This window comes from Megalops cyprinoides, chromosome 17, assembly GCF_013368585.1.
Source record: "Megalops cyprinoides isolate fMegCyp1 chromosome 17, fMegCyp1.pri, whole genome shotgun sequence".
In the NCBI taxonomy this organism is placed as follows: Eukaryota; Metazoa; Chordata; class Actinopteri; order Elopiformes; family Megalopidae; genus Megalops; species Megalops cyprinoides.
Window position 1 is genome coordinate 10759404 of NC_050599.1, and position 119287 is coordinate 10878690.

Sequence of the window (119287 nt, forward strand, 5' to 3'; positions counted from 1 at the left end):
AAATGTTTGCATGAGCTTTTTTTTCCCCCCTCGCTTTTGTCCAGTGTGCTGTTATACAGTCTGCAGAAACGGTGGAGACAGTCGCTCGGAATCAAGGCTTTGATCATCAAATTTCCAAAAGACATAACTGTGGCGATGCACATAATGTGTGGTTTTATTATGAGCCCTTCGGTCTTGTCTTTTAAAAAAGCCACAGAGGAAACCTGGAGTTAACTTCCATAATGTATTGCCGTTGCTTTCACAAGTCCTCTTCATAGCCCTGTTAAAAACAAGGAATGTGCTTATTCAATCAATTTGCCAAATTATCCATGAGAAATCTCCATATATCCACGCATTGCTTACTGTGGGCTCGCGTAAGACAAACACTCTTTGGCTCATTTGAAAGACTCCAGTAGTTGCCCGGGGAGCAGTATAAATATCGGGTTGTACATCCACAGATGTTTCAAGGGATTATGGGTTAAATCCAAGTTTTTCTTTTTTAATTGAAATCCGTTAAACAACACCACAGTTATGCAACTTGTCAGGTTTTTTTCCAGTTAAGCTTGATATATTGAAAACGAATTACATGTTTTGAAACAAGTCAATTACAGTGGACGCCATTAATGTGATTCCATAACTTGGACACGGACATATATAGGTACATGCTTCCTCTAGTAGCATGTGTATTTTGAAAGGTACACTGGTGAAAATTATAATATAAATTATAATATTGTATGAAAATCACAATATTATTAACAACTGTATCTGTTATTCTTGACCAGACAGCTATTTTGATTACATCACAAATGTAAATAATATTTGTTTATTATGAAGTGATAGTGGTAGTGTCAAAATTGAATATGTCAGGAAGGCTGAATATTAAAGTTTTAAAGTAAAGCTGAACATTTGCTTGTTACTTCTCTGGTCTAAACATTTGAAAAATGCTAAAAGCTAGTACTTCAAAAATATATGAAGCAATAAGACAACAACAAAAACATGACATTGTCCAATGATTACACATACTTTAATAAATGAGCGTGCTAAAGGTTTTTTTCCTCACAGTCCCAAAGAGTGGAGCAATAAAAAGCTTCTGTGAACAGTTTCCTCCTAAGATCTTCGTCACATTGTTTACATTGTTGACTTTGTCACATTGTCCAATGACAAATGGTCCAATTTGTCTGCTGAATGGCAAATTTCAATATTTAAATCTAAACCTCACAATGTAGTTGAGTGAGAAAAATCTGCATACAGTCTGGTTGAATTTAATCACAGTTAGCTTGCAGCATTGGGAAGCAAATTCTTTTTTTCTGCAGTAAAGACTGACCACAGTTGTATTGCAGATCTGGGAAGAAATCATTCGTGGTACCAGGGCAATTTCACGTGAGACCTCACAATTACCTCAAGCAGAGCTGTTCTGTGCAAAAAGAAGAGGATTTCTGCACATGTGATTAGTCTGTCAGAGTTAATAACAGTGATATCAAACAGCTACATCATAACTATAATTAACCCCATTTATGATTTATTGAATATGATAATATGCTTTGTGGATGACCATTGTGAGTATCCATAGCAGTTTACCAAGCTGGCAAGCAGATGAAAGAAGTGTGTGTGTGTGTGTGCGTGTGTGTGTGTGCGTGTGTGTGTGTGTGTGTGTGTGTGTGTGTGTGTGTGTGTGTGTGTGTGTGTGTCTATCGTTGCCTTTGAGTGTGTTCATGTCTGTGTGAATACATGATATTTGGGAAAGATGACTGGATATGTGTGGTTTATTTAACTGCTTTGTTTTACCCACAGATTTTCCAGTAGCTATACAGGAAATATGTAGGTATACATCTTTGGTGTATATTTGCAATCAATCTTCATCTATCTACAGAGTCACTACTGTGCATCTGATTTAAGTATTCCTCAGCAGAGCTTAATAAATGAAGACCATCAAGCCACTCATTTCATCCGAAGTTTGGATTCCTATTTGAGAGTGTAGATTTTATGTGTTTAGTTGTGTTTAGCTGTGGAAATGACCCACGGAATCAATACCAAATTCAAGACATTTTTGTCATGACATACACAACATGCTTTGAAGTAAAATATGTATTTTCAAAACACATGCTGTGATTTCTGTTAATTAAATGCAAACAACTAAATTTGTCATCATTTTATGGTGCGTCGCTGTGGCTTAATGCTTTGTTGAAGATTGGCCCAACAGAAAAATAACTTTCATTTATTTGCCATCCTTTGTTTTTTTATCGTTCAGCTAATTAATACAGGAAAAGAAAAGCCCATTGGCTGTGTAACCCGAGCCGCTGAATCTAGTGTTATCGAGATCAACGACTGCTGCACAGTAAAGGGACAGCATGTCAGTCACACCTGTGATTGGCACAAGCAATTAGGCGCACTATAAAGGCACAGTGTCTTTCAATCAAGCGCATCAAAGTTGCTATACTTAAGGATGCAGATCTGACCCCCTGGATGAAAGTAATTAAAATAGTTTGAATGTGTATCATAAACCATATTCCAGTTGTTCCACCTTCACTGTCTTTAGGAGTGGGATGCTTAACCCAGTCATACTCACCGCCCCCCCAACAATGATGTTCCCAGCAGCTGAAACAGATACACAAGATGACATCATGGCTATTCTGTGCCTGTGTACCTCCTGTTCTTGTTTCAGCTATGGTATGAATTCCATGTGTCGTGCCATGAGGACATTACAAGCCAGTCTGGACAACATTGTCTATTGAATGAATGAATAAATAAATGAATGAATAAATAAATAATCTTTCCAAATGGAAATGTACCAGACAGGATCTGGGGTGGTGGTGAATTTGCCAATATCTACACCATGAAAAAAAAATCAGTCTACTCTGTTAGTATAATGAATGCAGTTTTTTGCATTTTGTATAAAGTACACCTGCCTCTATTTGATTTTTTTTACTCTTTGTGATTATACCTGAAGCAAAGACAATTTACCACTGACTTGTTAGGTTCCAGTATTGATTCATCAATTTGCCTTTCATCAGGAACATGCTCCCCAGTACTTCTTTAGGAACGATGGGGCCCTGGGGGGAAGAGGTAAAACACCCATAATCAGCTTCTTAGGGCTAGCCTTGCCGGTTACTCAAGCCTGCTGTTGTTCTCAACGATGCAATGTGCTCCGGGGACAATTATGGTGTAGGGTGTCCTCAGCGTCTGCTGTCAGCCCCCGCAGGACACTTGAACTGACTGTGTATCAGGTTTGGTTAATTATCTACAGCTCGGTTCTGCTTCAGCACACCGGTTTGCCGGCGGAGGGAGATCATTGGTCCTGAGTCAGTCCCCCGGGGAGGGAGGAAGGGCCTGCACTCAGGAGCCCGAGCAAGAGTGCGCGCCTGTGCTGAGGTGACCCAGGCAGGCTGAACTGGTCTCTCCCGCACCGGCAGGAACCGCTGCCCCACCCCCCGCTCGCCCCGGGATATCCCGGAGCCGGTTGACTCACAGCGATGCCCGCTGCGGTTAAGGCAGCGCTGGAGGGCATCATCGGGGACAGCACGGAGCTGGAGAGGATGATTCCCGAATGGGATCGGGCCGAGAGGGACAGAGGGGCGCCCGCCTGCCTTGGCAAAGTGCCCCGGGACATGGTGAAGAACTTCTCCCACACCAAACGTGTCGGGAGCTACCTGGTTGGGAAAATGATCAACAAGGGCTCCTTCGCCAAAGTGATGGAGGGGCTGCACATCAGTACTGGTGAGAAGGTAAATATCAAAGCCCTCAGTTGTACAATTCTGAGTCTGCCATGTTGGGTTCCTTTATCGTGGTGAATTGGCTTCGTGAACATAATCTAATATAGGCAGTTATTTTGGGTTAAACATAAGACTAGCTGGATGGTTGGTTAGTTGCTCAGTGATGATGCTTTAAGAGTATTAGTAGTAAGTTGTATACTCAAGTTTATGATTACACTTTTTTTATTTATTTTTTTATTTTTGTAAATATGGTTAAATGAGACAGTATCCATGTTCAGTTAAAGTTGGCACTGAAATTTCAGCCACTTTGCAGTACTGTTATACTATTATACATAATTGTCACTAGGTATGGGGTATGGGGTAAGACCTACCAACTTTTAACTTGACAAATGGCTTGCCTTCCATCCCTGTATGTATATACTCAGTACATATTTGTAGGTCAGGAAAACACTATGAAGTCGTCATAAGGTTCTGTTATCCCATAGTTGTATTTACTGAGAAATATTGTAATTTTGAAAAGTGAATTATTTCTATTAAAACATTATGTAATTTAGTATAAGTACACTATTGATAAATTATATGATTATATAAGTGTAATTATGTGTACATACATGTATACCAAATAATTATCAAAGATAAAATTCTAAATTAATGGCTTCTTTTATTTTTGTGTGCAAAGATACTGTATTGGCTTTTGGCTCCCATTCCTTATTATAGCATTGTTAATGTCCAAATGGCCCAGCAAAACTATTTTACACCTGTATATCTACAACTGCTAGGCATTTCAGCTTTATTTAAACACATTGATGTTTAAGTTATAGACAATAAACTCTGATATTATTACTTTGAATACTTGTCATTAGTTAAGGTGATACACCTTTGCACAATACTCCAAAACAGTAGTTTTATCATTTTTGTAAACTTGTGTAATTGTATGCGTTTTTTTTTTTGTGGACTCCACTTGTATACTGTTGTAGACGTGACACATATCTGAAAAGAGTATCATGCTCAGGGATTCTTCAGTGAAACGTGTCTTAGCACCCATGCTGGGGTTAATTAGGAGCCTTGTAACCATATGCAAACTGAAGACCTATGGAAGAAAGGGCATTGATCACAGCAGCCACACCAACACTGGGATGGGGTCTTTAAGAAACGGCCATTAGATATTGGTCACAGACAATTCCTCTTCATTATTAAAACACCCCAACCCCACCCCCCACACCCCCTCCCCCCAGGTCTGTGTTTGTTAAAGGTAAACCAGCCCATCGAGGTGACAGTCCCTTTTAGAGGGTCACTGAGTTGCTTTCCGGTGCATTGTTGATGTCCCTGTGTAACCACGGTGATGGAGAAACGGCTAAGATGGGCCCTTTTTTTCCATCTTCATCTCAAAGCCAAGGGTCTTATTTGATTGACCCTTTCTGCTGGGGTTTGTTTCTTCTACTTCCTTCTGGCATGTGCACACATTTTTGTCTTTACGCGGCATATGAAAGGCCTGACACCTGAAAAGACGGACTATGTTTGACCACAGCGCACACGTAAAGGACAACTGCATGCTGCGTGTCGCTATAAACAGGTATTATTGTCCTGTATCCAGGACAACAGTGTATAGTACATCAATTGGAATGAGTCATCCGTAGTCTGTCACTCTCATTTTGGCACACTGGTAAAATGTCACTTGACCCCTGCGGCGTTAAAATATGCTGCATCATTTTGCATATTCTCTGCATCCACAATAGAAATGCAAGACATTCCCAAAATAAATACTGAAAGCTGAATATTGCTGACATAAATAGGGACAATTATATCTGACAGTATGTAATTGATAGTTATATTTGTTCTATCAATGCAAACAACTTAATTCAGTGAACCCTAATAGAATGTCACAATGAATCACATTATTCAAGAGTTTCTTGTAATGTTCATGATTATTATTATTATATTAGAAACCAGCACTGTTATTATTGTTGTAAAAGTGTTATTGCATTTCCGCTGATCTGAAGTGTGCTTATTACTGAATTTTTTCCCCCTCATGACACCTGAAAATACTTTCAAGTTTCAAACAGATACACAGATTTGGTGAAAATGGTGTGGTAAACCACTGTCCAAAGAGCACTTCAATAGCTACCCACAGCAGCACCCCATAGTGCCACAATAAACCTTCCAGCCCACAAAACCGATACTGTCTGGTGCTGCCTTTATGTGCCAGGTGGCTATCAAGGTGATCGACAAGAAGAAGGCGAAGCAGGACTCGTACGTGCTGAAGAACATGAAGAGGGAGCCCCGCATCCACCAGATGATCAAGCACCCCAACATCGTGCAACTGTACGAGACGCTGGAGACGGAGAACTCCTACTACATGGTGATGGAGCTGTGTCTGGGCGGAGACCTCATGGACCGCATCTGTGACAGGAAGCGCCTGGAGGAGAGGGAGGTGCGCAAGTACACCCGGCAGATCCTGTCCGCCGTGGAGCACCTGCACCGCCACGGCATCGTCCACAGGTAACCCGCCGCTGACATTAACACACAGACATGCTGTGGTAGAGAGCAAAGAAACACAGGCAGCAGTGTAGCATAATGGTTAGGACCAGGCCTTGTAACCGAAAGGTTGCTGGTTCGATTCCCCACTGGGGCACTGCTGCTGTACCCTCGGGCAAGATGCTTAACCCAGAATTGCCTCAGTAAATATCCAGCTGTATAAATGGATAACATTGGAAAAAAAAACTGTAACCTATGTAAGCCACTCTGGATAGGAGCATTTACCAAATGCCAATAATGTAATGTCATGTAATGTAAAAACACAAAGAAATGTTGTGGAAGACAGAAAAGGAGCACAAAGAAATGTTGTGGGAGACATGGAAAATAATGTAACATTTGCGATAATTCCTTACCGGAGAAACTGTAGTGCAGCCGGGGTGAATTTAGGCCCAATTTGTACTCTACATGCAATAAACGAGTAAATGAATGATTAATGTGAAGGATGTTGCACTTTGTCTTCCTGGTGCATTGTCACTAGTTAGAAATACTTTTTAAATGTTTTAGAAGTTTTAATTTCCTGATTCTTATGTGAAAAAACTGCTCTGCCAATACTGCAGTGAAGTAAGTAGGTGCTAAGCTGTTTAGTCCTCTGACATTACCAGCAAAAGTTTGTAATTTAAAATTCAGATTGCCAGTGAAAATTTTGCCAGCAGTGTGCTACAGTTACTGGGTTTCCTGTGGCCATTTTGATCACATCTCGTTTTTCAACACTTTACCCATAAACATTAAATTTGATGTTAGCTACTCCACTCCTTCTGTGAATTTATGTTGGTGTGACATTTCCTGACAGTGTAGCTTAAATGTCTGGGTATCACCTTTGTCCCCAAAACACGCAGCAGCAAACATCTCTCTAATGGTGAGAAATGGACAGCACAAAGTTGCACAAACCATTTTATAACAACTGCATGTCCATACCAATCCAGCTGAACTTTTAGAAATGCAAATGATTTAAAATTGTTTTCAGGCAATGCTGACAAAGAGAACACAATCTTAAATGAGCAGGTACAATCCTATCCACATTGCTGGATTTAAACGTTTTATGCAGGCAGAAGATTATAATGCCTATCCTAACTCCTAAAGGCAACTAGAGGACAACAAATCTCCACATGTAAGACTAAAAGACTAAAATATTACAGTGCTGGTATGGAACAGTAAAACTACATATGGATCAGTAAAAGTACATAACATACACACATACATATATACAGTGTCCAGTATCATGTTCCATGCTACAAGCTGTTCAGAAATTCCCAGATATTCATAATGAGCAGACACTGAACTGTGTCCATAGGTCATAGCAGATGTTAAAACTGTCTGAGAAAAGAAGGATGAAACTGATACCCATGTTTTACAATCATTTATGAGCATGACATTGCTGCTTTATAATCTATACATTCATGAATATCTATATAGCTTTACAGTGGCTGACATAGAATAATATGGCACCTGTTACGAACAAAATTGAAACCATGCTCTTGAAAATACGTGAAATATCTCTCACAATATCAGTGAACATAAAGCATTTCAGATGATTGCTGTGTAAACTTTTAACACCATGTTCAGGAAGGTGTTATGCATGGCTTAACATAGACTGTAACTATTTTCATAATGTTACTCATAACATTAATGAAGCCTGGGGACTTCTGGGACTCTGTAACCTGGAAATCTGAGAATTAGCTGTTTTTAATTATTAAGCAATTTTATTGTCTTCATCATATCATTAGCAAAAAAGGGTACACTTTACTGTGGCCTTACTGCTCTGTTGTTAAAGAAGTGAGTCTAATGAATTATGTAGTATGCCTTGTTACAAAAACACATTCAGGATGGAAATCCCTCAGCACTGATTGGGAACCTCACCCGTACCTATGTAACACATAAATAGTACTTGCATCTGTAATTACACAGGTATAAAGCTTATGTAATGCAATGTCTTACCATGATTTCTGCTGTGTGTCTGGAATACATATGTGAACAATATGAGTAACCTATGACATAATTTAACTGACATAATCTAATGAAGCATCTAATAATCAGCATCATGACAGTAATGGAATAATGTTATATATCATGTATCCTATTATGAACACAGAATAAGCTGGTTATAATATTTATTTATGCTTATCACAATGGTTATGATACATAATGTTGCACTTATTAAGGTGTTACGAATGGTACGTAAGAGTTACTGCAAGTAAAACTTAACTAAGTAGCAGAATAACAAAATGTATCAATATCCATGTATCAGACTTCTCTTTCACAACATTAAGGTGCAATGTGGTTATAATGTTGTAAGAACATAACACTAAACTGTGTGAACAACATTTACAGTGTAGGATTACATCAAAACATTGTGACAACTGTTGAAAATTCCACAAAAATCCCTTCTCACAACATGAGAAGGTGGCCAGAACATTGCAACACTATGAAATGTAAGGTTGTTACCTATTATTACCCTAATATTCAACAGGATTTTGTTCTATTGTGGTCATGTAATTCATCTTTTAGGCTGTGTTGCTGTTGGCTGTGTCATATATATAATCTAACACAATACTTTACACAGACCAATTAGACTTCAGTGTGATTTCAGTGTGTTAGACTTCAGTGTGGGAAAAATACACATTGCTGTAAATCTAACATATTTCATTTCATACAAATATGGTAAGATAATGATAATGGTAAGATAATGAGCAACTAACATCAATAATGAATAGCATATCTTAAATGAGAGAAACTGGTCATGGAAGAGTGAGGCTGAGCCGGAAATCATTTATTTGAACCAAACCAAAGAATTTCATCTCTACAGAAAAACACTCTGATTCATTCAGCTTAGTGAGGTGCTGATGCCTCCCATTTTCGGGTTCATGAAGCCCCACTGTCCCCTCACGAATTGTAACTCACATTTTCAGTAACAGTGAAACTACAAATACAAAATCTTCTTTTCTCTTAGGTATTGATTTGGGGAGGTCTCTGTTCCATAATTAGCAGTAAAGTCTCCTAGCCTGTTGGACTAAGGTCCAGCTAAACGACAGAGTCTCACCTTTAGAACTCCTTCAGCCCACTAAGTGTCTAAACCTCTCCAGCCATCCTTCAGCCTGAAGGCCCCACCCGACCAACCTGTATATGGTACTGGATAATATCTTTGTGACAATACCTCCAGTTAAATTATGAAGCAAAAAGGGACCTTTTTATTATAATAGCCTCCTCATAACGATACAGGTCATAAAACACTACTGTAGGGAAATTCGGTGCAGTTATTAATTTAAAAGGTTTCATTAGAATTTCCCCCTTCATCTACTTGGCTTGTTGAATCAACACACTTTTACAAACTTATCAAGTGTCCCCATCAACTTTTGTTCTGCCTTATGTTGAGTATGTGCAATAATGTCTGTAAAAAATAGAGACAAATTAAACTTATTGAGGCCTTGGGTTTTATGGGACATTTTCCATTTTAATTTTCATCAGAACTATTTATATATGTAAGAGTAGCCGGTGTGGTCGGAGCCCAGAGCTGAACTGCTATTCCAGGCACAGCGCAAGACCTCCGTGAGTGTGCCACACCGCCACTGCCTGTTCCAGAGTGGAGAGGGGGGGGTGGGCCTGCTTTGCCAAAAGACAGATGGCCACTGGAGCCCTCCACAGCTCAAAGCAATACCCCCCTTTTACTGGATTCTCTGCACAATGCGTATTCGCTCCACGGCCTGCCCAGTACATGACTATACTATACTATTCAATTCAGTTTTAGTCACAGAGTGAAAACAGGATAAACTGAAATGACTTACGTACTGCCCCCTTCAGGTCATTTTGATTATTTACACTTACATTTATTCATTTGGCAAATGCTTTTATTATCTTCTTTGCAATCCAGGATACAGGAATAAAACACAGTAATGCATTAAGGTTGTGGTGTAAGTTGCTCTTTTAGCTTGAAATACAGTATTTAGTGAAGGTTGTGTTGATGGATTTAACTTGAACAGCATCTTGCATTTTGTAGTCCATTAATCTGTCCATCTACCCAGTGAGCTGGTGAATACATCCAGCATTTATAAATCCTTATTCCAGAAGTTCATGGCAAATTAACTTGAGTAAAATGTTAGAGATATTCCAGCATGTAGGAAAGGCCCTCTCCACTATAGTTCAGGACAAGACTATGCAATATACTTACCAACTTATTCACTTAACAGAAGTCTTCATGATTTACTGTAGAAACTTGCTGTGCTTATGACCAACGTCATGCAATGTTCATGAAACATCCATGAATGCTATTGGTCTCGGGTGCTTCAGGAGTAAACTGTCTTCTCCTAATGATCATTTCAGAGAAGATAACAGAATGTTCTAATTTTGTATCATACAGAAATGTTGACTTCATTAAATATTTCATATCCACTATTATTTATTTCAGACAATTCTAAGTCTGCATCAATAACAATAGAATGAATTAAATAAGTGAGTATTTTGTCTTTTTTGTGTTTGTTTGTAGGGATTTAAAAATTGAAAACTTCCTCTTGGATGAATACAACAATATCAAGATTGTTGGTAGGTATTATTAGGTTATTTTTCTATTTTTAAAACCCTGCTTTGTTTGTAGATATTGGTCATATACAGTGGATCAAGTACAGCTTCCAAAAACCTGCTTATTGCATACTTTGTCTACTTTGTGTTCCAAGAGTTCCAAAAGCAGAGGGTAAGGATGGCATTGCACGGTTCAGGCGAAGCAATTTTTCCTCAATCATTCAGAAAGGTGTTCTAAAAATACTGCACTAATCCTGTCATGCCCTTATTTTCTGCAATGGTATGTGAGATGTTGCTAACGAGGCAAACAGATTTGCAGACTTTTCAGTTTCGCTGGCGAATGGAGCACGGTGTAATAAGTGTGTACGGAGCCCTAAAATTGGGGAGTTTCCACAGCGCCGAGATCATGTGGTTTCGTTCCTCACTCTACGTGATCCCACAGATCAGCCTCTCGGGATGACATCATCCCCAACCAACGGGACTCCAGAAAAAAAAAATGAAAGCACTGAGATCTGACCCTCTTCTACTCGTGTATCTACAAAAGCAGTCTCCCTTTAAAAAAAGAGAGAGAGAGAAATAAAATTGTTTCTGAAAGTGGTGAAAGATCTTCTGGCTTGATCCGTTAATGGCCCGTCACGAGGCACGAACGCTGCTGTTATTCTTCGGAGGGCAACCTGGGGCATCAGTGAGTCTAGCCACGCGGATCTGCAAAGCACGCAAACCACCAGGGATCTTTGTGTTCTTCAGAGACCTGTCACCATGGAGATACTTCTGGGCATGTCATCACTAATGCATGACATGTTCTTTTTATTCTATGAATAAAAAAAAAAATAAATAAATAAATAAAACAGCTTGAAGAATGGAATTGAGCCCATGCCCATTAGTATAGGAGGGAGAAATGAGGCCACTGGAAAATCCATGGTTAGTGGACAGGCCTCCCTTGTGTTCTGCTATGGACATTAAATAACTTCACGGAAAGATCTGGCTCAGAGGGCTGCGCTGCGACCGTCAAGTATGACAGTGTGGTCAAAAGGCTTGCTGTCTTTGGTGAAGGTTTGTTATCATGCGAAGTTTAAACAGTCCGCTAGGTATCCACATTTAAGATATCTGTTGGTTTTTATTGGCGTGGATGTAAATTGGGAATGCGTTCCAAAGGATTAGGCTTCGTTAAATCCATTTTGGCACATTGTTTCTCCGGTTCATTTCCATCGATGTATGCGAGTTTTCACTCTTCACATCCCTCATTAAGATTCCTGTTTTATGTCTTGACCACCAAAAATGTACTTACACGCTGAAGAGATGTGACTGAAACCTATGGTTTAATCTAAAAGAACCTTTTGCCCCATGAGACCAAAGTAAACACATTGCATTTTCTCTGTGCATTTCTCTGGGAGACACTGAGAGCACAACAAATAATGTTTTAAGAGCTTAAACAAAACACCTTACAGAACATTAATGGATGCTCTTTAAAAAATTATCCATAGAGATTCTCGATTAACTTAAAAAATTATCTTTCAACATGTACATCTCACTGCAGAATGCATTTTAGGTTTTCTGGAAAAAGTGCTTAACTCTTCAACTGGGATTTGTTTTTATCATACACCAAGTCAATCTCAATTTAGGTACTGACAGGTATGGTGCACACCTTTCTGTGAACTTGTTCTCAGCTGTCTCAACTCCCCCTTTAACTCTTTATAGTGGGGTGACTAATGACTGAACTAAAAACACTGCAGTAGCCCCTGCCATGCTGATGGATGAATGCTTGATATGTCCTGCCAAGCGCTTTTCGTAGGTTTCATTGTCTCATAGCACCACTCCAGTCAAACCGTTGCCGTGTAGCGTCTGGTGGCTGACGTGAACTTCCCGGCCACGAAAAGAAGACAGCAGCAAGCGAACACGTTTCACCCTGTGTGCCACTCGAGCAGTGTAAATGTTGGCGTTTCCGTTGCAGACTTTGGCCTGAGCAACACCCTGAAGGCCGAGGCCCTGTCCCAGGACCTGCTCAACACGCAGTGCGGCAGCCCGGCATACGCCGCGCCTGAGCTCCTGGCACACAAGAAGTACGGGCCCAAGGTGGACGTGTGGTCAGTGTAAGTCGCTGACGCGGCACTAACGACAGGAAGCTTCCCCAGAGTTGAAAACGCGCCTCTGTCAGTAACGCGTGTTTGTGGCCAATAGCGGCGGTCGCGGGGAATCCGAGGCAGGCACCTCACTGTTTTCCTATTTTCGTCTCTCACTTCCAAACATTTTTTTTTTTTAATGGATGGCTTTCCTGGAGATGGAAAGTTTAGCCGTTTGCTTTAATGAAATGTGGATTGGATTTCCGCTCCACATTTTTGAAGGTTTACACTCCGGTTAATGCTGTGGTTCTGTTGGACAGTTCGCCCCGGGGCCTTCATAGGCTGGCTCCAATAACATTTCCAGGAGTTAATCATTAATGTTGCCTGGCGATTGAGAACACAATTAGGTAATAAAGAAGTAAACATTTTTTAAACATCTCAAACTCTGACATCTCATAAACCCTGGATGTTGACTTGTCTAAAGACAGCAGCCAAGTGATTGAATAATGATAATAAATAATGGTGACATAAGTGTACTGGGTTTCCAATAATTACTTGCCCGGTATTAAAATTTGGCAGACAGAGCATTCATCTGTAGTATGTTTAACATTAGCCTCACCGAAGTTTTATGTTAACATCCCCTCTTATTTTTGTCATAAGTGCATTTCATAATGTATATTTGAATTCATTATATAGCATGGTATGTGCATGTATATACAATTATACATTTGAAAGTGGAGAAGCTAAATCTATGTTGTGCATGTGCTAATGTACATCGTTTCATTGCCTGCAGGGGGGTGAGCATGTTTGCCATGCTAACAGGCACCTTGCCCTTCACCGTTGAGCCCTTCAACATCAAACAGCTGCACCAAAAAATGGTCAATGGCGAAATCAGCGCCATCCCCTCTGACATCAGCAAAGGTACAGTGATTTCCCATGAACCCTTCTCCTCATATGTGACACAGGGGAGTTTTGGTGTCAGTTCCCCTAAAGTGTCACACTGCGTGCTTTGTGCTATGGGTCCTTAACTCGGATTAAGGGGGACAGATGGCAGTCATGTGGCACTAAGTCATTTTCCCACCCCTAATCCATGTTGTGATATCAAATTTTCCATAAATAATAGAGTTTGTTCCTTCTTTGGAGACATCTGTGCAGATTTCTTGTTCATTTGGACTAAAATGTGAATAACTTGAGACACATTTTTAACCCTTTTGAAATAAATCCACACGGGCATCACCGAGTAGGTGGTTTTACCCACTTAAGAAATTTTAATGTGCAGTTATAAGTATTTTGCTGGTACTTTAGTAGTTTGCTCCATATGAATGCCTTACAATATTTGAGATATAAACATGTGTGTTTTCTTATATTTTTGTAATGCCCACATTTCAATTAGATTTTTATAAAATCATTTGGAAATGTGTATCACCACATATGATTATTGTGGTATGAATTGTTACAGTTATTACTTATATTCCAGTACAACACAGAGAGACAGAGAGAGAAAGAGAAGCTGGGTGTAAAAAGATATCCAAATCGTTACTGGTGAGACTTCAGCAGGCCTTGTGTATTGGCTGCTATTCTTAGAGCAAGGTGCATGAGTTCATATTTCCCGATGGCTTGGTTTACAATGTGGAAAAGGCCAATGTCATGTCAACAAAGGGAGATGAGATTTTTATTAAATGTGCAGGAAAAAAGAAATCAATATGCAGAGAATTAAAGACAACCGTATCAATAGTTGATTATTGGCTGGAACATGCTTGATTCTTTGCAGATGATTTTAAACATTTCCTGAAACAATACAGGGAGAGGCAGCTGTTTAACAGTAAACTAAGATCATTCCAGAAAAGTTCATTTTATGACAGAGTTCAATTAAATAAATGGGTAAATTTGTACTGCGGGCTGACACCCTCTCTATCACGGTCAGACCGTGACTGAAGGTGAATTGAGACTAGTCAGACTCAGTCAACATGATACCTCAGTTGGCCCGGTACCATTTTGATCACTGATTGACCTGGCTTTGGTCCCTCATTTCTTAATTGATTTCTTTGAAATCAGATTTCTTCGTGTCTGTCTTCCATTGCAATATATCTACGGTATATCAAAAAGTATTGGAATTTCAGACTACAGGTGTGTGAGCTGATGGGAGTCTTATTACTGTTGAGTTTTTTTTTTTCTCTCCCATTACTGTGAAGGACGTTTTGGTAGGAATCCAACTTACAGAGAGGGCAGGAGCTGAAACTGTTCAAACAGGTGGTGCTTTTGGAACTTTTGCCAAATGTACTCCCTGGTACGGTGCCTTTGCATGGTGGGCTGTTCAAACTTGGGAGCCCCAAAAACATGCCAGACGAACAAAGAATTTAGCAAGATACAAGGATAGCGAAACCGCAAAAGGGAAAAGGAAGTGACTAAATTATGCCCCGTGAGGATTTTAAAATTAAAACTCATAGCTTAAGGAAACCAGCTAATGTCAACACAAAGCTCTGCTGACTTCCGCACCCTCACCTAGATGGAATATTTGCTTGAGATATTGTTCGCTGCATTCCATAAGTGAACGCACAGGGTTTTGATGTGTGCTGCCGGGTCTGGAAGGTGTCCAGTTGCTTTTGTGTGACACGATATAACACGCTGCGACATAGATCCTTCCCAAAGAGATCAGTTGGGTGTCAGTAATTCCCCCCCCCCCCTCCCCCCTCCCCCCTGCCCTGTTTTCCATAGCGGCCATTCAGTTCGTGCTGTCCCTTCTGGAGCCAGACCCGGCCAAGCGGCCCAGCATTAAAGAGGCCATGGAGGAAAAATGGTTGAACGAGGGCTACGTCAAGAGACCGCTCAATTCGGTTTTCTACAAAAACAGGTATCAGCTATGATGGTTTAAAAATGTGGCGAGGGGCGAGGAACGGCCTGTGGAAAAACGACATGCATAATGTGTGTTTTTAATGGTTTTGGCAGAATATTACACGAAACTCTAGAATCCTGTATGGCTCACTCGCTGGCCTGTCCTATTATTTTTACTACCGGCCCACATCCACAGCTATTCTGAGCCCCAGGGCTCCGGCTTTATCTCCCTATCTCTGGCTCCCTCGGCCGTGACAGAATGGCACGGGGCATTCCTGAGTGACAGGGAACTCCGGCCCAGCCCAGAGGACCTTGTTGTGGGCACCTTCGGGATTGATTTTCAGCCATAAAGAGTGTGGGGAAGGGAGCCTTTTCCTGTGTTGTATTATTACCCTTGTAAAAGTCTGCTATGGTGAATTTGAACTGTAATTTCTACCACGGTTTTTATTCATGCTTTCCATATGTGTCCACTGAACCCTGCAAGCGTACGGTTTCGCAGGCGAAAATCACGCTTGGTGCAGAGCAGTGCTATCAGCACCTTTTACGAACTCTCCTGAAAGACATCAGCAGTGTAGCTACTCTCATATAAACACTCACACATGCTCAGTGTTTGCTCTTACTGAACTGAAATAAATTCTTTTTTAGATCACCAACAAGAAAAGGTTGCTTTTTTTAAAAAAAAAATCTTCCAGAAGGATGGACAGAAGGATGTGAAGGGTGGATTATTTTTAATGGCTATCACACATTGTGTAGAAAGTGCTGGATGGATATAAAACAAATGGAAAATACAGCACAAAGCAGAACCTAATTTGATGATTTTATTTCCAGACTTCGGCCAGATGAACTGAACTCGGCCGTGCTGAACTACATGACCGAGTCTCTGGGTTACGGTCTCTCTGATGTCATTCACACGCTGATCAATAACCGACCCTCCGCCATCATGGCCGCCTACTGCCTGTTAGTGAAGAAACTGGCCAGGCACCAAAAAGGAGTCAAAGCCATCAAGGTACACTGTCTGAGAGATATAACGATGAAAACTGAGTTGAAGCATTAGTGACAGCCTTTTGGAATATTTTTTTACCACGGAGAGTCAGTAACTGAGAGGCGGACAAATTGAAAGTGGGGGTGTATAGTAGAGAAGAATTTCATTCTTCATGATGAGAGAGCAAGGCATTTGGGACCTCAAAATGGATGGCTTTATCATTGGCTGTTATTTGAACCAATTGTAATATAAAGCAAAGTCTTTTGATTGAACATTGGCTGAATGTTCTGTAAGTTGTAGGTTTCTCTAGATAAGCGCATCTGCAAAATGAATAAATGAAATGAAAAGATTCATACCGCTCAGTGATTGACAGAACATGGGTGCACCATTCATTATAGGGCTCACTTCCAACACAAGTAATTGCAAGGTTTGTTTCACTTTCTCAAATTCTCATTTTCACCTCATAGATACCTAACCACACATGTTACTTTCACAGAAACTAGAGAACAGTGACTGGAATCTCCCTAACAAAACTTGGAAGGAAAAGGCCAAAACAGGGCAAAAAGTCCAGCCACAGGTACAAGCTCATGCCTTTGTATTCGATCTTGATCTTGAAAATATGTGGGCAGATTTTAAAAGTATCTTATGTTCATGAGATTTAATAATAATTAATGAACTCCTGTTCCTTTGTCATTTGATGTTGATAAAGCAACATGCTTTTTAGTGTTTTTTTTTATATTAAAAAAATATATAAGTATTTTTTGTTTATCAATATTTGTATTACCATGACTTTTTACTTTACATGGCTAATACCTACAAGGCTTATTCATATCCAGACTGGTTTTTGAATCATTTGTACCTGGGAATACAGGTGTTTTTGCATTTGCTTGTTGATTGATTTGTTTGCATTGTCCTAGTATAATCTGAAATCTCATCTCAGAGATGTTGCAGAAATATAATCCGAATGTGCTGCTTGGCGTTGCTTTCAGAAGGAGGTGAATGTGGAGAGGAACACAAGGCAGTCCAGTAAGCCCCTACCGAACCAGTGTCATGATACAGAGTCTGAGGGCAGCAAAAAGAAGGCAGATGACACACTGAAGGAAAACAATGAGACCTCCCCGTCTTCAGCTCCTCTGTCAGAGGATGCTATTACAGATGATGAGATTGCTCATGAGATCACTCTGGATAATAAGGAGGGGCTCTTTCCCGAAGGTAACGCTGCTCTACCTTTTGTCCCTTTAAGAATACCTCTGTCTGAAATGTCACCACATTCGTTAATTCTGCATTTGATGGTGCCACTCCCGCCCCTTTCAGTTTCCACGTTTGCGGAGAGGGAGCTGGTCCATATTTCGCCTCCGAAGTGCTCCTGCAGGGAGGCCTCCTGCTCAAAGCTGTGCGAGTCGGCTCCCTGTGACATACCGGCAAACGCTGAGCTGAGCAAGGAGGTGGGAGTCGCCACGAGAGTGCAGAAACCGCACGAGCTGAGGCCCACGCACTCGGAGAACTCCCCAGTGGAGCAGGCGAACTACCACGCAGAGGACAAACTGGAAAAGCTCCAGACGTTCTACTCAGACAAAGGTGTCTCTCCCAGGACGCACCTAGACAATAGGGGCCACAGCCGGAGTCCTGCGGCTCAGCAGGAGACTCGCTTTAAAGACCTCCTGCAAGCCATGGACGAGAAGCCAGCCGCCCTGGCCTGGCGCTACCAGGAGAAAGAGGGACGTCACCTCGCCACCATTGAGTCGGCACAGACATCACCGCTGCCAAAGCTGAGGCACACGGCGCTGAAGGACAACATCTCCAGAAAGATCACGTGGGTGGGCATGACGAGGCACAGCACCAGCGGCTCGCCTTTCTTGGTGAACGGCTCGAGGCCCCCTGTGTTCCCCCCCTCGCGGCAACAGACTCTCGTTATCAAGAGCCTGCGTCACTCCAAAGAGAGGGGCCGCAACGCCGCCGGGAGCAACGCGGCCAAGCGCAACTCCATCCAGCTGAGAAACTCCCACAGGGTGGCAGACCTGAACCTGCCCATGCTCTCCCCCGCCTTCCCGTCAAAGACAGACAAGAAGTCAGAGCTCTTCAGGATGGATTTTGGATGAAGGAAGCACTAAAGTGTGCAATGAATGAATGTGGCATTGCAAGAACTTTTACTGAAAGGGTACTGCAAGCCCCTTCTCTCCCTACCCCGTTCTAATATATGGCATAACACACTGGCTATATGCTATATAGATGAAAGAAGAGCTTTCATCTATATAGCATCCTAGTGATATTCTATTTTGTTTGACCAATAGATAATTTGGTCTGTTTTCTTTTTTCAGTGATGGCAGTGCCATTATCCTAATATCAATCTGTCCCTTTGACAAAAGGCAAAAAAGTGTCACTGACACTTTGGCAAACTATGGAATAGCTGTCAATACCTGAAACAGATCAGTCAGATCAGGTGGATTTAAATGAAAAAAAAAATCTATGAAAACATGTTACGTCCCATTACATGTTTTGAATTCAATTAATTCCTTCATTCACAGTATAATAATGATGATTATTTTAAAAATTGATATTGATATTACACATGAATGCATACATTCTTCTGCAGCAATCAGGCCTGCCAGGCGTTAGTACACATGGGAGCAATACATTCTAAGTCTTATTGGGGATATTTTAGCGATGTGGTAATGCTGTTGCTTTGTGTTACAGGACCCATCGTTTCGTTCCTTCCCTAGCGAGCCCTAGCGGGCTAGTCCCCACCCCTCTCCACCCCCTAGTAATCCCTCCCCCCAACTCGCTCTCTATTTCACTTTTACCAGCACTGACATCCCTTGAGGAATGACAGCCGGCGAGAAGTCATTATGAAGAAGAATTTATCCAGTGTGCCAAAGCAGAGGGAGATTTCATGGTTACAGAAACCATGGCAGGTGATTGCAGGTCTTGGACACGGTGTACTTGTAACATGACTGCATATGTATTTTGATGGGAGCCATCCATCATACAGATGGTGCAGCATTTTTTGCCATGCGACCTGAACTATTTGATAGGAATGAGGAGTGGAATGGTTCTCTCTGTCCATCCTACAACCAGAAGGTATCCAGGCTTCTGGGAGCCTCATCAGGATTTTTTTTTCTACTTTTTATGGTGACAGAATTCATGTGCTGTATTTAAAAAGAAACACATGATGTATATTGTATTAGAGTGATGTCTATGTAGGAATTATAAGGTGTGATTTTTATACATCAACATAAAGTATACTTTTTTATGTACTGCATTGTAATAAATAGTAAAACAGCAAAAACCTGTTGGATGTTGTTGATTCATTGGATTAGTATGTCACTCGTTTTGTTAAAGTTGGTGCATACTGCCTTTGAAAACAATAATGGCATGGTGTTGCCTATTGGTCCAAAGTCACATGATCAGGCTTCTCCCAAGGCTGTATCGTGAAGTAATCCTCCTCTTTACATCACTGCATCAGACTGTGAATGTGTTATAAATAGTATGTACCTCCAAACATTTTAAGCTTTGTGTTTTAAATGTTGACATGGTAACACATTTATGTAAGAAAACCTACATACTAAAAAATAGACTTACTATAAAATAGAAGAAAGTAAAACGTATTTATACCTATTAAAACTGATTAAGTAGTAAATGGGTAAAACCCTCTCAATTTTTACATGTGTGATCATTTAGAAAACATTTTTTTAAGTGTACCTCATATGTTCAGATTGTATGGTTTAAATTAATATCCGATGTTAACACTGACAGTACTATTAGGGACTAAGAAGGGTTTTAATCCCTTACTGACAAAAGCGGTATATCAACAAAGTCAAAATCATATTACCAACTAACAGCTTACTGTCTGTTTGATAACTGGTTCAAAAGGTCATTCCTAATAAATGGTAACATATTGATAAAATGTAAACTGATAAAAAAAAAAATAATAGCTGTAAAGCAAACCACTGAACTTTCTGTATGAGTACAGCACTAGATGACCCGTAAGATCAGGTGCCCAAAGTGAAGCAAGCTTTTATGTATTAATCCAGGGCTGGAGTCTGCTTATGTAAATGTTTTGTTTCTCAAAACAGGGCCCTACAGTACATGGCTGTGAATAATTGATGTGTAAAGGAATCTTTTTAGGCTCTGGACTGGGTCTGAATAATTGAAGGCTTGTTGTGGCACCAGATATCCTTTTCAATGGCACTGTCTCTGCTGTGTGAAATGGTGAAGAGAGATTGAAATGATTGAAGCGTTGCTCCTCTGCTCACGTTACTGCTTGCGATTGCTGAAACAGCGCATCGGTCTTCAAAAACAAAGCTCCAAGCGCGTCTCGTAAAAAGATGCGAACTTTCTGCCAACTGGCTTTTATGAGATGTGTATATTTATGAGTATACTTTCCGCTTGTTGGATCACGGGTCAAAACAGTGAGGGCAGTTATGAAAAATCATTACTAATCTGGGGTAGAAACTTTCAATGAATAATGTATTACTTGGGAATTAACCTTTTATTCAACTTAACAAGCACACTTATCTTTTGGGCCCTACATCAACACTGATCAGTTACACACTGATCACAATATTCAGCATACAGAATTGACCTGTGTGCTAGATGTTATTTTTCAATTATGGCTGTACATATTATCTACCTGGTATTCTGTCCTAAAAATTGCCTGTACATTTTAAATTTCCTGTTTTTTTCCACAGTGAAACAAAAAGATTGAAATTGATTTTTGTTGTTGCGGAAATCCACCAAAACATACATACACTATAATCCTGTCAAATATTTCCACAGTAACTCACAACTCAATCAAGGTCTTGCAGTTGTGCACAGCAAAATCGTACTTCCACTCATCACACTAGTGAGTCACCATGTTGACTACACTTTGCAAACGGTTGCAGGCAGTCATGCATTCCACATGCTATGCAGTTGAATTTGCTCAGCCTGCACCAGTCACGGTTTTTATCGTTCAAACACTCTTTTGTTGATATATTTTCAAGTAAAAGCATTATTCATGCAAGCTAACAGTCCCTCCTTTTGTGAATTTCAGATTTATTGCGTAGATCTTCACCAAGCTTTCAGATCAGCCCAGGAATAAATCTGTGGCTTGATGGACTGCATCCCTAATGAAGTAATAAACTGCTTTCACAACTGTGTCACTGTCAGTGATGAGTGTGCAAGTTCCCCCATTTCTTTATTACACTATTTGAGTAATATCCCTTAAAAATAATGCCCTTTGTTATTAAACGCTTTAGAGTCTGGTAGGATTTGTTTTCCAAAGGTATTGTGTCATGTCTCCTCCTTGAAGGACTACAGTAATTTTCTAGAATAATTTCTAAGGAAGGGTGGTTGACACCATTTTCAAAACTCAGAAAAACTTAAGAGTAGTTATGAGAAATATTTGGGTTTTTTACAAACTGTGGGAAGGTGCCTTTATAGGTACCAGAGCTTCTCATGTCCTGATAACACCAGTTAGGTGGAGGTTATTACTCTATCTAGACAAATGTGGTGCTAAACTTTTGAGGCTTTGTCTAATTGAGCCATAAAACATTATAAACTCTAATGAAAAATGACCCATCAGCCTTTGGACAATCATTAACAAGACTGCTGTTGGGGGTGTGTGGTCAAAAGTAGGACAAACCCCATTGCCACCCCTACCTAAAAGGAGCAATAGTTGCTCACTTGGGAGTGCTTATATCAAGAATGAATCATTTTACATTGAGTGTGTTGAGAAATTTCCTGCAGATAGATTATGCCTCTCACTGCACAGCAAAAGAAAAAAAAAACGAACAGTAAGTTTTTCCTTAATTTTAAACAGCAAACGTAGGTAATTCAAGTAAGTAAGTCACCCTTCTCTTTTTGTGTATAACTTCATGATTTCAGCAGTTAATGCAAATGTTTAGGGAGAAACGCATAAAGGTGAGATCTGCATATTAAATGTGTTATTCAATGTCGAGGATAAGGCACTAAATCTAGGCCCAAGTTTCAAGCTACAAAATTGCAGTTTCATTTGCTGCACCTCTGCCCAAAAATGTGTTTCAGCAGTAAGCCACACCTTACATCTACTCATTTTAAGACATGTAGAAATATTAATTATATGTATTTTAGGAATATCCATCTGCAAAAGGCTGAAATGTTATTTTTATTAACGTGAGCTATTCCCACTCGGGTTTCCACATTACTTGCTAAAAAAACATATAATTATACATATTATTTTTGTTCGCTGGAAAGGGAAGCACTCTATTTCATAACGTTTTTCTTTGAATAAATGAACATTTTTAACCACGTCCTCCAAGGAAAATCCAAAAAGAGTGAACAGAGAGCTGACAGACAGAGGTTACAGAGGTTAAAAAAAAACAATACCTACATTTATTCACTATAGCGAAATTCACTGAGTGAGCATTTACCTGTTCACTTTCTGCATAGCTTGCCTTTCTGTGTCAATGTAGTGGCACACATGGTCTATGGCCATCTTGTAATCTTACGAGTTATCCACCCAACAACTGGGTGAAAGATTAAATGTGACATTGCTGTTAGTGTCCAATCAAAGCTGTGCCGGAGCTAAACTGTAAACAATTAGAGTGATAAGATGCATCCCAGGCCAAATTTATCGAGTGAGTCAGCACCATTACCGGGCGCTGAAACATGTCCTCACTTGCCTGGTATTGAAGAAATGTTCTTCCTGAGAACCTGCAACATTCTCTAAGAACACATCTGCTTAAATATTAATCACACATATTCCAGAATATTTAACTGGCTATGTGTGGGGCCACATGGTGTGACAGTATGCTTCATGTATCAGAGAGCATTCCAGTAATGGAGTAGACTGAACAAATCAAGTATTATGTTGATATGATGCACAGTTTTCCTTATTTTGCAATTTTGCAGTTTTACATCATCATACCCTGAATTAACAGGTTATTTATTTATATTTATATTTAGTTATTTAAACAAATGTGCTGGCAATATTAGCTACTGATTTTCTTTAAGTAATGAAGTAAGTAATGATTTTCTTTAAGTAATCATTTGAATTACACAGCTCTCCTGTGGTCCTTACTTTTTGGGTCTCTCCAACATATCTTCTCAATTTTCATCACAACAACTTGGGAATTAATGAGAAAGAAGGAAGTTCTTTGTTCTCCTCTGGGATAATGAGGTGCTTATTGATTTCACAGGTCTGTGCACCGAAAAGGTGTTATCATGATGACAGTGATTTACAGTAACACCACTGAAAGCAAATTAATTACTCTACTTCTAAGGAAAAATTGTTACTTAAAAAATTGTTAAAAAATTGTTACTACTTCCACAGAGCACACGACTGTTTCCACAGACTGTCAACATTAAGTAGAGGAAATTAATTCTTTAGCACGTCTGTGTTGTTGGCTTTACTGGTAAGGAGGTTAGTTGTCTCACGTTAGTATTTGCCACCAAGAATATCTTAAATATATGTTGACTGTTTGGTTTGTTTCGCCAAAATATGGTGATTCTCTAATAACATCCTAAAAAGACGCACCCTTGTGCATAATAAAACTATTTTAGATGCAATGCACACAAAGTGCAATGTATGGAGTATTTTACCTTTAATTGTAGACATAATAAACTATAGTACATTGGTTGAGCTGGTTCTGGTTTTAGTTTGTGAGCTTTAATTGAATAAGGTGCACTTAATGGCATAAGACATACCAGTGAAAACATTCTAGGTTTGTTGTTCTTGGTAGGTACCTCTGTTAAAAATACAAATATAACCTCCCAGAAAATGTTCATGAATATTATTTCAATCATTCAATATGAATGCATCAATTTTATTCCATAAAGCACGTAAATTCATGGAGTTCTGCACATGAAATGACAACAAATATGTTGTCGTAATACATGTTTTAAATAACCAGGTACAATGGACAAAGAGAGTAGTAGGATAATTATTTTTTCATTAGCTTTTCAATAAAGGAAAAAAAACAACTCTGAAAATAAAATGCACCATACAAATGGAGCAAACTGGACATGATACATTGCGTCTGGAAAACAGCTCTTCCCCTGTAAGCAAAACTGTGCACATTAATGCTATCAGATTGAACAGGGTATTTGAAAACACTGCTTGTAGGGTATTGAATGAGCTCATAGCTGGAGCCACTCTTGAGTTCAAGCATATCAGCAGCGGTATTGATGTTTGACAGACGTTAATCTAGCGTTGAATAAATCATGAGGACCCTGGCCTCCCATTCAACTATAAGTGACACTGTATCAATTCAGAGATTATAATCGCCTAATTAAACAAGTATTATGGAGCACAGGGCTTAAATGATTCGACCATCTTTTCAGTTTTGTCTATTCAGATCGTCATTAGCAGACTTCCTAAATTACCCAGTACTGGCCGGATGGCAGAGGGCAGGGGGAGGCGGGGGGGAGACGCCCCAGTTTTCCCTTATCATAGCGGTTTCTGGTGAGATGGGGATGAAATCTGAGGTGCACAGATGTAGCTACGGTCAGCACCTCCCTGACTCACGTTTCCCAGGAAATAACTGTGGACTAATGCAGCTCATCGGGTTTCTAATGATGCTCATTCATAATTGAGCAGTGCACTCCAGGGGAACGCAACAGGCCAGTGCAAAGGCTCTGGTCCAGGCATGGGGTCACTTGCGCACAAAACGGCAAGCGGCGCCGGGAACACAACACTGACACTGTTTAATTCATGCAACCTCCGATTAACTGTCAGTTTAGGATCAACACCAGCTAATTCCCTAAAACCCGCCCTGGCTAACCCCTCCACCTGGTTCGTCCCAGTGCAGGTGCGTCTCTGGAACATGTAAAACTTTATCTAACTGCAATGCAGTTCAAGAACTCAAGTGTAACAATGTGCAAACCATTATGCCTTTCTGGATCACTACACAGCATAATGAGTTCACTGAATAGTAAAATTAATGAAAAATGTTACAATTAAAAAAAGTATGAAACTTTTAACTTAAACTTTTAGCTTAAAGATGGCTAAATTGTGATACTAAAGATTCCACAACACAACCCTTGAAAATGCTTCAGTATAAACCTTTTAGAAGACAGTGATTAAGGGGCAGTCCAAATGGGTGTATTTTTTATCCTCTCTCAAGGATTATATTGGATTTAGGATGTCACATCAGAGAGTTTGTGTACGCATTAAAATAAAACACTTAACTAATGATGAGCCTACCCACAAAAATATTGCTATTTCTCAAAGTAATTACATTTTTTTAATTGTCTAGGTCACATTGAACAGCACTGTTTTATGATCTTTCCTAATATATATGAACATTCAGTTTACTTTTCCCCTCTTCTTTTCTAAAAAAAAAAAGCTTTTTGCCATGGGTGAAACCGTAGTTGTATGCAAGTAACAAAAAAGTGGCACTTCTTTAATTTTCCTGGTGAGATTGAGAACAACATTAAGATTGGAGAAATTTCCACCTATGTTTTTGCACCATGAAAATCATTATAAATATATGACTTTGTTTTATTCAAATTAATCAGCTAGTATACATCTACACCGCTGTGATTTCAAATAGTTGATTTTTACATGATTGTATAATTTTCAGACTAGTAATGCACTTCGTTTTGCAATGCTGTTATCGCTGTATAATGCCAGTTGCTTTGACAAACATAGTCTGCTCTAACATTGTAAGTTAAACCACATAGGTGGGAAGAGGAGCCACATAATCAATAAGTAATTATGTTTACTGTAACTGAGTGGCTGTTTAATCCATTGGTTTATAATAAAGTATTATTTAATCTGGTAAACTAAACAACATTAAAACGTCTTACATGGAAGGTCCCGTTCAAGATAGTACTTGTGTTATAGGTTAACAAATGACACAGTGTAGTAATTGGACGGAAAATGTTTTTTGTTAAAACCAATCAAACAACAACGTAATTAGGAATTTATTTAAATAGATTTCCCCGGAATGAGTCAGGTCGAATGTATCATCTTTGATATAGTTTTATCAAATATATTTTACGAACATACAGCTGTTTGCGTTTTCCCAGTCACGTTTCTAGACAGTAACCATATATGGAACGCGTTTTCTTTTCTTTACGTGAAATGGATCATTTTCGCAAACGCACAATCTAAAGATGGAAACATCTCGGTCTACATTGTTTTATTTAAATTTCCGCTTGTAGAAAGGTGATAACAGTTCACTTCATATGTCAGGTCTGGATTATGTTGAATCCTTCAAGCATTTTCATAAGACCTCAGCTAACAGTTATACATAGGCTAACAGCATCCCCTACTGGTGACAGCTGTATTCGGGCATAGTGGTTCCTTTCAGAATTACCCCTCGACACTGACATTTAGAGATCAATGTTCCAAAAAAAAAAAAATCCAGTCTGTCATTTCTATTTTGCCTAATGCACCACATTATTGTTTGATGGAAGACAGGTTCATGCATACAGGACAACTAAGTAATCATTGCTGTGACGTTATCAATGGATACTTTGATGTTTGGAATGTACTGGCGGGCCTGAGCTGAATACTTGACTTGTAACGCGTGAAAAAATAGACAAAGCGTTAACAAAAGAGGTTTAATATATTTATTCAAAGATCATCAGTTTTATGTGTGTGGACTGCAGCCCCTCCTCACCCCTGTGAATCCCTTTGTTCGCTTAAGAAACTGCGCATGCGTGCTGAGCAAACGGGAACAACCGGCAACATCATGGATGAGTTTCATACGGGAGAAGAAGTAAGCTAGCCGATATGATAACGTTTGTTAAAGCTCAAATGATTCGTATACGTGTTGTTGACAAAAATTTTACTGGGGATGACTCTGATATATTTTAGGAACATGTTAGCCAGCTAACGATTGTGAATTTTTTTCTCAGTTTGCAACACCCCTCGATAGAAAAGTGAATGGTGCTTGTTATTTAGCCTAGTTAGCAAATCGGCCACGGAAATGAGTTTAATTTGTTTTAGCGATTTGCTTGCTTGCTGACTACCTGTGGTTAATATCAGTTCTGTAGTAGTCTAAATAGCTAATCTGAATATCGCTAGATGGTTACTGAAAAATGTTTCATTTTGATGGAAGAGCATACCACAGTGCTACCTACCTGGCTAATTCCGTTGCTTGCTTCATCATAAATAACAATGAACGTTAGGCTAATGCCGTGCGCTAAAATACTTAATATTGCTATCTTTAGTAACGGTTGATCTGGTTTCATTTGAAATATCCTGATCAGGACGTTCTAGCTGTACTAACTCGCTAACATACAAGTAGCTTAGTTGGTAGGGACTGTTATAGTTAGTTAGTTGCAAGGCAAATACCGTTACCAGATAACGTTAAAAGCTAGACATGGCTATCCTACTACCATATGTCCGGAAAGATGTGTGCCTTTGGTTTGTTGTAGCTGCTATAAATTGTTGTTTTCACCACAATTTCTGTCTTTGTCCTATTTAAATAGACTGCCTTTGTCGTTGATGAAGTGAGCGCCATCATTAAAGAGGTAAGTTGTGGACAAACTGTTAGGCTACGTGATAGGCAATTATAATCAGGTACTTTTAATGACACTTAAGTTACATTCTTGTCTATGTTTTCCAGTCAGTAGAAGGAGCCATTGGAGGCAATGCTTATCAGCACAGCAGAGTGAATCAGTGGACAACAAATGTGGTGGAACAGTGCCTAAACCAGCTTACCAAGCTGGGCAAACCTTTCAAATACATTGGTACGTGTATGGTGATGGTATGTATATATACAGCGATGACAGTCTTTGGAGAGTTCGTTATTTTGTTATTCGTTATTTTGTTATGGATTTAAGTCAGTTATAAAGACATACAAATTGTAAGGACTTTTCTTTTTCTGCCTTCTTTGAACAGTGACCTGCATTATCATGCAGAAGAATGGGGCAGGTCTGCAGACAGCCAGCTCTTGCTTCTGGGATAACACTACTGATGGTAAGAACACAGAATAAATTGTTAAAATGTGCTTACAAACATGCCTTGCTATGTAAAATTCTCAGACACATAGAGGGATCATAGAGGTGTGTGTTCTATGGGTAAGAGGATCTCTGTAGAGTTGTTACTGCCTGGAGAGTGAAGCATGTTGAGTGGAATGGTTTGCTTTGATTGACTTTGAAATTTTGGTATTCGAAGCATAATCAATAAGTAGAGAAACATGGTGTAATTGACATACTAATGATTGGAAGACCCGAAAACCTCCCTAGGAGGGATGAGCAATGTTTGACGATAAAGACACACTGAATTATTAGAAGACAGCAAAACTGGCTGACTGCTCAGATGGATTAGTCCATCTATCAACGGTACAGTGGTTATTCATGAAACTGGGACTTGAAGGCAAACTGTCTTAGACTTTTCCACAGCACTGTACTATTACCTGCATATGAATGTTACGTTCATGTATGTGTGATAATAGGTAGTATGTATTCTGTACAGGTGTGAAATATGTGTGTATGTATGCATGCCCACATTTGTGTGCTTGCATATGTGTATTTATTTTTTGCATTTTAACAAGTATTCTGTAAAAGACAGGCTTTTTAAAATTAAAGCCAGAGAAGTATTTATGTTAGAAGTGCTAAGAACTCACAAGTGGATGAGCTTTATAGTAGTTCTGAAAACATGCTTATAATCCCCCTGGGTTTGGATTTCCGAGTGGTTGAGCTAACTGGTCAGAGTGGTATGGATAAAGCTTTTTTAAAAAAATAAATGATTAATTTAATGCTAACTGTGAAAGAATGATAGCTTGTCCATTTTAACTTTTACAAAAAAATATTCAGTTAGATGTATGGCAACTTCCATAATGTGAGCGACAGTCTGCTGGTATTTCTCTGTAAAACACAAGTCATTAGCAGTCAAATGAGGTGCTGCACATGATGGTAAAGTTCAAGGTGAATCTTGAATCAGATTTTCTGGTTAAGGCCAGTATGTCACTTGTGCTTGACATTTGACAGGTCACAACTCAGAGGGGAGATTTGAAATATTTAAACAAGGATGGGCTGTCAGCTTAGTACACTTTGGACAGAATAACCCGTATATAGGATAATCCAAGATGTATAATAGATGGGTCTTACACTAAACTGCATATGCTGATTTCTGTCTCTTTTTTTTCCAGGGAGCTGCACTGTGAGATGGGAAAATAAGTCCATGTACTGTATTGTCAGCGTCTTTGGGCTGGCAGTATAAGCCCAGCCGTACAATACTGCCTATGCTTACAGCTGTCAGATTTTCTCTCTTTAGTACTTATCTTCAGCATGTTTCTCAGTTGTTGGCAACCACTCTCTGTTATTATCAAAGGGCTTTTCACGGCTGTGAAGCAGTAAGGGTCTATTTTCTTACATTTTGGATAAATTATTGCGCATTGTCAAATTCTGTTGGTGCTGAGTAATGTATTCAACACTTCATCTTCAATAACATTTTTATGGATTTAAATCCCAGGTGTCAAGTAAATAATTGGTACCATAAATACTGTGAGTATAAACCTTTTTTTAATTTCATGAATACACATATTCAGAAGATTTTTTTTTTACATTTAGAAGTATTTCCACACAATTCAGTGATGAAGGATGGAGATGCATTTATTAGTTTGAAATGACAACAGCAATTCCCTTACAGAAACATCAAGAATAACCTGTGCCGTTTAGAATAAACAATGCTACAGACAAAGATTTTGTATTGATTACCTCACCATCATTACATTCAGTTAAACCATTATATCCAGTGGCTCCTCAAACTTACATGGTCATCTCAAATGATTAGTTAAATCTGTGCATCATTTGTAACTTAATCTTGGTGTGGGAAATCCCCCCACTTACTTATGTACATATTGGATTTAAAGTAGGCAAGGCACAAGACGTTTTGATGGTTAAATTACATCACTTTTCCTCCCACACAAAATACATTTTTGGTTTGTGTTGAATCAACACATAGCTGTGTTAAATAATGACTCGTTTGCCTGTATGCAAACTGTTAAATTTACATTAACATCAGCCAAACACAACGTAAAAATGGAAAAGCAGGGAGTGAAATCTTGGACTTTCTGTAGAAATGGTAGAAGTTCAATACTTCGATTCTTTTAAAGGCATTTGCATGAGATATGTGGAAATATTTTAAACTGGGAGAATGAAGGGTCTCAACCTCATCAAACTTAAAAGATCAACAAAACAGTATCCAATAATTTGTATGCTGAATCACAACTGAGTATGCAGTGGAGAACTGCATACTGTTTGTGTTCTGAACACTTCAAAATCATGATAACTCCTGATAGCTAACAGACAGGCCTGTGTGTTAATTATTTAAATGAATGTGGAAAAACGGTTTTAATATTGATGTCAAAACTTTGGCAACCAGTTTGTGCAATGGCTCAGACAATGTTAGATGTGAACAAGTAAAGCATCCTTAATATTACACCAATTACTATACAGTTTCACTAAGGTGAGTTCCATTCACATTTTATATGGCAACGGTACACCAAAATAGCACTAGCAGGGTACTGTAAAATATGATTTTCAGAATTAAACCTGTCCATATGATAGCCTTGGGAATGTGAAGTATGACAAATTTTAAGAACAAATTCTTGTATCACCTATACAAACACAAATGTGCCTTGCGCTATAGGCTGGCCTTCAGCTTAAATAAATTAAATCACAAACAAAAACAGGGAGTGCAAATTTAAAGCTGCTCCACAAACAGGGATGAATTAGGCAAGTGGCACGTAAACAAGTTACAACTTAAGGGTCTTCTCAACAACGTCACGACTCGACAAACACCCGGTGCTGTCTGTGTGTATTGAAGGAGAAGTTGATGGAATGGCAGAATAACACACAAAGCTTTCCAACAGAAAGAATTAATGGTTTTACACCTATTTAAAAATCAAAGCACTAATTTGTATATGTAAATACAGTATGTACAGCATGTAGTATCTCTGAGCACACTTCCCTTTTCCTGCCATATCGTCCAAATTCATCTGTTCACCACAATGAAATCAAAAATTAGAAATTATAACAAAAAAAAACATACTGAAGAGCTGGTGACTATCTTATAGAAACTAGCTGGCCATGATGCATCTTTAGACTGCTTACCAGCCAAATGCTACCAGCATATTTCAGTACATGCCTACCTAATATTTTATTCAAATTAAATTACATTCAGTGGCTATTGTTCAGTTTAAAAATATATATACCATTTTCATTTAATTTAAACAAGACGCTGTATTTACATATTGTGGCTTGATACGTTTGTAGCCCCAGCGCTCCTCTTAAGTTGACGTTAGGAAGGTATGGCACTCGGAGGTCACTCAGTCGCTGTCACTCTCATCCTGGTACTTGGCTGTAGCTTTGATGGCACGGCCATTTTGCAGAGGCATCTCTTCGTAGTCACTCCTTTATACGAGATAAACATTACAACTGTTTAGGGCATACGGAACTTTGAATTCATACAGATATGTAACACTAGGAAGGTAAAGTGAGCAATGTGAAATAGGTTCACATGAAAACATACCCATATATAACCTCGTCATCTGAGTCATTCAGCATTGAAAAAGCAGGATTATCCTTCAGCTGTGAGTCTGGAAGCAAGCAGAGGGGTTTGCTTATTCTCCGTGAATAGTGCATATTTAATTTAGGTTTTGTCATTACATCTGCCACCACTAGGAGGAGCAGATGTGTGACTGCCAGTGAGCATTTTTGAGTTTGTCAGATTAGATTTAAGACACCTTGTAAGGGTGGCAGGCAGATTCAGTTCAGTACAATGCAATTCATTCTTGTATCGAGCCCCGGTGAACTAACAATGTGCAAATTACAACAGGAAAATCTTGCCTTAAATGCACCAAAATTGGGTGAAATACTCATTTTCAACCACAGTCCCAATGAACTGAAATCGGTGTGCACTAAAGCCTGCACAAGAGATTCCATTTCTGGAACACGTATGAGCAGCCATACAATGCTGCTTAGCACAAGTCTACAGTCTAGTGTTTTTCCTCACTCTTACAGCTTGCAGTATTTTTCCACATAAGTTATCACACAGATTCAGCTTCACATACCATACAGGGCATTTTTCGAAGGAGAGTACACAAAAGCTAAAGTGTAGAGATAAAAGTTGAGTAGGCCATAGAAGGATAAAAATTCAGCTGGTACATACTGCATTAAGGAATATATTTTAGCTCTGAAAATGAACATGAAAAATTTCAGAAATCACAATTAATGGATGTTCTCCTAAACAAACCCAGAGAAAGTGTGTGGCTTATCAATCATCTTTGTAGGGATCCTCTAGGTGGCACTTTAGGGAAGACACTGCATTTTGTAAACATGGACCTTTATGATATACTCTGCAAATTACAACAAATTCTCAAGGATCTTTAAAAACAATGCATCGTACTCCATCATACCAGTTCATTTTTTAGCATTATCAACAACATTGTGTTATCCTGAAAATTTCTCCTTTAGGTAATAAAACACAAAAGCTAAATCCTAAATCCTAATACTAAGTATATCTCAAAATTTATCTTCTAAAGTATAGATGAAGGATTGCTTTTTTTGCGTGACATATGATTTAACCAACACTATTCTATACACAACCACTCAAACAGAGAAACTCTGTTTGACACCTATTTTTGGTTCAAGGTTTAAAGGATATAGTTCTGATAGTGGGTAGACAGCTCTGCCACAAAATTGTCTTGCAGGACCTTGGCACCAAACCTCAAGTACAGTATCACCATGCTGGGAAACAAAAGATGCAGGTTATGGCATATTTATGAGAGAATATAAAGAGCAACAATTCAGTCTTAAGGCTAGAATGCTGGACACAAACCAATTGTTGCACCAAAATCATAATTTTATAATTTGTCAAAGCAATCAGCTAGTAGCAGTAGAAAGACCCAGGGAATCGTCATCTCTCTATTTCACCAAACCCCAATGAACAATGGACACATTTCTGACATGGTTGACATACTACTCTGACAGGGGTGTTTGGTGGGTACTTACATTTTTATTGCTAAAATGGTCCGTTCATCAACTGTAATTACTGTAACTAAATGTTTTCACTGCTTCAGATGTAAAAAGACCAGTGCATAAATGCCCAGTGTTTGTGGCACCCAGTCATTTTTGTGTTTTTGAATATTTTGGTCTTAAGGAGTGTTTACTATGAACTTTTTAAACAATCAAAGGTGCATCTATGAATTAAACCTTACCTGATAATCAGCACAACAAAGGTCAGTGCAGTCAAAAACTTCAGACGGAGATCTGGCAAGACACACAACAATAAATAAAGTGCAACTTTGCCCTTGGTTTTGCAGCTCTTGGGACTTGCATTGTAAATATCTTTCCATGACAGCCTCGTAAGTCACTCTGCAGAAGAGCTTCTGCCAAATAGCTGCATACTAGATGATAATAATGGAAATGAAAATGAATATGCATTTGATCTGAGTGTATCCTAACCAGTCAGGGCAGAAACAATGTGTGACCATACCTGAGTAAGGCATGTTTTTCAGCTCTGAGCAGGCTCTCACAATCAGGAAGATCAGATACAGGACATACAGGCATGCCACCACCAGGAAGAACATCTTCATTCCCTGGTATAAAGATGTCATTCACATAAAATGAGTCTCTCTGACAGTCAAAAGGCCCATGTACATCAGATCATTAAATCTAACCATAAGAACTTCATTCATTATCACAAAAATATAAATGATTTAACAATTCATTCTGATTCTGATTCTCAATTCACAACAAAAAACTGGAATTTCTTTATCAACAACAGGCTCTGTGAGCTATTGTCTTTGCCCAAACATCAGTTTGTCATCTACTGTGCATTTCCTCTAATACACAAAACTATTCTTCAAAAGTTCTTACTGTAATTATTTCTGTAATACAATCTCACTGTAAGCAACAATACACTGCTGCATTTTTCAGACAAAAATGATGTTGCACAACAAGCTGCTGGCCTGGTCATGCTTACCTGGAAATTCTGAATGTCTACTTTGTACTGGTAAGTAGGATCGTGCAGCTCATTGACCCTGTAAAGCACATTTTCAGACTCTAATTCAAATTCCATCACTGCTTATAAGGAAGAGATCACAAACTTGTGTAACGACAAAACACAGCGCAGAGAAGGAGTCAGATGACTTACGTCTGCCATATTCCCAGCGTAACAGCGGACAGCCACAGCAGGCCAACGATAACCAGCTTGGGCAGGTAGAACGTTAAGCATTTTCTCTCTCCCTAAAATGAAAAGATCACAGTTTGGCTTTGAATTTGTGAAACTGTAACATTGCTTTAAATCAATTCATTGAGCCCTAATAACAGCTTGACTTGTTTCTGTTGTCATTCCTGCCATTCCTGATTATTTAAAAACCATTTCCCACGAATGTCATTTTAGCATCAAACAATAAACGTTGTTGTTTGTTCGGTTCATTCATATGCATGGAGGGCCAGAAGCTGCAGCTCTAGAGGCAGAGATTTATACAGGCACAGAAACTCACTTGAACACGGATGCCATGGTAGACACAGAGCCAGAACAGTAGCAGGGCACACAAGAACACTGCCTGGAAAAGGGCATCCAACATTCCCGGGAACCAACTGTTCACCAAGAACGACAGTGGGAAGAAAGGATCTGAAACCCACAGAGAGAACAGCAGTCAAGGTCACACAAATATGTCAAAACCAACAAAACCCCTTTCAGTCCAAAGCACGACTCAGTCTTTATTCATTACGCGCCCCCATCCAACATCATGATCTATTCATAGCTTCAATGATAAAAAAACAAACATCAATACAAAGACGTGGGCTGTTTATGATTGTTGATTTCAGGACACGCAAAAACATGCAATAAACCTAATATGGCTCATCATTTCTGAAAAGGCCCTGCGGGTGACCTCAAACTCCCACAAAGACCCACAAAAATATGTGATCAATACATTCTTAACTCTGTAGTAAAACAAGCCATCCTACATCCAAACACAACAAAAACACAGTAAGTGATCAGTTACTTTCTTGGGCTATACAAATGTAATTCCTTAGCAAGCCACATTCTAACTGTCCTGCCCAACAGGGACTTAGCAGGGAGGCGGAGCTACTTCCTACTGAGAGGGCAGGACTAGGCTGTTCTTGTATGTAGGGTGGCAGTGCTAAGCTCTTACAGAAAGGAGGAGCTCACCATTGTAAAGCAGGAGGAGGGGCAGCAAGATGGACATCCACTTCTGTTCAATGCCCCAGTCCCTCATGGAGAACTTGCGCAGTGAATGAGCGAACATGCACTGGAATACACACAAACACACACACCAAATATTTGTTGAAGGTGTTGACCCAGTTTTACTAGATCGGAAAAACAGTAGTTAGAAGGAGTCTGATGACATACTTACTGTGACCATAAAGGTTAAGACCACAAACACGAATCGAAACCAGATTTCCACCTGTGAAAACGAGGAGTTGTAGAGCTTCCACTGTGAAAACAAAAGGATGACCAGATCATCAAGAACTACCATGTGAAAACGGACAACGTATTAAACCTGTACAATATTCACACCCGTTTTGTGCTTACCGTGAAATTAACCTCCTTGATATTGTAGGTCAGATTTTCCAGGCCTTTGAAGCTCACATTGATCTGATACTGAGTGTAGTTCAGATAGCCAAGGTGCACTACAATGATCTCATCACATTTCTGTTTTGTGTAACAAAGAAAAATAGCAGATTATCAGTTAACAAAACAGGCAGCTAAACAAGTATTTTCAACTGTACTGGAAAACTAAAGACCATTTCACCAAAGAGCACCCACTTTGTGTGTGGGGTGATTATAAAAAAAATAATGTTGATGAGTAAGTTCTCAGAATGAATTTATCCTAAATTAAGAATAAAGTCCATTTGGTTTCCTTGAGCATTTTCTACTTTTATTCCACTAAAACAAATGTATGGCAGGGCCATTACCCATGTTCCATCAGAAAGGAAGTATGACCCACTTTCAAAGTCTTTGACTCTGCTGGGCAATAAACCCACAACCTTCAGCGAACAAATCAGATATTCTACCTACAAGGCCACCGAACAAACAAGTATGTGTACCTTCGTACCACAGTGTACAAACCAGCAATTCAAACATTTCTCTTACCAGAAGACCACGCTTGGTGTGTATTCTACATACATAAAAAGAATTGTATTACTAGCAACGATTCACCAGCATGTATCACTTTTTCTGTATGCTTGTGATTGACTGTATTTCCCTGCCTTTCGCTTTGGAAGCTCAGATATCCTTTAACATTGTGAGGTGCTCAGTGGCAGTTAATTGCACGGGGAACGAAAGCGAATTCCGGTTCGACTGACACTCGCAGCGCTGCAGTGCAGGGTCCGAGATTTCTGGTGCACGTTGTTGTTGACGTGCATCACGCTGGTGTCCTGCATCACGCCCTTCAGCTCCACGTTTATCTCAAACGGCTGATGGAAGTCTGCCCCTGATGAGACACAGGAACGCAGGAGTTCAGAACAACACTCACGTCTTTCCATACGCACCCCACATCCAAAGGTACTGGCAGCTGTATCCGCCTAGACCCTGCCTGCCTCTTCTCCTGAACACCATCAACCATGAACAAACCGATGGCATGAGACAATCACTGAATTAATATGAAGCTAATTTAAGAAATATGAATTTGTCCATGTTTATTGTAAGCTACAGAACTCAAAGACAGCCATCTGTTTTAACAGGGCTGATAGAACGACTGTAAAATCCACCATCTTAAAAAGGGCTCTTCCTAGCAGTAAAGGTTGGTTATGTCAGCTGGATGTGGTTTAAAATGACTCTAGTGACGGGAGAGCAAGGCTTCATGAACAGCATAGTAGGTGGAGCTACCGAGCTGTGCCAATCACTGAACCCTTCAAAGACAACACTATGATTATCTCAAATCAGTCACTGATAACATGTGTGTGTATTCAGACACACACACACACACATACTTCTGCTTATGGAGTTCATGAAGTCTCAGTGTTACATCACTGGAGAGCATAATTTCAACGTTCTTACCAACAGGTCTTACCATTGGTTTGATCAGGCTGGATTACACAGGTCAGCCACAGCTGCTGATTATAGGTGGACAGTGGTGGAGACTTTAAATTGAATGGGCCAGACTAAAGAACAAAAACGGACAAAAAGTTATTTTACTCTTCGTATTTGCCATTGTTAGCAGTATCAAGTGATCATGAGTAAAAAATACCCCTACAAGTTGCTCAGTTACAGCACAGAATTCTCAGAAAGGTATTAAAACATCATTCACTACAAACAAGTTCAGTAATGTCTAATTTGTCCAAGTTTTTCCCCAAATGATTGATACACTAATTTCTAAAGGAACGGACAAATAAGTGCATATTTCAACATCCAGCCCATAATTAAGCAGAGAGGAAAAAAAATATGTATCTGTGAATGGGGAATGAGGGCAATAGTTTACATCAGGCTAAAACCATAATCATGGCTGACAGTCAGACAGTAAAACCACTTTACAGTCAAAAACATCACACAGTGAATCTCACCTTAAGTGAACTATTCGCAGCCAACAGCTTTGCACCACTGCATGGCGATTCATAAATTATTTTTGGACCTGTGGAAACATTTAAACGAACAGAGGTGCCCAAAATGAAATCGTTAAAGCCAATATCCACCACACAGTCAGACCCTTAAAACATTCATGTGCGATTCAGCTGGGTCTGGCAAAGGCCAACTTTCCACCCAAGAAATCAGACATCATATAGTAAAAGGCTAAGTGGCAAAGTTATCTTTCAGCTACATTAGTGAAATCAGGGAGAATCCTGAATGGAATCAAGCTTTGATTTGATCCACTCTGGTTCTGCTTAAGTCCTACAGAGTGCAGCAGCAGAGACTGTTACTGCACGACAGTCATCTTCCCTTGTGGTCCCAGTTTGTTACAGTGGAATGTGGGTATCAGGGAGTGCACACATCAAATCCCACACTGCAAGTGAATGACACATGTGCCATTTCCCTCACTTCAGCATCCTCCCCAACCCCCCCCCCCCCCCCCCCCCCGTCGATTCTTTCCCTCAGAATGCACTTGGTTACTAGAACTCACCTTCTCCACCTTCTCAACCATGTCAATGTGCCTTTTTATGTGACCAAACCACTTTATCAATGGCTGAAATCATTTTAGAAATGACAAGAGCTCTCCTTAAAACTGACAAAATTTAGGAGTAAAATCATGTTCAGTGGTAACAATAGCGGTTCTATGCTTTTTTGCTAGTGCTGACTCACCCCAGAGGGTGACAGGAGACCTGCCAAGTTCCAGTAAAAATGTTCCAGGCTAGTGTACAGGTGGCTGGATGTACCATAATGATGTTATGCAGCTTTGTTAACAAGTCTGAACAAGAGGATATGAGCCACAGCATTAAGACAGGAATTTGTGCAAAAAAAAAAAAACAGGTCTTTTTCTAACATAATTATTATTAACATTAAGAAAAACACTACATCAGGGTCCCTAGGTGGTTCAGTCAGCTAAGGTGCTAAGCTAAGGCGTAGGTGAGTCCTACATTCCAGAAATTGGAATACAAGAGGGGGAAAGCAAGGGGAAAAAAAGATCAAATACATCAATCTTTTTTCCATGATCCCCTCTTTTAAAGCCTACACTGCTTAAACTGAAAATGACTCTTTTCAGTCCATGTCAGCAATATCATCCGTATCCTATGACTCAGGTTGTGAACCAGCAACCGTAGATAAGGGGTAGGGGGCAACCTTGTCACGTGGCCTAGATCCAACATCACTGCCTTACTGTGCCTCAAACAAAGGTCAGCTGTGAGACTAACACCGAACACTGTACACGCAACTCTTTCCTTTGCAAACACCAACCTCTCCCGCAGAGTAAGTAAATAGGTCAAACACCATTCTGCACCTCAGAAACGCATCACACTGCACACCTGTAAAACATTCCATCTAGATGGTGACTCGCAATCAGCCTCAGGTACATTCTCTTACATTCACACAAAAGCTTTTGATAAAAACCTCTGATGTAAAATACTTATTACACCACTTATGTCTCAGCACTTAACCACTGAATCTATGGGAAGAGTCTGAGAAACTACTGCTTTAAGAGAGACCCCTTTTCATTATCTATCTGTCATCAGCCTTTAATTAGACTATGAGCAGATATCTGGTTTCTACCCCTCCCCACACTTCCCTGGAGCATTCTCCACGCCTTGCTGATCACAAACAGGTCTTACAAAGTGGACAGCCTAAAATGGATTACTTTTTCTCTGAAAAACAGCAGGTTCCTCTACATGGTTTCAGCATTCAGTCTCTGACATTTAACCCAATGGATCTATGTTAGAAGACCAGCACACTTTTGTCTGCTATCTAGGAAGATTGAGGTAGATCACATCTCGAGACTAAAAAGTGCTGGGGGAGGGCGAGGGGTATACATACAAATGAAAGCTTTGTGCAAGTCTACTCCACATCCCCTTTTTGGCTCAGATATAAAGCTTAAAAATCAAGCTTTCCAGCCAATCAGGACAAAAGACTGCATGCTTGCTTCTATGCACTGTATGCAAAGTCACTAAGAATATCCTTGCACTGAAACTCTCACCCTTCATTCTGCGTGACAGAAACCTCCACAGCAGATTTAGACTGAATGTGGCAATGATCACACTTATTTTCTAGTGTTTCAAGAGATATCTAAGCACGCAGCTGTATTATTTCAACGTCACACTAGCATTCTGTGCTGGTTGAAAATCTTGGGTGAAACTAGGGCAAATCCGTAGGCCAAAAGTGAATCACAATACCTAAATTGAGCTGGGATGATAAGCAGTAGAAATGAAACATCTGAGTTATGAAATGACCAATCAACACACAAATTCTAACCCCCCCCAGATCCAACATCACTGCCTTACTGTGCCTCAAACAAAGGTCAGCTCTAAGACTAACACCAAATGTACACGCTGCTTATCACTTCCTTCAAATCTTTTTTCCCCTCCGTCTCTTTCCTTTGCAGACACCAACCTCTCCCGCAGAGGGTTTGAGTAAATAGGTCAAACACCGTTCTGTACCTCAGAAACACATCACACTGCACACTTGTAAAACTTTCCATCTAGATGGTGACTTGCAATCAGCCTCACATGTTTTCAGAAACTGAAAAAGCCGCCCCCCAATTTATTCCCAGCCAAAATATAAACTCGGCACTTACCTGCTATGCCAATGAAGACTGTGAGGCCAAAGCAGATTAAGAAAACAACAAACACCAAAACAAAATGTCGTTTGGAGAGTGTGTAGAGGCGCATGGGAGCCAGCCTGAAACAAAGAAAGAGAAGGACATTATGTTTCCAAAGAACCGTGTGCTTACAACATCAAATCTTAGGGAATTCCCATGAAGAAAGTGAATGAAACTTGCTCAGAAAAGTATTAAACAGTAAACATGTTTTGCTCAACAGGACAAAAACCTACCCACAGGGGGGGGGGGATGATGGTGGTAAGGGCATTTGTTCTTACAAATAAATGCTCCAGTACAACACTAACACTAAAAAAACAACTATCACTGTATAGCACTAAATATCAACAATCCACAAAAATATTTATATAAAAATATTTATAATCTATTTCTCAAAACTTTAATATTATCTAAAGTAAGGAGAGGCAGCCACGTGAATGAATTCAGCAGAATTAGCAAAGCACCGGGAGACTACACACATTTATGAGAGTTTTCATTTCAAATCACACCAATGGTACCACTTAGTAATGTTTCTCTCCATACATTCATTTACAGCTGTTAAGTATTTCAATATGCATACATGGTATGTTTGCATATACTGCATGTTTGTTAAGTACACTCCTGGTTGCCACTGTTTTTTTTTTTTTTGTTCTGGAACCAAGGGCAATATTAACCCTTTGCACTTGACAGAAGAAATTGTAGCAAGGCAGGTAAACATACTCAGTTTTGGAACCAACTGTCCAGATGGTACCAGGCTGAAAGTACCCTTGAAGAACTACAGCCAAACAAAAATTTTAACAAGATTTACATCATATTTGTACAACAGCAAATAAAAACACCAGGATGGGTAGGAACTCTGCCAATCAGAGCTGATTTGGAACTCCCTGCTAGTATGGCAACTTCTTCCCAGGGAAATCTGGTCTTAGACCGAGACCATTTTGTAAATGTTTACTGACAATATTAATCTAAAAACATCACATATTGGTTTGGTTGTTATCTTAAAATATGTTGTGAGAGAATTAACTGAATTCAGATTTAGTTAATGGAGTATAATGGACTGGAGTAGTCCTTTAAATTGTTATGACAGCTTGATACATTAATAGTAAGATTACACATTGATGTCATTTAAAGTGATGAGGTAGCCATGTTTTGTAGTTATTTTGTAACTACACGGTTGAAATGCGAAATAAACCAACAAAAACAACGGACTGTAACTATCTGTTTCGTAAACTTTAGTGTGTTTTATGTAGGTCAGCCCAAGCTCACAATGGCCACATTTGGGCCATGTTGGCAAATTTTATGGGGGCCAACATGGGCTAATACATACAGGGGACAGTGTGGGTACCCTTTGGGTATGCATATACTAGCTAGTATTATTTATTTACATCGATTCAGAGCAGGCTGGGGGGGATCCAATTATCTTTTATCAGTTCACTACCAGCCACTTCTGAAAAACAATTTCAAAGGACAACGAAACCTTCCCACCAGAATCACCAAGAGCATCTAGCCTGAGGTATGCCCATTACATGGTTTTTGGACCCGAGTCACACAGCCTAACACTGCGGAGTGCACACTAACTGGGAGACCGTAACATCACTTTCGGGTTATTCAAAGATGATGCGCACAGCAAATTTCCGATAGCGTTTAAATAAATTCTAGTCTAATTGATTATCTTTTGTCATAAACTTAAATAAATTTAAATTTTGATTGAGCAAGCTAACAGAAGCTATTATCTATCTTAGCTACTATCACCACAAACAATGCGAATATAACAGCCTACATGATGCAGAAGCTGCTAAGTAACTTATAGCTTGACTGACTACAGTCTATACTCTGGTTCGGTGTAATTAAACTGTAGCTAGATAGCTGACTGGTCAAAGTTCCCATGGGATGGCAAATTCCACTAAATAACCAGAATAAGGACGTTAAATGGTCACACCCGGCCTTGGCACAACAAACTGTTTACGTAGCTAGCTACTGCTAATCATATCAAACAGTATGTTCGCTAGCAAACTGGCTGACAGTGTAACTAACGTAGCTAGTGAACTAAGTTAACTGGGATCTGTGTTGACACATTTAATATTACTTAGCTAGTTAACGTTAGCAGCGTTAGACAGCGACAGATTACTGCCCGCAGTAGCTAGCTACCGTTGGTACCTACCTAGATCGCTAACTTAGCTAGTTAGCTTACTCAGTGGTTGTATACTATTGTTGTTGGAAATAAATGCAGTCAAATAAAATGCCATGCCAGCGCTCACAAGATAGCGACGACACGAAAGCTACATATTAGGTAATTATGCGTTTATACAGCTAACAGTTAGCTAGCTTGTCTGGCGAGTTCCACCTGGTACATGGCAATTCCAGATCATGGGCTAGCTGGCTTCTAGCTATCTGTCATGTTGTTGACTATCCAGCTTGCGAGAATATTGACTTACATATCCATTTTCCCGTCTGGTTTCCCCCCGAGGACTCAAGATTTTAGCCAGCTGGCTAGCTAGCTAGCTACCTGAAGAAATTTCTCCAAGGCAAATTTACATCCGCATACTTCAGACAACGCGAAAACTGGAACGATACGTCATTGTTAGGATCTGCACTCAAGCAAAGAGAAATGTTGAAAGCACTGATAGAGGTATTAATCATTGGGGAGAGTACTCACTCTACACTCGCTGCTGTTTTGGCTTTCAAGTTCCGGTAATTGAAACAATTTTTGGGAAACTATGAAGTTCCGGTACAGACGGATATAGTAGTGAGGGTATTCAGTAGAAGGATTACGTATGTTATTTATCTTGTAATTGTACAAATCTTTGCTAACGCGGCATGGCCGGCTCCCAAGTAGTGTACACACTAGGCTCTTAAAAATTAAAAACATTTACATGAAATAACATCCGGCTCAGACAAGTTTTGGTATGTTTAAAATGAAATCTTGGAAAATAGGGGTAAAACCATTTTAATGATTATAAATTTGGCAAGGGAATGCTATTTTCCCTAATAGAACATGATTCGGTACAGAAAAGTCATGCTTCAGGCTCGTCGACTGCCACGTTGCCTATCCTAAGGTTGTGCAGTCCAATACTTGTGGCTAATATGCACTATTTCCAAATTGAATCACGTGTTATGTGATACAAAAGCCATTCTTTCACGACCCATGACTGATATTATTTTGACAGAACACCGAATTAAAAGAATCTAATCGACGATTCTTAACTCACAGTACACGAAGTCAACACCTTTTATTGAAGTGGTGTGTGCCGGAGGTCCCCTGGTCGAGAATGCAGCTTCCTGTGTAAATTCAGACTACGGGCGCACGTAATTAATATGGATGTTATTTTGGTGCTGTTTGAAGTACTGTGCAGGTGCATCATATGCGCCGCATTGATCAGGGACACAGACCCATTCCCACTGCCGTACACGAAGTGCTGTTAGTGTAATTATAGAGCCAGCGCGTGGATCTACACCCATCGTCACAATATCTTCAATAATTAGAAGGTAAACATCCATACTTAAATATTAGTTTAATACCATCTGGCTGGTAAGCTCTCCGAATACCAAACATCACAAGCGATTTCTCCTACCGGTATCAACATAAAGATGCAGTACGCGAAGCTGTATAGGTTTTCAAAATCTTGTACGTGTTATGTTTGTGCTGCTCCAAGCATTGAGAAATTTCTTGTAAAACAAAAGCACTGCATTGTACTTCGCACATAAATAGGCTAATGGTTAAATGAGAGTACAGGAGAAAATAGCGAATACACGTGAGTTATTTAAGAGTGCAATTGCACCAGCTGAATGCAGGTCAGTGGGCAACGGCAACGCCATGTTGACTGTTTCTTTAACTGTACAATTGCGTTCATTATATACAAATCAATCTTACATGTAACCCTAGATTAGATTGTTTTGAGGTGTATCGATGGCCAATTCTGTTATATACTTTAAACGTATCCTAGGTGTAAAGAATAGATATATTTCATAACTATTGTAGCAAAGCCCGTTCAATTCATCGTGCGCATTCAATATTAGCACGCGAACATTTTGTATAATGAATTACAATCACACGCTATATCATAATTTACCTGTAGAATCGATCGTCCCTGTACGGCGTTAGATCTTCCTTCAGTTCTTTGTATGCCTCTTGTATCTTTTTACAAAAATATTTCAGTTCACTGTAGAGTGGGTTTTCGAAGGTGGAGTAGTCGTTGTCCATCCTGTCCGCGTCTGATCGTTGAAAATGGCGATTGGGAATAATCCGTAGCCTATTAGAAAACACGAAGGTATTGTCCTTTGTGTTGTCCGGTTAAATGAAACTGCATGCCAAGCTTTTTGTTTGTGCAGGTCCAAATGAAAAGACGAACACAAAACCAAGGGGGCGGCTGCGCAGCATCAGGGGCGTAGATGACGTTAACACAATTCAGGACCTCGGATAGAGCCGTAGTAGAAAAGCATCAATCTCTGCGGGTCGCAACTTGTCTTTGTAAGCAATAAAGAGGAGATGCATTCAATGATAACCATCGAATGTTACCGCATTTTTTGCACGGTTTAGATATTCAAGTCGAGTTCACCTGCTTCCAAAAGACAAATCCTGGAAAATGTTGTTTTCCATATTAAATTCGCTGGGATACGCTGAAACGCCTTGGTAGGCTACGTATGCAACATAATAACCCTGGCCTTCCTGTTCCTGTACAATGCAGTTCCCAAGACTATTCTTTATCTGTTTGGTGATGTCATGGTTATGTTAGCTCATTGTCTGTTAATCTCCAATAAGCAAAGGGTTGGAGTTCATCCCAACAGAGTATACTACTTTATCACACGAAACAAACAAGATGCATTAAATTTTCAATCCGCACATTTTATTAAGCAACAGCTGGACAACTGACACAAATCCATTTCTAGGGAAACGAACAAAACAAAATTAAACAAAAAAACGTCCGTATTACAGTACAATACAAAACCTGGCACATACCAGTTACAATAGTTAAATTGTACCATTTTAGGTAAGGTCTGCATATCGGGAAGAAAAAAGTTAAAGTAAAAAAAAAATAATAATAGAAAACATGACAGTTTAATGTTCCTCTTTCTCAAACAGTATTTTATAAATCGAGATAAAGCGTATCAGAAAGTCAGCATCGATAAACTTTCCTCAATAGCGCCCCCCTTGCCAGCAGCAGCCTCATCCAACCCAATGCCTTATGGGTAAAATATCAAAAAGACACGAAGAAAACATCACTCATTCATCCGAATGACTGCTCTACTAAAAGCAAACGCACCGAGTAATTCAGTTACATTGTTCAGTGTTAATAATGCATTTACAACCAAATGCATATACCTTTTCCAGCATATGCCATAGTGGCATGTTACTTTGAATTCAGAAGCAAATCCATGCTTTTTTCTCTGTATCTATCACATATTTAATTCTAAAATCATGTGAAACATATACAACTGCAAAAATAATTTAAATGGCATGCCTTATTACCACAAACTATTAACATTCAGTCACCAAATCAGACAAAAATGTTCTCATTTTGGTTTTTCAAGTATTTTTCTCTTTTAACCTACATCTATAAAGCACATTTCTACCCAAATAAAGTCATACACTACACTGTCCAATACAGATCACTTCATCAAATTAATATAAAAGTATTCTAACTTATTACATAGGTGATCATTTTGGTTGCTTTTAGTGGCAAATTCAAACAGTAATGTGTACTTGTATAAGCCATTTTGAAATAAATATAACTTATCAACCAACAAATGAAGGTGCCATTTCCACTTCTTAAAAAATGAAGACCTTAAAAAAAACAGCTATCAGCTCTGACAGGGGTTGGCATTCGTGCTGACAAGGCAATATATATACTGTATATATAGATATAACACTGATGGAATCTGTTGACCTCACAATTTACACTAACAGACTTTACTTGACAGACACAGCCTGCGCTACTACACTAACTACTACACTCAACCACGTAGTATTTACTAATTTCTTTCCATTTGCATCCCAAGTCAGTCTTGCATAACACCCCAAATCAACCCCTCACGATACATTGGTAACAAATATTTTCAACACAAAGAACTGTTCAGCAAATCCACAAATTATATACAGTAATTAGCTTAAGAAATGTTCATGTATAAATAAAACATATATACCAGTATAAGGATGAGATGTTATTTTCTTTTGTTTTTCACATTACCTGTGTAAAAGTATTGTCAAAATCTAATGGGAAAGAAATCAACTTTCTTGAAAAGTATTGCACAACGAAACCATCAACGCTAGGAAATGAAAAGTACACATAAAAAGAACAGAATGGTGCACATTCTACATTCTTTTCTTCAAAAGCTACATCAAACCCACCCATTTGCCCAGATTTTTGCTTCCTTCTTTGATGAGACATCTTTTCTTTTTACAAAAGCAAAATTCAGGTTTGCTGACTTACCTCCCGAAAGGAGGAGAAAAAAAAAAACAAAACAAAAGAACAAAAACACTTTCAGCTCAAGAAAAATCAAATAAGGGTGTCATTGACTGCTATGCAATCAACTCATCTGAAATAGGACTTTTTACCAACCAATCTGCACTGCTGTGCGTGTGACTGTGTGCATGTGTGCGGATCTTTAGATAATTGAGATCGAGCATTTACACAATCAGAACCTTTCAGGTCAGAAGGGCAGGGCAGGCTGGCCTATTCCACCACCGGGGGAAGTACACCATAAAAAGGCATGCTCCTCTTGATGCTTCCTTCTTCAGTAAAATTCTCTAATTTTCTCTTACACACCAAAACATTGCATTCTGACATCTTAAACCAGGACACACACGCACACACACACATACACACAAAGGTACACATCTACAGGTAGAAGCAAATGGAAATGGTAATCAAAAACAAAAATAAACCTGCCCATGTTTTAGGCCGCTGATGGTCAACACACTTTATGCCACTTTTACACATGACTGTATGACTACTTACAGGTCCATGAGCTCAACATTATAAACAAGAGGAGCCACAGTTATAAACAGCGGAACTTTCGCAAAACCACAATGATTCCAGCCTTTGGCGCACAACTTTGGAATTACAGAAATGGCTTGATGCTTTTTTCCCCACTCAGATTTCACGATTTTAAGTGGCACTGATGAATGGATTCCAAGAGACAGGGAAAAAAAAAACAGTCTCAGCAAAATGGACAATTCAAAAATATCTCTCTTCTGTCACACTGATTTGTGGCCACTGACCAAACAGTGAGCATGAGCACTGTGTGCTGAGCAATGATCATAGATCACTGTTATCTGCCAGTGGTTTTGAAAGTCCATTGCTTGTCAGCATGGATGGGTTTTTCACGTTTATCTGATTGGGAGAGTGAGGATCTGGCCTCATAGTGACATTCAAATGAGTTCAAATTTTGCAACATATGAAGGGTTAAAAGAGGCCTCATCCGTGATACTAGCTCTATGAGCAAGTTCAAATCAAGTTTCCCAAGCACTCTGGTGTGTACCAATTCAAAGATCTGCAGCTCAAAAGGTAACTTGAACATCCTTCATCTTTCGACAGCTAAAGGTATGTTTGTTATTAACAGTGATGTACTCTGGAATACTACTTAGTATGATAATGTATTATGATGTCACAACATTCCCCAACTCTGACATACCATCAAGTACGAAAACACTATTTGTCTACCTCATGCACTTGATCGCTTTACAATGACTGAATGATATGTAACAAATATTTACATGATTAAAAAAGTATGAAATGGCATAGGTGAAATATACAAAAATATTTCCTGTACCTTGCTTACATGTCACTTGGGGGGTTCAAGTTGGATACCCCAAAATGATCACTTCACAGAAGTGACAGGAGGTGAAAATCACTTCATACCGGAATATCGTTCACTACTAAAACTCTCACCATTTTTTTTTCATTAAAGAGACCCCACAGTCAGTGTTAGGCTATTGCCCGAAACATCCAAATTACTACAACTACTTTCATCTCTACATCCCCACCTCTATATTGTACATTTTAAAAGGATGGGTTCTAAATTTAACCTCCTGTCTCCCAAACAAAATAAACATCTTCAAATCTATGTAAACAAGGTACTAAGATTGCTTAATGCTACATAAATATAAACAACAATTATAATAATAATAATAATAATAATAATAATGACCAAATAATATATACATATAAATAGATCTCATTAACACAAAAACTGTGAAACAGGAGCGTTGTTATACGATACGCTGAACTATTGATCCAGATGAATTCTTTCAACTCAGTCCATCCAAAAAAGAATTTCAAAGCTAACTGGACCAAGGGCTATCGCTGAGCTTATTTTTAGCATTTCAACCTACCACTCCTGTGAACTTCAGAATCAAAACAGACAGGCCTACCTTCTTGTTTAGTTCTGAAAATGCAAAGCACAAAATATTTGTTCTGTAGCCATCTTTAGTACTTGCGCAAAGCACTAAATCAAGGTACTAACAAATCAAAACTTATGACTGACCCAAAAATACTTTAAAACGCATACCATTTTTTTCAGTTCAAAATGTGTAATATCTATAATAAAGCCAAAAAAATGGTAAAGTAATCACACTTTCACATAAATTCATACAGCTATTGACTTCAGTGCTCAGTAGCTGTAAGGTCTGCAAATGAGCGATTCATTTTTCCAGATAGAGTTTTCAAGTATTACTGTTGTGTTTAAAAACTGGACTGAAAAAACTCCAATGTAACAGTATTAATAGGAAACAATAAAATTATATAAGGCAGTCTGTAAAGTGGACAGTCTGTTTCCACTAGCTTCTGTAAGCTAGAGCAGCATATATTTGCAGAACGACCACAGAAAGCTAAGCCCATGTCCCCACAGGTGACCGCCCGCTTTGTCCGTCACCATCTATGATCCTCACACTATGCAAACAGCACCCTCTTATGGCAGCGTCGGGCATTGCAGCTCCACTTGTGTCGGCTTTTCTCTTGTCACAATGCACAAGGAAGGAAAAAAATAACTGTGTCGGTCCTGACATGTCACCGATGACAGGTATGCGCTAAGGTGCCGAGCAGCTGCTCACTTGAGCCGTTGAGTGACGTTGGCAAGGGCTACAGCAAAGGCCTGCACAGCCGAAAACGGGTACTGAAAGTCCAGGATGTAGGCATTGCCATCGATCCTGCCAAACTGCATCACCTGTGAATCGGGACAAGCAAAAAAAAAAAAAAAAAAAACAGTGAATCTTCCTAAAGTCAGTGAATACATATTTCAGACCGTAAATCAAAAACAATGCGTCAACTGGGAGCTACTAGTACTTGCACATGCATAATGCAAATACCTGAAGTGTTCCCTACAATGTGTACCTGAGCAGAAATTACACACTGAAATTACTAAGAACTGTGTTTAAACTAACAGAATTGTGGTGAGATGTAAATTTTCACGTCAGACAAAAAGACAAGTAATTAGGATTTGTTTAGTACTTTTGGAGAAAAGTACATCGTTTTTAAATGGTTTTAAAGGTGTGAAGAGTGCACTCTGCGGGCATTCCCCTCTGACAGAGGCCTACCTGTCTGCCCTCCAGCTCAATCTGGAAGTTCTTGGCCGACTCCTGTGTGACCCTTCCTCCAAAGTCCAGCTGGTAGACCTGGGTGGCCTCGTTCCACAGCGGCTGCTTGTTGGCCATGACGTAGACGAAGCCTTGGCTGCCCAGGCCTCGGTCCTCCTTCTCGTTGGCCTTGCGGCACTTGAACTCTTCCAGCTCGCTGGCTGCCCGCAGGTTGCGCTTGCTCTTCCAGCCCTTCTTGCTGCTCTGGCTCTGGTTCATGAGCTCATCGCCGCTGATGAAGAGCTCCGGCTCGCTCTCCGAGCTGTCCTGAAACTCGTTGGTCTTGTTGAGCTTCTTGGCCTTGAGCTGCTCCTTCTGGCTCTTGGGCTTCTTCTTCTCCCGGCCCAGCCTGGGGCTGGAGATGAGGGAGTTGAAGTCGCTGAGGGCGCGGCCCTCCTTCTTCACCTTCCCCTCGGTGATGGCCGGCACGTTGGCCTCCTCCGCCCGGCTGTCCAGCCTCTTGCGGTTCTTCTTGCTGAACTTGTCGGCCCTCTGCGGGATGGGGCTCTCATTCAGGGAGAGCACCTCCTGGAAGTTCTCGCCAGCCTCGGCCATGGCCTCCGGGGAGCCCATGTGGTTCTGAAGCTCGGCGGCAGGAGGAGGCGGGGGGGAAAGGACGGGCTTCTCCACCACCAGGTGGGACTTGGAGGGGAGGGTCCCTGAGGGGTTCTGCATGGGCGGGCAGGGGTTGTAGGTGTTCCAGGGGTGCAGGGCTATCGGGGGCAGCTGGAGGCCAGCGCAGGCGCTCGCCCCCGGGTACATGGGCGGCAGCGGACAGCAGGCCAGGTTGGCGAGGTTAGGCGGGTAGCCGGGCGGTAGCACGATGGCAGGCTCCTGCTGGGTGAAAGGGACCGGAGCCACGACTTCTTTAGGGGAACAGGGCTGCGGAGGCGGCTGCATGGCCTGGAGCTGGGGCCCGCTGTAGCCCGCCCCCGGGGGAAAGGGCAGGGAGATCTGGTAGCCAGCCTGGAAGGTGGCCGCGCTGGGGCTGGTGGGGGATTTCGGGGAGAGGACAAAGGGCAGCCGGGACACGTCTAAGTGCTGAGCGGGGTTAAGGATGAGCGGGGGCGGCTTGTGGGGCCCCGGCGGGGCCGCCAGCGTAGTCCGTTCCTGAGGGACCCAGATCTCCTCCGTGGAGGCGGGATCCCACTGGTAAGGAGGCGGGCGCTTGACCGTCAGGCCCACGTCTCCCAGGGTCAGGTGGCGGATGGACTTCTCCAGCTGGCACTGCTGGCTCAGCGCCTCGTCCTCGGTGAAGGCGGAGTTCACGTAGTCCGTCCTGTCCCTGCTGCTGTCCAGAGAGCTCAGCAGGTTGTAGGAGGACTGGGAGGCCAGGGGCGAGGTGCTGTTGGAGTGAACGATGACGGTGCTGTGCTGGGCGCCGTTCCCCGGCGGGAAGTCTTGCCGGATGATGGTCCCCCCTGCGATGCCGTTGCTGTTGCTGCCACTGCTAGCGCCCGCTCCCCCAGCGCTGGCGCTGGTGCTGCTGCTGTTATTACTGCACTGACTGCAAGTGTACAGAGCAGTGGACACTCTCTGCTGGTAGGAGGCTGCTAGTGCACTACTGACTTTGGACTTGGTTGGCAGAGTTCTTTGAGAATCCATCATCTGAGAGACCTTCAGGGCCGCCTCTCTGCTGTTGCGGCGCAGGGTGGCGTGAATCAGAGTGCTGTCCAATCGCTGACTGGCGTTGCGCCCGGCGTTGGTCTGATTGGCCGGGTCGGGATAGGGGGGCGGGTCCCCGCTGGGTATGGAGTACCGCGGCACGGTGAGGCGGTTGAGGGTGGCGGAGCTGTAGGGGAGCTGCACCTTCTTGCTCTCGGAGGAGGTGACCCTGAGCGTGGCGGAGCTGCCGGGGCCCTGGAGCGTGTACACGTTCTGGTTGCAGACGAGCCGCGTGCGCGGGCGGCACACCTCCTCCACGTTCCCGCTGCTGTCGAACGTGGTGATCCGCTCGTAGCCCAGCGGGGTCTGGTACTGGGGCGCCGGCGGGTACAGGGAGAACTCGCTCTTCTTCAGGCAGAGGTCCACCGGCGGCGCCGCGGGGTTGCTGCCGCCAGCGGCGCCCGCCGAGGCCGCGGAGGCTGCCGCCACCGCCGCTGCCACGGTGCCCGGGTACGGCGGAGGGGGGTTCATCTTGCTGATCTCCAGCGGGGCGCTGAAGACCACGGCGTCGCCCTCCGCAAGCTGCGGGGCCGAGCGGGTGGGCTTGATCTTCAACAGGTGCTCGTGCTCCCCGCGCTCTGACACGTGCTCGCCCGGGGCGTGCGGCAACTGCAGCGTCCCCTGGAGCTGATGCATGGTGCCCGACAGCTGACCGGAAGGCAGGGGAGGGGGAGGGAGCTGAATCGGGTGCTGCTGCTGCTGCTGCTGGAGCTGCTGCAGCTGCTGCTGATGCTGCTGCAACTGCTGCTGATGCTGCTGCATCTGCTGCTGATGCTGCTCTCGTATCTGCTGCTGCTGCTGCTGCATCTGTTGAATCTGCTGCTGAATTTGCTGCTGCTGCTGTTGAATTTGCTGATGCTGCTGCTGCATCTGCTGATGCTGCTGCTGCATTTGCTGATGCTGCTGCTGCATCTGCTGATGCTGCTGCATTTGCTGATGCTGCTGCATTTGCTGATGCTGCTGCTGATATTGTTGATGCTGCTGTTGAATTTGCTGCTGCTGCTGCTGCAGTTGGTGTTGCTGAAGCTGCTGCTGATGTTGCTGCAGTTGGCTTTGTTGAAGTTGCTGTTGATGCTGCTGCTGATGTTGCTGGAGTTGCTGTTGGTGTTGCTGCTGCGGATGCTGCTGCTGCTGTTGGTGGTGATGCTGCGGATGTTGTGGGAGTTGCTGCTGATGTTGCTGCTGCGGATGCTGCTGCTGCTGTTGGTGGTGATGCTGCGGTTGCGGCTGTTGGTGCTGATGCTGTTGGTGCTGCTGCTGCTGCTGGTGATGGGGGGGCGGAGGCCCGACTAGCAGGCGCCCCATCTCCAGGCCCCCGAAGATCACCTGTCCCGGATTGGAGTAGCGGGAGGGCACCGTGTACTGCGCCGTCATGACCGTGTCCTGATTGTGGTCAGAGACACCGGCCACAGCGGCCGCGGAGGCGGTGGCCGTGGGATTGGTCAGGACATCGAGCTGGACGTTCTGATTGGCCAGCAGGGACTGGACCAGCCCGATGCTCTGAGTGGGAGACATGGCTTGAGCGGGGCTGTGGATGGGGGCGATGGGGATGTTGACCGTGCAGGGTGGGTTGTCATCAGCCACTCCAGAGGGTCCTGTTACTGAGAATACAAAGCCAACATCAAGCGTTAGAACAGTGCACTTTCACATTATCGTCAGACTCAATCTGTCTAAATTTCAATGCATTTATGAACAGTTACAAGCCAACCATCCACAGAGTTGTTTAAAGGTTTCTCAGCACCACCTTCTGCATGCACACCAATTATGCTGTTGAAGCAAACTAGTATCTCCAACATTAAACATTTTTTTCCATATTTCTGATAGGGGTAAACTACTTAAAAGTTCAACTCTACAAGGTTTCCTGGATGACATGGAAAATCAGATATGAGGATCAATTCTGCTTCAGTTCAATTTCATCAACACTTCAGTGCAATCATATATTCCATCTATTATGAAATGTAAAAAGAATTTTGGTGCTACATACCTGGCAAGTCATCCTCATCCTCACTGAAGACATTGGGGTTGAAAACGGGCAGATTTATGTAGTCCATAGAAATCTTCCGTACTTCCGGTAAGTATATCGTCATCTGCCGAGGTTGGAGGTGGAGCAAACTTGTCTTGTAGATAACTGAAAGAAAAAGAAACATTTTATACATAACTGAAAGGGAAGTAAACTTCTCGTATAGACAAGAGGAAAACAGATGCTTGTTTTACAACATAGATTCTGTCTCGGTAAATGTGTGATTTGATCTGAACTAAAAAGTTGATATAGTAAAGTTGGTATAGTTTTGTTTTAAAAGATTTGTTTTTAAAAATTAAAATCGGCTATTTTACCTGCACCAAGATTCGTCGGCAGAAAGGAGGCAAGTCCCACTATTTTAAACTTTGTCCCCCAAATATTAGATGTGACCTGAGCAAGGTAATTATGCTGCAAAATACAGAAAACAGGAGAGCATGTTAGCATATGTATTGTAAGTCAAAAGACCAAGGCTTTCACACGTGTGAACGTGACAAAGTAAGTGCAATTCAAATTAAAAATAGTAAACCAGAGGAACAACTTGAAGGAAGGTGTTAAACAGAAGGAGGGTCAAAGGTCAGACCCCATCACTCAGTCATACAGACAGAGACGATACCTGAGTGATGTCATCTAGAGGAAACTCTCTGCGAGTCAGACTAGGGGAGCCGATGGAAGGCTTCCGGATAGGTAACCGCGGCGACCTGGATATTTCCTGTGTGGCCCGGGAAAGCTTAGGGGATTTTCTTGGGTCAATATTGATCCTGTTGGTAAAGGGACACACTAAGTCTCTACAGAGAAGGTAATGAATACAAATTGAAATCAGTTGGTACAGGCATGCATTGTATGTACAACATTTGCATTTTCTAAAGAAAGTCTACATTTTCACATACTAGATTAGTCATATTAATCTTAAATTAAACCATTTACTAACTAAATTAATAAAAAATAACCAAGAATCAAAGTTTGCACAAAAAGCTGACACAGTCCTAGCGAATACCTGGGAAGTTTAGGTGACTTGCTTCCTCTTGATATCTTTGGCGATTTCTTTCCCACCCAGTCGTCGCTCAGCTCGATGTCGCTGGAGTCTGAGCAGTTACAGCTGTCAATCATTGAGGATATCAAGCTGTTTCCATAAACCTCATCTGAAAGCACAGAGAGAGTAAGATGAGCGGGTGCAGGATGCACTTCAACACTCATGCCGCGATTCCCAAAGCCAACAGCAGAGGGTAGTGTTCCTTCTTCTAAAGCTGGGGAACATACACTCAGACTTCACCAATTTTATTTACATAGTACTCAGCCACAGTCAATTTTTCACTTATATTTCAAGTTTGTCAATTTGCTGTCAAATTTGAAACCTGTTAATCACTTAAGTGCTGGACACATTTGCTCTGCTGATTCTCTATTGGACAGCCAAGCAGGAAAGAACGTCAGTTCCTGCAATTCAGCAAAGTGAAGGAAAACTGACTTTTTCAGTAATTCATACGACTGCAACAACCCCGTCCCATATATTATGAGAGACCTCTGGATAATAAAAGCTGTGTTAAAATGTAAACGTGAGAACAGCAGCATCTCCCAAGTGCAGAGTGCAGGCTCCGAACATGCATTTAAGCTGCATGAAGTGCGTCCATTATCAGGGAGAATTCATTTAGCATTCTGCAGAGTAGTGGTTCTCGACCCATTTATCTAAGTGGGCCGCTGTTTGCTGTTGCACGCGAAGGTGCATCTCTTCAACTACGGAACAGCCTGTCTGTTCCTCCTCAAGCTCATTTATCTCCTCCGCAGCGGGTCAAAGTGGGCCGATGGGGAGACGACGCAGGCGGACAGGGAGTGAGATGATGACAGGGGGCAGCCAGGGTGATCTGTTCCTGAGGGACCCAGATCTACTCAGTGGCCTTAGGATCCTACTGATGAGGGGGGAACTGTTCTTATGTGTGCTACTATACTTCACACTGGCCAGATCAAACCTGGACCTTTTCTTAACATTTTTTTTTAAATAAGCTGCACTCTTTTAATGATGTTTTCAGTAAAGAAATATTTTTGCTATCCTTCTTAAAACTTCAAAAAAAAAAAAAAAAAACAAAAACAGGCAACGCAGCTTTCGTCAGGTGTACCTGCTTTGCCGTCGGTCTTGGGGTCCATGATGACGAACTCCGGGCGGAGCTTGCTGATGCGCCGGCCCTTGAGGATGGGCACCAGGCCGCCCAGGTACTCCAGGTAGAGCGTGTAGCAGGGCCCGCCCACTTCGGGGTTGTCCTCCGTGCGCTTCATGGTGCAGTGCAGCCGCTCGTTCCCTGCCGTGGGGTAGCTGACGAAGTCCCGCATGTTGTTGGGGTCAGGAATGGGGGGCTGGGGGCACAAGGTGCACAGGAGAGAGCGGCTGTTAGGGCTGTACACTGAAAGATGTGCTTGCCCTGCATGTCTTTTCTGCATCTGGGCAGATAATACACACAAAGCTTGAGTACAAAAAGCAGCAACAGCCGCATTAGTGTTTCTTACAATTATTACGCTAGTTCACACATGTACACTGTCTGTGTTTGTGTGTAGTGAGTGCTCTTTGAAAAGACATTTGACATGCTTACAGTGTGTATGTGTGTCTGTTTACATTATGCAGCCTAAAGGTCAAACTTTTCAGAAGTTTGAGATGAGTGATATATCGCTCTTTCATTAATATTAATGCTGTTACACAAACATAACCAAACATGCCATCTCTAAATCTGAATACCAGTGAAAATATTACAAAACTATCTCATTCACACTAGTAGCAGGATACAGGGGTGTTCTAACAAGCTATCATGCATGTAAATGACAAACTTGACTCTCAGCCAAATGTACATTTGGCGAAATGGCCCCAGTGCACCACAGTGAATTTCAATGCAGGGGCATCTGTGTGTGCAGATGGAGATGCCCTGGAAGGGCACCAGAACTAACTGGGCACCTGCCACACAGACAGGATGTGTGCAGGACCGTCCCCTCCCCTCCCCTCAGAGTTACAAATGTGCCTGTCACATGAGGGGGGGCTGTGATCGGTGATGATCGCATTACTGGAATTATCATCACTATTTGTCACAGTGAAAAGGGTAATGTATGTACTGTAAATGCTTTCATATCCACACATAGCAACTGATCCAACTACAGTTGCTTAATCACTCTTCAAACAAGTGAAGGAACAAATTTCCTACAAATGGCAAATGCTCATTATTAGCATTTATTAAAATATAATTACAAACACAGGCCTTCCAGACTATATTAGTGAGTCACATGTTTTGGTTGAATTTGTCATTTATTTATTGGGTGTCTAGTGTAGTCTTGAAGGTCCCAGAGTCTCTGACGCCATTACAGATCCTAGCAAGTTATTCTGTGCATTTATAACTTTCAGTGCGAGAAAGTTCTTTCTAGTGTCACTGTGATATTGACTTAATTTCCCCCTGACTGCGTTTACAGAACTTAAATGTGAAATGGTCTCCACAGCCTTATCAATCCCTTTTAGCATTTTTTTTTTTTTAAAAAACCTTCACTCTAGCATCCGCTTTCAATCAAGTGATGACGACAACGTTGCCATCAGCTGCCAGAGGTAACGCGACAGAAGTCACACGATCCATCTCGAGCCTGAAAATGGCGCTCTCCCCGCGCTGCGGAGCCCTCGAGCCTCGATGCTGGTACCTTGATGGTGGGCACGAAGGCGGTGGTGACGTAGGAGCAGAGACGGGAGGGGATGTTGAGCTTGCTGATGTCCTTCTCCTCCCGCAGGGCGCTGGCGATGCCCTGCTGACACAGCAGCTGCAGGCTGGCCACGCGGTGCTCCACACGCACCACGTACAGCGCCGGCCCGCAGGCCAGGAACAGCCGCGAGTCGCGGTGACCCCAGCAGATGGTGGTGATGGGCCGCTGAAAACAGAGCACGAGAGTCGGAGTCACGCTTTACGCCGGGGCGCAGCGGGACGGCGGTTCTGGACCCGCGATCAGAGGTATGCGGGATCGAATCCCGAGAGATGCTCTATCGTTAGATGCCACTTCTGAGAGTATGACCTTCAAAGCCATACTGGTTTCATAAGCCAATAGTTTGAGCATGCATTGCCATAGTGCTGTGTGAGGCAGAGTGTTTCCTGTGGAACAGTCACATCAGTGACTGTGCATCACTTCCTGACTCCTCTGACAGCTGCTACCCAGTCAAAACTGATCCAAACTCAACATTAAGTGAGTTCAAGAGGAGCTCAACGCTACAAGTTACTTCTTATTTGCTGTTGGCATCTACTGATGTATACTGTGAGACAGATAATAAAAAAAATTCCCTGCTTATTGCTTGCATGCAACTGAATCTGAAATGCAAGCTGGCAGGCCGCTCAGTGCTGAGCTTCTACAGATGACAATGTGACCACACCGTTCTAAGGGTGGAGCCAAACTACTTGCTTTATTTTTTGTTTGTATCACATTATATTTCAGACATCTTAATTTCATGGACTCATGGATTTTACAACAGGTTTTAAATATACAATGAAACGTGGCTTTAAATGAGGTAGAAAAAACAGGTAACAGAGGGAGAATTAAAGACAGAGTAAATAGACAGAGAAAGACAGAAACCTTAAAAGAAGAGTGAAGTCATACTTTAGTGGAGAGGAGAATGTTGTTTTGCAGGTGTGAGGTAGGTGAGCTCACCTGGGCAGGTGTCTCCAGTGTGTAGATGTGCTCTCCGTGGACGTTGTAGAACTTGACGAGGGCGTTCCTCATGAGGGACACGCAGGCTGGGTCCACAGGGAGGCCGTGTCTCTCCATGCCCGCCACCGCCATGAGGTCTCCCTGAGAACACCACTGCACCACCACGTCTGAGGAGAAGAGGTCCCGTCAGAGAGGGCAGCACGGGAGACACGTGCACGCACACACACAAACACACACAAAAAAACAAAAACACACACACACACACACACACACACACACACACACACACACACAGTAAGAGCACAGTACAAAGGGAGACACATGCTTAAACACACACACACACACACACACACACACACACACACACACACACACACACACACACATACACATACACATACACACACAGAGTAAGAGCGCAGTGGAAAGGGAGACATGCGAGCACGCACACACACACACACACACAAAGAGCACAGTACAGAGAGAAACACACACACACACACACACACACACACACACACACACAGTATGAGCACAGTACAGAGAGAAACACACATACATACATACACACACACACACACACACACACACACACACACACACACACACACACACACACACACACACACACAGAGTAGGAGTACAAAAACATGGGAGACACCCACACACAAACACAAGAGCACAGGAACAAGGGAGACACATAAAGACGGGGGAACACAACAAGGAGGGAAACACGCAGAGCGACGGTGCAGCACACGGGAACACCAACCCTCTGAGCGCTAAACGACACCATCAGGGACTACAGTGAGAAACAGCAGCAGCCACAGCAGAGCATACGTCATGGACAAGCCGAGACACCACGGCAAAGTGGCACACAACAAGGGCCACCGCCGCTCTCATCTCACAGAGCCATTTACGTCATAACTGTCTTTTGACCTCAGCTGGGCTGTGTATAAAAATACACGCAGGTACTGTCACTGTGCCTCACAATCCACCGGAATACCTAAACATAGCATTAAGTACAAACAAACCCTGCAGACAAAGGCTTGCTCAATATCTCAACTCACTCAAGTCAAAAATGTGTTTCTAAGTTGAAAGAACCACATTCAAGTCACAACTCTATGTGGGGCGGCAGCGTGATGCAGTGGTAAGGAGCAGGGCTCGTAACGGAAAGGCCGCTGTTCCGATTCTCTGCTGGGGCACTGCCATTGTACCCTTTTGGGTACTTACCCAAAATTGCTTCAATAAAATATCCAGCTGTATAAATAATGCAATATGTAAAAACCGTAGCCTGTGTAAGTCGCTCTGGATAGGTGTGTCCGCTAAACGACAATAATGTAATGTAATGTAACGTAACTTAAAATCTATAATTTTGTCTAGTGTGGTTGCTGGGACTCTTCCGTACCCCAGGACCTCATCTGAGACGGTGGCGCAGCCTTCAGCTGCACAGGGGGCTGAGACACAGCGACGTACAAGAAGGTGCACCTACCCTTGAGCCCTGAGCGGATGATGGCGGGGGAGAGGTCGTCGTAGTTGTTCATCAGGCTGATGTCCCCCGACGTGAAGCTGACCGTGAGCAGTGGCTTCAGGTTGTGCACTGCAATTGGATAGACAGTTGGACCATCTAGGAAACGAACGACCAGTTTGACCGCTCAATTGCAGCACTACGCCCACACCATGACACACTGGGTGGGGGGGGTTGCTTATCTGCGCCTCACATCCAACAAACATGACCTGTTGAGCTGTTCCGGAGTTTTGCTGAGTTCTCATAGCATGATGCTGCAGTACAACTGGATATATTAACAGCCATAGTCAAGGGCGTAGTTTTGGTCTCAACATTGGTAGGGACACAACAACCGAGGGGACATTGGAATTATGTAGTAAGACTTCACTCCAAAGATAATGTGAAGGAGTTCGCTCAAATATTGGTAGGGACATGTCCCTACCGTCCATATGCAAAATTACACCCTTGGCCATAGTACAGAGCAATCAATGCATGTTTTTAAAGCTCCAAAAAACCCACAGATTGTGAGGGTAGACTTCTCTTCATACAACTGATCAACAACAGTAGCTCCAATACACTTTGCATTATGGGTCACACTCAGTCCAGAAATTAGCCATCTTGTTCAAGACTTGTTCGAGTAAGTACACTTCATATCCATCTATCATAAACGAAGATCAAGTAAGAGACTGACTTTAACAGCATGTCTTATATGTGAAACGCAGTAGAACACCAAAGTTCTTTATCTCTGCAGGTTTGGTTGTTATTTATGAACATTTCCTATATCACATGCAGCAGGGCAGCCCACAAAGACAGCACTTGGCTGACCTCTAGTTAAACGCAGCCCCAACAGAGAGAAAACACTCTCGGTAGTCAGAGATCCACACCCTCCTTCTGTTTTTCTTCACTTAAGGGACAAGTGCCCTCAGTGAGTTAACAACACCCCACTCCAAGGACACTCCATGGAAACTGAACCAGGCCAAACAGAACACCCCAGGACTGCTAAAACTGCGCGAAGTTTGATGCTACCTCACTACCCCTCTATTTTAGCACCATCCACACTCGCAGCCAAAAAACTCCCGCCTATCTGCATCTGACCTTGGCTCCCTCTTGAGTCTGAAGAGGGCTGAGGGTCCACTTTGTCATGCTGTGTAATCTCGTGTTGGGACGGCAGTTTAGCATTACATCACTATGGACAAAGCCGGTTGCCTGAGACAAGGAGGGTACTTTCATTTTCCCCAGGACAGCAGAATCTTTTCAGGGGGTAATTGTGTTAATCAGTGAATTATAGCATAATTACGGCTGAGCTAAGGCAAGCAGTTCTGCGCTTTACAATGTGGAACGTTTAATATCAAACTGGGATTTTACGTGCTATCACCACCTCAACCGAAATGATTATAGCAATAAAACATCTATGAAGAGAAGAGACATTACATGCTCTGCTGGATGCCGTATTACAGATATAATATTGTAAAAGGGGAACACAATATGATTTCACAGGTAAGTATCGACCTGGAAAAGCACTGAAACCATTATGCACCGATTTCCCTCTAACTCTTATTCAACTCAAATATGTCTGCAACTCTTTCTGGTGACACTACCCAGATCTGTCATGAATACAGCTTCTCCCTTGCCTAGGTAGAGTTTGCAATCACTAGCATACCATTTACTAATTCTGAATAATTCTTTTGAATTCAAGTCCATGCCTCTCACAAACAGTAAAAGATTCAAATTTACCGGTTTAATTTATTGCAGAATCTCACGACAAGGACGATCACACGAAAGTGAGCAAAGCCATTTGGTTTAAAACGGCCCACTCATTTTGTGCACAGAGGGAGCGCTGGGAGAAAATAACCCTTGACATTCCGGCTGTCCGGTCCGGTCACTTGGAGGGCGTGACAGGGTCTTTATTTGGTGCATGAGCAATAATGACGCGCATGTAGTGCCAGTGACGTCCGCTTGGACCACAGCAGCTGCTGGCTCTCAGCTCTGGGGTGCTCTCACACAGACTCGGCTATCGGGACTTCCTGTGACAAAGTCAACCCAATGTCGCCCATCTCTTCCTATACTCCTCCCTAGCTCCATCCCAGCCCTGCTGAACTCATTGTTTTAGTGTATTTGCGCTGTGACAATGTGGCTTTTCGGCACCACCCAACAGATAAATGTCCTCCACTCAGGTGATTTATGTGTAGAGGCACAGACTCGTTAACTCAGGTCATTTATTTTAAAATTATGTGTCAGTTCGTCTCCTCCCAAGTTATCACAGCAATGTCACTGCAGCATAACTAAGTGGTTTGGGAAAAGGAAATGAAGTTTGTTAAATTTATCGTCTCACTTTGCTTTGAGATGACCTTCCACGTGTGTTCTTTCCCAATCAGAACCTCAACCTTGTAGTCCTACTGACACCAGGAGTAGCTGTACTTATTGAACGAAATAGGCAAAATAGGTCAACAGTGAAGGGGAATACAGTTGGCAGATGGTCCAACATCGGCTTTCATCTGTGCAAAAGCATGGCGGAGAACAGCTGCACAAATCCTTTCTGAGAATTCCCTCGTCTGGGATATCAGCAGGCCCGAAACTGCACAGATTTCTCTTTATTTCAGATTAGTGCTCACGCATAACTTCAGAGACGTGGCAGCGGATTGAAAATGCTGCGCTGGCTAAACAGACACGGTCACCCCACCCTGGCCCCGCCCCGCCCCTCCCCGCCCTGGCCGGCAGTGCCCCTCGGCGCGGCCCGCGGCTACCTTGAGGCGGGGCGTAGTCGTCGGAGTCGGTGTCGCTTTCGCTGCTGTCCTCCACCAAGAAGTTGGGGTAGTTCCAGGACATGCTGACGATGCCGTCCGACTCGTGCAGCAGGATGTGGGCCAGCATGCGGCCGTGGCAGTCCATCACGATCACCTGTCCGTCCGCTGTGCCAAACAGCACCTGCCGGGACACAAGTCACAGCCTGCAGTCACAAACACACACCGTCTTTATGATTTAACAGGGAGGGGTCAGCCTCCGCTAAGAGGAACTGAGGTAATGCTGTTTACTCATTCAAAGACAGGCAGAAACTAAGGGTAGAAATTCAATCACATCACAATGTGGTTTGGATTTAGCTCTGAATGAGATTTAAAGTATCTGTTCTCTTCAAATATTTGACAGCTCTGTTTGGTAATTTTGAGAGATGTATGTAGAAAGAAGTTTCCATAACCAGAAACTGTTTTAGAACACTATTAACCACAGTCGGTTTATTAAATTTTGAATTTTGTTTGACTTCAAGGTGTTACCCTTTCTCCCTTCCAGAACATATTCTGCTTATTCATAGCTAAAATAAAAATGTTTTGCAAGTTTCAAACATGAGGTACAACTCCTTAGGTGTCGTGACCTAAACGACACCCTTGATTTCATGTTGTGTCCGAAGAGCCATCAGACACGGGCACCTTCAGACATGTAATCTGCCAGGCTCAATTTAGGGTGAGTGTTTAGACAGCCAAAATCAAAATGACATCCCTCCAATGTCAGACAAAAATGCAATAAGACAAAAATGCAGTCTAGGTAGTAATAAATAACAGACTTTGCATTCCGCCTAAAATGTCAGCCCTTGTCTTCCACTGTACATTCAAGATTATGAGACAGGGGCTGCATATGCTTCTATCTTTATTAAATAACAAATGTCATTACAACATTTACAACATAATTTTTGTTCTTGTAAAGTATTCATGCAAAATACAAATGGAATCGACAGTCTATAATCACAGCTGCCTTATTGTTCAGTGTGTGTTTTGCTGCTCTGTTTAAATTAGCCCGGAGCTTTCAGTGTAAGCACTCTGACTTCCAGCTCTGTTGCAGTTCGGATACACTGTTGTTCCATTAATAAAGAAAAGGCTGGATTTCTCATTACAGGGTTAAATGAGCTGTAAACTGATTAAAGCGCTATCCTTCTCCAAAATGAAATACTTGCTGAAACCGCTAGTGGAAGTGAACAACACACAAATAGCTCAGTCATTAATGGTGCATTCAGATACACAAAGATGATGCTCAAAACGCTGTCACTGGCTAAAGTCATTAAAGCACAAGTGGTTATTTTTTTCTACAATGCCATAATATATTTAACCATTGTGTTAAACACACCATTGGGGATTCCTCAGTTTAGACAAGGGTTATTATTCTTAAAAATGGTAAATTCGTAAATTAAAAATCATTTTCTTGTCATGCAGTATGAAAAGTGTTCCCTAATTTGTCAAAGCATGCTTGCAAAAATCTGTTATTTTGACATTTGTAAATTGTGGATCACCTGAATGAATCATTTTTAGGAGCAGTCTGATGAGTTCTCTTGTTTGTCTCAGTCAATGATGAACACAGTGGCAAAAACATTACGTGTCATTTCCTGTCAGGTATAAAATGCCTTTGAAAAGAACACGCCGTTTCGATTTTATCACATCGTTCTATTGATTCACTGTCCACATCCTGTCTTGTGTGTCAAGACATTTCAGGGCCATTTTATTCACAGCCGGGAGGGCTAGGGTAGTATGGCTTAGGTAGAACTCTTTTGAGTTCATTCTCTCTGTTCTGCTGTAAGTAACAAGCGTGCCACCCCGAGCGCAGGGACACCATACCTGCTGGTCGTCAGGAGTCCAGATCCCACATGTGATTTGACTCTCCAGGTTGATCTCAGAGGACCAGTGTCTCTGGCCGCTCACGGAGCCCACCAGCACGAAGCCGTCCCGGTACGAGATGAGGGCCTGGGTGCCGTCGTGAGACCAGGTGAAATCGCTCACCTTTGGAAACAGACAGGGGGAGAGCAGCCATGAAATGCGCGCTGCTCAACAGAGTGAAGACTCATTATCTATGGGTTTCAGCATTCTTTTTGAACTTTTTTGAACTAGCATCCTGTTCTATGAACAGAGGCAGAAAGTTTAAATGTCTGTTTTGCTCAGGTTTCTGCAACCTCTCTCACTGTTGTATGCCCTGTACGCTAACACGAAATAATCTAGGAAGCTAATGCACACCTACACACTGTTGTAACACATCGGAGTGGAGTGGAACAAAGCGGCAACAATTTGACAAAAAACTAACACATCTGTTGTTTAAATGCGATCATTCGGCTTGTATAAAAGATGCTTCACAGCATTAAACCAGTGAGTGGGTAGGCATTCATTTCCCCTTGCTTTCTCTCCTTCATACAAACTTCAGAGAAGCCTGTGCTCAACTGTTAATCCAGGTGCTCAGAAAAAAACATCCTACAGTACAAAAATAGTAACATAACACTGACTTAAAGCTCCTACAAAGTCCTAAATCAGTTTCAGGGAGCTTTATCTCTGTGTGCGGGTACACTTCTTTAGCTTCTCTCTTCATGACAGATGTTTCTGTAACGTGTTTTGGAACAACTGTTGTGCAAATCTTACCTGTGCACCGCGGTCATTCACCAGCTCCACTGACCAACGGCCTTCATACTGGATCCACACAAATATCCCCCCATCTGTGTCGCATGTGGCCAGCTTCTGAAAGGGCTCGTTCCAACGCACCAGGACTACCTGCAAGGGCACAGCAAACCTTTTAACTCTTCATCACCAACACGTATCCTTCCGCTGTACATGCACACCATTCGACCACACGTCTAACATTCTGCAATGCACCTGCAACCTTCAGCCACACACCCATATCCTTCCACCATGTGCACAATACATTTCAGCACACACACCTAAGCTGCAAAGGACAAGAAACCTTCCACCAAGAATACATATTCTAGAGCCACAAATATGCAACCTTCTGCCATACACACACACTCAACAACTGCAGTATATCATATTTTTGTTCTGCCCCGATGTCATTCACCAGCCATCATATTTGATTTCTGTTAATGTTTTGGCTCTGTGATGAACAAAGAACACAGCCAGGACAAAACAGACGATTAAAAATATGACCAAACAAAACACAGTTCTCATTCCATTGGATGGAAGTTCCTGCTCATGGCTTGTGTTGATTCCTGTTTGAGTGCTCATTTTTCCTTCTATCAAATACAGTTACTTGCCAGCCTCAACTGGACAGTATAAATGGCATAATTACAGCACTTTATTGCAGCAATTGACATCTCACCATAGCAATTTAAAATGCATGCAAAAAGCAAAAAAGAAAACCGTTCCATACACTTCAAGTGAAGTACATGAGAGTACATTTTTGGGGTCCTGTGTATGTGTGTGTGCGCCAGACAATGCTGTGTGCATGAGTCTTGATGTTCCTGGTGAAGTGCCAACTCCAACTGGCGAGAGAGAGAAAGAAGTGATTTTGAGAGCAATCTGATAAGTGTCGCATTTCCATGGGTGTCTTGCCCCTTAAAAACTGTGTCCTTTTCATGTTCCCCATCCATTTAGCTCAACTGAACTTTTAAATAGTTCAAAGCCCACTCCAGGCTCAATAGCATGGTAGAGTACAGTAAGTCCAAACTTGACTTTGTATTGTTCAGAAGGAAACTTTTAATGGGTTCTGAGGACTTACTGTTTGACGTTGAAAATGAGCGAGTTCTTTTCCTCTTCAAATGTCACCCTTGCCTGGAGGGTCTAGACTAAGTGTATAAGAGCATACATGTGGCGCCCAGTATTCAGAAATATGCTGGCCTGTCCCACAGCCCTGAACCTCCCAGCTCAATGATGCTATTTTTCCTCTGTTAAACAATCCCCCACTAAGCTCCGCTAAGTGAAATTCGCTTTCCGAAAACAGTGAAAGAAGGCTGTTGGTGAAACAGCTAACGTGCATCAGAGCTGCGAGTGCCGGATATAGAATCGCAGAGTGGATTCTGAGCGGTCTGGACGGTCTGGATTTCCCACAGAGCCCGGCCTCTAATGTCCACCTGGGGTGCCGGTCTTGGCGGACGCGCAGGTGACAGCACGGCCCGCAAGGCGTGACGCTTCCACTAGGGACTTAATCCCCTGCTACAAACAGGACTTCCTTAGCCAGAGAGCACGTGGGCGGTACAACAAACACTATTCACGGGACACCTGAGCTCACACGGCTAAGACAGTCTGCCGTCACTTTACCCCTTCAGCTCTGGCAAATCCCTCCTCTAGAATTAGTCGGCTCTGCGGCTTGCTGATCTGGCATCAGGTGTGGCTTTGATTAAAGGACTGTTCTTCACGTTGAACAGACATGCAGGCAGAAAAAAAAGAAAAACCCTGCAAGTGACCTTTCCCTGCAGTCCAAAGTTCAGACCTCAAACCACTAATTCCTTACTTCGAACCCATGTGCCATGTTGTCAAATTCAGTGTCATAAAAAAAGCTTTAAACTACTTCTACAAGTCAAATACTCACAAAAAGGAGTGTTTTCTGTGCAGGTCTATCCAATTTTTGAGTAGGACAATTTATACCCTATTTGAGATATTGAAACATCATGCTATTGAATACTTTCCTCCTTCTCCATCTGACAATCAGCAGGTGATTGCATGTGGTGGTGTGTAGAGGAAATGGGAGTGAAAAAGGAGTGGAGTTAACAATGGCAAGTATGGTTTCAAAGGCCTGGCATGAAACTCAGATACAGCAGACTGCTGGGTTGGGGACACAGTGTTTCATCCAAACTGAGATGCCGGGTGCCCCTGCAAATCAAGAGTCAGTTCTTACCTTTCAAATCTGCTTTATGCTCTGGGCTCCTTATTAATCCAGACAGACTTAATGATGACTCGACTGAAAACACTTACCACAGCAAGACCTGCCATTCAAATAGCTTCACTTCAGAATCTCTCTCAAAAGTTAAAAGCAGACAGTATCAATATACCAGCATATCACCTTAATAGATTGTGAATCTGGCACTTTGCAGAATCGATATGCAATTTGACATGTATAACCAGCAGTGATTTATCCCTGATGCTATGGAAGACTAACATCAAAGGCAGAAGTCCAGCTCAGGAGACATCAAATGTACTGCAAATCCAGATAGGAACAAAATAGCAGGGGACCAAGGGTGTGATTCAATTGAAAAGTATTGAGCAGAGCCAATTTAACTTTCATAAACATGTTTAACAGAGTTTAACTGTTTTTCATTTTGAATTTATGAGAATAGTTACTATGCGATATAATGGATTACCTCTGAATATTCTTCAAAACCTGTGATTGATCCTATGTGCAAGTAAATTCCTTTTTATTATTAGCCTATTATAACTAATGCCTTTAAAATCCCTCCCACAGTGACCATCATTCAGGTATACTCACACTAGGTCAATAAATGTAAGGCAATGTTATTTCTATAAGTAGATTCGAGAAAATTCAAATGGAAATGTCTTTAAGATTGGACAAAAAAGTAATGTTTCCAATTCCGTGACACTACATTTCCCCTTTAGTCAAAAAAGAAGGCATATGTTTGCAGTGAGCACACACCACAGGCAGGTATTTCAGATGCCTGTGGTATACAGCCCACACTACACCTGCATTTCCTCAGCATTTAAAAGCTTATTATTTAAATGTGATTTAATATTTTTCTGACAGTGCATGACAAAAAGTAAACCGTTTTTACACAACATATTCTTTATTTTCAGTTCTTGAAATTTTTCCAAAAAGGAAGCTGTCAACAAAAGGCATTTCCAAAAATAGTCCCAAGAAAATACTAAGTATTCACAGGTATACAGGCATGTATTTTTTTATATATAAATTCGTATCCACATAGCTCACATAAGTAAAATGCCTTTACTAAATAATAATATGTGAATGTGTGTACAACTCATTTGTAATCAAATACTGGCTTTGCTTTACAATTTAGGTCTATTATTCTACTAATTTGTGAAAACAGAATCAAACATACAGTGTGCTCCGAACGGAAATTCATTAACTTGATTTTGAAGGAAAATAAATATCATCGATGTTGAATGGTTCTACACGTTTCGTCAGTTTTACGCGGTGATGCGCTTTGCGGGGTCACTTTCGGTGGAGCGTGACGCCTGTTATGGGATCAGATGTCACGCGGACTGCTTCGCGCGAGTCCTCGCACCGATACGGGGATGTGCCAAGCGCAAATCCTCTTAATAATCTGCTTGACCGTTAATGACTTTCGCTAGCTGGAAAGCTGGCAGAGTCTCAGTGGTATCTGCCGCAGCAGAGAAAGCTTTATGTGCCCTCGCGATGACACGAGCACAGGAGTCTTGCAGCCATTCGAGATGCCGTATGAAATCAAATAGTGCGGCAGCTGGAGCTGCATGAGCCAGTCAGCATATTCAAAAGGTCAGTGTATGACTACAATAGAGAGGTGGGTAATGCTGATTGTGTTGCAGACTTCAGAAAGGCTATGCTCTTTTTAAAACAAATAAGGATACTTCTGACATTTCCATCAGCAAATACAATAAACAAAGACCAAAATGTGAAGAGAGGCAAGGTATCAATGATGAAAATGATTCACTGAGTTGGGCAATATGACAGTGATCATGTGATCACCATATGAATCAAACATTTAAAGGCAAATAAACATTAGTGTAAAAGAGCAAATGTTCATGAAACATTTTGAAAATTTGTAATACATTATGTTTGTATAAAAATAAAGAAGAAGTTGCAATAAAGTGGAAAAGGGTAGTGACCAAAAACACAAAAGCTCCATTTCTATCTACGGAAGAATCCAGTTCGCTGCACTTTTACTTAATAAGGACACGGCAAATGGTGGTGGTTCCATCTCCTCTGCCTGTGGGCTATAAAACAGGCGAACACTGACAGCGGTTATGAAGCGGCCTAGGACTGCAGTTTAAGAGATAGGCCAGTTTCTCTCTGGCATGACATTAATCAGACCCCGAACTCAATTAGAGAAAATCGCTGCGCGGGGCACTCACTTTGTGATTTGCGGCCGGACACAACGCCGCGGACAGCGGAGGATAGCAGGACTCCCTCTCTTCAAGCAAGGTGTGTCAACACAAGGACTAGGAATAAAGTGTGTTGGACTCTGTATTATATATTTGTATCATATGTATTGTGGTGCGCCTACTCATGTTATTATGTTACACTGAGTGTAAAGTTGGCCCCTGAATACCTTTGCTCCTGTTTTTTGAGGATGAAGAAATCCTAAATGCAATTCCAAGAAAAGACAGTGGAATGTATATAGAATTCTGTTTAATGATTCTATCCATTGACTGGTCAAGCACCACCTTACAGGACTTTCTGTGGCATTTAAGGATCAATGTCAGATTTAAGGATTATCTTTATTTTTGAAATTCCTGTGAAATTGCTCTTCTTTGAAGATAGTAAAATTGCTCAAATACTTGAGAAACATTACACCATGAATGTTGTGAATATTTGTCTGTTAAAGGCCAAGTAGATTTCTCCATGTAGCATATTTAAGTTGAAATTTACTTGAAAAACCTGACTGATACAATCAACCATACCAGAACATAATACTATCAGAGCATCAGTGGAACAGAGGTGGGTTTTTTTTGCAACACTTTAATCAAGCTAAATTAGCATTGTACTACAAAGATATATTGCCTGTGTGTTCACTGTTGTTAGCCAGCAAACATTAACCAAGGCAGCATCACTGTTTTCAACATAATTTTCACTCTTGTTTTTAGATGAACTAGCCAGCCAGCTGGTATTAATGTTAGCAGTGCAGTTAGTTCCTCCTACATGCTGAAGGGCTGTCACTCTTAGAGCAGGACACATTTTCAGGGCCCAGTAAGGGTTCAGATCATCTGCTACCTCACACCATGGTAAGGCAGTCTTGACTTTATTAAAAATGAGGACGGAGAGGTAAAAGCTAAAACTGGAATTTCTAGCCAGTAACAGTGATGGGAATGTAAGTATGAATGACAGTTGTGCAGACATTGTAGAGAGGGGTTCTGATGCATGAATGAGCCTTAAGTGACATATGTCCCAGGGGCAGTAAAGTTTAACAAGTAACCCCCTGAAAGTGGAGTGGAATGATGAGGCTTCGTGGAAGGCCTACATTATTCAGTTTGAACTGCTGGCAGGAGCTGATCTGTGGACTGAAGAGAGAGCAGTGGCATTCTGAAGTGGTGCTGCTGATGTTGCTGGACCCCACCAAGGCTGACTTAATGGAGCCAACTGCTTCGTCTCCTAAAGCTGCGGGATAGCCTTCAACACCGGTCCCCCATTCCAGAGCTACTGACAGCTCCTTCACTTTCTCCATCACCAATATTCTGTATGAGTTTCACATCTTAAATCTTAATCTATTACATCATGTATAGACAATCCATTTCCTCACTGATTTCACTGCTTTGTCTACAGCAGGACCAACGTTCACCTACCACTCCCTCTGCCCCCTTCTCACTAAACTCATCATATTCCAGTGTCAGAAACGACATCATACATGACTCAAAATCCTCCTCAGAGTTGCGGTGGAGGATGTTTCAGGGTCACCTGGCCAGGACTGGGCCAGCAGTGTAGACCCTTAAGTAAATTAGCATCTCGCCGAAGAACGTCACCTCCCTGTCAGCTAGTTTATCTTGCATGACAGGCCACAGAAGGACAGCACTGCCAAGCATTAAAAACTGCAGTCTCTCTGGGGACCCCTGGCTTTGCACAAATAAAAAAAAAAAAAACACATACAGAACTATATTCGGAGAGATGATCTTTTCTGATATGAATTCTCTCAGGATTACTGCTGCCTCTGGATTAAGAAGCATGTCAGAGACTTGATTGCTTTTTAATTCTTTTTCTTCATTTCGGCTCGACTAGAAAGTGGATCTGGGCTGACTTCTTAAAACACCAGCACGCAGGACAAGTTGAAATTATTTGCTTCACTTATTTGTTTATTTTATGATGAAAATGCACTCTCCGCCTTTGTGGTAGAGAAAATATTTTGCAGCTAAATCTTACTTACAAATGCGATAGGGATGCACAGCAGTGGGCTGTTATTTGATACAACAAAAAGAGTAGTAAGAATATATAAATCAAATGCACCACAATACAGTGATCTTTTTAAATAACAGTGTGTGTAGCTGAACCACATGATATAGCCTATGTGAATTTTCAGCAGCATAAAACACAGTATTCGACTCATTGCTTCCACAGGGACCCAGGTGTACAGAAAGCACAATGCTTTGCAGTGTATGGCAGAGATTGTGGGGGGTTCAAGAGGAACAGAGACACAAAATTTTCCCTTGTACTTAACAGACAGAGAGAACCATAAAATGCACCTCCATTACACAATAATGGCGAGAGTGCTTCTGGCTCTCAGAGACAAGTGGCCGTGTCTCTGAGACATCTTCTCTTTCCTGCAGAGTGAAAGAAACAGGCCCCATCCCACACATCAGCAAAGCACACCGATCACGTAACATGAACGCTGTACCCCTTGCCACTTTGTTAAAAGCCCACTTTTCCTTGCATTAGGAACTAAGAATAAACAGGCTCTAATCAGAGCCAACTAGAAATAATTGCATTTGTGTCCATGGATTTTGGAAGTACACCTAATGTAATTTAGGCACATAATGCATGCCTATATTTTCAAATAAAAAACACAGATAAAACACTTTTGAATGCAATTTAAATATTAAATGGTTGACCTACTGTGTTTGTTCTGCTCAATATTGCAAACAGGTACCTATCTAACAGGTATACAATCTGATTGTTGTGATATCCATTTACCAACAGTATGCAAAATGGAGACTGTAGCTGGTGTGATAGAAAATGAGCAAAAATATTACTAACACAAGGGAGGTAGTGCACAGTTCAAACTCGTTTTAATACCTACCCTACACTGAGGAATGAGTAGAGCTGGTTAGTGAGCCTAATTTGTATGCAGTGTGAAATGAATGGTGGGTTTTTTGTCACTAGGAAACTCAGCTGTTAACTAGGTAGGTAGCAAACAGTGTTACTACCAGGCTGCACATTTGTCATTATTAAAGCTCTCCTGCCAATGCCCGTTTTCCTCCAAGCAGCCATCATCACCAGAAATAAGCCACAGGATCTCCTGTTCCCACTCTCACTAGTTTTTCTCTCTGCTTTATCATCTAATACTGCCTTTCCCAGTAACTGCCATAAACAGCATAGTGGCTAGTTTAACTGCCCTGTTCTGGAGCTAATCAGCTAGCTAGCCAAATTAGCTGAATAAGTTCCTATGTCAGAATTCATGTCCATACCCAGCTCAATGAGTGACAAACAGCTAGCTAATGCAGTGGAGCTCAGAAGGACACTTCTGTCTGCTATAAAAGGTGACATCATCCCTTAAAGTCTGTGCAAGAATAAAACTGGCTGCCTAAGCTGGACACCTGGGACTTCAGCTTGTTGAGATCATGGTCATGATCATCTTGTCAGTTGTGGCTGTGTGGTTGTGAAGGCCGGCTCTGACAACAGCCAGCTCTGACAACACAGCAAACAACTGCAAGGCTACATGTCCGATCCGTAATCTCCGTGCAACTTCCAACTTTCTTTTTTCATAATTTGCCAAATGAGGTATGGTTTTTAATGTCCAGCATACAAGGTGCACCCACAGAAACGCTGGCTACATTTAATGGGATGGCGTCTGAATGGGATTTTGTCTGAGGTGCTTTTTAAAGCACTTAATCTCATTCTGAGGCACTGTTCTGGCCAGCTATATACAGTAACAGAAAAAGAGTTGTTTCTCATGCAAGCTGGTTTTACATAGCCTAAAGTATGCTGTAGATTCAGTTACAGGATCTAATAAGTACAGGGATATAAATTTTGCCTTGCTGGATCTGAGAAATTACTTCACAGCAAGTGAGCATAATAATTACAATACTCTGATATTTATAAAGCATTTAGCTTTATTTCTCAAAGGTTGAACATTTTGCAAGTAAGAACTAAACATTTCAGATACAGCAAAGAGGTTGTTTCTACCCATGTACAATTAATTCAAATCTGAATATAATAATTTGGTTGTACTTCATGGTATATGCGTATGGGGTCTTATCATTTCTGTATTCCGAGTAAATCTACACATATGTGTGTAGTTGCTTAGGTGGATATACTAGGACACCTGCTACAGGTACTGGGGGGAAGTCATTCAGCTCAATATCAACTGGGTGATAGGTAGCAAGATTTTTCTACTGGTCATCCACATGCAAACACTTAATCTTTAACAAAGAGTGTAAAATGAGGGTTGCAACCATTTACCACTGCTCTTGATGGGAGAATATTACATTGAAAATGTGAGAGAGGCCAACCCACAGCCTCTTTGTTTAAATGCGCTGACCACACTCCACACTCACTTGGGAGTAATGCTCTCAACTCTGTATAACACAGAAAATTATTCACAATGACTGAAACAATAGCTTTAAGTTCTGAAACACAACTGTCTCAAAATGACACCCTTGTGAACATCACAGACACACACACACACACACACAAATGCAAGTATGCGCAAGTGTGTGTAGGCTCTCTTACTCTACCTCAGAGGAGATGAAGAGAACAGTGGGGTGTGGTCAGTACTGAGACACTGCAGAATAGTGCTCCATGTCCCAACACACAGACAACAGCTCAAAGCCAACAAAGAATGAGACGGAATGTTCAACCATTAAAATATTCAATTACAGAATCACTAATCGATGACATATAGGCACTCAAACACTTGTTACTTCTAAAACATGATGAGAGCTACAGTGATGTAGTGTTTCTCATCAATATTCATGAAGGTGAGCCTGTCAACTCTGCATGAAATTAAGATAATTCATTGAGATTATTCATATTCCTCCTAGAAAGTGTGAGTGAAGGCAGATATCTTCACAGTGAGTCATTACTTTACAGACAGAACCTGAGTTTCAAACAGTGCTCGGGGTCGGGTTCGATTACTTCAGCAGGGTTTGATTATTTGCATATTCATTCTTCGCGGCAACAGAATATTTGAATATCAAGTTGTCCCTAACTACACAACACAGAAGAGATGCATTCATTTCACATAACGCAGTATAAAACAGGCAAGGAAATTACATCTCCTCACGAGGGAAAATCCTGCTGGTATCAAAAAATAAAATAATCACATTCTGGACAGAACCTCGGTAGCAGGACAGTCAGGAAGCCACACAGAGCGGTGAGATTTACCAAACGGACAGCCACGTCAGCTGTCAGCTCCTCATCAGTGGGTTCAGCTGCATGATGAAGTCCACAGCCTCCTACACTTTAATTACCTTCTTTAGTGAGAGGCAGCGGAGGAATAATTGACTGCCATTGCGCATGCAGGAGTATGTGCTACATGGAGACATTTGCATTAGAGCTGACATTTACGCAGCAGCTGTTTCAACAAATCATCTCCTCCAGGCAGGCAGGCAGGCAGGCAGCAGGCAGGCAGGCAAGACCGGCAGTCAGAAACTCTGAGTGGGTCTAGAAAAGTAGTTCTGAGACCCCTGAGGCAATCTGCAATACCCATACTGGTCCCTTCACACAGCCGGAACCCAAAGAGATTCACTCTCCTATTCACATCAAACAGGTCAACATGACCCAAACTAATAATACAGGCATAATAATGGCAATGACAGCCTTGGTTCAGTGCTTTTCAAACATGGCAGAGCACTTTAAAGTAAAAAAGGAAATGTATGTAAAACAAAAATAATACAAAGAATTAAAAGCATTTTTAAACCCATTTTATACTACATCACATTTCAAACTCTGACATATAGTACTGATGCCACTTTGAAGCTACTATGTAAATGCCTTTGGGACAGATGTATGTAAACCGAGCATTGAAGAGCAGAGAGAAAATCTTCAATGACCTTGGCATTATCTCATGTCTTCAGACAGCCTTGATGCAAGTATCACATAAAAATAGATAAGGGAGATGAGGCCAGAAAATTAGTGACAGTGTATTAAGCCTTGGGCTCAGCTTCAACTTCATGTAACCTCCAAAGCCATTTGACTTTCACTTCCCTTAGCCTCTATCCCTTCAATTCATCTGTGCAGGTTGTCTACTCACCTCCAAGTGACCTGAAGATTGCCACACATCTTCAAATTCATTTGGCAGTCCGGTTACACCACTTTTCCACTGCAATTGCTGCAAGCCTATATTTACTAGGTACATCCAATGGTGATAGCAAACAAACTCACTTTACAACATTCGTATTCTGTTACCCCAGAATAGGGTTACACTAGTGACTTGGTACTTTAAACAGTAATTTTCAAATTTATACCATGTTAAAGAATTTTGATAATTATTGCTATTACAGGCAAGTGCCGTGACATTGATTATGTGAGGAGTGGCATAGTAAAACACAAAATTCAAAAATCATACAGTGCTGGGAGCAGATTTTCAGAAATACAAGCCAGTAAGAACATTGCTTATGGACCAAAAAATGTAGATTCATCAAAAATGATGAGATCAAATAGCAGTTGTCCAACGTAGATCTGAATTGGCAATTGCGGTATCAATGTATCTTCTCAATTTTGAGGTCTCTGCCTGGTAACCATTCATTCTCAAAAAAGCAAGCTTGCATTAGCTGAACCTGGCAATCTAAGATTTTTAGCTTGCAACTACACTAACTAAAAAATGCTTATGAGATCTTACCTTGAAATGAATATAGCTAGAGAGCGGCAGCTGAAAAACTTGCACTTCCATTGCAACAATTTACAGTTTGCTGCCCATGCACATTTCAGTAAAACTTATGTTATATAAATCAGCAGTGTTGAGGAAACCCTCCTAGGTCACAATTATGACACTCAGTCAGAGGTACATCTGATGGACAAAATAAAAATAAAACTGAACTAATCTAGCCAGAGAAACTACATTGTGTGTACCTACAGTAAACCAGATTCAGGGCAGGTACGAATTGCTACTTAGTTCATTTTAACCACAAATGACATATGATATAGGTATAGCCTTGAAATTCTGACAATTGAAAAGTTGGATGCATTCTGTACTGTGTGTGTAAGGGTTGGCTGGACACTCTTAATGTATTAGGAAACCACATACAGGGAAAAAGTAGAGGAGACAGATGGCACAGCAAATTTGTGCATCACTCACCGAATCTGCAAAACGCCACAAAAATAGTGTAAACTGAATGTGAAGCCTTTAGTGTGGTCTACTGTTGGCTTTGAAAAACGTCCATCTCATTGTGAGAGCATGGCAGAGTCTCGCCTGCTCCACTGGTGCCCTGTCACCTGTGGCTTTAATGCAGGATGTGGAAAACTGTCATCATCCACATGAACACAGCCGTTCACATCTAACGCAAGTATGCATTTCTCCGTCAATGCTATCCAGACAAATCCATGAAAAGTGGCATGAACTGGTGGAAACAAACTGCACGTATTTTGTTGGAAGCTGGTATTATGTGGATGAGGTTAGGTCTAGTGCTAGGTGGATATCATTATTTCAAATATTACTAGAATTCAGTGATTAAACAATCTATATGGAGGTGTTACATGACTATCTAATGATGTCAAGTGTAGTTACTTCAATGTGTGTCACTACTTTTACAAACAGTTTTCTACAGCCAAAAAAATTGTATGTTCTGTATGTCATGCTAAGTATCGACAGTAATACAGTTCTTTTATTGGAATTACCAAGTGTATACCAGGGTTGCCTCACTGCAACAACCCTGCTCACATTCAAGACTGGTTAGGTACGACAAAGGTGATCTTCCCATACACTCATAGGCAGCCAGTGACTAGTTTTTGATCTACGAGTCACACGGCGCACCACAGCAGAGTGGGCGCTCTGCTGATGTCATCTGAGCAACTTGCAGGCGTCTGACAAGTCGCAGAATGTGCAAAAGCAGTGAGACGAACACAACCTGGAGACCTTCCCACCCTCACCCATGGTGGAAAGAGGAAAACTTCTTCTCAGCAGTGGGCTCCAGGTCACTGCCAGAAAAAGACACAGCTGGAATCAAACCTGGACCATCGAGCTCAGCTTGCGCTCAAATCGAGGGCCTTAAGTACTGAGCTACTTGGGGACCTTCTCAGAAATAACACTATTTGGCAAAACTAAACAAATGACATTCAGCGTAGTCCTTTACAGCTCTCACGATTCTCTAATGATGACTCAGTTCCCAAACTGTGAATTTGTGGCTTAATTTCCAGCAAAACAAATGTACGAGCAACATCACTGTCTGTTCAGCCAGTAAAGGGGTGCAGTTCTCTCTAGCTGTTCACAGAAAAATGGACCTGCATCCTTCACAGTAAATGAGTGTGAATTTGTGGACCACAAACAGAATTCCACACAGGAGAATACAGAATCTAGACTCCAAGCTCCAGGTCTTTGCTATTTTATGGTACACCAACATAACCATGCCAAATAAATTACACCGTAGCAATGCTGTATGATGTATTTTTGTGAATAGTACAATTTATAAGCCTTGTTCACTTTACCAGTAGCATTTCAAGGCAGTAATTCTGTACACATCATATGCTGAGTACTAAATCTTCAATGCAAAAGAACACATTTCTAACAACTATTGAAAACATTTTCTGTGAAACACAAGGTTCATGGCTGTGACCAATGGATGAGTATTTCAAATTTCTTAAAGGGGGGAGTTGTTCAGTGTATCTAGGCCACCTGCACGCCCACTCCCACAATACCTGAGCCACATACATACTGCACAACAACCAGCATCATGGACGTTAACTAGTTTTCAGTCTGAATATATATATGCATGTGTGTATGTATGTATGTCTACATGTGTAAGTATAACAGCAGCAAAATAAAACATACTATCAATAATAACAGGACAAGAAACCATAAAGTTGCACTATGATTGAACTGTCAGGAGTCTCCAGGTGACCAGACAATCAAGATAGATTTCATTTCATCTGTGTCTCACGTTAAGGAAAGAAATGCCCATTGAAATTCAAGAACGGCATTATGCTTATGTGTAGATTTCAGTTTGAAAGTGGACACTCAACCTAAGCTTGAGGTTTAGGGAGCACTAAACTCCCCAACAATTATTTTAATGTTTTTCTTCACCTTCATTTGGTAATACACACTACTTGGCATTCATATGAAGTGCACTAAATCATAGCAGGGTAGAGAACTCTCTAAATGGTTCCTCAATTTCTACTCACAAAGCATCAGCGTATAACATTTCCACCTTCCATGAGGTGAGAGCAAGTGGATATGCGGGCTATATGTGGGCCCAACCTCTTTGCAACAAGTCAAATGCAAACCCACAATGCATGTCTCTGTTGATGAATTTGTCACACGAATCCAGATATATTACAATTATTATTTAGGGAAATTACACCTGATATTGACAGGGATCCCTTTAGCATTGCAGCTCCCTGTATTCAGTCCCCAACTAGCCTAGGAAGGCAGTTTGAGCACCTTCTCTCTATTCAAATGCTAAATATATTCTATGGTTTGTCTGAAACTTTAATTAGCTAAGCCAGTCACAAAAACAATAGTTCATTTCAGCCCTGCTTGTTATTTCTGAATAAAAAAAATGAAGGTTCTTTTGTGTGGAATCCTACTTGGGAAACAACAAACACATTTATAAAATTGCAGTTGGATTACACTTTAACTGTGAGCAATCAGTTTAAACAATAAATCTGCTCTTCCATTATTTGTTTTTTTATTCTTACCACTGACCACCAAGCATGTGATGACGTTCAAACCACTCCTAAATACTGTAAGGCAACTCCCAAGGCTTGCACCTAGATAATCTGTTGACTGCTTACTGACCACAGCCTCGCAGGCTTGGAGAAAGGGGACGGAGGGGCTGCACGGCTACACGGCCTGCACTCCAATCACTGCCATTTTCCATCAGCTCAATCAGCTGCCACCACTTTCACCGAGAGTGCTGACGCAGCCTCTTCCAGCTGACCGGCAGCAACAGCTCGGGCAACCTCTCAGCAAGCGAGCATACATCATGTCAAAGTGCACTGCAGAACGGCGTAACCCACGGAACTCTGGGGAAGCCTCCGCAAACACAGCGCAACGCATTACGGCTCAAATTATGAAAGAATCAACTAACTGGCAGCACCAGTTTTAAATGCTGCAGACCTAACCTCTTGGCCCTGGCGTTAACTCTCCGATTTGATTTTGCTTTCAAGCCTTTCAGTCAAAAGCTATTAAGTGGAATGTGTACGCAAACTGAAAATCTGAATCAAAAAGTCTGGTGGTTCTTAGCCACAGTAATGTATTATTTATGAAGATCCATGTTGAGGTTCTCAAAGCAAGGGAGCAGGTTTCAGTGAAAAGGTACTGAGAGGTTCCTGAATATATTTTGAAATGGAAAAGTGACATGCTGTGGGTTGTTTCAAAGAGAATACTTGGCTAACAAACACCTAACATGCCACATAGCAAAATTATCAGTTTATGTTAAAAAAAAGCCCTGTGTCATTTCCACAAAGCAAAAATATCAAAACACAATATTCAATATGTACAACAATTTGGGAAGGATTGAAAATTTGCACTAATTAAAAATAAGAGGCTTCAAGATCAAAGAAAAGACCCACATGAGTACAGATTACAACAGACACATATTTGCGGGAAAAAATGGGGAAGTACATTTCACTCTATTTGTGCAATGGATAAAGCCAAATCAATGAATGATCCTCACCTCACTGTTGTGGCCTCTTAAATTGAAGTTGATTCTCTGCGGGGTGTTCCTATCCCGTCTGCAGTGACTTGAAGTGAAAGTTACTCCGACCACCCCCCTTCCGTTCCCCGTAGCGAGCCATCCTTCCTCGTAGTATCGCCTTCTACATACAGGTTTCTCCTTCTCGCTCTTGGGTACTCGACCTTTCCAGGACAGGCAGAGGATGTTGGAGTCACTGCAGAGAATGGGTCCATGTTCTACCGCCGCGAACATAACTACGGAGTGGCCAGACTCGAGGGGGAAAGTGATCGGGCTTGGATTAAGTCTCTTCGCGAAGAACGCAAGTCGCTCTGGTGTAGGTCTATTTTAGCGCTTCTAAGAGATGGTTCTGAGTACGGACACACTGCATAGTAATAACGGTGATATTCAATAACTGGTCTTTCCAAGACAATTCAAGTGATGCAAGAGGTCGCCGTTCAAAGTATTTCTCCACACAGAGCATTGGGCCAATTTATACCCAAGTCTACAAGAAGAGCCTGAGACCGTTTTTTTCGTTTTAGAATCGGACAAACGGATTACTGTCGATAATTTATGGTCATCCAGATATCAGATAATGTTAAAAAATTGCATAAATAAAAAGGCACACAAATCAGGTCATTGTTAACTATTACAACATCTTGATCTGATCCATACCCAAGTACGCTGGTCATAAAGGCTGTTGCTCTAAATAATTCCAAGATTTATTTTCTTTAGATCGGGACAGCCTTTCCCCTCTTTAGCCATTTACTTCTTATACTGGGCGATGAAAACTTGATACATAATCTAAAGTCGGCTATTATGAAATCGACAGATAAGTGAAGCGGGTCGGAAAACGGAAGTCCACCTTTTCCTTTTGCCTTTAAGCAGTCTGTTTCAGGAACTAACCGGCTGTAATTAGACAAGTAATTCCTTTGTACGAAATCAGTCATTAAATTAAGAGGTAAGGGCTGCAGCTGTATCCATCGATACTTGAAAGCTCTTCAGTTGCTTGACTTGACGTGCTCCAATCAGGTACGATCTCTTTTTTGAAGCAATCCCCAGATATCCATTGAACTTGCGGTCATCAGAATCCGAGGGAGCTTCTCTGCACAATACACCTCACCCTATTCCGCAAAAAATCTAATTCCAGATTAAACAGTGAAATATATGAAAATACTAAATATATCCTGTGCTTGATCCGATTCAGTATGCCATCGCTGGACTGTTCGCTTGCTGGGTCAGAGTCGGAACTGCGTGTCTGAAACAATTTGGAACTCCTTGCATCAACTGTCCATTCGCAGGAGTGTCCCTTCTCCCAGCAACGTCATTCCGTCATAGTCCTCGCCACCAATCAACGTCGGGGATCCCGTCAAGGCGTTCTAAGAGATAGGAAAAAATAATAATTATCAGCTAACGTCGTTAATGTTAGTCTTTCCCTTGTTGGTTGTCAGAGGAAGACTGTTGTAGCTTTCCTCTTTAAACACCCCGGTGATAATCACTCAAATAATCAAGTCGCTTTAACATGTAGCAAGACGCAGCCTCTGAATATCCCTTGGAGGGAATTTTATGGCAAGCTATTTGCGCGCACTATGTTTGTATGTGTGTTTGTTGTGTGTGTCAGAGAGAGAGAGAGAGAGAGAATACAAGAGAAGACATGAGAAGAGAAAGAGCGTGCGTGGGTGGTCATTCGAACCATATAATTTCATGCAGCTCATGATTTCAATTCAGCAGGTTCTGTGAATTACAAAACGTATTGCTGCCGATTTTTTGCTACGGTTGAGAGAACAAAGTCTTGTTACGTGACTGTGGAGGGGCATTTAGGATGACAGCATAGCTCTTACCTGCTAGCTCACAACTGAGAAGAAAACTAGGTATACGTTACATCCAGCCATAGCAACAAAGGCAAGAATAAGATCTTTAGCTAAAAATATCATTTAATACCACACAAAATCAGGAAAACAGTATGGCCCGTCTTACCGACATCAGCATTACCCTGTCATCTCGCTAGCTTGCCAATAGGCTACTTTCTAATCAGTATGACGCGACCGAGCCCACCATCTAAGTAACAAACCAGCACCTGGAAATAAAGCGATATTTGCAGTGACTGTGGACAGACAGCTTTAATATTTGCACTTCACAGATTTAGCTAGCTAATTGTCTTACTTGGCTAACTATCAGGCCCTGCCCTATAGCAAATATAGCTAGCTAGCCAAATTTTATTGGAATGTGGGAACCCAAAGACACCTGTAAAAAGAGACTGCAACCCGATACCTAACTAGCCAGACTGATAGCTAGTTAGTAAATCAGCTACATCACCTTGCGTCTATAAAACTATAAAACAACCTTGGCTATAAAACAACCCGTCCACCAAAATTACAGCGATAATTTATAGCTAGGTCGCTACAGTACTTAGCTACTTAGCTAGCTTGCTTTATACACAAAGCAAAAGCTATAGCTTGTGCATTTCCAGTCTACTTTAGCATTTTATAAACGTATAATTGATTGCTGGTTGCGAGCGAGCAAGATGCGATAAAGCATCGCTCATTTTACACAAAGGCTGGAAATGCCGCTCGGTAGCTTGCTACCTGAATAGCCGCGCTAGCTGACTGCCTTGCTGGGCTACCCAGTTAGCTTGCTAAGTAGACCCCAGATTTTATTCATGTTTCACTTGCTGGCTAGAAAGCTATGTTACAGATTATCGCAAAATTTTGGAAAATGGGTAGGGAAATACAAAACCGTAACGGACCCCGCGCTCATTACAACGAAACCGGGCAAAACTCACTTTGTCGTGATATATTGCCGAAAATATCTATGAATAACAATCAACGGCTTACCTCCTATCTCTTGTGTGTTGGTGCCACTCTGCCTGGGCCCGTCTCCAGAGTCACGTGATGGTCACATGATTTTCTGGGTTGACATACCACATCCCCGCCTGTACTGTCTCTGCATCACTGCAGTTGTAAGGAAAATATACCTGTGCACGTTATCATTTTTTAATTTAATCTTATGTTTTTCAGGTCTGGTCCCAGAGTATGTGCTGTTTTTTATAGTTTGGATAGATACTTCCAGAAGGCTCTAGCTTGATTGAACTGTTAATGAATTGCTGATGTGGAATTGATGGCATTTTCTGGCATGCCTTATGAAAAAATACATTACTCAACATTGCTCGTTCAGCAAGCAGTTTCTTAAAAAAAAAACAGGCCCAAGCAGCAACATTTGCAGAAGAATGAAGTTTTCTCAGAAAGTAGTGAGCTTCTCAATCTACTATGGCATAAGTCTAGTCACTAATATTCAGGTATGTCTTGACCAGTATTACCTCCTTAATAATCTTTTCTCTAAGCATTGCATTCTTCAGCCATTACTCTGGTCCAATTGCAATTAATCAAACTGAAGAAAATATTTTTATATTTGTATTGTCACAAAGAGTGGGGCAGTAAAAAATAATGGGGGGATAAAAAATAATAAAATAACAATCCAAAAACAAGACAAATCCAACAAACTAATTTTCCAACAGGAATAAAATGTTCATAAACATTCCTGAAAAATAGTGCAAACTAGTGAAAACTAACAATAGGACAGAGAGACACCTGAAGGGCCAAAATGAAAATATCTATCAGTCTGAGAATCATTTCACTATACAGTGAAGGTCCAGAGACTTTGAGATGGCTGGAGGGTTGGTCATCTGTGGGGTGTGACAGAGAACCAAAACCCTGGTTCAACAATGCAAAATGGTATTTTTTTGGTTTTTATGTTGCTTAAAACCCCAGCTTTTCTTAGACTTTTCTTTTCACTTCATCACATTCTTGTAATTTGTTCTTGGACTAGTTTACCCCACATCAGGTAATAAATGCTAACCATGTGAAGCTGGTTTATGCACACATTCCCTCTGTATATATGTGTATGCCAGCACAAAAACATAAAAGCTCATTATTTACAATGTACACACTTTTGGGACAGTATAAAACTGGTTGGCCTCTACACCTTAACATGAAATAGTGTCTGTATGTAAAGTACTGTAAAAAGCAACACTAGTTGGGCACTCCTCCAGGTGAAATATATTGGCTTTCAATATGGCATAACTGAATTCATGAGGCATTGATTGAAAAAAGGAGACATTGCAGGCTGAACTGAAACACGGAACAGAAAATGACAATTTTATTTCACATAAGCAAAATCAATAATGAACAATACAGCTCCTTGGACTTTCACAAATAATTTGTATTCTGCTATTAAGCCATGATAAAATAAGCTTACTAGATACTAATATGTAGCATTGAATTCTGTCTGTGTTCAGTAGCAGCAAGGAATCAGAAACATCAATATAGTCTTCAAAGTAAATCCAACATATCACCCATTCTGGTAAAATAAAACTGGATTACAGTGGTGTGGCATTGAAATCATAAATTCAATAGGCCTGAAACATTTCAATGACAAGTCCACATATGATAAACCCCATTACTCAAATGTCTGCTCTTAAGAAAACTCAAACTGCCAGCGTTAAAAAACGTTCTCCAATGTAGAATGCCATGTTCCTTTATTTCTGGGTAATGGGAAATGAGTTCTGGTCCATCAGCTCTCCCACTCTCTCCTGCAGAATTTGAACAACTTCTGCTAGAATGAAGACATGTGTGTCGTCCAGATCTTGGATGATGAATTTCTTCCCCAAAGCAGATGTCTCATCCAAGTACAAGAGAAACTGCTTCATTGCTGGGTCACTGTTCCATGTGGGGGAAAACAATTGTTTAACAAACTAAAAACAATGTGGGCATATAAAAGACAAAAACACTTAATATACTCCAACATAAAACTGAGCCCTTTAACAGCCAGTATCCACACAAACAGAGTAGTTTAGGGTGTCCCACTTTTTGTTTGCCTATCCATGAGGGCTCTACTGCACCGTTCCTACATGTCTGCATTTCTGCTGTCTAAACCGAAGAGAAGAGCCTCTAACTCTCAGTGTTACCATCTTGTGCATTCACTGACCTATTAGTTATTAGATTGCAACAGACAGCGTCATATTGACATATTAGGACCGGACTGGCTCAGGGAGTATGTAGACAATTTTCTGATGCCAACAGTTGTCTAAAATGAGAAATGAAGAAATGCTGGTAATGTCTGAAATGTATATTTTTAAACAGAAAGCTTCTGATTACAGTAACTATCTTAAGCAAAATAAGGTGGCATTGTAGTTACACCCATGAACAATTTATCTAGCTTTACCCAGGTAAATGTCTTCTTTCCCCTTCATTATGTAATGATTTCGGTCTCTGTTTCTCATTTTGCAAGCTACATTTTAGGAATAAGTGTTTTTGTGTAATATAATCAGCTCTCTCTTTCAGTCTTTCCTCATGACAGTAAAGTGATTCATTCGTGGAAGAAATTAACACTTTATAGCTACACCCCAGTCTGGTACCTGCAAGCAGATTTGTTGTACAACTTCTCGTTCAATCGAAGACATTCTTTATCCAAATATAAACTCTACTCCAATTTTAACATTATTTGACACAAAAAACAAGTTCCATCCCACTTATTATGAATAAGGACAATGTTATCGCTATATATCACTTGTTTCCTTTAGTATGGTACTATTTGCAGTCTTCTGTCGATTCAGTACCTGAGCATACATAACGTCAATATGACACTGCCTGTTGTAATCTAATAACTAACGTTGTAATTTATAACGCTTCACAAAATCTTTTATCCCCCAAAAGAAGTTTATTATGAACGTTCTCCGCGTGCGGTGCAGTACTTGAGCATTTTGGTGAAAACTTTGTAAACACTACTGTCTGCATTTCACTAATTTTTCCAGGGCTGAGTATTCGGTTATGGACAAGGTCCTAAATATGCAACGTTACTGTATATTTCCTACATACGATTACGGAATGATCTGTCCCTGCTACTAAATCTAATCCTATTACGGTGTGCTGATTTGTAAACAGTTAAAACTAAACTAAAGCATCTAATTTATACGGCCTATCGTCTTCTTGTTCTGTGTGTCTGAACAAGAAATCTTAGTAGACACCAACAAACGCTTTGGTTAATTCGCATACTCAAAAATGTGGCCCCCATTCGCTGGAGCTACTTAGATGACATCTCATCTATTTGCAGCGGACACGAATTTCAATGCAGGTCAACTTCTTCCTACTAACCATTCAACGAGAACTCCTTTCAGAACATTGACCATCTTTCAGCCTGCGACGAGTCCAAACGAAGAGCGTCACTGGTACCTACTGGACACAAACAGGAAAGAGTATGTTTAAAGAAAGTGGAAAGACACCTATGCAACTACCTCGTTTCCTTCAGTATCCAGGAATGTGACTAGCATTAGACAACTAACATTAGATGTGACTAGCTAGCTAAGGTAGCAGTATGTTAGCTATATCATCTAGTGACTGCGTTCTTCGAGAACCGGCTGACTAGAGTGCGGGCCATGGCGTCGTAAATAAGAGCTAACAGCTGATACCATATCTTATTTGAAATATAATCTACAATCTCAAAATATGGTGTTTAACTGAAAATTAAGTAGACAGCTAGCCAACGTTAGCTGTGTTTTAAGACATTAAGTAAGCTTGCGTGGACTTGGTTACTAACTAGTTATCCAGCAAAGACAACTGGGTCTACTGGCTGACTTAGCAAGCTACCTAAAGTTACCTTACACACGTAACACGACACACATTCCATTTTTTCACTGTAATTAAAGGAATACAACGTTTTAAAGAGAAAATATTTTGCTATTTAATCTATCTCGCCGGGCATTTCTCAGAAAGATCGCCAACGTGTAGCTGTCTGATACTTACTCCGATGCCTTGTTGTGGTCACTGTGCGAAATGCATTGTGGGTATAACGGAGTACAAAGAGGGACAGAATGGAGTGACGCGACTTTTTCAAAACACTGTACTCAAGACAAACGTCTCGAACGTTAAGTACTTAATTCTTTGTATTTTATTTGCATTAGATATGCTTTCATGCGTACAGCAAATATATAATGGGGGTGAAAAAACATTAGTTGGTGCATAAATAAATGGATATAGCTACAGCTAGTTAGTTCATGACATACATAACAACGTTGTTCCAGTTTTGGCAAGAAACAAGCACCTCGTCCGTTTGAGTTCCAGCCTGTTTATTTAGTGCACAAAAAATACATAATCCCTGCGGTTTCAATACAATTTAATATTTATATTCAAGTCTGAGGGATACTTTCAAATGTAACTCAAAATTAGAAATAAAAACAATAGTTAAGTTATTATTGGAAATGGAAGTGTGCATATTACTCCCTCCAGTTCAATACTGTTAAAATGTACTTTTTCTGAATGCATTAAAGTGCACCTGAGGTAGGAGTCAGAAAATTAGAAAATGTGGTTTTAAACAAGGCAATTGCTGGGTATATTAATATAAATACATACTCTTCACGTACTGATGCAGAATAAATTATAATAAAAAGCATATTGCATTCACCTCAGATGAGTGCCACCATTGTTGAAAGTACACCAAATGTGATCTGAAATGTTCTACATCTATGGGCACCAACTTTGGAAAAGCGAGACTAACCAAACCACAGTATATACATACAATATTAACCGCAGCACAATCTCTAAAATGTGATAGCAACTGCTGTTTTTTTTTTTTTTTTTTTTTTAATGACACTCACGTGTTAACTTTCTTAAAATGATCTCGACTCTCACAAAGAAAGCTGTTGCTCTGCAAATGACGAGCTTGAAACTGGTATCTGTTAAAACACCATGACATTCAAACCAAATGGACTATCATGGATTCGCAGAGTAAATTCCAAAAATACATCTTACAGTAGAAGTCTTGTTTATACGTCTTCAGTGTACTGTATGAATGGCAGTATTTAGAAAGGTTGGCTAAAATGTGAGGGTTTTGTCCTAACAGTGATTACATTTAGTGTAATGTCAGTGGATGATTTGGCCTCCCAGCGTATCCTGGATAAACTGCAAACTCCGCTTGTAAAGAAAAGAATCCTTTTTCTCAGGCTTGCATATGTTAAGATGGTCAACATCCACCTGAATGAAGTCACCAATCCCTAGATCTGGAAGAGAATCACATCCAGAATTAGAGCATGCCTTATAAATAACAATTGCAGGCAAAAAGCCTAAATAATACAATGAATGCCACTGCACCACTACACAAAACAGGTCACTGTTGCTCACTGCATGTGTAACACATTATATGATCAGAATCAATCAATTCTGTGGTATTCATTAAATTACAAAATTAATTAAAAAATTTAAAAAAAAATTAAAAAAAATTAAAAAAACACAAGATGATCCCAGCACTAAGAAGTCAGTACTACTTGCATTTAATTGTTTAAACAGAATTAGTTGTAATTATAAGACATATGCATTAAAACTGCATTTCAATTTACATTTAATGTAGTGCATCTCCTCATCTACCATCCCCTTGATTTGACTTAAAATGGTAAACTCATAAAACAGTTTATATTTCAGTGGCCTTTGGTATGATGTATATGAATAAAGCCTACCTGCTGACTGTACTGGTACTACCACCATCTTGATCATGGGGCCAATAGTGGTGGGGCGTGTTTCTGCAAAGCTCAGAACTTTGAAATCTCTGTCTCTGGCCATGTTCAGGAAGTTTTCATTAAGCTCACGAAGTGCTGGCGAATCTGAGAATGGGTAAGAGAGAAATGCAGGAAGGAATCCGCAAACTTGCAGAGTTTCAGCATCTAAGGAGCCAACCCTAAATTTTTATTTCATGTATGACAGGTACCATGCGGGTGCAGTTTTGAGTACAAGACCGTAGCCCTAGGTGTCATGAGCATGAATCTGCAGTTGGATACTGTTGTTATACAAGGTGCAAGGCTAGATACTTAACCTCTAATGCTTCAGTGAACAATCCAGTTTCAGAAAACAAGTGAGTAAGACTGGCAGCCTAGTTAAAGGTACCCACTAAGCAAGTGTAGAATAACATTAACATAAAATAATGATGAGTCTGCTATAAAACCTTAATCACTTTTAAATGCCTCCCTTTTCCTTAAACATTCTCAAAGCAGTATGACATTAGGACAATCATGCGCATATATGTATGGAGTCTATCATCTAAAGACAGTCTAATATAATTCCAAAATGAAACAGAACTACAAACTGTAAATGTGGGCACGCACACAAACACACACAAACACACACCTCGACAGAGCTCCTTGACTTCTATGGAGGGGAAGAGCAAGTATCGAACATTAACAGAATATTCAGCCATAAATGTCCCTTGGTGAGGAACACTATAAAACATAATCCCCTTGGTGTTCTTTATCAGGGGCCTCATGTCAGGGTCTTTTGAGGCATCAAGGAGCATCTTTTTCACAAGCAAACCTGAAACATAAATCAAACATAATTAAATGTCACATAAATGTTTAAGTGGACTTCATTGTACCATAAGAACATTTGAAGTAACCATACATTATTGGCGGTCCATCACAATGAGAAGCAGTTTGTTTTTTTGCTTTTTCTCAAGAGCAGAAGTCAGCACATTTATTGTTAGCTAATTAACAGAACACACATTTTGCAATAATTATATAATGTCTGAAGCAGCATTTCAGTATCTGTGAGCAGTTAAACTCAAACCCTTACTATAATCAATCTTTTTAGTGCTTTTTCTCCTTTACGCAGCACTATTTTTTGGAATATCCAATTGGATATGTTACGTTATTCTCACTGTGACAACCTCTGTACTTAAACAGGAATGCTGACGCACAACCAACACAATCCTCTGATACAGAGTGAAAAAGATTACTATTGATGTATGAGTGTAAGTTACCCAGCACATTGGTGAGACAAATGCCAATTAGAAGATGGGCGTGGCTTCACTGACATCATCCAACCAACTTGCACAAGCCTGATCAGTCACAGGGTGCCTGAGAGAAGCGAAACAAGCAGCTTCTACTGATATACCTAACCCTATCCCCAGTGGAACAAAGGCAATTTTTTCCACTGCTATGGGCTCTCAGTCACTGTTCAGTGATGACACAACTGGGATCAAACCTGGGCCATAGACTTCAGTGTGCGTTCAAAGTGATGACCTTTACCACTGAGCTACTCGGGAGCCCCTACTATAATCAGTCTTTTTTAAGTGCTTTTATTTTATGATAAAATGAACACTCACAAAGATACTGAAATTATGCCTTTGAGAGCCATGATTACATGATAAACTCTGGCTAACACAACACTAGCTGTAAGTTTCTCTAAATTACACAGTTTCCTACCTCCCATACTATGTGCCACCCAAACCAAAGGCTTATCTCCAACACCCGCTGTCTTCAGCTTTTCCAGTAGCTCACGACTCCTGTAGGCTAAAGATTTCCTGCAAAATACAGCCATTACAAGCATGACATCTTTAAACCCCTGCACTGAGAATTTGAAGAGGGTGTGAGAACAACCTAATTAACTGGCAATCAAACAGTAGCTGTCAGTCAAACCTCAGTAACAGAAAAGATGTCAAGAATAATCCAGCAATGAGCAAATCAATAGCTTCTAAACTGCCAAAGACATGGCAATAAAAATACCCAGTCAACACCACTGTGAAACCAATGTGCTGCAGACAACATTTAGGGATATGACAGTGTTATTTCAAAACAGGTAGATTAATGACAAATTCTCTTAGTTTGAGAAGAAACATCTCTGTAGAACAGAGCCAGGCGTTCAAATAATGTCTTAGTCAAAGGGGGAAAAAATATTAAATGTCAAAATTTTGAGATTTGTTCAGTAATGTGTCTGGGGAGTATCTGGAAGATTATAACAGTACCTCTGAATATTCTGAAGAACAGTCAAGCATGACACACACTGCTGGCCAAATTGTCATTTTGACTGAAAACTGGTTTGTTTCAGAGATCAGTCTTAGGAATTTTTCAGAGATTCTTGGCTCAGGAGATGTATTATGCAGCCACAGTGCTGTTTTTCGCCACTGCGCACCTTTGGTTTTCCACAGGACACTTGGCCCGCCAGTCGCTCAGGTGGGTGTCGTACTCCACTGACAGGACGCGGAGGTTGGGACAATCCGCAGCCAGCCATGACTGAGAGAAGGAAGAAAGACAAAAGGAGCAGGTATCACTGGATGAGAATGTGCAGAAATACTTACGCATCACAGCAGCAGCTAATGAGACCATTCTTACTGTCTTCAGTGAACGCACATCTACTGCTGCTGTTTTTTTTCACCTTTGTGAACAACATACACTGGTTCTCTCCCCCTCAGTTCACAAACAGGAGACAACAGGAAACAGCACATCTCCTTTTCAAAAAAATGAGCATGAAGTAGTGCACTTCGGGTAGGCCATCCTAGCCACAGTGAACGACAGATCCTCCGTTTTTCCTACCGTCCACATCCTTAATTACAGAATCTGGATCAATTATTGGACTCAGCTGATCCAGTGCTCAGTAACCATTAATTTAGAGCAGGGGAGTCCAGTTAACTGAGGCCAGAAGGTATCAAGATTTCATAGGCTTAATAAAATCAGTGTGTTAATTGACCAAATTCTATTCCAACACTTTTCCTCACTTTTGAATAGTTTCAAATGGGAACACACATGACTGGTGACACTGCAGCACTTGAAGACAGGGGTTAGAACCCTGAGCTTAAACCTCCATAAAAACTGTCAGGGTTTCACCATACCAAGAACATGGCTGCTTCTACTGATCTAAATACATTTCATGACACTCAACTGACCAGCACTGGTTATGGGCATGGACTTGTAACCAGGAGGCTGAGAGTTCACGCCTTGGGTAGGCCGCTATAATCATACCTATAAGCCAAATTAGTTTAGCAAATATTCAGTAGTATAAGTGTGGAAGTCACCCCACCCACAGGCATCAACTAAGCAAATATAAATTAAATGTAGGCCATTTTGATGGGCCAGATTAGAAAAGTTTGATTATCAGTGAGCAAAACCTCCATCATACTTATTGTGTGAAACTGTACCTTAGGCCAGCACTCGGTGTAGTCCTCTCTGACACCTGTAGCTTTTTCATCTTCTGTTAAATCACAGTCCTGTTGCCGCCAGGTCTTGAAAGCTGCCCCCAGTAGTCCATGTACAAAAAGGACATCGGCCTTTACTGGCTGGCTGGAAGGGCAACAGACACTGAATGTCAAAACAAGTGCTATGCATGTAGTCCAGGAGAGGGAATGAGTGAATTAAGAAAGGTTAGGGAGCTCCCAAGTGGCTTAGGGGAAAAATACAGAAATAAAAAGGCATATCACAGATATATTAATGGCAGACTTACCTGGTGCGACAGTGTGGGTGTAAAACGTAGACACCGTCCTGGTATTTCTCCTTCACGGCGTCCCGGTCCAGGTTGGCCAAGGCCCTGGCTGCATGGGACGCCTGCATGATGTGTGGTGACTGCATCATCTCTGCTAACACGGACACCCACCCTGCAGGGTCACATGCACGCGCGCACACACACATACATGCACATACACACAGGTGTATGCACACATACGCATACACACAAACAAGCAAATACACACACACATACATTTTAATACTACAGTTTTGTAGGTGGGTATTTGTGACAACTTTATGACTAGAAATGTAAAATTGAAGCTCCAGTAAAACTTCATTCTGGCATTTTTGGCAAAAATTATCTAAAAGTATTGTGAGCAGATGTTTGGCTGTCATTTGAACAGTCTGCAAGACAGAGCCATGTCAGATTACCACTGACCAATGAGGACGGGTATCACTGATGGACATACCTGTAACTTGAGCTCATAATTCATTTATCGGAGGTACAGTACGTGGATCAACACAATGGAATTGGCCAACTCCAGAACAAATGTAATACAACACCGCGGGTGAAATGAAGCCACATGCCACTTACCTGACTGCACTATGGCCATGTGCAGATTGTCATTCAAAGCCAGGTTTCCGATGATACGAACGATGTTCCTCTGGATCTTCTGGGAGTCTTGACGAAGCTGATATATCCTCTGTAAGAGCTGCAGGCCACTATTGGCAACTATGTGAGCACAGTGACTTGGGACCTGGGGGGAGAAAAAGTGACCATGTATTAAACAGCCATGATTCTCCATGTTGGTTTCCAAGATTACATGAGTATTCATGACATTGCACAATTGAGAGACAGTTTATGAAACATTGATCGTTGCTTACATGTGTGTGGGTATAATCCATATGAATACCAATATCATTCAGTGATTTTACTTACAACTTTTCCTCACACAATCCCAAGGTTTTGAAACAGGCAATATTTTGCTGATGTCTAAATCATCCTAACATAGACTATGAATGGCTGATATTTCTGTGCCATAGAAATCCTAATTTTTCCCTTTGGTTGTTTGAATATCTTCTTGTTGGGATGTGCCTCTGGAGAAGAATCAAAGCTTTGAATAGTCCTAAACATTTAGTGTCTGCCTGCTGAAAGGCTGCTCTCTGGACATTCTCAAAATACCACTGACTGTTCAAGAGACGCTGAAAATTTGCCCAGGCGAAGAGGACCCCTTCCCCCTGAGATAAAACAGCCCACAAGAGGAGTGCTCTTGACGGATAATGGCCACCGTAATCTGGAACCATTACCTACTTCACTGTGTGCTCAAGAAGAAGTGCGGTACCTTTGAGTGCTGCACCAGGGCCTGCAAACAGAATGACTCCACCTTCTCTGAAGGCACTGAGGTCAGGCTTTGGGCATAGGGCAGCCCGTTCCCTCCAAAACACCACAAGCCTCCCTACAGAAAGAGAGATAAGAACCCCATCCCAAAAAATCGTGTTTCAGTAATTACCGTCACCCAAATGTAGTTCATTTTGTTCACATCTGTCAGCCTCTCAACTTCAAAGAGGCGCAGTAGCATCATTTCGGCTCTTGGGGTCAAGGTTCCATCAAAGGGGCAAGTGTACACAATGTGAATTTTTCTGTTTCAGCATGACATCACCATCAAATCACTTTGCAAATCTAGCCAAAGAGCAAAAGCAACAGCAAAAGAGTCTGCTGTTTTTATTAAATCTCATGTACATGTGAACAGTTAATGCACTCATCTGGTGTTTCAGGTGCAAACTGTTGGTAGCTGGTACAATGAGCAGAACCAGAAATAGCCATAACTGTGTCAGAACTAGAGAATGAGCATTATATGAACTATGAATCAACACAAACCGCAAAATCCGATTTTGTCATGATGAAGATAATAATGGTGACTCATCATGTTCTACAGATCCTAAGTGGTCCCTGCTGAGTCATCAATGACCATGCTTTTTTTTTAAGGTATCACGGTACAGAGCAGTGCTGCCCACACACAGTGCTATAATGCTACAGGCCTTCTGGTCTTCACTCCATGCTTCAGTCGTGAGTGCGTAATAGGAGAACCTGATTGGCTGCCACCTCAACAGACCTGTCACTCCACAGGGTGTGTTGTTGAGGCAAAGTGGTTTGTTGACACTTTACAGATCGCAGCTCTGAGGAGAGGCGCGTAGGTTCAAGAACGAGGTTTGAGGACCACACACAGAGTATGTTGACTGAGTCACTGAACCCAAAAAGATGCAGCCTAATTAGTGTTTGTGACTTGTTTTGTAAATAAATAATGCGAAGCTACCATGGTCATGTTTAGCCTGAAGCATCCACACACCTCTGACATGACCTTTGAGATACTTCTACAGAAAGCAATTCAGTATCATTACAGCCCATTCCACAACTAAACATTTGCATCGTATGTTTAACACAATACACAGGACTTAGATCCCCCATTATTTAAGCACCAGATTGCTAGACTGCTCTTATCCACATCTGGGAGCATTCAAGCTTTAAAAAGAGCTGGGACTTTTTTGACTTTTTGAGGAGCCCTTCACTAACGCATCAGTAAAGATCAGCATTTTCAAATTCATATAATGTCTCTCAGGGTAATTTAAAAACCCAGAGCTGGAACTGCTGACTGTCAGTTTTTAATATCAATATGAAATACATTTATTTGCCCTTCAAGTGATCCTCAATGTGCAATAGCTCTGAATTAGTGTCAGTTAATAGCTTGACTATGAATGCTTCTTTTCATCAAGGATGAGGAGAAGTGAGAGACATTTGAACAATACTCCCTTTCAAGCCAGCTATTACCATAATATAGATGTAAACATGTTGAACTTCTATACAATGTTATCTGGAGCACAAATGGGGAACCAATGAATAAACTGAGTCAAGGCTCAGTTGGTCGTATCTTTTTTTGGTTAGGATGTTACTCAATAACTCAATAAATGAAATGCATGAAACAGATGCAGTGTTTCATTGTAAACAACCTACTTGCCCTGTTTGTGGTACAAGTTACCTACCCTCTGTGCAGCTAGTGACTGGCTGCTCTCCCTAAGAGCAAGTGAGGTGAAGTACTGGACGCACTGGTCGACCTCCGACTGTGGCAGGGACGCCAGCAGCTGTCTCAGCCCATCCTCCACCGAGAAGCCCTGTGATAGATGGATATTCGCATGCACACACACACAGCATATAAGCGTTAAGAATGAACCTATACTTTGCCATCACAGACACAAAATATGGGGGCTTCACCTGTGATACTTAACCTTAAATCTTTCAATTTCACACTGGAGAAAAATGTACTACAAAAAGCAGTGTCTCAGACTCACTGATCCACTCAGTGGCTGCAGTAACAGCATTTCACCACCAGAGGGCAAAAAGGCCAGGAAAGCAGCCACAGCCAATTAGAGCAGCGTCTGTCCAGTCCTTGCTATATCAATGCACTGTGCAGCTGAGTGCCTGAAGAAAGGCATTTGTGAAGGGCACAGTGGGGATACTCACGTCTTCCACCTCTGGCAGCAGCGGTGGGGACAGGAAAAAGCGAAGGTCCATCTGCGGAGTCCGGGCCAGGCCGATGGCTGTGCGGTGATCGATGGCCTGGGCTGCCGTTCTGTACTGGTAATCTGCCACATGCACAGGAACAGATTCACCTGAAAGCCTCCACATGTTCATCTCGTAAGTCATTTCATCTCAGCACTGAGAGATAGGAAGACTGTGTGCTCCATAATTTTATGTCTGCTAATAATGGTAGTGAAGGGTGTGCAGGCCTTTTACTTGCTTACTTCCCACAGGATATCAAACAGACAACTAATGATCACAATGCATGATAGGGTGTAGTTTCATAACCGTTTTGCACTGCTTTACATTATGTCTTGGCTTAGCAAGCACATTCTCCAGGGAGCCTTCTAATCGCTCACGATTACCTTTTTCCCCCACTTCTTTTCCATTTATTGGTAACTCTTTCCGCCTTTAAAAACCTTCCCACATATTTCCAATATCTCATCATGTATGGTAATGAGATATATACATAATGGAGGCTTGTGGGCGAAGTGTTGCTACTGCAGTCAGGAGTGATGAGTGTGTGGTATTTATGTGGAGTTGTGGCGTATCGCTCCGGGAATGTGGGTGAAGAGCTGATGCTGTAGTCAGGTATTATAAGCGAGCTGCTTGTGTAGAGCTGTGCCGTCTCACCCTGCCAGTGTGGGTTCTCTGCCAGGTCCTGAACAGCCTGCAGCCGGACAGCCCTGTTGGTTGAGCGCACCCTCTTCAGTAACACCCATAGGGCACACTCGTGCGGGTCCGCATCCAGATGACTCAGGTGCTCTAACAACACACACACACACACACACACACACACACACGGCTCTGTCACCACAAGGCATGATCTTACCCAGCAGCTCAGCAGAAAAAATATTTTTTGTTTAGAAAAAACTTTCTCATTGAAGGATAATCCATCTTCAAATAAGAATGTACATATTTTTCGTTATTTAAAAAAAATACTGACTGCTCTCATGTCATTAAAATTTAGAGGATTTTATCTGAAACACTCTCATTTCCAGGCATTTCTTTTTTCTTTGGAAGATATTTTCAATGGAAGATTTACAAAAAGAAAAAGAAAATCTTGTATGAGTCATACAACATCTTTCAGACTGCACATAAAAAACATTACCCTGATACAGTCTTCTTTTCGTTAAAAACAATATTTATGAATAATTATTTTAAATTTAAACTAGTGATGATCCTGTGTTTTAACGCTAAAGCTTCTAGTGACACAAATATTTAATATCCTACTATTCTACATCCAATCACAATTCTACCACATCACTGTAAAACAACTCCAAACCTGATTTCTTCAGCTGGGCTAGCATTAAATATAAAACAATGAAGTGAAAAAAACTGAGTTAGATTAAATAATAGGAAAAATATTATTAAAGAAAGTATACTGTATGCAGTCATGTAAGGGTGCATGCATATGACCGCACTTTCGATAGGGGCAAGAGGAAGTAGGCAGGCACACACAGGCACAGGAAGGCCTAGGCAGGTGTTTCCTGAAAGTGAACCTGAGATACAAACAGTGGCCCGAGCCTTAAAAGACCCACCCATGCCTTTTCCTAAGACCTTAAATACCACTGTTACCCCAACAAATCCCTCTCAACATGAAAACACACTTCTGCTTTCTGATATTATGAAGAACAATGTGTATAATATGGTGAAAACACATTTGACACATGCCCCAACAAGGACAAACACTTTCATTATCTTGAAGAAATTAATCTGATATTATATGAGCATGTTACTTGCTTTTTTTTCTTACAGTCAGTCTATTCACATAAATTCACTAAGACCAATCACAGGTTACACATGACTTAGGCAGTAGACAAACTAATGTGAAGAATATAAATATAACACAAAATAAAGACAATGTGTTTTTTAAATTGATACACAACTGAAAGGTATTAAGTTACAAGTTGGTTACTAGTTTAATACAATTCTCCTTTCAGTTTAACGTTATACAAGCACATTAAAAATAGTCTTGATCTATTCCACAATGAATCACTGTTTTTCTGCCTTTTAACTCCACCTGCTTAAAGGCCAATGAATCATTGTGGCCTGTGTGCTTTTTTCTGCAGCTGAAAGACTAACCAAAAAAAAAAAAAACAATACAGAACTGCATCATCTTGTAGCACTGATTCACAATGTTAAATGCACATAAAATGTACAAGGATGCAGGCAGAATTTTGTACCACTAACAATCATAATAATTATAATTATTCCCAGTTTACTCAGCTGTTGTATTTATTGCTTTGTTTTAAAATGTAAAATGACTTTTCTGACTACGTCTCCCTGAATTGATTAAACTGAACTGATTGATCACTTGTATTGTGATTTAATTCAGCTTTTATAAAGTAGCTCAGAGGTGAATTGGAAAGTTGCCTTCCTACCGTCCAATGGTCTAAGAAGAACCTTTGAAGAAATTTCCAGGAATCTTCTGGCTGCTTTGTGGAGCTCTTTCCGTGCCTTATATGTAAGGCCTTCAAAAGAGAAGAAAGCATTAAATTAGAGGAAATCATAGCAACATTCCATACAAACATTACCAAATTGCAATTAATTACAGCAATGGCCTTCTTATCCTATAAATTGTACCTTTAATCTATGGATGTCTGAGAACTTGAAACCTGGAATTCCTGGTAAAGAGAGACATCCCAGCTGATCCCAATCTCTCTACCTTACAGTATCATAAATGACTTCGTTAAAAAAATGTTTTTATTTAATACTGGACATTTCTATTTAATTCTAGGCAAAACCCTGGAATCCATGGTTCTGGTAGCATGTTTTTCAGATTGATTCACATGCTGGTAAATGGTACATTTAGGCTGAGAAAGATCAGTGTGCAAAAAGGGTTCATTCCTATCCACCTCTTACACAAAAACTTTCATCTACCGTGAAAGGACTAAAATACACAAAGGATCCAATCAAGTTTTTTTGTTGTTGTTGTACATTGTACAATCAAACCGGACATGTGACCCATCATGTACACTGACTTAGATTTGTTTGCAGAATATTAGATCCTTAACAGTCAGGATAGACCTAGACCCTTAACAGTCACCATAAAAAAAACGATTTCCTTCTTTGTTAGATATGGCTCTAGCTGCTGTCAAAGGGCACTGCTGTTGTACCCTTTTTAACCACAGCTGGCTGAGTAATTGCAGTAAACACAGCGGCCTTGACCACTGGAAGTGGGTGCACAGAACAGACAATATATAAACTGCAAAGGGAGGTTGGAAAGATGTAACAGGAGGAAAGTCATCGTTCAGCGCCAGGATTTTGCATAAATACTTTTGGAAGTCAGCCGGTGATGCACTATAATGGATAATTCATCCCACTTTCTATAGTACGCTACTTTTAATGTTAATGATATGTGTACTTACATATATACATATATGAGATTCACACATAGCACAAACATACTCTGACCTCAATAAGAAATCCTAAGAAAACTTATCATTTAAAAAGTAAAGTGATCTCTGCTCTGGTAATGCTAAGTCCAATAAGCTGAAGGCTTTTTATCTTAACAGAAAGAAACCAACAGTATGATTCCACACTTTCCCCAACCGTGCTAGACTGCAGCAAAGGACACCAATAGCTGTTCTCTGAAAAACAGTATTTTACCAAACAGACATCATAGTGTACATATTTAATTATATCCTAAGGCTATTTTTGCAGAAAAATGCAAACAAAATTTCAAAATGAACCTCCAGGGACAATGCCAGATTAGTAAGGGCACACCAAAGGTGTCCAACCAAACACTTTCCTTTTCTGACAGCACACCCGAAGCATCCTTTAATTCTCCGCCTTGTGTTATCAGTGAACTTTTCCTGCCTCTGATAAACTCATCCAAGAGACATACCGGTACCAATGTTCTCCTGTTCATTAAAGGGTTTGGCACTCAGATAGATATAGGACTTATGCTTCTCCTGAAGTATGGCCTGGGTGTCAATGGTCACAGCCTTGTTGAGGGCAACCACCTCATAGGTGATGAAAACACAGCCACTGAAAGAGACAGGGACAGACAGATTCCTTCAATCAACAGCACAGCACGTTCATATGATAGCGTTTTGCTCACTATGGCAAAAGATATAGGCTCTGTACCACTCTCCTGTAATGTCACAACCAAATTTCCATAAGTGCTTACCTGTATTTACACAACCAATTAAGCACATCAAATAGTAGAACTGAGGGCTGTGTGGTCAAATCACAACCAGCCCAAACATTTTTTTAGTAGAGGGACATTACCTACCCCAGCACAACAGCTCCAGTCACCTTTGCAATTGTTCCTAGACATCAGGGAAGAGAAAGGCCACATTAATGCATATGCTGTGTCTGCTTTCTGGTGAAGTGACTGCAAATGTTTTTCTCCTACTAGTCCCACTGGAGTTTCACTACCCACTTTGGGGAACCACTCCTGTCAACCTTCTGGTTTGGTAAAATGAAGAACATTAAACCAACACAGATCCAGCCAAAACCAAGCGATCCTGTAATCTACAGGGCTGCTGAAATTTGGATTTGTGCCTGTGGTAGTTACTTACTAATATTTCCCCACAGCAACACCTTCTTTAATCCTGGGCTCGCTGTACTTAGTCTTCTACAGCGGATCATGCAAAGAGCGGCCGCAGACATCCTCTAGGAAACATCCCGGTCAACACAAGTGAAACCAATTAGCTAGTTGGCTACAGCACAGACACGCAAGCATCATTCAGCCAATTCTGTATATTGATATAAAACTAATCACCCTGTCTATCCAGGGTCCATCTTTATAACTGTTTCGGAACTGCACATGGGGCAAATTAGCGGTGACATGAAACACAAATCTTGCAACAAACTGCTGGCCAGTTAGCCTGACCTGACATCAGCTAATACAATTGGGCGACTATCTCGCTAGTCAGCCAGCTATTTACTGTTCGGTCAAAGCAGATAGCTGGAAACGTATGCTAGCTAGCTAAAGACATTTAGTTGGTGACTGTCACATATTTTCAATTCTGCATTTGACAGTTACACATTAGGTAGTCTCTTCCGTGGATGCTTGCTAGCTAGCAAATTAGCCAGTCTACAGCTAACTAGTTAGACTAGCTATCTCTTCCAAGTCTTGCAGCTATATTACATGACGTGAAATTATAGTTAGACAATGTTTATTTTTTAAAAAAATAATGACATTTTCAAAACCTTGTCCTATGACTAGGTATTTAAGATATCTAGATTTCTCACCTCCGAATGTCAGCTTTGCACAGCAAAGCAAAACACAGACACTTCTTGTCTCATAAAATATACGTCACAAGTCAAGCGCCTTTTCACAAAAATGGGTGTTTAATGTGTAGCACCTACACTAAGGTTGTGAACAAGTAAATTATGAATTTCTTATATTTTCGGTTGCCTGTTGTAATCTGGCCCAGGCAGTGTAAACCTGAATCGGTTGCTGGGAGCAGGAAGTGACAGGAGCCGTGTTATTTTACGGAACTGTGTAGGTACCGTAAAGCTTGTAACACCGACTCATTTTCATATTTTTGGATGAGGTCCAATGGCCTTTTTGCTGCATGGAGTTTACGAAGCTAGAAACAGTATATCCAGTGTACCAGCACAGACAATGAAAGCCATAAATCTGTGAGAGTAGACGCATCATCAGTTTGAAAATGGACTAGAGTGACTTATCTTTATCTTAATATGTATACAAATTCAAAGATCTACGTTTATATGTACATCTTGGCACGTAGCAAATGCTCTTGACAGCGTGCTTTAATGTGCATCACCTCTAAACAATCTAGACTTGACGAGTGTGTACATGCATCAATATGTAAATGCAATGGAAGATACTTCATGATTAGACTATCTCACAGAAAAGGCTACAATATACCCTGTAGCAAAGCTTCGAAACACAGTGAAACTGCAAAAAAGGGGAAGGATATTCTTGGATAGAGGAGTTTGTAAGGGTAGTGCTCCCTTTTCGTGTTTACCTCCTGGTTTTTGTAATCTGCGTAATCATTCTAATATAATAACTGTCATATCACAAGTTGTCATTATAGTTACTACAAGAGCAATATGTAAAAATCAGTAAAGTAAACAGTAAAATCTCAGTTCCTCTCATGGGCTAAATGAAGGCTGAACCCAGGGAGACAGTATATAAGTTTCAGACCAAAAAAATAGTTTCAAGTCAATAGGTGACCTATTTGTATTTTTATTTCTTCTGCAGCAGTAACATCCAGTGGTTATCAAAAACGAACACAAGACATTGAGATATCATTGTATTTATTATATTACTTCTTATAAAATTATTCATTATATTATTGCTTTGCAGACTCCATTTTCAGGTCCAATTACACAGGTAAGCATTGGGAAAAAAAAGAGTAAGAAAACATGAAGCTTCAAAAAACTACACACCAGAAATTGACGCAGATGTGGAACAGAGAGGAATAATATAGCTGTCCCAGCACTCAGGTGCTCAGGCTTCACCTGCACCAAGAGCCACATTTACCATGCTGCTCAAGAGATCGCTCTTTTCTTCCACTTACCAAAAATAACTAATCATTATCTATATAACTCTAATTCAGTATGAGTGTACACAATTGGATGTGTTACTGCAGCATTTCAAGTTCAAGTACCTTGCTTAGTGGTACAACAACATTATATTCCACCAGGGATTCAAACTTATCACATTTTTGTCATAAGCTCAGGTCCCTAACCACTGAGCCACACTGCCACACACATTTGAATTTACTTTTATAGTAACAAGATTCAAATCATAATATGCTCAGACTCAAAGGAACAGCAGGAACCAATAACCACTCAACACCAGTAATATTTATGTCACTTACTTTATCCTTTGTGCATTACTGAATCAATGCTGAATAATTTACTGTTATGCACAATTATGAGAAAGACTGGAAAGCAGATATGATTACTAATAAAAAATTAGTTCCAAGTGTTTCCTACAACTAGCCAAAGGTATCCCACAAAAATGTCAAAGACATCAATGAAATGAAATATTTTCAAACTTACAATTTAGGAAATTAGTTAACTAATGTATAAAATGTAGTATTACAGGTGAGACTGTTATTTTTCTTCCAAAAGACTTGCAAAGGCAATGTATTTCTTAGGTTTCTTCAAAAACTGATTGACACACAGTGTCACACACTGTTCTTTGAACAATGTATATAATGCTATTTAACATAAGCAAAAAAGTAATGATCAAATGAATAACTCAAGAAGAAGGGTTACAGGGATAGATTTTAGCTGAATGTTTAGAGTGCAATAATTATCTGAATACATTCATTTTCAATTCAGTTTGCCATGCACCTATGAGATTATTGCCTAAATATAATAAGCCTCAACTCTGTGGAAGCCTAAAAAGGCAAATATGTGAGAGCTGGCCTTTAAATTATAAAGAGCAAACAAAGATTCTTTCAGATCATAATTTTATTATATCAACAGCATCATGTTTGATATACTCCAACCAAAAAAAACCTGTCCATCAACATGGCCACCAACTTATCAGGGCCACTGTTGCTCCCCCACTGAAAATATGTATTTGCTTGTTTAATCTGACAACTATCATTAAGTCATCACTGGTACATTTGTCACTCAAATCTGTGAGTCAGGGGTACTGACTCACTCAGAGTCAGTACCCCTGCAAGCCAGAATATTGTTTGGAGATTATTTAAATTACATGCACACATGCTTTCCCAATCTGAGAAAAAAAACAGCTTCAGATCAGTGGCATTTGAGTCCTAGAACACACCCTACTCTCCTTTGCATGAAAAAAGGAGGGGCTTTTTTATGTACAATGTAATAAGACCCCCATATATGCATACACAAAGCTATATCGGGCATCCTTTAATTCAGATATGAGTCAGATGTCTCATAAACATGCATGTAAACCCAGGCACAAGTCCACAGCCAGCCTCTTAATGAGTCCACAGCTTTGGGATCAGGTGCATGTTTCCTGGAACGCCCGGATCACACTCTCGTAAGCGGGAGGAGGTGTCTGTGTGGCATGGAAGCCCCGCAGGCTACTGTTAGACCAGAAGGAGTCCGGACGAGGTGGGGTTGCCACGTTGGCTGTGGAGCCATTGGTGGGCGTGCGGGGCAAGGTGGTCTGGCTGCCCTCTTCTGCCTCGCGTGCGATCTGGCTGCATTGCAGCAGTGGGTGGAAGGTGGACGCCCGGAAGCTGGACTTGCGGCCCAGCGGGTCGGCCTGCTCCAGGGAGGCCTGGCGGTGGAAGCTGAAGGCGGCGCTGGCCAGGCTGTTGTTGCTGCGGCGGTCATAGCTGCTGCTGCGGTTGAAGGCGGAGCGGTTGTGCAGGAGGCTGTGGGAGGTGGTGCGGGACTGCCGCGGGGGCCGGCGGGTGATGTTGGCTGTGGCCCTTCGCCTTGACATCCAGGTCAGGATGACGTAGATGAGAGCCCCAATCAGGAGGCCCACCACCATTGATAAGCAGAAGGCTAAAATCAAGCCATCTGGGAAAAAGGCACCAGAGCATTCAGTTTAAGGTAATTCGGTTATAGCAAAGCCAGGGACTAAAAAGTGTGTCTACCAGCATTTGCTTGTTGAATAAAAATATCATATAATATAATCAAATACGTCTAACAACATTTACTCCAACTGCCAATGCATGGTTTCGAAGTTCCTTCTACCAAATCCATTGTAATTTTTCATTTTCAATACCAAAGAAAATATGTTTTCTTTCCAGGAATTTAATGTTGTGTATACTGTATAACAATATAACAACAATTTTACATTTCCTTTGGACATCAAATCCAGTATGGTCATAAAAACCTAATACATGAGTTACTAAACCAAACATTTTAATTGCAAGCAATGCCATTACCAGATCAATAACCTTGAATTTACTTTCTAGAATTATTTTGTATAATTGTACAATTTTATAGAAATCAGCACGACTATTTGAGTTTTTGTCTTTCCTCTTGACTTATTTTTGCCAGCTCTGCACTCGACAAAGGATCATATTCTGTCTGGTATTTTCCTGTCATATTTGAAAGACAGACCATAAGCTTAACTTAAAGGAAAAAGGGAACTGATATCACTTCATAAAAATAGCACTTGTGACTAAGAGACCTTCATGCAAAGAAAGTATTGCAACAATGTGTGAATTTTAAAAGAAACAATTGAACCTAAGTTATCCAGTGCCAAGCTAGTAAAGCCTTATTTATCTCACTGTAATATTAATAAACCTGCTCTACTACCTCTACGATTTGTGTCTATTTCTAAAGTGAAAAAATGGAAACGTCTGGAGTCAGTGGTCATCTGGAAATGAGATTTGGAGCGTTTGTGGAAAAACACATCCACAGAAAAATACTGTGTTGTCATAGATTAGACACACATTAGACACACAGACGCTCATTATTCCTGCTTGACATTGTACATATTCTTCTAAGAAATCAGAGAAAAGTTCAGTTTTACTTGAAAGTATTTTCAGTAGTTTGATTTTTCCATCTCTTACTGATCTCCGTATGTAGAAAATGCTGGTGCCAACAGGAAGCCATAAGCCAAAAGCAGCTGGAAAATCTTACCGATGTCATACTGCTTTAGAATCTCCGATATGGAATCCGTCTGATTGTCAGCCATAACTCCCGCACACATAAGAAAGGAGAAGAAAGGTGGCGTATTTCACATCTAGACAATCGCTGTGGCTGCAGAGTGCACAGAAGCATACAGTATGCTTTCCAAGTCAGGCTGCTGTTTTTTGTTTGTGGAAACGGAAACTTCACTGTCACGTTTCCTGCTTTTCTACTTAAATTAGCCACCGCGGCCTTATCTGTGAGCGACAGCATTCCTGGGGAACGTAATTGTTTCCTCTCCCCATCATTTCCCCAGATTTAATTAATAAGGAACAATGCTGCCGTGCTTTCGTCACCGAGAGTCACCAGGCCACTTGAGTTTCACTTGAGAAAGGCAAACATTTTGGGGTTACCTCCTTTTTCACACGCCATTTACTGAGATGCCTTTCCAAAAGACCACTACTGTCTATTTAAATTTGAAACTGTGGTTAATAAATAGGACATTAAGTGACAACCCGACAAATGTATCATTACTGCAGTGTTTAAAAGGAAGTAATAACACATAACCACACAAGTAAATACTACATGTCCAAATGAACATCTCTATTTCCAGTTATTTTTTATTTGTTTGCTTGTTTTTTTATTTTGCAACAGGGTTCACATAAAATACAACAAGATGGCAACATTTGGTCCAAAACCACCCTTGACCTCACTCTTTCCAAAGCCACTGCCAGTGCTGTCTGTGCCATCCTCGTCCTTATTCTGTGTGAGACCTCCAGTGAAAACAGCAACCTTGATAAGAAGCCCAGTGGACAGTGGGACTCTCACAATCTGCAGAAACACACACACAAATTCTTTCCACCGGCAGGGAACAGCCTTAGCCAGGACTTCCTGTCATTGTTGCTTTCTCTCCCCTAGAACCACCCCTAAGAACAGTCCACCCCTAGACCATCCTTTGGTGAATATTGTATTTCAAATAGTGGAGCAGTGAAATGGGCCGTCTGCTTACAGGTTGTTTTACTCTTAGGTGTTGGGCCAAGAAAAATTTGCATGGAATCAGATCTGATGGTTTTTGTAATCCAGCCAGTATGACTGATTGCTACTGGTCTGGAATAATTCAAGGAGGAAATTCTGCAGTACAATAAGAACAAAAATGTTACAGTCTCCTCCCAACCAAACAAAAGCAAACAGCAGTATAACATAAATCAAAAATAAATGACAGGATGTATATATGCCATAGTAACTAAACTGAGTTTCTATTTCCCCCCCTTTCTTCTCTATAGCCATTCAAAATAAGGCTGGAATACACATTTATCTGTCTGTTTGCCTGTCTGCATGGCAGTTTGAAATATAACTATAATCTCAAATGCACTCTTTCACTAAATCAGTTAATTTACTGGATTCACTGACATAAAACATTAGTATAGGAACAAGATTAAGAATGTGCCTTGGGACTAGGACAGCTTTGGTGTACCGATTAAACTGTCATTTTCACCATTTTGGTGAATCTCTGGTAGGCTACCTACCGCCGACACGCAGCCAGCTAGACAATCCTTCTGAGCAAGTGAGGGACGCTACCGATTCCAGGGCTCCTTAGCCGTAGCCAAAACACAGCTATTTAATATAAGGGTGGAATTCCAGTTGAGCGCAGTTTCCAGCAATACGGTCGCCAAGCCAGAATCGCTTTCAATAACAGAGCGGTAGATGGCGGTCTTGCACAACATGAATTTAGAAAAGGCCTCTGCTGCCGCAGCAGATACGGGGGATTGGTGTTAGGGTTTATCATCTGTTCACATGTACTGTGCACATAGGCTATTCCATACCTTGGGATCTTAAAGTGAATACAATTTTAATGTAGGTCTATATTGGTCTTGAGGCATGATGACGGATTGCAACACCTATGTGTCGCAAGATCTTTGAAAACATTTACAGCACAAAACCTAGCTGCATTTAAAACCAATTCAGTTTTGAAACTGCCTCACCCTCGTCTGATTTCAGGCTGAGTTTGGTGAGGGCTGACCTTGTCGATTGACTGAACAGCGAAAAAAGAAATTGAGAAAGATTACACAATAGCGGTGACAGAGAGGATAGCGATTACATCGCCGAAAAGACTTTTGGCCAAATCCTTTGAATGCGAGTTATATGAGCTCGATTTTGGCGTAGGGGACTGGGTGTCCTTTCCTCATGAGCTCCTTTCACTCCGTGATACTGATATCACCAGTGGACATTTCAGTCCAACCCCATCTTCCTCTCTCGTTCTTAACAGTAACGGTCATCCAGAGGCTTGCCCCATATATGCATGAGTCAGATGACCTGTTCTCACGTTCTCCGAGACCTCATTCAAAACATAACCCACGAAGGGACTGACTCACACAAGGCTTCTGAGCAACTATCTGTGTGTGGCTACCATGAACCTGCCTCTTTGGTTTGACACAACCGAAAAATACTGTGGCACAGACACTTCTGTACACAATTCATGATTTATTCCAACACTGTATTATGCACTTGCCTTCTTGTAAAATTATATTAAAATTACAAGATACTCTCAATAGTAACGTCACTTGTAATACCGCTGTTTATGCTTAAAACCAAATATCGTCTGCAATACATTTGACTCCCAAATGAAATGCTGAATTATTTGTGCCCGAAGAATGCCGCTTTTGCTCTGGTGACGCATGGGGTAATAACATGCACACAGGGTGCGCTTTGTAAAACATTCCAATGGCTAAACCATTCAGCAGTCTGCGGGAGCTCAGGTTACACTGACTTGAAATCCCCATTCTGAAGGCGATGAACTTTTATTTTTCCGCCTTTTCTGCTAATGGTTGTTCGCTGGGGCCGGCGTAAGGGGAAGACTGGAGACTCCTCCTAGTGAGGAAGCCGATGACCCGTAAGTCTGTTGTTGGACGATGTTCAGCTCACTATACAGAGCATTCATTTACAATTTAAAATAGACATATTCCTATATATTAGGTGCATTAGTCCACAATTGCACAAACTAATCAAGTTATTTACCAAATGAAACGACAGCAATTGGATACACAGTTGGTTTACCGGGTTTCCCTTGGCAACAAAAGTCGCAAACCAGTGGACTTTTCTGCAAGTTAAGCACGCTGGTCACTAATCATCAGGCTTGTGTTGGTAAGGATTTTCGGATGTTTTTCTCCTCTCTGTTATGTAGAGATTGATTATTACATCGAAAATAAGAAGTTATGCAGTTTTCCCAGTTCTTGGATACAACGGATATAGGCTAATAGCCACAGCTATTTGATGTAATCGCCTGACGGCAATGCACCTGCATTTTGGTTAACTTTTAATGCATGTAACAGGCCTACAGCTTAAATGGACTGCTGTTACAGCAATGCCAGACGAACTATTAATAGCGATTAGGATTCAGATGTGGTTGGTGTTTTTCCATTCAAGAGTCAAATGTTGATTGTAATATATATTCAGTCTAAACAGGATAAACGACAATGATGGCAAAATGGCCTAAATCCTTATCGAACATGATGATATAGCCTGCATTCTACCAAAGTTCATTAACCATTCAGAATAGCCTCAGTGCTGCAATTGGTTCCTTCCCCGACTAACGGCCAAGATTGCTTAATGTGCTCCACGAGTGAGATCGTAAACAGATTTTAGTAGTAATCCCGTTGTTTACCTAAAATAATCGACAAACTAATGATTGCTAATTTTATAATTGTTGTAGTAGCCTAGATGACAATGATGATGATGCTTTTTAGTTTAACAAGAAATACGTTATCAGGCGAGCACAATAAACACCATCTGTAGTTTTTCATATAAGAGACATAACAAGGACGTCAAGGACTGCACGGTATAAAGATTTTTCACTACCGGAGTTTGCTTCTCCACAGACATTTATAAGCACAAACGGTATAAACGTATTATCTGTGAGAGTGAAAGGATCCATCTAATGCATTGAGAAATGTGATGAAAACCCACTGTCATGTCAAGTTCCCTCACATTTTAAGACTATATCGATTTGTTATACAAACACCAACACAAATGCATGTAAACAGAATGCTTGTAAACAGTATTATCAGGGCTTGGGTGCGTATGTAGATAGTTATGGGAGGGTGGGGGCGGGGGGGGGGGTGCACTGATTAGAAGAACTGACTTAAAAATATGGACATTTCTGCTAATCAACTGACTTTTATGGTACGTTTTAAGTTGGACGATATCTTAGCACATGCCACAGAGAGCACTGCAAAACATAAATCTAAAATTATTTCAATTTTTTCAATTATAAAATTATGTCAGTTATAACAGGGGAGATATAAGAATGACTGAATTCATTTCACTTGTGTGGATTACCATTACTCATTACAGCATTTATGCATTCTTAAATCGTTAAGTATGTTTTGGATCCACCTTCTATCCTTTCTCTGTTTCGTAAAGTGCTTACTTTGCTTGCATTACAACAGCTAATTAGATGGTGAGCTTTTATCAGTTTGAAAGTAGGACTCTTACGGATCTGAACTGATGTGAATCCATCTCCTTCCAGTTCTCACACAGCTGCTGAGATCAGGAAGGGCAAGAGAAGAGAGCTGCCATTGGCCGAAGCACGACTGGGAGCTACATGAGAGCCGCTCTCTGATTGGATGTCAAGTTATATCTGCAAGGGAGAGTGACTGCGAGAGAGAGAGAGAGAGAGAGAGTGAGAGAGTGAGAGAGAGAGACTGAAACAGGGATGCCTTCTACAGGGAAGTAGTGCAGACTCTCTGCGGTCTGCAGCAGCTTCTACTGTGATATGAGTCTTGGGCTGATACAAGGTTGCACAGCTCTGGAGAATCACCATGGCATCGCCCCTGTCTTTTGGCAGGTCCCCCAGGGACATTGCCAATGTGATGCAGAGACTGCAAGGTAAGTGTTTACCTAGCTGTTCTCATGGCATTGCTCATTTTCAGATCGTGAGAAGCTCACCTAGCCTGGAGGTATTTTTAAACACAGAAGTAAAGTGCTTTGTATCTCATGAAGAGCTATAACTGGTATCATTTCATTTAGCTTGATGTATTTTTCTGTTTTATCATAGTCTTATTTACATGGGTTTGAGAGTTAAATATTCAGTTTAAGTTAGCTTAAGGTAAACCTCCAGTGCTGTAAAAAGTCATAGCACCTCAAGTGAACTGAGAGCATTGTACAGGACTGCAGCAGGTACATAAGCCCCACCTTTGCTCACACAGAATGTCAGCATGGCAGTGTCCTGGGTCTAAAACACTTTCACATCAATACTCAGAGAGATGAAGGCCTGAAGGTCGGTCTGGGTCTGGCTTATGTTACAGTCAATGATGAAGGATTCGCGCTGGCTTGGGTGCCCTTGCCTTGCTGCTCTCTTTCAGATGAGGTGTCCTCAGGCTGTGATGCGCAGTCCTGCTTGGTTTGGTGTCTGCTCTTTTCCTGCGTGTGTCTCGGTGTGTGTGTGTGTGTGTGTGTGTATGCACTTCTCAGACAGGGGGCTGTCTGGTTGCAATGAGACAGGTTACCCTGCATTTTGAATGTAGGGGTGGAAGACATAGAAGGCAGGGGCACATACTTCATTCATTCAACATATTTGTCCCCTGCCTACGTAAGGTTTGCTTCAGTATGCGGTTCATGTATAATGGCAACATAATTACAGTGCAAAGCAGTGTACCAGTGGTGATGTATGCACCAGCTGTCTTAGAGGGATCTTATCCTCATGTTAAATGCTTTCTTTGCAATTTTAACTACAGATCTAGGAATCTTTTGACTATAATTTGGATATCGGCTTCACATATGTGTCACATTAGCTGTTTAACTGCAGCTATAATGGGTTATTCCGTGGGACTGTGCTGATACGTCTTACAAGGGCTGTGCATTCGGTGCTGTTAATGCTGTTTCCCTCTGATGGGGCAGTAAACTCTGGTGTAGGTTCCAGTTTTTGTGCAATATTTGACTGGATCAGTGGTGGTAGTTTCATCAGTAAGTTACTGAAATGCAAACATGTGCTTTTATTTTGTGAACTACAGGTGTCCAGGTGGATTGTAGGTCACAGACAGTGGGCGGGGCAGCCAGTAGTAAATCTAATCCTCTGAAAAGCTGACCAGGTGCAGATGCATTCTCTCTCGTGTCATCAGTGCTGAGTCTCTCATCTGCTTAGCCTGAAGAGTAACTGCTCCAACCGCACACAAGCCAATGGACATTTACAAGTAGTGCTCACTTGCAAAAAATCTGTGGGCAAATTTAATTCAGATACGGCAACCTTTGAACGTTTGAATCTTTAACAAATATTCTAGTGGTAACGTGATTGCTTACTCACAACACGACAATGTTATGTTCATTTGTGTTCAAAAATATGGCTGTAATGTATTGGTTGGAAGAGCTGTGCTGTGTGTTGACTGCCAGTGAGGTGGACTGGTTGAATAACTGGATTTGTAAATGGATTTGTAAAGGCCCTGGATGGGGGACATGGCTTCAGTAAATGTGTCCAGCTGGATAATATATATAAAAAATTCTTAGCTGACTTTTTAGCTGTTGCCCCCATAGCTAACAAAAGTAATGATATGGTAGGTCTGTGTGTTTTCTTGAGGGTATACACATGCCAGAGTGTGTAGTATATAGCATTGTGAATGGAAAGGTCTGTGTTATCTACAGCAATATGACATTATCTACCACAGTATAGTGGAGCAGCTAATTCATATCTTTCTACATGGAGAGCGGTTCTCACAGTGAATGTACAGATTCGGAGCTCCAGTTCCTGCCCAGTCTCTGCGGCAAAATATTAAGTCACTCTCATATTGTTGTCAGGAGCAGATTGATTGTTTGGCAAGCAAAGCCGACCGATGCTGGAGCTGAATTCATGAGCGCCCTGGCTTTTCTCTGCAGCAGTGAGGAGGGAGGTGGCACATTGGCTGGTGGGGGGAAACCACATTTCTCCACACCAGGCCTTTGCGCCATGCCTTGTTGTGTGGTGCAGGTCCCTCTGCCTCAGCCTCTGTCTCAGTCTGAAGCTCATATACTTCTGTCTTCCCCCCAGGGTCCTGCATCTTTCAGCTAATTCAATCTAAATGTCCGAGGAGGAGGTGTATTTCAAGAAAGGGCTGTGTTGTTGCCATGGCCTAGATAACACCTAATTTAAAAAGAAACACTTAATTCTAATGTGATTTACAAGAGGCACTGTTCTAAAAATGGTTGTGGAGAAAGAATACTACACTGTGCGTTGTGTGTCCTTTGACATACATTGTGCGCATGTCTGTAATGTTCTGCCTTAACCATGAATGCATGTAGTAAGTACGTTGACTTCTTGTCAGGTCCCCCTGACAAGGTTTGATTTTGTGGTTGCTTTGTCAGAGGGAAGTGTTGTGAGATGAGTCTTCTTTACTTGCTTTGGTAACCATGGAGCACCAAGCTGCATCTCAGCTGTAAAAAGCATCTTGTGATTATTGACATTTGGTTCCTAAGAGAGCCTGGGTTTTGTTTCCACCAATTGTTTGAACGTCTACATTACCGTCCGCTTCGGTATGTTGCTTTGAGTGGGGTCAATCAATCAGTGGCTACTGATTGTGGACTGAAGCAATAAGGTGCTCATTTGGTCTTATTTACTGGCCTCACGTTTCACAATGCAGGCTTTACTCTTTTCTCTTCTTCTTAAGAAGAATTGCTTGCATTCTTCACTCCAGTGGCATTGAGCTTACCTAGAAAAACTAATAACAATGTGATAGCAATACTTTGTGTTGCATCTCAACCTTTATAGTTGCAGTAGCACAGTACTCTAGTAAGATGTGGTGTATGAGAAGCCGTCAGGTTGGCAATGCATTGTTTTGGCTACAGACTTGAAATATGAAGTATTCATGAAAACAGCTATTGCCTGATGGTAGAGAAGAACAGTGATGAAAACAAAATAAAGAAAAACAATGAGTCCCAGAAATTCCTATGTACCTTGGATGGTAAGAATGCCATGAAAGTAAGTGAGAGGTCCTGCTTGCTTGAGGGCATTTGGTAGAATTCTGGCAGTCATGGCCACATTGTTTTGGAAATTAATCTACTCTGGTATGAACACCCTACTGGTTGATGACCTAGGACCCTGTGGACCCTGTGAGAGATTTAATAGTTAAGCAGAGGCTGGGGAGGAATGGGGATGGGGAGGAAGGGGGATGTGGGGGGGGGTTATTGCAGAAACACAGTTCTAGCAGGCCTGTGGGGTCCTTATGCAGTAGTAATTTAAGAAATTTCATAATTGACCCATAAAGGTTTGAAGTCTTTTCCTATTTAGGGCTCTCAGTGTACACATCCCAGAATCATTATATATAATTGTACTGTTGATCACAATCAAAGCATTTATTATAGATGTCAACCTTTATTGATATTGATCCACTGTCCTGCTCTACAGAATTCTGTCAGTTAGTGTGCTACTGTACAAAAGTAATTGTGTGCCTTGTAGTGAACAGTTTGCAGATGGCTTTGGAATTATAAAAATGTATTAAATGATAAATAACAGAATAATGTGAGGGAATTTTAGCTGCATTCGTTTAATGAGATACTTGTCATTGTTAACTGTTTCCTTTTTGTTTTACAAGACAGGTCTTACCGCAGTGGCTAAGAATATATAAAATAAAGGAAGCTACTTGATGGGCACCTTCATGTTTCTGGAGTCTGTTGTGAGCCAACTCATGGTTACCATCTGGCCCCAAATTAGAATAGTGTTTCAGTATAGAATTACAAACTGCAAAGTATACAGCCTACGCAACAAATTCATATCAGTCATTAATATTTAATCATGTCTGTAGTTTCCTCACCACGCTTTTGAAAGTGTCAGCTTTTGTGTGGCCCATGTTGCTATGGTAACCGTTTTGAAACAGAGGCAGCTGCCCGCCGTAGCAGTACTCCTGACAAAGTTCCTGTTTCCTGCCTTCTTAAAGGGAAAGTGTTTCCTTTAGAGCTTTTAGTCTGTTTTTTTTGTCAGTTCTTCATTCATCTTGCTCCTCAAAGGCTTATTGCTTACCTATGCACCTTTAATAATCCTAAATTGAAACTTGGTGGTTGCATATGTACTCAGTAATTTGTCTCATTTTTCATTTTTCCATGACAATCTATTGATGTTCTAAATGGAACCTTGTTCAAGCAGTGAAGAAAGTGAACAGGTGAGAGGCTTCGCTCTCTCCTGCTTAAACATGCATCATTTTTTTGTGAAGAGATTTAAAGATTGAAGTTTGAATTAAACATCTCTGTCTAAGAGTGAACACAGCTACCCTGTGTACTTATTTTTTTCCCTTTACTAAAAGAAGGGAGAGCAACCTGCTGATGCTGATGGCAGTTTTGATTTAGGCATTTCAACGAAATTAAATAGACATTCCATACACTGAAGGGGAGCACTGTGTGATATGCTGATGTTAGCATTAGTGAGGTAATATGTCCATTAATTATGCATTCTGTATTCACCTTTTTATTCTATTCTTATGTTTGTCTCCATTATGCAACCTTGTTTTTTGTAATCACCAATTATATACTAGGCTCATTCCACCAGGACAACTTCCTTCACTGTGACAATTTTCACAGGGGCACATTCACATGAGACAAATGCAATCCTCCAATCCATTGCAGTCAGCCAATGGCTATTTTTCACACTACAAGTCACACGGTGTACCACAGTGAATTGGAGGATATGTGGTAATCAACTGATATAATCCGAGAATCTCACAGGCACCTAATGAATCCTCCCTGAACGCAAGAGTGGGACAAGGATACCCTGGCTGAGTGGAGACGATTTGTTCCACCTCTCTGAGACCCCTGTCATTGTTGGTGAATCTGGGTCGCAGCATTCAGTCTGTACGCGGAGCGAACGCCGTGCTGACTGAGCCACTCTGGACCACAGCTGTCCTGGCCCTAATAGTTCTTATCTATTTGGCCAACATCCTCATTCTGGATGACTCAGCCCATCTGAAGGTACAGATAAAAACCTACTGTAGGATTTATATATATTTCTAAATCTGTTTTGTTTTTTTTTTCACCTCCCAAAAGGGACACACACGTGCTGCCCTGCTACCTCAATATCTGACGTGTGATTACACAGACTGAGGGATTTCATAATATTAACGTTTACTGTATGAATGCAATGCATGAATGTATGCATGCTTTTCGGAAGCGCAAAGAAACATGCACTTGTTTGAAATTAAGTCTTATTTCCTTTATTTACAATTTATAAGAGAAGCATCAAGGCCATCAGACTAAATGTAACATGAAACTCTTGTTTTCATTGAAGTGGGAGTCAGAAGATATATTGGTTATAACACTATCTTGTGCACAAACATCAAGGCACTGCTCAGCTGAGTAATACATTTTCTTGTGACTGTAAAATGGATAGACTGAGAGGTTTCTTTTCATTACCTGTTTGCTTCACAACAACCTTTTTACCGTGGAAGCAAAGAAGGAAACAGCTTGTTACACAGAACAAATATTTTTAACTGTTGATGTTGTCTTGGCAACGTTTTGGGTATGCACAATCTTGCTTGCTTATCTCCTTATAGATAACTTCATGTTCACATTTATATTTGACAGTCCTACTGCTGTACCAAATTGGTGTACATGATTAACCAAACATTAACATAAGAAACATTCAGAAATACAGGAAATATATCAGACATGCACCTGTGAAATTTATGACTAACTTCAAATAAAATTAATTGAAATGCAGAATAGATTCGATTATCTCCCTTGAAAGGGACAGTGTACAACACTGAAACCGTGTTTTTTTCCATAATTGCATATTCCCAAAATAGTGGACATGGTTATAAATTCCCCTGAAGCTCAATTTAGTTACTTTTACATTGGTAACAAGTGACTGCAGGCAGAAGGACGGTGCTCAATTTTGCAATTAATTTGGTAGTTTTACAAGTAAACAGTGTTGTGGCGCTAGCAGCAATTAGGGACACCATATGGTTTGAACAACAAGTCTGCTTTGAAGGTCCCCCAGCCTGAACTTCTCCATATGTTTTGGAATTTGTCTCTAGCATTTTAAGAGGCCTTCATTGTTTTCCTGCAACAAGGAAAATGATGGCCAAGCCTGTTTGGACTCTCATGTGGATTCAGACTGTCATCCATATCCCATTTTTCTACCCCTGTTTTTACACAGGTCGTCTCCATGGAGAAACTTGTCACGGTGCCTTTTCTCTGTTGTCGAGAAAGCTGCAACAAGCCTACCTGCTTTTTCCCTCTTAGAATTTCTGCATTGGTCTAAGGATTGCAATATGTTTTAGTCTGATAGTTGCTGCTACAAATTGCTTAGCCATTGTTGAACAGAACCTAGTCTAAAAACAAGTCATATTTCTAATAGCAAAAACCATATTTTTATTCCAACCCTTTTGAGCCAGTTAATATTATGTGATTCTAGGTTAATGCCTGGGAACTGCATATTTGTTGGTGAATTATTAATAATTAAAAAATGTGAGAAGTGTGTTCAAAACAGCTTTTATCTGAACTGACCAGGTGGTTGGGTAATTGGCCCAGTGTTTGCAGAGTATTGTAATGAAGTTCCACAGAATTGGCAGCTCATTAAAATGCAAGGCCTGGAAGGAATCCCAGTCAACTCAATACAGCTCCTGCAGTTTCTCTACCCTTCTACCCAACACTAGCAAACCACATATAGGAAATGGGCAAGATTGAAGTGCAAAGTTTCGTTTCATTGTATGTTGTTTTCTTATAAATAAAGCAGAGTGCTCTGAAAGTAGCTCTCAAATGCATAACATCATTTTCCAGAGGATAACTGAATACTGTATCTGGAAAAAAGCCAGTGTGATGCCTATATTTACTATCAACTGAACACGATTCAGAAAGGAGACTCATTGCATTAGTGAGTGAGAAAATTTGAAACATCACACAGAAAATCATTAAACTACATTTACTAATGAAACCAGGCATTTCTTCTCTTCACCAATAATAGTAAAAAAAACATTGTTGCAAAATACTTACAGCTCCTGACAATGGCATAAGGAAAGCATTTCCTAATTATTGTGTGTGTGTGTGTGTGTAAATCCTCATTTCATTGATTGAATTAGGGGGTTGTGAGTGACTTGTTTACTCACACATCGCTGTAAAGTCTTGTCCGGACTTGCCCGAGGACAGATTAGTGAGTGTGGACAGACAGATTAGGCACAGGGGCTGTCCAATGGCAACACAATTCTTGTAGCCATATAAACAAACCAAACAAAAGATTATTGAAGGTAGAGGTTTCCGCATATTCTGGCGCGGTAGCATGGTATTGATAGATATTGCTTGGGTTCAGATGTGCTTGGCTTGGACAGCGGTTGGGTTGAGCTTCACACTTTACACACCACACGGTGAAGTAACTTGGAAGAGAATGATACAATGAATTTGCAAGGCGTGAGATTAAACTTGCGTTGCATCCTGGCCTATGGGCTGGGTAACTTTAGAACATGTGGATTCTTTCTTCTCCCTCTCTCCCGCGGGGCACCAGAGTGCCCAAAACCCAGCGTGTCTGCAAAGCACAGGAATGTGGATCATAACGAGGCTCTTGTGTAACGTGTGGAGGAGGGATTGTAAGGTAGACACATCTGGAAATGATCAGTCTTGCCGGCTACTTGAAGCTGCGGTCAAGAGGAGAAGTTGAAAAGGGAACCTCTGGCTGAGCTCCAGTCAAACTTAGGGTCCTGAGCAGGAGAGCAGTGTTGTATTGTATGTTGCTCCCCACAGTGAAATGTCATGATTAATTCAAACCAGTGAGTGGTAATGCTTCATTCTCCCATCACAAAAAAAACACTGACAGTCAGTTTGTATTTGCACTCTTTGGTATAATTATCCCAACATGTATTTTCAGGCCTTTGCAACCTTTTATCCAAGAATTCTCTTGAGATTTAAATCTCTAATGTAAAACCTCATCCATGCAGCCCTTTGGTCATATGGCAGAGAATCAGCAGAGGAAGAATAAAATGTGTCTGTAGCTGAGTTGTGGGCTTAATTAAAAATCTTTCAAAGATTATGTATTGAATTTAAATGAATTAACAGCAAGAAATGGGTGACAGTTCTTGATGAGTAACTTAATCATGAAAAATATGATGTGTAAAGTGAAAAAGTGTAGTCAAAAAGTATGTGAAAATGTGATGTTTGACACAAAAGTGATGGTTTGGATTATATAATTTAGTCGTAGATGTAACTGCAGTAGTTTTATGATCACAAATGTAAATTATTTATAATGGTTGGAAATATCTAATTATGCACCATATACCCCTATCTAAAAGTATCTGCCAAATAAATAATTGATCTATTAAGGTCATTGCATAAACTATAGATTTGTAAGTGGCTAGTTTCAGTTTGACAGTGACTGGGTGTGTATTTCCTGTGGCTCACATCACCCACTCATATATGTGAAGATGACTCCTTCCCGCCAGCTTTTAAGATGCTCTTTACCTTGC

The 119287-nt window shown here is 41.1% G+C and overlaps 7 protein-coding genes across 10 annotated transcripts; 2 read left to right on the forward strand and 5 right to left on the reverse strand.

Annotated features, from left to right (window-relative positions):
• The first annotated feature begins 3449 nt into the window (after positions 1–3449).
• LOC118792402 (hormonally up-regulated neu tumor-associated kinase) lies at positions 3450–18706 on the forward strand. The gene is made up of 11 exons (XM_036550242.1): positions 3450–3701; positions 5896–6188; positions 10702–10757; positions 12685–12823; positions 13587–13714; positions 15509–15644; positions 16454–16631; positions 17104–17184; positions 17597–17819; positions 17922–18230; positions 18324–18706. The coding sequence occupies exons 1-11, from the start codon at positions 3450–3452 to the stop codon at positions 18704–18706; spliced, it is 2178 nt and encodes a 725-aa protein (XP_036406135.1).
• An 8534-nt stretch (positions 18707–27240) lies between these two features.
• dynlt1 (dynein, light chain, Tctex-type 1) lies at positions 27241–29910 on the forward strand. Its single transcript, XM_036550484.1, has 5 exons — positions 27241–27292; positions 28008–28049; positions 28145–28268; positions 28420–28497; positions 29672–29910. The coding sequence occupies exons 1-5, from the start codon at positions 27266–27268 to the stop codon at positions 29740–29742; spliced, it is 342 nt and encodes a 113-aa protein (XP_036406377.1). The 5' UTR covers positions 27241–27265; the 3' UTR covers positions 29743–29910.
• Positions 29911–30084: 174 nt separating this feature from the next.
• On the reverse strand, positions 30085–45390 carry tmem181 (transmembrane protein 181). Of its 2 annotated transcripts, none has more exons than XM_036550388.1 (17): positions 44806–45390; positions 40715–40818; positions 38061–38128; positions 37571–37661; positions 36864–36991; positions 36091–36210; positions 35912–35992; positions 35707–35806; positions 35033–35163; positions 34681–34772; positions 34510–34567; positions 34021–34123; positions 33743–33794; positions 33190–33272; positions 32597–32686; positions 32056–32122; positions 30085–31937 (listed from the first exon to the last, which is right to left on the reverse strand). In XM_036550388.1, the coding sequence occupies exons 1-17, from the start codon at positions 44934–44936 to the stop codon at positions 31853–31855; spliced, it is 1584 nt and encodes a 527-aa protein (XP_036406281.1). In that variant the 5' UTR covers positions 44937–45390; the 3' UTR covers positions 30085–31852. The 2 variants fall into 2 exon arrangements, with proteins under 2 accessions (XP_036406281.1, XP_036406282.1); XM_036550389.1 differs by lacking the exon at positions 44806–45390 and adding an exon at positions 43171–43333.
• Positions 45391–49572: 4182 nt separating this feature from the next.
• Positions 49573–81238, reverse strand: tulp4a (TUB like protein 4a). 2 transcript variants are annotated; one of them, XM_036550110.1, is made up of 14 exons: positions 80551–81238; positions 65533–65661; positions 64744–64905; positions 62890–63070; positions 60131–60238; positions 58642–58808; positions 57649–57873; positions 56100–56334; positions 54986–55130; positions 54605–54749; positions 54306–54399; positions 53956–54099; positions 50268–53572; positions 49573–49897 (listed from the first exon to the last, which is right to left on the reverse strand). In XM_036550110.1, the coding sequence occupies exons 1-14, from the start codon at positions 80800–80802 to the stop codon at positions 49781–49783; spliced, it is 5409 nt and encodes a 1802-aa protein (XP_036406003.1). In that variant the 5' UTR covers positions 80803–81238; the 3' UTR covers positions 49573–49780. The 2 variants fall into 2 exon arrangements, with proteins under 2 accessions (XP_036406003.1, XP_036406004.1); XM_036550111.1 differs by having other exon boundaries at positions 60131–60265.
• Positions 81239–84675: 3437 nt separating this feature from the next.
• On the reverse strand, positions 84676–87379 carry gtf2h5 (general transcription factor IIH, polypeptide 5). 2 transcript variants are annotated; one of them, XM_036550119.1, is made up of 3 exons: positions 87345–87379; positions 86697–86777; positions 84676–85262 (listed from the first exon to the last, which is right to left on the reverse strand). In XM_036550119.1, exons 2-3 carry the CDS (start codon positions 86729–86731, stop codon positions 85082–85084), a joined length of 216 nt encoding a protein of 71 aa, XP_036406012.1. In that variant the 5' UTR covers positions 86732–86777; positions 87345–87379; the 3' UTR covers positions 84676–85081. The 2 variants fall into 2 exon arrangements, with proteins under 2 accessions (XP_036406012.1, XP_036406013.1); XM_036550120.1 differs by having other exon boundaries at positions 86697–86774; positions 87345–87372.
• Positions 87380–87539: 160 nt separating this feature from the next.
• Positions 87540–101784, reverse strand: serac1 (serine active site containing 1). Its single transcript, XM_036549756.1, has 17 exons — positions 101580–101784; positions 100904–100997; positions 100615–100651; positions 100225–100367; positions 98759–98848; positions 97008–97139; positions 96318–96439; positions 95840–95968; positions 94144–94257; positions 93396–93558; positions 92799–92949; positions 92497–92638; positions 91494–91594; positions 90788–90885; positions 89715–89897; positions 89051–89194; positions 87540–88597 (listed from the first exon to the last, which is right to left on the reverse strand). Exons 2-17 carry the CDS (start codon positions 100992–100994, stop codon positions 88461–88463), a joined length of 1977 nt encoding a protein of 658 aa, XP_036405649.1. The 5' UTR covers positions 100995–100997; positions 101580–101784; the 3' UTR covers positions 87540–88460.
• A 1804-nt stretch (positions 101785–103588) lies between these two features.
• Positions 103589–106023, reverse strand: myct1a (myc target 1a). The gene is made up of 2 exons (XM_036550432.1): positions 105897–106023; positions 103589–104822 (listed from the first exon to the last, which is right to left on the reverse strand). The coding sequence occupies exons 1-2, from the start codon at positions 105964–105966 to the stop codon at positions 104293–104295; spliced, it is 600 nt and encodes a 199-aa protein (XP_036406325.1). The 5' UTR covers positions 105967–106023; the 3' UTR covers positions 103589–104292.
• Positions 106024–119287: the final 13264 nt, after the last annotated feature.

Coding starts and splice junctions, on each gene's coding strand:
- tulp4a (XM_036550111.1), bottom strand. CDS start 80,802: ATGTTCGCGGCGGTAGAACATGGACCCATTCTCTGCAGTGACTCCAAC. Junction 63,071..64,743: donor GGACTCCTGACGACCAGCAG/GTATGGTGTCCC, acceptor GTGTCCCGGCAG/GTGCTGTTTGGCACAGCGGA. Junction 57,874..58,641: donor CACTGGAGACACCTGCCCAG/GTGAGCTCACCT, acceptor CTCTGTTTTCAG/CGGCCCATCACCACCATCTG.
- tmem181 (XM_036550388.1), bottom strand. CDS start 44,936: ATGGACAACGACTACTCCACCTTCGAAAACCCACTCTACAGTGAACTG. Junction 37,662..38,060: donor CTGCGAATAGTTCACTTAAG/GTGAGATTCACT, acceptor TTTGTTCTTTAG/TCTGGCCCATTCAATTTAAA. Junction 31,938..32,055: donor GATGACGAGGTTATATATGG/GTATGTTTTCAT, acceptor TCTCGTATAAAG/GAGTGACTACGAAGAGATGC.
- dynlt1 (XM_036550484.1), top strand. CDS start 27,266: ATGGATGAGTTTCATACGGGAGAAGAA. Junction 27,293..28,007: donor AGTTTCATACGGGAGAAGAA/GTAAGCTAGCCG, acceptor CTATTTAAATAG/ACTGCCTTTGTCGTTGATGA. Junction 28,498..29,671: donor CTGGGATAACACTACTGATG/GTAAGAACACAG, acceptor TTTTTTTTCCAG/GGAGCTGCACTGTGAGATGG.
- myct1a (XM_036550432.1), bottom strand. CDS start 105,966: ATGTGTGCGGGAGTTATGGCTGACAATCAGACGGATTCCATATCGGAG. Junction 104,823..105,896: donor TCTAAAGCAGTATGACATCG/GTAAGATTTTCC, acceptor CCTTTTTCCCAG/ATGGCTTGATTTTAGCCTTC.
- gtf2h5 (XM_036550119.1), bottom strand. CDS start 86,731: ATGGTCAATGTTCTGAAAGGAGTTCTCGTTGAATG. Junction 85,263..86,696: donor AAAGGAGTTCTCGTTGAATG/GTTAGTAGGAAG, acceptor CACATGGAACAG/TGACCCAGCAATGAAGCAGT.
- LOC118792402 (XM_036550242.1), top strand. CDS start 3,450: ATGCCCGCTGCGGTTAAGGCAGCGCTGGAGGGCATCATCGGGGACAGC. Junction 6,189..10,701: donor CGCCACGGCATCGTCCACAG/GTAACCCGCCGC, acceptor GTTTGTTTGTAG/GGATTTAAAAATTGAAAACT. Junction 13,715..15,508: donor CCCCTCTGACATCAGCAAAG/GTACAGTGATTT, acceptor TGTTTTCCATAG/CGGCCATTCAGTTCGTGCTG.
- serac1 (XM_036549756.1), bottom strand. CDS start 100,994: ATGTCTGCGGCCGCTCTTTGCATGATCCGCTGTAGAAGACTAAGTACA. Junction 92,950..93,395: donor CATGGCCATAGTGCAGTCAG/GTAAGTGGCATG, acceptor GTGACCCTGCAG/GGTGGGTGTCCGTGTTAGCA. Junction 88,598..89,050: donor AGTACCAGTACAGTCAGCAG/GTAGGCTTTATT, acceptor ATTCTCTTCCAG/ATCTAGGGATTGGTGACTTC.